This window comes from Gymnoscopelus braueri (assembly GCF_963280865.1).
Source record: "Gymnoscopelus braueri genome assembly, chromosome: 19".
Classification (NCBI taxonomy): Eukaryota; Metazoa; Chordata; class Actinopteri; order Myctophiformes; family Myctophidae; genus Gymnoscopelus; species Gymnoscopelus braueri.
In genome coordinates, this window is record NC_137621.1 from 30032392 (window position 1) to 30176570 (window position 144179).

General features: G+C 43.0%; 3 protein-coding genes and 1 long non-coding RNA gene across 7 annotated transcripts in view; 3 read left to right on the forward strand and 1 right to left on the reverse strand.

Moving 5' to 3' along the window:
- Positions 1 to 10190: 10190 nt before the first annotated feature.
- On the reverse strand, positions 10191 to 13756 carry LOC308074932. Its single transcript, XR_013932143.1, has 3 exons — positions 13646 to 13756; positions 12121 to 12169; positions 10191 to 10405 (listed from the first exon to the last, which is right to left on the reverse strand). It is a non-coding gene; the product is annotated as an uncharacterized lncRNA (long non-coding RNA).
- Positions 13757 to 28965: 15209 nt separating this feature from the next.
- Positions 28966 to 62880, forward strand: palm1b (paralemmin 1b). The gene is made up of 6 exons (XM_080414469.1): positions 28966 to 29429; positions 51296 to 51338; positions 52416 to 52496; positions 57506 to 57621; positions 59010 to 59080; positions 59361 to 62880. The coding sequence occupies exons 2-6, from the start codon at positions 51297 to 51299 to the stop codon at positions 59735 to 59737; spliced, it is 687 nt and encodes a 228-aa protein (XP_080270595.1). The 5' UTR covers positions 28966 to 29429; position 51296; the 3' UTR covers positions 59738 to 62880.
- Positions 62881 to 70855: 7975 nt separating this feature from the next.
- LOC308074927 (polypyrimidine tract-binding protein 1-like) lies at positions 70856 to 90529 on the forward strand. Of its 4 annotated transcripts, none has more exons than XM_080414463.1 (16): positions 70856 to 70921; positions 72442 to 72495; positions 72986 to 73016; positions 77851 to 77911; positions 78119 to 78291; positions 78722 to 78868; positions 79303 to 79509; positions 79670 to 79780; positions 80142 to 80331; positions 80572 to 80649; positions 81622 to 81782; positions 83334 to 83367; positions 84452 to 84544; positions 86709 to 86925; positions 87764 to 87841; positions 88138 to 90529. In XM_080414463.1, the coding sequence occupies exons 1-16, from the start codon at positions 70914 to 70916 to the stop codon at positions 88268 to 88270; spliced, it is 1776 nt and encodes a 591-aa protein (XP_080270589.1). In that variant the 5' UTR covers positions 70856 to 70913; the 3' UTR covers positions 88271 to 90529. The 4 variants fall into 4 exon arrangements, with proteins under 4 accessions (XP_080270589.1, XP_080270590.1, XP_080270591.1 ...); XM_080414464.1 differs by having other exon boundaries at positions 70876 to 70921; positions 72989 to 73016; XM_080414465.1 differs by lacking the exon at positions 70856 to 70921 and adding an exon at positions 71088 to 71349.
- A 4591-nt stretch (positions 90530 to 95120) lies between these two features.
- Positions 95121 to 144179, forward strand: part of efna2a (ephrin-A2a) — a 91210-nt gene continuing 42151 nt past the window's right edge. The window contains exon 1 of the mRNA XM_080414470.1: positions 95121 to 96250. Within this exon, the coding sequence (XP_080270596.1) occupies positions 96102 to 96250 (149 nt within the window). The 5' untranslated portion in view covers positions 95121 to 96101. The remainder of the gene's footprint in view (positions 96251 to 144179) is intronic.

Sequence of the window (144179 nt, forward strand, 5' to 3'; positions counted from 1 at the left end):
TGCCCGGGACCGGGGCATGGTCCCGGGGCAGTGTCGGCGCCGCGAGGGGCCCCCTTGTCCTGGATCTCCGCGTCGTACCTCCCTCTTAATATTTAGGCATTGATTATATAACTATCATCTTTATTCTTATTTAAACTACTAGTCTTTGAGTGGATGTATGCACATGCATTGAGCCTGTCAGAAATTGCAATAGTGAGTGACAAGTGTTTTTTTTTATTTATTTTTTACATATTTTAGTGGTAGATCATGGCTTACAATTGGAAATAAAATGTGCTCTTGGGCTTGAAAAGGTTGGTTACCACTGGGCTAGAGGAACAGGACTGGTCCGACGTACTAAACAGGACACAGGTAGACGAATCTTGGCTTGGTTTCAAAACCAAATTCATTCAAATTTTGGACAGTGTGGCTCCCATGAAAACCATCAGGGTCAAAACCCGCTCGGTACCATGGATGAATTCGGACATCCTTACTGCCATGAAAGCCAGAAACAAAAAGTGTTCTGAGCTTCATAAAGGTAGGATCAAACTCGCCAAATGCTTTAACAAAGGTCTCGAATCCCACTTAGCTAAACTCAAAAAAGAGAGAAACATGCTAAGAAACAAAGTAAATGGCATGCTCCTGTTAGCAGAAAAAAGCTACCTCGATGACAAAATTGAGGAAAATCAAAACAAACCACGAGAGCTTTGGAAGCTATTTAACAACCAACTAGGCTGCAGCAAAAAATTGAAAACCAGGTTTGCAAACATAAACCTCACTACAACAAATCGGGAAGTGAGTAAAATCCTCAACATATTCTTTACGACCATAGCCTCAGAACTGGTTGAAAAACTACCCCCTCACTCTGGGAGCTACGGTAAAGAGTATGTTGACTCATTTTACGAAAAACAAGGTATACGCAAAGATGATTTTAAACACTCTTTTTAAACAGATGAGGCGTTTAAAAAAATTGAGCGCACTTCAACAACACAGAGCCACAGGTCTCGACAATATCCCCTCCAAATTTCTAAAAGACTCAGCCGCCTCCATAGACCATATTCACACGGCGGCCATATTGCCATTAAGTCAATGAAATGCCACCCCAGTTGCCACAGCAACGCAATGTTAAATTACAAAATGGCCACCGTGTGAATATGGACTATTGCTCCAATCATTACTCACATAATAAACCTCTCCATCATACAGGGACGGGTCCCTAACGACTTCAAAAAAGCAAGGGTGACCCCTCTGTACAAAAAAGGAAACCAATTAGACCCTGGCAACTACTGCCCTATTTCTATTCTTAGCTCCATCTCGAAAGTCATGGAAAAAATAGTCTACGAACAGGTCGATAAGTATCTTGCCGAGAAAAATCTAATTTACAAATTCCAATCTGGTTTCAGAACAAACCACTCCACTGACACATGCCTTCTCTATTTGAATGACTCTATCAAACAAGATGTCGACAATGGCAAATTTTGCGGCATGGTCATGCTGGACCTCCAGAAGGCCTTTGACACCGTTAATTACCCAATTATGATCGATAAACTTAAAGCAATAGGTTTTGATGATACGTTGGTGAGCTGGAAGGGAGGGAGCAAGTGGTGGAAGTAAACGGCACCCAGTCCCCTCCCCTCCCAGTTATATATAGTAATATACAATTCAGTTGGGCTTAACCATGAGGAGTTTAAGTGAATATTGGAATTATTTTTTTAAATATTAATCCAAGGGAAAATGATTAACAAGAGCTTGTGACTAAATAATATAACTACACTGGACAACATACAATTCGTTGGAATGGACCAGTAGTCTACTGGAAGCGGAGTCTCTCTCTCTTTCTCTCTTTGACATTTATAAAAACGAAAAATTATGAAAGAAGTGGACAAAACATAAAACTGGCTCCACATATATCTTACAGTGAACATTGGGTTATATACTGTAATGTCTGGTCGTGATATACCGCTGATTATCACAAAACATACATTAGCCATTTCAGCCCTATGCCATTTGAAAATAGCGGATCTACAAGCTCACAGTTAGAGCCATATGAAATCCGTGTTAACGGAATCGCGGACGGAATCGCGAAAATGACCAATAAAAATGGAATTGGAATAAAATGCGGAATATTGCAGAATTGGCCCTAACCTGGGCTGAAATTCAGTTTTTGGGAGAAGTCTGTCTGCGATGTTAACTTACTTAACATCACCACGCTGTTTCTGAACGGAGCGGGGTGAATCTGGCTGACACGGTGAACACCAAAACCCTCGCCCCAAAACTCATTCGCACCGGGGCAAATCCGGAGGTATTCACCCAACCTTATTCCTAAACTTAAACTCAGTAAAACGGTGCCAAAACCTAACCTACTGCCTAAACTTAACCTCAGTAAAACTATGCCTAACCCTAAACTTATTCATAACCTTATCATCAAACAATTACAAGAATACAAGAACGCGGGTCCGCGAAAAAAACGGGGGCGAGGGGGTTTTGGGTTCTGTGGTTACCAGCACGGTGCGCAGTTATTTAGCCAGCTTCAACCCGACGTCTGATCAACGAGAAATACAAATTCATAAACGAGACAAAACACAGCAGAATCCCCAAATTACGAGTCTGATAATCCAGCAAGCAATATAAATTGATACCCAGTGGTGGAAAAATTACTCAATTTCTTTACTTAAAGGGATACTTCACTTTAGGGCCGGGGACACATTTAAAAAAAATATTAAAAATAAATGAAAAAAGTTATGGAAAATTCATGGCCCCCTCACGCATTAGAGTGTCCTACTAATGTGTGAGGGGGCCATGAATTTTCCATAACTTTTTTCATTTATTTTTAATATTTTTTTTAAATGTGTCCCCGGCCTGAGAGTGAAGTATCCCTTTAAGTAAAAGTATCAATACTGCAATGTAGAAATACTCTGTTACAAGTAAAAGTCTGGTAATCAAAATGTACTTGAGTAAAAGTACAAAGTATTTATAATGAAGCTTAAAAGCACTTTATTTTATTGGTATAACAGAAAAACTCTGAGGTGGAGTGTTTATTATTTATATTCTTCTGGTTTGCTAAGTAAGTTCAAGTTGCTGCATTGTTGCATTGTTTCTGATGCATTATTGTTGTTCATTTTGGCCTCTGCAGTTCGTTGGAGCGACCCGTATCGCGGTCGCCATTTTAGAGGAGGCAAGCTACCATTCAAAGTGACTACTGGCCAATCACAGCGTGTCTAACTGACTTTTGCTGCGCGGCTGCCTCTTACGAAAAGACCCTCCCCCACCTGCCTCTGATTGGCCTACCGAACGCCCCCTTCTGTGACACACCAAGGACACACGCGGAAGCATGCCTCCTCTAAAATGGCGCCCCAGATACGAATACCTCAGAGGCGAAGGAGGCGTCTACCTTTATATGTCTATGTCATAAACAGCTTGACTTAACATTGACTCTTACCCCCCCAATATGTCTGCAGCTACTATGCCCCGCCCCCCGTGGTGATGAAACGTTGCCAAGCACTATATGCCAATTGATTCCTCACTACACACATTTCTGTGTTGTCAAAGCTGTTGTATTCTACTGGCTCACCTGCCAGTGAGGAGCACCAACCAGGAGGACTAGAGCCTTCATCCTACTCCTCCAGCCCAACACTCCCTGCTAACAGGTGCCACGCCAGCCCGTACGACTACATGTAGTGATATCACCCTCTACGCCCAGCTTCCCTCCCCCAAACACGGGCCAATTGTGTTCGCATAGAGTAGACACTCGACAAAACCGGATGCACCACGGTGGATTCGAACCCACAACCTCCACAGTGATGGGCAAGTACTTTACCACTGCACCACCCAAGCACATCACCCATTTTCAACCTAATCTTTACTTATTACACAGCTTGGTTGAATGCTTGATTCTGATTGGTCAATCGCTGATTCAGTGGTGTGTTATTTCTGTATAATAATAATAATAATAATAATAATAATAATAATAATAATAATAATAATAATAATAATAAAACTTATTTATATAGCACCTCTCAAAACTGGGTTACAAAGTGCTTTACAAAGAAAACAGCAAAAGAAAAATACACAAAACAAAGAGAATGTAAAGATTAACAAGACCAGGAGACCTGGTTCACATGACGTGTCAGCCTGTGTCTATGCCCATGTATGGATGAAAGGGGGAAAGACTTTTATGGCTGGGGCCTAAGGACAAAGTGACCAAAACCTGTTTTTTGCCCATGTATGGAGAAAACAGGTACAAAACATGCCCATGTATGGACGAAAGGGGGACAGACTTTTATGGCTGGGGCCTAAGGACAAAGTGACCAAAACCAGTTTTTTGCCCATGTATGGGGAAAACAGGTATAAAACATGCCCGTGTATGGACGAAAGGGGGACAGACTTTTTTGGCTGGGGCCTAAGGACAAAGTGACCATGCCCATGTATGGACGAAACAGGTACAAAGCCTCATGTAAGCCGACCCCTTGGGTCTGGCAAAAACAATGCAGAAAACAATGCAGAGATGCACATGAACAGACCACTTTCGTACTGGTGCAAGACCAGTGGAGATAGAATAAAGTCATCGACTAGGGCTGGGCATTAAAAGCTAATCTATAGAAGTGGGTTTTAAGGAGGGATTTAAACCGGGGGACAGACTCAGTGAGCCTGATCTCTAGGGGCAGGGCATTCCAAAGGGTAGGGGCTCTGAAGGCAAAGGCCATGCGACCTTTTGCATTTAACAGACCCTTTGGAATGTCCAGGAGTGCGTGGTTAGAGGATCTCAGACTAAATGTAGGCACATATGGGGGGAGTAGGTCCAAGATATAGGCTGGGGCAAGACCTAGCCTGGCCTTACAAGTAGTGAGTAAGATTTTGTAACTGATTCTAAATTCAACTGGGAGCCAATGGAGGGATGCTAGAATGGGTGTGATATGATCAATTGTTTTGTACCAGTTAAGAGACGGGCCGCAGCATTTTGAACCAGCTGAAGGCTGTGGATGGATTTTAGGTGTAGAGAGAATTACAATAGTCTAACCGCGAGAAAATGAAGGCATGAACAACTTTTTCTAGATCGGCGATGGTCAGGAATAATGACTGATGAGCTCTATAACAGACCGCTGTCTAATCAAAGGCTCAGAGCACCTGCTGCGCTGTTCGATTTTATGCTGTATCCAACATGACAGCCATGTCATTTACAGCTAAATATTGCTCTCAAGAATGTTTTTGAAAACATTTGAAGCGAGAAATAGACGATGTAATAACCGAAGATTGATGCTATTTGATCAACACTTCCTTGTTTTCCGAGGCGACCGTGTCCGCCCAGCGCAACATTTATGGAATACTTTCATTACCTTAAGCAAGGAAATACCTGTCAATAATAATTGATAGGTCGCCGGTCATTATTGAGAAATAAATCACCCTGTCGGGATTTATTTCTCAATAATGACCGGCGACCCGTCAATTATCCCTTGCATAATTGGTCTCCACTAATACTCATTATAAGATGGCACCATTTCTATATACTCACTCTGCATCTCATTGGTGGGCTATGGATAGTTCAGAAACCTGCCTACCAGTGACATCATTGATTGGGATTCAAAGCTAATAGAAAGTACAGCCTTTCTCTCATGGGAATGCACGCAAAGGTCTCTTACATGTGACTACTTTTTGTCATTCCAAAAACCCATAAAAAATCAATAACAAACACAGCTGGCATGGCCTTCCGCCTTTCAGATATAGCTGTATCTGTATCTTAAATGCCATTATTTTTCAGCTGTGTAGCCAATGACACTAACTGTCGTCCCAGAACTCATTCTAAGGTACTTCCTACTCCCGATTCCAGGTCTTATTTCTGCTCATTTATTCAAATATGCAAATGATCTCATTAACTATGCACAATACCGAGCAGAATTAGATTCTACGTGAAAAATCCTATTAGGAACAACTGAGAGAAGTTAGATACACCTGTTAATGAGGTTGTTATAGCTTTTGCCCTGTCTAACACTACACCTCACACACATCCACGCACAATGGATGCAAATGATCCCAATAGGCTACTATAACAATGATCCAAGCGGTCAGGTGTGAATAGGCTACTGCCCTTCTGTTTGTGGTCGGTCAGTTTGTACGGTTTTATTTTTCGCACACAGCAACACATAAATCTCTCTCTTGCGCTCTCTCTAATGCCCATACGCGTGATCACTTGCAAGATTATGAATGGAGTTGGGGCTATGGGTTGTGGGCAGAAGGCCTGCACAAAGTTAACAATTGTTAATTACAACTGTGTAACCACTTTAACCATTATTTTATACTTTGGCTATTCAAAAATAACAGATATACAAGCTCATAGTGCGGCACCAAGTGCTGCTCTATGAGCTTGTAGATCTGCTATTTTTGAAAAATCTTGAAAATGTGTGCAAAGTTTTGAATATATATATTTTTAAAGCGAACATTTACAACTCAAATCTTTGCTTCTGGAGGGGGGGAGGGTCCGCGGACAAATACATATCGTTTTGGGGACCCTTGACATGAAAAAGTTTGAGAACCACTGATTATAGAACATACGTTTTTTTCAAAAAACTGTTAGGATTTAGAAGACATTTGTAGAATCCCCAGAAGCAAAGATTTGAGTTACAAATGTTCGCTTTAAATAAAAGATATATTCAAAGATTTGCACAAAATGTCATTGATTTTTCAAAAAATAGCAGATATACAAGCTCATTGCGCGGCACCAAGTGCATAGCCCAAACTATAAGATAATGGTTCAAGTGGTGAAAATCTAAAATGACAGATGCTTTCCCGGTCTGAATGGGTTAAGTACATTTTGATACCAATACTTTTGTACTTTTACTCAAGTGAATTTGTAACAGTATTTCGGTATTGATACTTTTACTTAAGCAAAAAAAAGGGAGTATTTTTTCCACCACTGACTTTTATGCTCTAGTAACACATAGTTATTGGGGAGCCCCTGGAACCCCCTGGACCCCTGGGGGTCCCTGGAACCACAGTGCTACACTAGAACACTGCACTGAGAACCACTTGTGCTACACTAAATGGAACGGAGCCTTAAATCATTGCTAACACAAATTGTGATTATGGCTGCTGTATGTATCAGTGGTTCTCAAACTTTTTCATGTCAAGGACCCCCAAAATGATATGTATTTGGCCGTGGACCCCCACTTCAAAATGTTTTGTTCCAGGGACCCCCAGAAGCAAAGATTTGAGTTACAAATGTTCACTTTAAAAATATATATATTCAAAGGTTTGCAAAAAATTAAGATTTTTCAAAAATAGCAGATCTACAAGCTCATAGCATCTTGAATTAAAAACAAAATAAATTAACTTACCATTGGTAACTGATATACAGGCTTTTTTATACAGTCTATGGTTTCAGCACATGAGAGAGAGAGAGGGAGAGAAAGAGAGAGAGAGAGAGAATAAATATGTTAATTAAACATGATGGCACCTTATGGTACATTTAAATGTTTTTAATATACAACATTTAGCAACATGCAACAGTAATATAAACACATGTGAACATGGTAGCTAGTGTATTCTACAATAGGATAGTGTTACTGTTAGCTAACCAAACAATGTTGATGTCAAAACTGCCCTAAAGATACACCTTCAGGAGGCTGCAATTCGAAAATGGCCCCTGTCTAAGTCTTAACCTACCCCCCCCCTACATTTTCCTCTTTTGTATATATATATTTTTTTTTTCTCTCGTCATACCAGTAACCTGAAAGCTGATTGTATGACATTCTGTATAGTAGTGTGTATATCTGCCTGCCTCTTATATTTCATCATGATTTGTGTGCATGGGGTTCTCATCTTAAACAAGCTTAGTGCTTAATGAGGGTTTCCAGTTTAGTAGACCTTGTATTGTGAATTTGTACTTCCATGTACTGTTATGTACTGTCATGTACTATTCTCATGTCTTTCTAAATAAACTACATCAATGGACAGTTGCAAGCTAACGTAACCGTCGTTAGCATGCTAACCGCTAGCTTCACAAGTTTCACCTTTAAAACATTTAAAAAAAATATATATATTTTTTTTAAATGGTGAAATAACGTTTGAGAAGAGTAGCCAACAAAGCTACATATTGTATTCTCCGTTTTCTAAACACATTACAGCATTTTCTATATAATTTCATATGTATGGTTGTTTATCATGTCCTCACCTTAAGACTTCGGAACAAAGAGGGCGTATTATTGGATCATCTGCCGTATAGGTTAACTGGGACCAGAGGCACTGGTGTAAAGTAACTAAGTACATTTACTCAAGTATTGTACTCAAGTACAATGTTTAGGTATTTTTTTTACTTTACTGGAGTATTTCCAAATTTCTGTACTTAATTACTTCTACTCCACTACATCTCAGAGGCAAATATTATACTTTTACACCACTACAATGATTTTAAAAATGTAGTTACTAGTTACTGTGTAGATTTTGATTATTATTATGAAACACACATTAACAGGGGGTCCGCGAAATTGTTTGATTTTTTAAAAAAAAGTTTAAAAACTTTTTTCAAAAATGTCAATATGTCTTTAAACATAACATATTTGAATAGCTTAGTATTGAATGCACAATAACATGGTATGTTTATACATATTTTGTAGAGAAAGAAAAGGTCTTTTGCACACCTACTGGGACAACCTGTGGGTAGAATATTTTCCAAAAATCTAAAATGAATACTACCATTTATTAAAACAAAAACATTTATTAGAAAAAGTCCTTACCTGCTGTACCTGGTAATGGAAGCCTTTCATATGATAAATATAAATTAAAATGTCTCTTACTGGATATTTAAATATAAGTTAGTGAAACAGTAATAGTTTTCCATTGTTTAGCCTACCACTGCATAGAAATTACACATTTTCTTACTATACCCTTTAAAAATTGTTCTGCTAAATTCTACTTCATTCACAATACCCTTTTCCCGTTGTACGAAACCTTTTTCTTTATGTAGTCTGTTATTTTCAGTGCAAATATAATCATAATATACAGAGCAGTATATAAAAATAAAAGTCCAAAAAGTGCAGTGTCACAACACCAGTGGTGGAAAGAGTACTCACATTTTTTTATTTAAGTAATTGTATCAATACTGCAATATAGTACTCTGTTACAAGTAAAAGTCCAGAATTCAAAATGTACTTGAGTAAAAGTACAAAAGTATTGGCATCAAAATGTACTTCAAGTATCAAAAGTAAAAGTACTCATTATGCAGAACGTCACAAATGTCAAATTACAGGCAATTTTAAAATAGTCTGCATTGTGGCTTGCAGGGATCCCAGTCAAAAGCTTTATTGTACGATATACACCAGGGGTCTTCAACAGGGGCTCCGGGACCCCTAGGACCCCTCAGAGATACTGAAGGGGGGCCGCCAAATCTTTGTGTGATAGGGAATTTTTTACATTAACCACTTGAACCCTTGCATCCCTATTCTGGGGGGAACATTAGCCGAAAATAGCATACGAGCTTGTAGATCTGCAATTTTCGGCAAAGAGGTTGTGTACAGGGGAAAAAAAGAGCAGGTCAAAGCTCAAGTTTACAAAGTATTGAGGGTTTTAAGTGGTTAAATGTCTGAAAACACACATTTAACATGAATCCAGTATGTAGCGGGGGGTCCCTGCTCCATTTCTCTCTCAGCTAAGGGGTCCTTGGCCTGAAAAATGTTGAAGACCTCTGATATACCCAATAAAGCTTTTAACTGGGTGCCCTGCAAGCCATAGTGTGCAGACTATTATTTTAGAATATTTAGTAAATTAATGCCCTACTTTGATATACAAGAGGAAGGAAGCTGGCTAAGTATCATAAGTGTCCTTGAGCAAGACACTGAACCCCTACTGCTTCCGATAGTAGGTTGGTGCCTTGCATGGTTTCCTCCACCATCGGTGTGTGAATGGGTGAATGTGAAGTACATCGTACAGCGATTTGAAGGGCCGGAAAGACTATAAAGGCGTTAAATGCATAAATGTAGTCCATTTACCTGTGCACAAGATGTAACAATATAAAACAACCTTGAACCATGAGTTTAAGTAGCAAAAACAGTGAATCCACAAGCTCGAACGCATAACGACAGAATGTGAGCTTATAGATCTGCCATTAAAAAAAAAAATTTAAAGCGAAAGTGGTCAAGTGTGTCTGTGGGTTTAAAAAATATTTAACCAATGGAAAGAGCTTGTGACTAAATACTATATTGGAACACAGGTTCTTTTTCCCCATTTCCTGAAAACGAAACAGTTTTAGACATGCAAGGTTTTTGTTTCACGGCTTGATAAAGCTGAGGAGCCCACAAAGACAAGAAGACCACTTCATTCTGTTGTTGATTGCAGTCCGTTTCTTTAGCCCCCACCACCACTTTCGACCTGAAGCCTGTTTGAAGTGATCAGTCATGGCGCTGTTGACTTGCTGCTTAGTAGCATGTAGTCCCAATGGCTTCTGCAATGAAAAAACTAACAAAAAAACATCAACAGCAAATATAGATGTTGCGTAGTACAGACAAGAAAAAAAAATCCTTCATGACTATACATCTTATCAATCACATGGGTACAACGTGAAGAAGCAATCAACAGATAACTCTTCCACTGACAGAATGGATGGCTGTCTTTCTTTTTAAGATATTTTTGGGGGCTTTTTCTGCCTTTATTAATATGAAAGTAGACTGACAGGAAACGGGGAGAGAGATGGGGGGTGACACACAGCAACGGGGAGAGAGATGGGGGGTGACACACAGCAAAGGACCACTAGGCCAGCGGGCTCCCCAGTGGCTGTCTTCCTTAAGGCGCTCTTCCCATGTTGCAAAACAAAAAAGGCTTGCACACTGTGGGCTCCTGTTGCAAAGTGCTTCATTGCACCCGAGTGCTGCTGTGACGTTTCAGGCTTTCGCCATTCTCCCGTTTAAGGAGAAGAGCATTAATATGACCACCTCGTCGTGGATGTGTGTGTGTGTGCGCGTTTGTGCGCACGCGCATGCACACACATGCACGCGCCCACGCATTGTTTTAGTTTCTCCCTGACACACACACACACACACACACACACACACACACACACACACACACACACACACACACACACACACACACACACACACACACACACACACACACAGTGATCCATGAAAAGAACTATTCTGTCCCTATCGGTTTACAACTCGGACGGCGCTGTGTCGACTATCAGAGCATCGGCCGGTCAGCGCGGGCACTCGCGTGTTCAGCGTTCCCCTAGCGTAGCTTCCTGGTTGCTACGTGGGGGGGAACAACAACAGACAGGTCCGCGTCGCATCAAAGCCCCGCCCCGAAGCCCCGTGCCTAAAAACGAGCGCTCTGTCTTCAATCGTCCTGGTTATTCAATCGTCCTGTGACATATACACCAGTGGTTCTCAACCTTTTCAGGCCGTGACCCCCAAAATGATCATATTTGAACTGGGGACCCCCTCACCCTGATAAGCACTTGGAATGTAAGGAGTTGAGGCATTCAATTTAGTTTGACTCGGTTCCACAGATAAATATTGTGAAAATAGCAGATCTACAAGCTCACAATGCCTCGCGTTGCGAGGAGTTGTGAGCTTGTAGATCGGCTATTTTCACAATTTTGTTATATTAGGCTATTTCACAATTTGGCCAATGTTTTACCCGTTTATGGTATAGTTTGATGTAGTAATGGTCCCCCCAAAAATCATGTGGGGACCCCCCTGGGGATCCCGACCCACAGGTTGAGAACCACTGATATACACCAATATGGTGTTAGTTAAAGCCTTGCATCTCTTCGATGCTATCACTGAAACACCAAATCCATTGTGCCGAAAATAGCTGATCTACAAGCTCACAACGCGTTGCAACGCGACATGTTGTGAGCTATAGATCGGCAACTTTCACAGATGGTTTGTCTATTATGACGTGTCCAGAATAGGGACTATAGGGTTAATGTGGCTAAAATGTACCTTGTGCAGTCTTCACTCTTTGCTGTAAAGGAATATGGCCCCAATGTTGAATACAAAATACAGTTTAACACTTTCCAGCTCTACAGATTGTTAGCCCTGTGCAGTTTTCTTCAAGAGGGCCTAGAGCATATTTAGTTTTTGGCCTGATAATGCATGTGAGAAAACGAATGAACAAAACATAAACAATATTTGAATCTATACATATAGATACCTTGTGCTTGTTCTGGCTCTTGATGTGCAGTAGAGAGTACTTTCAAGATCTACAGCTGAAAACACAATGAAATAAATTCAATGTTATGTGGTTTGACATTTATACTTATAGCTGCTGTAAAGATTGACATTACCGTATCAAGCTATTTTGATTGATTGAATACATTTCTGGTGTCAAGCTTAGAAGACTTGTCTAGGACCAGTTGCAAATTGCAGACAGGTACTCTTTATGGCGTTTTTGAAGGAGGGTACAGAGTCTCACTTTTTGATGGGTGTTGGTAGGGCATTCCACACTTTGGTGGCATAACAGAACAAATTTAACCCCATGTTTGTGCCGAATCTGGGTTGAACGAGTTCAGTGGAGCTACAATTAGCTACAATGAGGACACGTTGAATAAAAAAAGATACAAATTGAAAACTTACATTTAGGTGTTGGGTGATCACTGATAAGTCTCAGAAGTGTCTGGTGTTAGCTGAGCGTCCCCTCATGCCGTGGTCGCCTGCCGCTAGCTGCATATCCTTGGTCTTCTCTGGTAATATGTCTTGTTTATAGATCACAGAATCAGTACCAACAGCCATCAGACAAAAATCTCAAGGCACCAAGCATGACACACAATAACAGATAAATGTCAGTATTAACAGATGAAATGAACATATGGTACTGGTTGCTGTGTTTCTCTGTACCTTTATCAGTCTATTTTTAAGAAATAAACATTTGTTTATCATTCAATTAGTTCTTTTTTGTCAAGAAACACACACACACACACACACACACACACACACACACACACACACACACACACACACACACACACACAGTAGCTTATTAAAAACGGCTTAGGTGGTAGGGATCATAAGTCAATCAAGATAGCCTTTCTTTAAGTATACCTGGTGTGGAGAGGGGCTGTCAACAGCACAACATATCCTCTCTAGATAACATGCTGGCCTGCCAGCATGTTACCTAGAGAGGATAATTATTACAAATGTACAGTGGAATAGATAGTCTTCAGTCTTCAGCTACAAAGAGGACACCATTGAATAAAAAGGCATTAAAGAGGTGGTGCCATGTTTTTGCACTTTTTCTGTTTTTCATGTGTCTATGAGGTTGATAGAACTTCATTAAGCCCCCCGGTGGTGTTTTTATGGTGTTTTATGTCTTCTCTGACTATTTGGAGTTTTTTCCTGGAGGCTGAAACCTTGAGGGTCAAATGTGCCAATAGAGAAACAGCGCTTTAGTGACATCACAAAGCCCACACCCTCCCCCTCATTATCATAACACAACAGGTGTGGGCATGAGGAGGAGGAGGGACTAGGACAGGTGGGTGGTGCTAAGGTGGTGGAGGAGGTGCTAAGGTGAGAACCAGGTATACTTAATGCACTGGTGGGTGTGTCTACATAAAAACAACATTTTAACACTTACTGTACACTTTTTTTTTGTTGAAAAAAAATCCTTACATAATAATAATACCTTATGATCAGGTTTTAGGGTTGAAAAATATCATGGCACTCCATCTTTAAAAACTCACATTCAGGTTGTTGGGATACAAGTCTCAGAAATGTCTGGTGTTGGCTGAGCTGCTTAAAAAGAAGATGGGAGGCCTCGAGTCCCGTTCACGACGATCTTTACTGCACGTCTCTCCCCATCTCTCACATATTTTTTCCTGTCCTTCTCCACTATACCTATAAATAAAGTCAGAAAAGACCCAAAAAAAATCTTTTAAAAGAGATGGGAAAAGAGAAATGGAACACTTGGCAATACAACAAAAGTTTACAATTGAACAAAGTTTACATTTTGATGTGTCAATATAAGTAGTCAGTGTAGTATAGACCAATTATTTGTTAACAAACATTGACACTGGACGCTAGAGATGCGTGGATGGCCTCTCACGTCACCCGAATCCGCATGTACAAATTAATTATCCGCCCGTTATCCAACCGCAATAATTATATTATCCAATTTAAATATCCGCACCAACCGTTTTTCCCGTATGTCAAAATATTCTTATTTTCTGGTATTCCCCGTTAGTTTTAGTAGCCTATTAGTTGTGCGATGCGATCACAAAATGCATTGATTTAGCCTATGGAATGTCGGTGCGTCTTTTTTTTAAACCGGTGCTGCGCTGAACATACAGACTCTGTGCGGCATCCAACATACAGGCATCCAACATACAGAGCGCACTGCTCTGCTGCGCTGAACATACAGACTCTGTATGTTCAGCGCAGCACCGGTTTAAAAAAAAGAAAAAAGACGCACCGACATTCCATAGGCTAAATCAATGCATTTTGTGATCGCATCGCACAGAAGGCTGCTCTACACACTCACACAAGCACGCAGAGATTTAGCTATTTTATGGATAGATATATTAGATGTCATTAATTTATTTAACGCAATATTTCACCCGCGGTTTATCCGATATTAATTAATAATGATATTTGATTGACCCGAATCCACCCAAACCGCAGTTAACTGCGGCAACCGCGGCTAAAACCGCGATCCGCGCATCTTTACCGGACGCACAGGTGACTGCTTCATGTAATCAATTCCCAACAGATTTCCAAACCCCAAACCTGCTGTTTTGGGGTGCGCTGGTTTTAGTTCATTCAACCCCCTCTTGTGTGTTGGCTAGTGAGGTGCGTCCTAGTGAGACATATGTACTTCACCCCGCAACGGTATTGCGTGCCGAGAACAGCTGACATACAAGCTCACAACCACGTCGCGGATGAGACTGTTGTGAGCTTGGAGGTCTGCTGTTCTCAGACGTTCTCTGCGCACGACACCTTCGCGGGACGGACGGGCTGCAGCTGCGCGAGCAAAAGCAGGTTCTGGTGCCATGATCATAGAGCGCTCCCTCCATTCTTATGACAGCCACTGGAGGTAGGGTTTGGGGGACAACTGTTTTGAATTGCTATTATTGGTTACACACAACAGAAACCAAGGATTATATATTTCAAGAGCGAGAGATCACAGTAAAAATCCTAAGCATTCTTCCTCCATACTGGGAGAAAAACAGCATCTGAAAGTTTGATGGGATGTATTTTTACACGTGAGGCTGTGACCACTTTTACATCGCATCTTATGAGTGGTGGGGTTCAGTTGGTGCCGGCCTGCGTGCGCATACTGGTTCTTATTAGTGTGACGTAGTCTGTTAAGGCGTCTATATAGTCGCTGGTGAAGTCTGGTGTAATAGGCCTGTGCCAAACAGCCAAAAAGGGCTTTAGTTTTCGAGATACCCCTCCCGGAGGTAGGACCAAACACAACATAGTTTTTCCTCGTCTCTAAGGTCTCCCATACATGAAATGGATTGTTGTATAAAAATATTTTACTGCAAAAGTGGTGAAATTGATATATAAAGTTATACACCCCAAACTAAAAATAAAGCCTGGCCGTCTGGGGGTTGAGGCATATAAAATAATTTGGATTCACAATGGAAGCTCTGATAGGTTTAAAACTTGGCATACTTGAAGCCAGGACTTCCTTCTACATTCTAGAAAAGACCAAATGTCAATATCTGAATGTAACTAGGAGATACTGTCATTTGATCACATACTTACAATAGGCGGAAATGTAAATCTAAAGAAATGTTTTCTTTATTTGGTAGTGACTCTGACATGGATTGTCATAGCTCATTGTCATGTCTCGTTGGAAAGGTGTGGTTCTACTGAATCCAGCAATACCAATTGTGTAAAAGTAGCTTTAATACTCATGTAGTTATGCCACTAAACGTATATGGTGTCCCAAACGGGGAGAACATGAAACAGACCTAATGAAATCTACAGTATCACACCGATTAATTTTATTTTCAATTAATTTATCAAGGGTGGAAAAATATTAACACGTTCACTTAGTGAAGAAGTCCCTAAAATGCATGAAATGTCCCAAACTTGAGAACATTTTAAATTGTTAAAATATTTATAAAATATAACAGTTGAACTACTAACAATTATTTAGAAAACCTGGCTGAGGGAAGCCAAGCTCCAACCATTTGATGCTCAAAGTTATCCTCATAACAGCAAGTAATTCAATTCTGTAGAGTTTATATCATTTAACATATTTTTGGGTTACAGTCAAGTTATGCTACTGTACTACTGCTCTATCTGTATCTTATTGCCTATGGGTTTCTTCATAAACTGACAGGTATCATTGCAAATATTTTGAAATGTGAAAAGATGAGAAGGACCTTGCCAAATCAAGTAGCTAGTTAGCTAGCTGGAGAGTGACCTAGCTTAAAGGAGTAGTTCACCCAAAAAATGACTAGCAATTACACACCCCATGAAGCATTGAATTCAAGGAGATTTTTGTTTTTGACGCATTCCTGAGACAATAATTCCCGGCAGTAAGATGCTAATGTATCCGGAAATACACCCGATCATCAAATTGACAAAAAAGAAATCTCCATGAATTCTAGGCTTCATGGGGTGTGTAATTGATAGAAGTCATTTTGTGGGTGAACTATTTCTTTAAAGTTCCATTTAGTGTAACAGAGTCTGTCCAGTGGCCTACATCGGCAATAGCAGCACCCTGACTCTGTTTCACCAGAATGGAACAGAGCCTTAATTAGTATCACTGGCAACAATATGGTTACTGTAGAGCCTAACAGTAACTTTTTTCTAACTTTTTTTGTGATGAACAAACATTGGATCCAAATTGTTGTATCATCTGTGGTAAACATTTAGACAAATTAAAGAAGCAAGATCCATAATGTCAAAAAGCCCATAGCAGAAGACCTTCAATTCATACTAAATGTTGCTCAACAGACAGACGAGGATGTTCATAAAACCCTGTCTTTATATACAGATTACATACTTTCCTTCAAAAATAAAAAGGTAGTATATCTTATCATGTATTATGTAGATCAGGGGTTTTCCGGTGGTCCGCGGAGGTATTGCAGGTAGTCCCTGGCCATGCATTAAAAAAAAAAAAGTTTAATTTTTTTTTTTACTTTTAATAACTTACAGGAGTTTTACTGTATGGTGTGTGTGTGTGTGATATGAAACGTGAGCTTACCATAATTACAGTAATCCTTAATCATATTCAAACAAAATCACTGTATTTTATTAGATATTATATTGATATTATAGCTATTTTCTCCAGCTCCCTGTGGTGCATGAACCCCCCACCACTATTGTGTGGGGTGGGTCTATGATGGACCCACCACGCACAATAGTGGTGGTCCCCAGGTTGCTCTTAGTCAGGATGGTGGTCCCTAGGTCAAAATCAGTTGAAAACCCCTGATGTAGATCAAACAATACCTGCACCACCTCATCAAGAAGACAGTAGGGTTCTTACAACATTGTTTAACATATGGAAAGATTGTTTCATGTGTGGGAAGGCCAGAACAAGACCAGAACATCTGACAGCCATTATGACTGGTACAGGTAAGAGTACCAGAGACAAGGTCCGTCATGCAGCACCAGCATTAGAAAGGTTGATTAAGTTGTATATCATCGGTTGCTCTCATACCCGGATCCCTTTGTGTATGATGCCTATCATAAAGCTGCCTTAAAACACTACATCTTTAAACGAAATATAGCAGCTGCCAGACGAAAATAAAATAAAATATCAGAACACCAGACCAGTATCTTTGACAACGTTTTTATTAAGCTCACTGAGGTTTTTCTCAATATACTGTATCTGCAGCTCTTGTAGTATTTGCCTCTCAAAGAGATCTTTACTTGGCTGTTGTGTTTCACAGTCTGCTGTCTATTGTTTTTTTCTTGGAGCGGTGCAGCTTCTCTCATTGCATACTGTACCATGGGCAAACCCTCAGAGCATACCACATAAGACTTTCCAGCTCATTCTACAAATTGTAATGCTGTATGAGCTTTGCCAGGATCTTCATTTAGTGTGTTGGCATCTCATCTTCTTCCTCAGACCTCAGTGTCTTCAGTATGTCATCATAACTCTTAGTTTAGTGTCATCACTTTAACTTCTTTAGAGAAAACATTTTTGTCTATGACTTCAGTGAGCTTAATAAAGGCTTTGTTATAGATAAAGGTCTGCTGTTCTTTTTCTTTTATCATCTGGAAGCTGCTATATTTCATTTAGAGATGTAGTGTTTAAGGCAGGTTTTATGATATTTGGCATCATACTCAAAGAGATCTGCATACGAGAGCACCCGATGATGTACAACTTCATCAATCATTCTGATGCTACACCATGGACCTTGTCTCTGGTAGTCTTACCTGTACCACTCCTAATGGTTGTCAGGTGTTCTGGTCTTGTACTGGCCTTTCCACAAATAAATGAAACAATCTTTTTGTATCTTGTTGTATCAACCCTTCTCAGTCTTCTTGATGAGACTGGTGCAGGCATGCTCTCACTATCAACATTTGCAACTGCTCATTATTGTTGTTCTTACTGGAGTAGTTTGCTCTATCATGATAAGATATACAACCTTTATTTTGAAGGAAAGTTTATCATCTGTATTTGGAGACAGGGTTGTATGAACATCATCATCTCTCTGTTGAGCAACATTATTGAAGGCTTTCTGCTGTGGGCTTTTTGACATATGGATCTTGTTTCTTTCCTTTTTCTAAATGTTTACTGTACCACAGATGATACAAAGATTTGGATCCAATGTTTGTACACCACACTCCATTCCGGTAAAATTAAAAAAGATACACTTCAGAATTTGCACAGTATCTATGGTGTACGTACACTACTGTCTGTTAGGCTCTATGTGCACTAACCATATTGTTGCCAGTGATACTAATTAAGGCTCTATTCCATTCTTGTGAAACAGAGTCAGGGTGCTGCTATTGTCAATGTTCATGTGTCAATGGCATGCTCTGTAACACTAAATTAAACTTTAAGCTAGGTCACTCTTCAGCTAGCTGATTAACTACTTGATTTGGCAAGGTCCTTCTCATCTTTTCACATTCCAAAATATTTGCAATGATTTACCTGTCAGTTTATGAAGAAGCCCATGTAGGCAATCAGATAGAGCAGGTGGAGCCCAATACTGTAGTATAACTTTACTGTAACCAAATGACTATCTCCTATTTACATTCAGATATTGACATTTGGTCTTTTCTAGAATGTAGAAGGAAGTCCTGGCTTCAAGTATGCCAAGTTTTAAACCTATCAGTGCTTCCATTGTGAATCTACATGAGTTTATATGCCTCAACCCCCAGACGGCAAGGCTTTATTTTTAGTTTGGGGTGTATAACTTTATATATCAATTTCACCACTAGCCTATAATGAAAAGACACAAGAATGTACAAGAGATACAGAGTCACTTTGAACGTACCATATGCACAGCATGCTTTCTCAGCCTGGATCCCTTGTGCCCTGTGGTCGCCGGTCACTGGCTGTATGTCCGTGGTCTTGTCTGGTCATGTGTCTCATTCGTAGTTCATAGGTCACAGAATCAGTCCCAGCAGCCATCAGCCAAAAATCTAAAGGCACCAAGCATGACACACAATAACAGTTTTAACAGATAATACTAGTTCTGTACCAGTACCAATCTCCTCCTTTTTTTCCCCTTATTTTTTGCATTTTTCAATTATATAAAACATGACAACAGTATGGCCCTTGTGTTAAAAAAATGCCTATAAACAATCAAACAAAAACAGAGCAGATAGACATCACATAAAAATACATAAACATTCTAAGAAATAAATAAATAAACAACATTTATTTATCATTCAATTTGTTCAAGAATCATCTCCAACATGTCAGGTGAAAGTGGGCCGGCACGGTCCGGTACGGCGTTCCGGTAAAAGATTAGGTGCCGGAACGCCGTTCCGTTAAGAAAAAGTCGAAGGTAGTTGTGAAAATCCCATATTAAATAACCTGCCACAGACCCATGGCCATCAAGAAGAAAACATAATCTACTAACGTCAGATTAACATACACAAGTGTTAAATTTTCTAATAAAGTGCTTTTGAATTGTTCCACTGTGTGTTTGTGTCAGCTTAATCCGTGCTATTTTTACGGTGTTTATTTATTTTACTGAGCCGAGAAGCGTCTCGTATTCTCCAGCGAAACGAAACTGGGACTGGTATCAATTCACTTTGCAGCTTGAAGATCCGGTATAAAACGGATACGGAAACGGCCTTTGTCCATGCCTATGTGTGTGTGCAAATTACCGGATAAAGAAGGCGGGCTTTACCACGAATTAAATCCCACCAACGTTAAAAACATGTTTCTGGTTGGCTGACAGACTAGCATAGTTAGTTCTGATTGGTTCAACACGTTTTTTCTGGAAAAAAAGAAAAGAAAAGAAACGCGAGGGGAGATATACACTGTTTTGATGAAGAATGCAATTTAAAAAATAAATTAAGCACAATGGAACGAAAACTAACAGATGTTTAAGAGAAAAGAAGACAGAGTTGAAGAAGCTGACAATGTGGTTAAAAACAAAGTTTGTAGAACAACAACACCCAGGTACAGTGGTGGGAAAAGTACTCAATTACTTAAGTAAAAGTATCAATAATGCAATGTATGTATGTAAAGCACTCTGTTAAAAGTTTGGAAATTTACTTGAGTGAAAGTACAAAAGCATTGGTATCAAAATGTACTTAAAGTACCAAAAGTAAAACTACTCAAATGTTTGAAAATAGCAGATCTACAAGCTTGTGGAGCTTGTAGATAGGCTATTTTCAAATAGCCTAGGTATAAATAGGGCTAAAGGGATTAATGATGATTTATAATGTAATAATGTATATCTGCAAAGTAACTAAAGTTTTCAAATAATTGTTTGCACAACTACTTTCTATGCATGATATCATGTGCTTGTCATTTCTACACCATACCAGGCATTAAGAAATTGATCTTCAGGGATGCTGCTGCATGAATGAGGGAAAAAGCCTATAGTTATACCTATAACTTATAGGTATAACTGTGGCAAAATCTATGCATTTTACAAGTTTTGGGCCCCCCAAAACATTTTGGACCCCCAAAAAAATGTTCGGCCGCGCGGCGAAGAACTCTCAGCCGCTTTCACCCCTGGCTAGGAGCATACTATAAGCCTGGCACTCTTTTCCTCATGGGTACAGTACAATGTGTCATTTTGAACCATTATCTTAAAAAATAAGCTGTCAATGAGTCGAATATTAAATAGAAAAACATGTGTAGCCATAAACCGCCCTGTGTAGTGTCTAGTCTAGCGTGACGTAGGCTACTTTACTAACAGAACAGAAGTTTTCAGCTCAATATAACCTCAAAAATAAAAACATATTTGACATATCATCGATGAAGTTTAGAACATATCCTAACCATTTCTAGTGCATAACTGTGATGTTTTACATTACAAACCTGTTTTAAACAGCTGAAATGAGGAGAAAAGACGGTCGGCCGGAGAACGTGTTGTTGGTGTTAATATTAGCCAGCTGGGCTAGTCTTTTTGGTGTTGCCAGATTGCGGGAGAGGAATAAGCAACCAGGTCTATGAAAACGAGCCCAAAAGAAGCGACTAGCCGACTATTAGGCCACAACATGAGCACTTCAATAGCACCTAAATGAGCATGAAGTGGAACGGGGCCACATGAGCACTTAAGTTTTCATCTGAAAATAGCCGATTTACAAGCTCACAACAACCACAATGATTTACAAGCATCTTTACAGAAAAACAAGCCCAGCGAAGCTTATAATAAGCAGACCTGGCAACTACACACAGCTGATTGCCACTACACACAGCAGATCGTTTTCTCCATTGAATCAACTAGTAACACATACACGATTAAATCAACTAGCCACAAATAAAACACAATAAAACAATGTATCTGTACACTTACCACTGGAAAAAGGACTCGGTCGGGCAACGCTCAGGTCCCTCCGGTTCCCAGACAGAGCCTCCAGACTCACACTCAGAGCTTAGTGTCTTTTTTTTAAATGCACAGGCCGACAGGGCCTCGCATCTCACGTTTTGTAGGTTTCCGGGTCACTCAGGACACCTGTTGTTTTTTTCACCGTTGCCTTTGATCTGAGCAGGTCACAATAACCTGGATCCTGAGTTTTTCTTTATTATTTACAAAACAACAAATAATGTCGGCGCGATCACAGTCAGTTGATCAAAGGGGTGACGTGCGTGTGTTTACAATCTGTCCTGACTCCTGCCTGTGGTGTGGAACAGGTTGCGCGCGTGCGCGCGCATGCACATACTTGCGCGCATGCATATACGAGCACGGAGCATCAACACGCTTGTCGTGCCACACTTTGATCTCAGGGTCAGGAAAAGTTCATCCCCGCGCGCGTGCACATACGATCGCGAGCATGTGACGTGCACACGCTTGTGTCGGCTGCGCTCACTCTGATCATTACAGTCAGACTAGTCAGAATGTACTGCTGATCAAGCCTTCATTTTGATCGGAGCGGAGTGGTTCAGATTCTCCCCTTTTCGTCTTAAAGCTGGCCTATGGCCTTACACTACGAGATAATCTTAATATTAACGATTTTGAAATCGGGTATCATCACAAGATAATCTTTCAAGATTCTCTTATCAGATTATCTTAAACATGCACACACTACCTGCTGGAAAAAACAGCAAAAAACAGTTTATGATGGTTGCTGGTTTTAGCTGGTATTAGCTGGTCTAAGCTGGTCTTAGGCTGGTTTAGATGGCATACCAGGCTGGATAAGCTGGTCAGGCTGGTTTGTCAATGTAGTTGTTAGCTGGTCACTAAGCTGGATTCTGCTGGTCTTTGCTGGTCAGCCAGCTGGCTGGCTGGACTGACCAGCAAAGCCAAGCTGGTCTTTGCTGGTCAAATGGGTGGACTGACCAGCAAAGACCAGCTTACTAGCTGGACTTAGATGGTCAGATGGCTGGACTGACCAGCAAAGACCAGCTTACCAACTGGACTTAGCTGGTCAGATGGCTGGACACTGGACAGACCAGCAAAGACCAGCTGATAAGCTGGTCAAGTTGGTTAGATCAGTGGTTCTCAACATGTGGGTTGGGACCCCCAGGGGGATCCCCACATGATTTGGGATGGTCCACAGATGACAGTGAAGTGACAATTTAAGGACCTTTAAGACCTTTTTAATACCTAAAAAAAATTACATTACTGCATCAAAAGTAATTAACAAACTATACAATAAAAAATTGTCAAACATTGGCCAAATTGTCAAATGATATCAGAAAGAGGCAAACATTTTGAAAATAGCAGATCTACAAGCTTGCAGATCTGCTATTTTCACAATAGAGTCAAACTAAACCTAGTGCATCAACTCCTACATTCCAAGTGCTTATCAGGGTGGGAGGTCACCAGTTCAAATATGATTATTTTGGGGGGTCGCAGCCTGAAAGGGTTGAGAACCACTGGGTTATGGACACATTTTTATGGGTCACGAGGAAAGATCCCTTTTTTCCGTTTCCTACAAAAATATATTATATTATTATTTCAAAAATCAAAAATCTTCATTAATAAAAAAACTATAATAAAAAATGAAGAATTTCATTAATACATTTAAAAAATTCGACGAAATTTCATCAATTACTCTCTCACTCTTTTCCAGTCATTTGAACACTGTGTGTGTGTGTGTGTGTGTGTGTGTGTGTGTGTGTGTCAGACAGTGGGGTTGTTTGTATGTATGCATATGTGTAACGCCTGGGATTTGAACTCTGGTCTCCCGCGTGGAAAGCCAACAGCTTGGGGGAAATATTAGACTTTCAGACCATCAGGCTGAGGTTGTGAACCACTCTGTTACATGTGTATGTGTGGGAGATGGAGATGGTGGTGTTGTGTTTGTGCATTTATATATATGTGTGTGTATGCGTGCGTATGTGCATGTGTGTAATTGTGGTGCTGTGTGCTTCTGCGTAACTATGTATATTACATGTGCGTGTGTGTGTGTGTGCGTGTTGGAGGGGTTGTGCGTGACTTTGGGAGTGATTCATTGCAGATAAGAAGAACCTACATTCATCATCCGTTCTGCAGGCTGTGTGTGTGCGTGCGTGCGTGCGTGCGTGCGTGCGTGCATGCGTGCGTGCGTGCGTGCGTGCGTTTGCTTCAGTCCATTCAAGTCTGAAGCAGACTTACTTTGACATTTCACAAACAGGAAATCATTTGCCATTTTTGTTTTTTTATATTGGGGTCTATTAAGACCCCTAATAACACTGTTAGGTAGCCTACAATCAGATCTAGGAAGTGGCACAATACAACCACAGTCATCTTCTTTTGGCCCCTGACCAGAGCAGCAGTTTTGAGATAAATGCCTTGCTCAAGGGCATGACAGGTATTGGTGAGAGCCAAAGCACATACACTAACAGTAATACAAAGCAAACCAGAGCTTGTAGATATGCTATTATTGCTTTATTTGACATTTTGGTGGGGGGAACAAAGTAAATTTACCAAAATAGGGATATCAGGATTAATGTGGTTTTAATTAAAGTAATATGATCATGCACTGACAGTCCCGGTGTGGACTTAAACGTTTGCCTCTACTCTGTTCAGCCCTAGATCTTGTAATGATGGGGTTTTTTTTTACTAGAAATCTAGACTTCTGGTCTAATCTTCATTTCCTCCCCTGCTCTTTTGTGTTATTATCAAGCATAAATATGAAATATATCAGACAGTCTACATTTCCCAAAAGGAATTGCATGTATTTAATTCAGTCAGTGGGGGGTTTGATTGATTGATGTAGTTTATTTAGAAAGACATGAGAATAGTACATGACAGTACATAACAGTACATGGAAGTACAATTTCACAATACAAGGTCTACTAAACTGGAAACCCTCATTAAGCATTACGCTTGTTTAAGATGAGAACCCCATGCACACAAATCATGATGAAATATAAGAGGCAGGCAGATATACACACTACTATACAGAATGTCATACAATCAGCTTTCAGGTTACTGGTATGACGAGAGAAAAAAAATATATATATATATATATATACAAAAGAGGAAAATGAAGGAGGGGGGGGGGGTAGGGAGGGGTAGGTTAAGACTTAGACAGGGGCCATTTTCGAATTGCAGCCTCCTGAAGGTGTATCTTTAGGGCAGTTTTGAAAGTGAGTAGGGTTTTACACTCCTTTACTCCTTTTGGTAGGGCATTCCACATTTTTGATGAATAGCATGAGAACGAGTTCATACCCTTAGTTGAGCCAAATCTGGGTTGAACATGATCAGTGGAGCTGCCTCTGGTGTTATGATCATGGACTTCATTAACATTTTTGAAGTATTTTGACAAATACAGGGGGATCCCAATGTTGTGGTGTATCTTGAAGACCAGGCCCATAGCAAGTTGCTGTACTCTGTCCTCAACCCTAAGCCATCCAATCCTAGCAAAATGAGCAGGGGTTAGATGGGTTCTGTGATTGAGGCCAAGAAGTAGCCTTACAAGTTTGTTTTGGGATGTTTGGAGCCTTGTTTTTAAGGCCTTGGAGGTGTTGTGATACCATGAAGTGCATGCATAATCATAATGACCTTGAATGAGGGCCCCTGCAAGAATCTTCAGAGTATGGGTGGGGTGGTGATTGATATCAAAAGCAGAGGCATGCCGTGGATTCCCCACCACCCCAGCAAATTGAACCCTACAGTGAATAATGTGTACATTTTGCAGAGGTGGCTGGAAGATATGAGTCATGACTGATGATAGAGCTAAGCTAGATGGGAACAGACTATATGCTGGGCATACAGTCAAGTGATAAAGAGAAAGATGCATGCACAAGCACATTATCTATCTATATGATTACACAGTTGAAGAATGAATACAGTAAGTATAGAAATAACATTATGTCAGATGAATTTGCACAACTTGATCCTGCAGTCTCCTGATAAAGCAGTTTAACATATCTATATGCCTGCGCATATGAGAGTGAATCAGTACTTTGTGTACAGTGTGTGAGAGTGAATCAGTACAGTGTGTGTGTGTGTGTGTGTGTGTGTGTGTGTGTGTGTGTGTGTGTGTGTGTGTGTGTGTGTGTGTGTGTGTGTGTGTGTGTGTGTGTGTGTGTGTGTGTGTGTGTGTGTGTGTGTGTGTGTGTGTGTGAAAACTCCAATAGATTACAATATCACCCAAGTCACTCTTCATCACACATATAGTATAACATAATTACCCTGCAATGATGAGTGGCAGGGTATTATATTCCTTTCCTGTGTATCTCTGTGAACAAAATCATTCCAGAGAGAATAGGCAGATATTCATGAAACTCGTTGGGAATGATTAGCAGCCAGCCCTGTAGAGATTAATTTAAAAGGTCAAAGGTCAAGGTCACAAGCATGGTTAAAATATCACAATTAGTCATATCAGGAATGGATAGGCGTAGAACGATTATGTTTCTATGAATGAAAATGAAATCAAAGGATGTAATCAAAGGATGTAATCATTTGTAATCATTTGTTATCCGTACTTGGCTTACCGATAACAAACTGTCACTACACCTTGGGAAAACTGAATCCATTCTCTTTTGGACCAAACATTCCCTCAGACAGATGGATGTAAATGATTTCAAGGTCAAAGTCGATGACACAATTATCTCTAGCAAAGAAGAGATTACCTATTTGGGTTGTGTTCTTGACAAATACCTGACAGGTGAAAGCATGGCTACAAAGGTGGTCAAAAGAGTAAACCAGAGAACCAAATTTATGGGCAGAGTTTCCTCTTTTGTCAACCCTCAGGACCCTCTCTGGGGCCCTGATTCAACCACTTTTTGACTATGCTTGCACCTCCTGGTACTCCAACACCTCAGTGTCACTGAAGACTAAGCTTCAAATCTCCCAAAACAAACTGATTCGGCTACTCCTCGGATTGGGGCCCATGACCCACCTTTCTCCCACCCATTTTGCCAGCCTAGGCTGGCTCAGGGTGGAAGACAGGGTTAAACAACTAAAAATGGGACTGGCCTTCAAAATTGTAAATGCAAATTTGCCCGATATGCCCCCTATTCCCACATATCTGAGTAAATACCTCCAAAAGGTTAGCGACACCCACAGTCACAATACCAGAGGGAGCATTAACAACAATTTGGTACCACCCACCCATAAATCAAACATGGGCAAATTCTCCTTCTACAGCACTGCCACCCAGGATTGGAATAGTCTAACTCCATCCCTCAAAAAATGCAGTTCGCTGGGCTCATTTAAAAGAGCCTTAAAAAATCACCTTTCAGGAGGCCAAAGGTGGAGGTAGTACCATTTTCCCGTTAGACAGCAGACCCCCCCCCCCTGTTCTTGTACATATTTTCCCCTCTTTTTTATTTTTTTTGTTGTACATAGTGTTATATATTTTTTTTTTGGCTGTTTATTTTGTAATGATATTTGAACTGTGGTGCCACTATATATGCCTATGAATTAAATACCAAGGCCCTCATTGGAAACAAGTCCGCAAGGACTTTTATGAACGGACCTGTTAGACAAAGTATTTTAAATGTAACTGTGCTGTTTTACATTTTTTGCCTAATAAAATATTCAATCAATCAAAAAATTTGCCATCAGTGACACCACACTGTGTCATCAAATTGCACACATTTTCAATACAAATGTCAAACTGTCATTCCAAAGGTGATAACTCAAACCTAACATCAATGTTACTTATCAGCCATGGCTGATATGTAATTTTGAAACAATCAGCCAAGAATCAACCAAGGTGTTGAATGGTATTGATAATGATATTGGTGTGAGTAGGGTTAGCATGCCCAGGTGCTTTTTGTAACAGTAGGCATAGGACATAGGCCTACTCTTAGAGTAAATATAAGATGAAACTTAAACATCAGATCAGTCTGCAGCTGCAGCACATTCGATTATTTAACCTATCTGAATGGTTAAAATAGCCACGAGTGTGAAGAACAATTTTAATAGAACATGTTTACCACCTGCTGGTTACTAGCAGCAGGTGCACCACTCTATTACCCTTTGAGATTCTTTGAGACGGGTATTACTGGAGATCGAGGCTACTGCAGGCTAGACTAGAGTATCATGTCTCACTCCTCTGGTCTCATTCTGATGACAGTTGCCTTTGAACTGGGCTACTTAAATATTGTAGATTAGTTTTGAAAAATGAAAAGAAAGTTACTTAAGGTTTATTTATCCCCATCTATGAGTTACCAATCCAACCAAGTACTCGGCATACAAAGCTATTCAGTATTCAGCATCACCATAAGGTTATTTTTAGAAGCCGTCCATAACGATATTAAGGTGAAATTAAGCCCTTACGCCACTAGATGGAACAGTGAGACTAAAAGAATGGTCCGAGTATTTTATTGGATCCAATTCAGGACACACACCGTTCTGAGGTCTGTTTGACTTTGAGTTAAATGGCTGCTTGTTGTAGAAGCAAACAGCCTGCTTTCTTGTACGTCATATGATAAGGTTGGAGCATACCCAGAGCAGGCTGCAGCCCCACTTTGGGAAGGAGGCACCCATATCTCACCTAGCTCTGATCCATAGCGTTTGAATGTTTTAGTTACTCCACTACGCCCCCTACTGATCTTTTCAATAGAATAATTCGATTGACCAGATCTGTAGGGGGCGCAGTGTAACTAACATTCTTTTCCATCCAGTGAAATATTTTCTTTTCTGGACAAAAAGTGTATTTTAGACGTGTGGTGGGGGGCACCGACTGTTCCCACTAAGGAAAGTAGGCTTTCAATATCTTAAAACCATCTTTGTTTTGGTGAGTAGCGAAAGCGCATTTTTTAATTTTTACTACAGACGCGAGGCTGCGGCCGCTCCGCTACCGTGGGTTTGCGAGCAACGGCTCGAAAGTAACATAGCGTTAAGGAGAACTCCTTCTAACGCTATGGACCAGAGGTATATCTCGTCACCCACACAGCGCGCAGCGCAGGGCCCCCTTTATCAACATAAGGGAGGGAGGCGTATCCGCTCCCCTCTCACTCCCTTCACATACCACTCTCACTGTCTCACACCCATATATACATTAAATATAAGCGGCTCACGACGTCCCCTCCCCTCTACATGCTGTTAGTGAAGTGTATGGGATTTCTTTCTGCATAGCGTTGGACAGACAGACATCGATTCGCATCGTCGTGCGCACCAGAGCGAGCGAGGGAGGACGTCCGCACCGCCGCTCGTCCTTTTCGGTCGGGTGGGAACTAAGAAGAATAACGCACAGCCACTAGACAGCTCCCGGGGACGCGTGTGTATTTGTCGGCTTGAGCGCAGGAGCCGCCGCTGCCCCACGAATCCAAACGGGCGTGAACGGGCATCACCTCGGCGGCCAGCAGCAGCAGCAGCAGCCACAGCAGGGGTTAGCCAGGCAAGCCAACAGAGGAGGAAGAGGAGAGAAGAAGGGGTGGGTGGATCACTATAGTGGTGAACCGACGCGGAGAAATAAACAACTGTGACCGCTGAGAACGAGCGCTGCTGCGTACAACAAGACGCCTGTGAAGGGATCTTCATCTGAGTAAGTCCTGGTTTACAGTGTCTGTCTGCTGATTTACGGCGTCTGGCTGGTTTTAAAGTGACCGGTCATCCGTGTGTTATTGTGCGCGCGTTGACCTGGTTTTGGGTGATTTGTCCGCCTGTGCTGCAACCAGCCTCCACTAGTACAGCAGCATCCTCTCACCTACGACTGGGATGATGTTGTTGGGATGGAGACACAAGAAAAAAATCTTGTTTGGCATTTGACAGCTATTAGGCCTACTACATTTGTGGATTGAATTCCTTGTCGTAAATGTAAATAGTCACAGTATTTAGATCAATTAGATGTACATTTGTTGGGTTAATTTGCAAACACACGCCCGGCGTGTTTGCAAATTAAGCCACAACAATGTATGTCTACATACTGTGACATCATTAAACTGGGTGTCACGGATGGCGAGAAATAGACCTAAATATTGGGCCTACAATAACAAAGTCAGCCGCTCGCTCGCTGTGTGTTAAATCATAGTTGCACAATTATAGGCCTATATACTGTTCCATTGTACGGTCAGGTAAACATAATTCATGCCTGGAGGAGGCCTATACTCTACTGTACTTTTAAATAGCCTTTATTGCCTCGTCCGACAGGTGTAACACAACGACATGTTCAGGCGAATGTCTTTGATGATCCATCATGTAGCATCGATCTGTTGTTCAGGATGATGAGGGGCAGCCTGGCGGGGTTTTTCGACGGTAGATTTACAGTGAGTGGCGCCAGCCGTCGAAGAGATGCGGCTGGGCTTTTTGCAGTGTCTGCTGTGAAAGTGATGAGCGCTAGAGTGCAATGTTATTATGGTGTGTTGTTGTTGTTGTTGTGATGTAAGGATCTGTTCCAACATGGCGCATGCATGAGCTAATAAACTGTACCATGGCATGGCCATTACTTATAGCAGTGTTTTTTTCAACCCTTTTCATACCAAGGTCCATTATTTATTCTGCATTTGAGCCATGGAATGGAACCACAATTTGATGAGATTTAGCCTCTCAGATCCAAGACTTTGGATAAGATTTTTTCCACAATTCCATGCTGTATTGATGTTGTTACCAATAGGAGAGATGACAGGAAACGTTGATCAAAATAACAATTCTTATACATGTTCTAATTGTGTAGACCTCTTGTAAATTAAGTAATGCAGATGTTTAGCAACAATTTAACTCTTTCTTGAGAGTGTAAAATGAAGGTTTCATTTTACACTCTCAGGAGTTAAAGATCTATAAGGGTCCATTTGGTTGCCAACTCTCCATCATTTAGCTGGACCACTGGTTGAGAACCACTGACTTATATACCTATCTACTTATGCCCGGAATTGAAATCTCGCTTTGGACTGAGAGAGTATAGTATAGGCTATTCTAACCAAAGTATTTGGGGTTGGGAATGCTTCAGCAAACAGATCACTTAAATCCCGAGCTAAAATCGTATAAAAAAATGCTTAGTGTTACTGCTGGTGGTGTCATTTGTTCCCCTGCATCATTCCTCAGAATATGAACTGGACCTAAGTACAATGTCTATGTGTCATCTCCTGGAAAGAGACATAGACAGTTGTATTCCTGTACAGGTAACTTATTATATTCCATATAAAATAATACCAACTGGACCAAACCATATAACTCTATGGACCAAACCCATTGCTAATCTAATTTCTTTCCCTAGCTTTGGTCACAGCAGGGGGGGGGGGTTGAATGAGCATTCATCTTGGATCCATTGTTTATAGCATTCTCCTGGGTGTCTGTCCTGTGAACTGAGGCAGGCTGTTGTGCGCAACATCTTTGTTGACAAGGCCGATGTATTGCATGACAATAGTGTGGTTCGTAAACACAACACACCCATAATTTTTTAGAGGGACATGGTATGACCACCACCCAAAGGATATTTTCTTCAACAACACTCTGGAGCTGGATGCCTAATTGTGTTATTGTAGCTAATCAAGTGAGGCCTGTGAGACCTCTGTCGCTAACAGAGCCTTCACTCACATCATCCATGACAAGTATCTGTTCTGCTGTGATTTACTACTGAGTTAATAATGGATTAAACAAGTTCAACCACTGATGACTTGGTTGAATTCTTACAGACTTACAAAACTGTCTGGCATAGAGTCATGGCAGCATTTCTTTAACTGCTGCCAGATAGAATAGAAAATAGCATTTCATCCAAAAATAGACCTTTAGTCTTATCTAATAAGTCATCTTATTTCTAGTGAGTTCACAGGTGACGTAGTGATGTTTTGATGAGCAAGGTTTCCCAGATTTGACAGATTTGGGTACTGCACAGAAAAAGGCAAGACCATCTATTAACGTTACGCAACACTGAGACACACATGTACTGTGAGAACGTGAGTGTTTGTTTACCTCAGAGAGTCTGAAAAAGGACCTGTAAGAGTCCGTATTTACACTCTCAAAAGTTCAATTTCAGTGTAGGCTTAAGTGCATGTAGTGTATGTACATCATTACCCCCACCTGTAGTCAGCCCTGTAAATTCTGAAATCTAATCTAGGATTTCCACACAAAATTGTGTAATTCTCAGTGAGATTCAGTGTGCTGGTAATTGTTTAGCCTTTGTTTTGAGGGTATGTGTAAAAGTTGCAGCCTCAGCGACGGGCCTCAACCACGTGGCCTTAGTAGATGGTCGACAGCCTCTCTGTTGCTCTGTGTTCTGTCAGCTACAGTCACTACAGAGCTGACAGCACTCCCGTTGTCAACCCAGGGACAGCCTCGCATGTGTGTGTGAGAGAGTTTTCACGTGAGTTTGTATTTGTTCATCTGCATGTCAGTGAATGTGTGAGTTTTGTTTGTGTGTGTGTGTGTGTGTGTGTGTGTGTGTGTGTGTGTGTGTGTGTGTGTGTGTGTGTGTGTGTGTGTGTGTGTGTGTGTGTGTGTGTGTGTGTGTGTGTGTGTGTGTGTGTGTGTGTGTGTGTGTGTGTGTGCGTGCGCGCGTGTGTGTGTGTGTGTGTGTGTGATGTCATGTGATGATGACTAGTATTTTGCACAGTGAGAGCCAAAGCACAGCCCAACACTGTTGGGCTGTGCTTTGGCTCTCACCAATACCTGTCATGCCCTTGAGCAAGGCATTTATCTCAAAACTGCTGCTCTGGTCAGGGGCCAAAAGAAGATGACTGTGTTTGTATTGTGCCACTTCCTAGATCTGACTGTACCTAAGAATGTTATGCTTAATGTATTCTCTGTCATACATATAAATTAAGTATTACCGTGTAGCAGAAATTTTCTTTCGATTACAGCATGCATGCATGCTACGTTATGTCAGGGAGACATACTGTAGAATCCTGTCTGTCAAGTTGTGCCACTTGTGTGACAACACAAGTGGCACAACTTGACTTGACTTGTAACAGTTTAGCTTTAACATCGTTTTTTCGTTGTTGGTTGTTACAAACCAACATTTCGTCCCGCCCCCTTATCAGTGTAGCTGATAGACCTCAGTGCAATATCAAAAGTTTCTAATTCTGGTAGGACTGCTTTTCTCAGGATATATAGTAACCACCTCTGCTGAGTAATTGTTTGTTTTTCTATGACTGTGGAGTTGGCAGAATGACATTGGTAGCAGGTATCTCATGGGGTTGCCTTAGCCTGGTAAACCCTCCCTCCAGAAATCTCATTTGTATTTTATTTCAGGAGTGATGGAAATGAGATTTCCGGAGGGAGGGTTTACCAGGCTAGGGTTGCCTCACTGACAGAGTGATACATAGGCTTAACTGGTGATTACCCTGCTTGACTCTGCTTGTCATTAGACACATAAATGTATTAATGCAGTGGTTATAAAATCAGATTAGCCAGCTTTGCATGGAAAATGAAATGACGCGCATTACCTAACCACTTAAACTCAGCTACTGCTTTGGGCTGAAAGCTGATATTGTTTGGCACGATGGTGGGGGGAGGTGACAGCCTGCAAGTAGTAGTAGTAGTAGTAGTTGTAACTTTCAGATGTAACTCTATTTCTCTCCATCTTTCTCTCTTAAAGACACTCCCATCTCTCCTCTTCTGCCTTGATGCTCCTTCCGCCCGTAACCCCCCCCCCCTTTTCTTCAGACTTTCGCCGGCTTTGTAATGATGGATAAGAAAGAGGATTTGTATCTTCACTGTCAGTAGATTGTGGGTTTCTTGTCAATTCTCCGTAACATACTCACTATGGGATATCACCGCCCCCTGGCGTTGATGCAGAGCTACATACCATAAACTCCCGGGCCATTCATTGGCTGAGAAGGGTATGTCACGTGTCCGGTAGACCGGAAGAGGTATAAAACCTCTTGCGTGACGTGGCTCATCCTCTTTCGCTTCTCTGCATGGCAGATGCAACAGCTCAAGACATACCTTAATAATAACAAACGTAACTTTGATCAGGACAGAAACCAGCTTTAGCCCACTCGGTGGTACTTGTACTAACCAACGGGTTTTCCTCCTATTAAAAAAAAAAAAAAAAAAGTTTTATTATTTCCGCTCCCGCGGCTATCTTCTCTTTCTTTCTTTTACTGCTAAAGCAAGTTTTCCTCCTTTGAGTTTTCCGCGCTCTTAGCCTTGCGGCTGAAAGCTAACAGGTTAGCTCGAGATGGAGGTTCCACGTCCCTGCGTATTGCTGCTCTGCCGCTTGATGATCGCCGGGGATGACCCTCGTGGTTTCTGCATCTCGTGCCTCGGTCTCTACGGGGCCGGGGCATTTCCAAGAGGCACCGGGACGCTGCGAGGACTGCGCTGTTCTCCACGCTGCACCTCGATAGCCGCTTAGCCAGGGCAGCGCCCTGGCTGCGGGAGGCAGCGACGTCTCGTCCCCGGTCGTCGCGGATCCAGCAACACGGCCCAGGGAACGTGGGTGGTGGGGCCCACCACGTGCGCTCACAGTCCACAATGGGCCCTCCGGCAGTCCCGGCTGCGAGCGGCGTTAGCCCCCGCTCGCAGCACCTCCAGGCTGCTACACAAGCCGTGCTACGCAGCACTGCAGCAGCCGCTAGCACCGTGTGCAACTACCTAGCGGCACTTCCTTCCCCTCTTCCCAGCCGTCTACTCCGCTGCCACAGCAAGCGTACCGGGCCAGCGGTGCGTCGCCAGGAGACGACGAAGGGGCGACGGCAGCATAGGCGAGGGGAGAACGAGGCAGAAGCTCGTGAGTGAGTTAGCCCAGACTAGCTACGTTAGCTGCTTCGCTAGGTTAACGTCGCCTTAGTCAGGCAGTGTTTTGTTGGCTTAACACCCATGCAACAGGTTATTAACAGCGTTGTCCTAGCCTAGCTTGCCTCGCTAGGATGACACCAGCTTGTTAGCCTTCTCACTCTGTGTATCGAGCAAACCTCGGGGGCTTCTGAAGACCTTACTCGATGGAGATGGACGGCTCCTCGACTGCCAGAAGGCCATGTTTAATGAAAACGAATGTGTGTTTAAAAGTACAATTTTTTTTCTGCCAAAGAAATAAATGTGTTACATGTTACAAACGATCTCGTTCTTTCACGTGGCTTGAGTGCAGCGGAGCAGTGGAGTCCCCTACCGCGGGCTTCTCTGCTCCAATGCTCTCTGTATATAAGCCCATAATGTCTGTGATGCCCGAACTCCGGTATCCCAGACATTGATGGGCTAATATCTATGCATGTAATGTAAATGTATCAACGTTCTCAATTACATAAGCCCACACTGTCTAGAACACCCGAGTCCCGGTGTTCTAGACATTGTTGGATAACATCTGAGAGAGCAGCGGAGCAATGGAGTCCCCTGCAAGCGGCCTCCTCTGCTCCAATGCTCTCTGTGTATAAGTCCACAATGTCTGTGATGCCCGAACTCCGGTATCCCAGACATTGATGGGATGATATCCGTGCATGTAATGTATCAACGTTCTCAATTACATAAGCCCACACTGTCTAGAACACCCGAGTTCCGATGTTCTAGACATTGTTGGATAACATCATATGAAGGTAATATAAAAACCCACATCACCCCTGTCCGCCAGAGGGCGCAAATGCGCCAGTGGAATGGGGTCACGCCGGTTTTTGCCTTCCGTCCCACAGGAAGTGCTCACGCACCACTGTGAACCGGAAGTACTTCGGTCAGACATGACCCCTTGGCCGTACCGCCTCATGTTTTGCAGGCCACGTTCGCCTTTAACGAGCGACAAAGCATCCCCTACGGGGAGGAAGGTTTTGTCGCCTCACGGGCTTCCGTCCCACAGGAAGTGCCCACGCACCACTGTGAACCGGAAGTACTTCGGTCAGACATGACCCCTTGGCCGTACCGCCTCATGATTTGCGGGCCACGTTCGCCTTTAACGAGCGACAAAGCATCCCCTACGGGGAGGAAGGTTTTGTCGCCTCACAGGCTTCCGTCCCACAGGAAGTGCCACGCACCACTGCAAACCGGAAGTACTTCGGTCAGACATGACCCCTTGGCCGTACCGCCTCACGTTCGCCGCTGGAGGGCGACAAAGCACCTCCTAGGGAGGACGACTTTGTCGACAAGATGGCGGCGGCCAGAGTAAGTTAGGAAGAGAGTAATGACAGTAGCGTCGATCCCATTGTGAGAATGGAATGCGGAAGTGCTCTGTCTACGTCAATGAGATAGTTCCAATGTTGGAACTATAGCCCATAGAGGCCCGCTTTGCGGCGAGATCGAAGCGTGACGTTACTCTCTCTTCTACACTCTGGCGACGGCCAAGGTAGGATTAATCATTGATATATATATAGTTTTCACTGTATATATCTTTGGGCTTAATTCTGACGCCGGGGTTTTTCCCCGTGGCCAGTCTCGTGACTCCTCCGAGTCCTCCGTTGGCCCGAGGGTTAGCACCGCCGGCGGCAGTGGCAGCGTCACTGGTCCCCATGGCAACGGTCCCCATGGCAACGCTCCCACTCTCCGAGCGGCCGGTGACGTCATCGTCCAAGCCACTCGCTCGGTGTGTGAAGCAATGGAGGTTTGCAAGCCGAATGCTTAGGTATTGCTCACAATACTAAAGGGTTTCAGGCTGCATTTCTCCACAAAAACCCCCCGTGACAGAAAAAGTATTGTTTTCCCGTGCAAGGGGCCCAGCAGCCAATACTCTGAGGGAGGAAGTTTCCTTCCTCTTGAGCATGGGCGCTATTAAAGGATTACTTCCGATACTTCTGTTTACTATCCCAGTACATCAGCGTTACACTGTGTGTGTACAGGGTTTTTCAGTACAGCAGTGACACACTGTGATTGTACTGATCAACTCCCCTGATCCGAAACAACACATTGTGGTTGTACTGGTGTGTTTTCCACGTGCTCTTATGCATATAATCTCCTATGTCGGACACGGTGTTGTTCCTCTCATGCAGAGGATAAGGCAACCATGTCTCTGAGAGAGGGGGTTCACTCTCTCTCCATAGTGAGTATGTTACGAAGAATTTGTCAAGAAACGCAAGGTTACGTTGTAACTCCGGTTTCCTTAGAATTCAGAGTAACATAGTCAGAGAACTATCTATGAATCGGAACCAACTGGTTTTCTATTCGTAATATTTTCTGGTGGAAAAGAAGGGGGGGGGGGTACGACCCATTCTGAATCTGAAGGATCTCAATAAATACTTGGGTCAAAGAGCGGACCTCTGTCTCCGCCATTTTGGAGGGACTGATGCCCCCTTTGCCGTACCGCCTCACGGACTACAGGCCTCGTTCGCCACTAACGAGCGACAAAGCACTCCCTAAGGGGAGGACGACTTTGTCGACGCTCCGTCCGGAGCCTTTGGGCTCAGACGAGAGGGCGACGGCCAAGGTAGGCTTACTTCGGACGGCCCCGTTTGTCAGAGTGACAGCGCCGTTGGTTTCCATGGAAACAGACAGGCTGCGCTGGCGGACAAACCGGATGCTGGCGTCAGGCAAGGTCCCCGTGACCGGTCACGTGACCCCGCCGGGTCCTAACGGACCGTTAGTACCTCTACTGCCTCGGGCGGTCACCTCAGGGTTAGCACCGCTGGCGGCAGTGGCAGCGTCGCTGGTCCCCATGGCAACGCACACAGGGTTAGCGCTGCTAGCACCAGTAGTAGCGTCTTTGGTCCCCATGGCGACGCACACACAAGAAACCGGTTCCCTTGGAAACGGATCTCAACGTTTCTTGGCTCATGGTGTTTTAGCCTTGACTAGCTTGTTAGCTGCTAGGTTTGCAGAACCTCCAGTCAGGCTACTGTTGCTTCGATTGGCGGCTAACTGGCCTCACTAACAACAACACATTGCAGTGTTGTTTTTTGGTGCAGCGCATAGCCAGCCCCGCTAAGGCAACACCACGGTGGCCACCTTCCACCGCTACCCTTCCACGGTCTCTAACGGCCCCGCATGTGCGGGTCCGCTGGATCACGTGGCGACATCACCGGTCCAGTTGGAAACGTGTGCGTTGTCCGCACTGGGTGACATCAGAGCCCCTCCTGACTCGCTTGCTGAGGCAGCTTGTTGGAGAGTTTGCAGTCCGGAACTGTTTTACTATCCCGGTACTTCAGTGGTACACTGTGTGTGTAGGGGTTTTTTCAGTACAGCAGTGACACACTGTGGTTGTACTGGTCAGCTCCCCTGATCAACAACAACACACTGTGGTTGTACTGGTGTATGACCCTCTCTGCGGACGGTGCGGTAAGGAGATGGGTGGACCGGCATTGTTTTCAATGCTTATTTCCACGTTCCTTTCTATCCACCACAGTCAGGAGGTGGCGCGGCACACGGACGTGGCCGTTTCCCCACTTGACGTCGAGGGGTTTTTCACCGTCACCGTCCGTCGAGCGTCTTGGTCCGTCTCAGCAGACCACCTTCATAGGGGATCTCGCTGGGCTAGACCAGGCTCACGGCGCGTCTGTCCCGGGCGGGATAGACGGCGTTTCGGCCTAGGGTCTTCTCGCGTGAGGCGACAAGTCACATACAGGCTATGCGTGCAGGCGACGGGTCTCATGACTTCGGCCTTACACCTGTTTCATTTGGACAAGCCCCACGTGTGACCTTTTTTCCCCGGAGGTGGATGTGGGCTCTTGGAGCCCCGTCCACCGGAGGTTGTCATGTCCTGATCGGGACCGACAACACCACGACCGTGTGCTATGCCAAAAAGCAGGGAGGCCTGGCCTCTCCAGTGTTGGACAGGCTAGCTGGCGATCTGACGCTGTGGTGCGACGCGCGCCTTACGTCAACCAGAGCCTCACAGGTACCGGGCCTCCTGAACAGTGGAGCGACTCTGTTGTCCAGGGGCTTTTTTGGTACGCAGATTGGCCTCTCCTCCGGAGATAACAAGCCAGATCTGGGCCAGGTTGGCCGACTGAACTGCTTTATGCATTCCCGTCACTGGAGTTGGTCCTCTCAACTTGTCAGACTCAACGGACTGTCAGTGCCACTGGTGGCACTGGCGTGGGGCGCATGGAGGTTAGGAATAATCCTCTCCTCTACAACGAGCCCTGGGCCCTCCCCCCGATCAGAGATCTGCTACGGCAGGCAGGGGTCGGAATTTTCCACAAGCAACCTCAGGACCTAGACCGGTGGGCTTGGCCCGTGAGGGGGAGACCTTGACTTCTTATGGCCTGCCCCCTGAGGTGGTAGCTACCATCCAGGGGGCGAGGGCCCTTTCCACGAGGTCTGCGTACGACGACAGGTGGAACCTGTTCGTGTCATGGTGTCTGGGTCAGTCACCGCCGGTTGAGGCCTTCCGGGCCTCGGTACGCAGCATCCTCATGTTCTTGCAGGACAAATTGAACCAAGGTCTGGTTTTCTCGACGGTTAAGGTGTACCAGGCGGCCATTTCCGCTTGTCACGTGGGTTTCGATGACATGACGGTTGGCCGACATCCGCTGGTGCGTAGTTTTATGAACGGTGCCAGGCGGGCCAGGCCGGTCTCTAGGCCTCTGTTCCCGGCCTGGGACCTGGCGGTGTTGCTGGGGCGCTTTGCCTCCCACCGTTCGAGCCTTTTCACTCTATGGATCTGGAGATCGTTAGTCTCGAAACGGTTCTTGTGGTTGTTTTCACTACAGCTACACGGGTCAGCGACATACATGCGCTCTCAGTAAGTTCGGAGTGCATGAGGTTCTTGGGAGACGACAGCAGGGTTTGGTTAAGCCCAACATGGCGTTTGTTCCCAAGAACGGAATGGTGACCCAGACACCGGTTGAGCTGATAGTTTTCATCCGCCTCCTTTCGCTTCGGCAGAGGATAGGCGGCTGCACTGTCTCTGCCCAGTGAGGGCGTTGAAGCTCTACTGCCAGAGGACGGCGGTCGGCCGGTCGTCGTCGCAACTTTTTGTCTCCTTCGGCCCAGATGGTCGGAGGAAGGCAGTGACTAAGGCGACGCTTTCTAGATGGAGTGTGGATGCCATTAGGCTGGCCTACGTCAGTAGTGGCGCTCCAGTTCCAGAAGGACTGAAGGCTCACTCTACTAGAGGCGTGGCTACTTCCTGGGCCCTCTCCAGGGAAATGTCGGTCCAGGAGGTGTGCGCGGCCGCAATCTGGTCGTCTCCATCGACTTTTGCGGCTTTCTACAGCCTGGATGTGGCAGCGGCGTCAGTGGCGCACGCTGTACTGGACATAGCGGCTGTCTCTAGTTAGGGTAGGGGAGGTTAGGCAGGTCTTTTGTGTAACCCGCCTTTTTTCCCTTCTCTACCTTCCTTCTCTTGAGTCCCCTCGGAACCACCGTTGGTAGGTTTCCAGGGGAGGAGGCCCTGTTTCCTTGTTTTCACTTATGGGTCAGACTTGTGTCTGTTCATTAGATGAATAGGCAGACTTGGTCTGTCAGGGTCCTTTTCTTTCAATTATATACCGCACCCCGGCCCGGAGGGCTGGGGCGCCCGTGAGGCCGAAGGTCACGTCCAGGGGGACGGGGCCTTATGGCTAGGGGGCGTGCGGACCTGAGATTCGGTATGGCTATAAGCCCCAGGGGGGTTTATGTATCCCATAGTGAGTATGTTACGGAGAATTGACAAGAAACTCAGGGTTACGGATGTAACCCCGGTTTCTTTAGAATTCGGAGTAACATACTCACCTAACACCCCTGTTTGTGTGCATCTGCATGCAGGAAGCGTGTTAAAGAGGATGAGCCACGTCACGCAAGAGGTTTTATACCTCTTCCGGTCTACCGGACACGTGACATACCCTTCTCAGCCAATGAATGGCCCGGGAGTTTATGGTATGTAGCTCTGCATCAACGCCAGGGGGCGGTGATATCCCATAGTGAGTATGTTACTCCGAATTCTAAAGAAACCGGGGTTACATCCGTAACCCTGAGTTTTCCTCCGATTAAAGTTTGCCATTTTTAGTCTCTAAGCTGTTTTAATCTCAGAGGAAAAAACATACTCCGCACAGCAGTGTGTGTGCGCGCCTCTGTAGTCTGTACGCCTCCCAAAAGACAAAGTACATAAGCAGAAGAGGAGAGATTTTGAGAGGGAGAGAGAGAGCAACAGTCACCTCTCTGAGTCATTTCTCCACAAAATGCTTCTTAAGTATTTGTAGTATTTGTACACACACGTACACACACACACACACACACACACACACACACACACACACACGCTCATATGATGATCATCAGGCTTGTTGCAGAGAAATCGTATCAAAAGAGCTATTGATAAGCAGGAGAGAGATCCATCCATCTCTGTGCCCTGTGGGTAACCTCACATCACAAACACACTTCTATCTAGAGAGTGAGACGAAAAAGATTGGACATCGATCGCAATCTCTTCTGGGATGAGTGGGATCTAACAATCCCAGAAGTGATCGGAAGGTATCGGACTAACACGGCCTACATATACTTAGAGTAAACAATTCCTGCCCTGAACCTCTTGAGAGTTCTAAGTGGGTAACTGGGGGGCTGCCATGAGGGAAGGTACCTATACCTACATGTATGTATTTGGCCTAATGGTTCCTGTATTAACACTGAAAGCCTGGTGCAATAATGCAAGGCCATAGGCCGCTTCCCATATCCGGACTGACAATTGAGAGGGGGGATGAGAGGGCGAGTGAGACAGAGAGAGAGGTCACAGAAGACTGTCCAGTGTGTAAATGTACTCCCTGTAAACATCAAAGTGATGCTGTTCGTTAGTCATGTCGATGCTAATGCAGTTAGAGTGATTTTGCAGAAAGTTTCAGATAGAGGTGAATTTCAGGCCTGAGTGCAATTACCCTTCTGATGACTAATTCCTGTTCAGCAGCACTAATTTCATTCTGAAGTGCAAAAAACACATAAAACAAAATAACATTACCTCGCTCTATGTTCAAAATGAAAATGGCCTAAATGTTGATATACTGGAGATTCAGATATAGTTTGGTCACTCATAATATATTTTCTTCCATAATGGAGCACTGCCATTTGACCACATTGAAATTGTGGCAAGTGAGGTCAATTTTACTTTGAACATATAGAGACCAGCTGCTCAAGTGGTGCTGGCTGGTGGCCAACAGAGGAAGTCAATTGGTTGAACTGATCAGACCCCAGAATGTGTGTAGCTATATGAATATAAAACACTGCTCCGTCACTTGCATTCGTTACGGTTGGCTGCTTGTCATGTTGTTGAGCTAGAGCTCATAATTTATCTTACAGCTGCATCTGTACGTTTCTCTGGACAAAAGCGTCAGCAAAATACAAATAAGGATGCAATGTGTAGTCAAACTAGCCATTGACTTCACAGTAAAATTGGCGGTGTTAATCTATCTATTTGTAACTCTGAGAGTGTACTCACACCAATTTGGTACATACATTTAAGTACACTCTCACTGTGTAGCAAGTTTTTAAAATAAAACCCCCCTGAACTTACCATTACATATCTAGCCTCATCACAGCTCTGACAGTGAGAAATGATGGAGAGGAGGTCAGAACTCAAGCAGCATGTGTGTGGTTCTCATTCAACCTCCTGTCAGGGGTGTCCGTCAGTAACTCAACATCTCTCTGCTCTCTCACTGACAGAACTGTTATCTCTGAGTGACCTCCAGAAGACCACGCTGTGACCCCCGTCACACTAACAATGTGACCTCAGCAGACTTCCTTGGGTTTTTATTGGCCTCGTGCTGCTGTTTATGTTGGGCAGGGTCTGTATTGCGCCTTGCCTCGCAGCGCTGAGGGATCCAGCTCTCTGCATGTGTGTGGTAAACAGGGACTGTTGTGAGTGTGGTGGGAATTAGCGCACGCACGCGTGCGTGCGCTAATTCCGCGTGTGTGTGTGTGTGGGGGGGGGGGGGGGGGGGGGCCTTTGAGTGGCATATACGTGTTTATGTACATGTGTGAATGTACATATGCTAGTCTGGGATTATAATGTGCGTGTTTGTCAGTGATGTCTGTGTGATTGTGTGTGCCGTGTGTGCATGTTAAGACATCAAAAAGACTTCAACTGTTACTTGTTTAACTGTGGATTCAAATAAAGCAATCAAATGTAAGGCATGGGCTGATGTGTATGTGTGAGTGTGTGTGTGGTGGTGGTGGTGGTAATGTTTCCGTATAAGGTGCCATGGGTGTGGGTGGCCTAGGGGAGTAGCAAGGAGGTGTATCATTGTCGCTGTGCACTCTTGGCCCTGGGGAAGGAAGAGGGGGAAGTTCAGAGCAGAGAGGACTCTGGAGAGAGGAGAGAGAAGAGCCACTCCACGGCTGTGAGACTGAGAGGGATATGAGATTAGTTTCCTCCACTCTGTCTTCTAATGCTTGGCCTGGGTCATTAGGCTCAAGATGGAGAGAGTCATTTTCACAGTCCTCATTCCATCTGAAGAGGAAACATTCTTGTGACAAACTGCGAGTGTGTACGCACGTGTGTGTGGGGGTGGGGGGGGGGTTGTCTTTGTGTCTGTTAACTCTGTTTGCCATATTTTCTGGCTCTGCTTTTCTATGCAATGAAACAGAAATGCCATAAAACAGTGTGTGACACACACACACACACACACACACACACACACACACACACACACACACACACACACACACACGTGCGCGCACTGAACGAACGGATCAAACTGTATCAATATGCTGCTGTACTGTATCCTAGATTTCTCATTCAGATTGTTATGGTGTTTGTCAAAAAGGTAATCCCAGATTACAGGTGATGCCACCTAAGGTATGATGGCTCCTAAATTCTCCTCAGCTGGCAGATAGAAAGGCCACTTCTGTAAACACAGACACACAGTGTGACTCGGCTAAGGCCTCTGAGTCTGCGCTTTAACAGAGCAATTGCACTTTTTGTTCTGAAGTTGAGAAGTGTTGTTTTAGTTGCTATACTGCCGTCATCTGATTTGTTTTGCTATGCGTAGTTAAGCTGATCAGTTGCTGTATAGCTGTGGAGGAAGACCTCTCAAAAAAGCACTTAAACTGCAGAACAGCATCCACTGTAGCCAATACCAATAGCATTCCTTTGAGTAGTAAGGCAGTTCCCTGAAGTGGGGTACAGCTACTGTAAACCTTCACCACTGAATAACAGGTAAACATTTGCCTTTTTAATGTTAGATCTCACTCACACTGTTGTCCAGTGCATTTTCTTGGTTGGAATTTGAACCAATCAGCATCCTTTGAATGCGATAAAGGAAGTAATAGCAGCGGTAATGTTATCGGATAGTATTGATGTTGATATTGAAGCTGTAATGGAAGAAGTTTCAGACTGGTGGGCTGTTATAGCGCCACCATGAGGCTGAATTTTGAAAAAGAAAAACTTGATTGTTTGATGCTTCTCTGTGTCGTTTGGAGCACTGAAAGAAGTTGAGTGCAGTTCAAAATTTATCTGTAGCGCATCATGCTACAGGTGTCACAGATCGCTTTGTAGATTCATGTTGCTGGCTGCCATTAAAAAGGACTTTTTTTTAGCTTGTTACTTTGTCGCCGCTAGTGTGAGTGAAGCATGAGGCCATCAGCGTAATGGCATCTGCAGTTCATACAGTGAGTGGGTAAAGGTACTGTCAGGGTGAGAAGACCCTAAGAACGGTGCTATTAGAAGACAGGATGCTGCTGTTGCTCTAGCGAGTCAGCTAATGTGTTCCGGGAAATGCTATGGCAGCAGTGTGCCCCAGAGGGAATGGGTTTTGGGAGCCACTCATTAGTCAATTTCCCTGACCTCGCTATGCTTGCTATGCACCTGCCTCAAAACAACCTGGGATTGGTCTGCTGCCTGCTTGTTTTGCCAGTCTGTACTTTACTCTGTTGCACGACGGGATTCCCTAAAAAAATTGTGAAATATATATATATATATGATATTAATGTCACAATAGCGATATTGAGATATTTGGTCAAGAATATTGTAATATATGATTATGTCCATATTGCGAAGCCGTAGTTATTAAACAACTTTCCAGTTTTGCTAGCTTCACAAAAAAGTGACAAGACGAGCCATTGTGAGCCAACAAGAATGCGCATCAGGCAAACACAACACTGTGTGACGCAGGATGTAAGGGCACCGCCCCCCCCCCCCCAGGTGAAACACCTTGTTTTCAGGGAGTCAAAAAGTCAGTTATTTTTGGCATTGTTTGTCTGCCTGCCTACCTTCTTGAATCTCTGTAAGTCAAAAAATGCCTCTCTGGCTTCGTATCGGACTGAAAGTCTGTCAACTTTTTTGCCTGTTTGTTTAGCTGTCCCTTTTGTCACTACTGTGTCTGTCTGTCTGTCTGTCTGTCTGTCTGCCTGCCTGTCTGTCTGTCTGTCTGTCTGTCTGCCTGTCTGTCCATCCATCTGACTATATCCTCTCTCAGTCAGTCTGACCTTTACAGTCAATTTCTCACTGTTGGTCAGTTTGATGATTTGATCTGTTCCTATTTGCCTCAGCTTTCCTTTCTAGGACTGTCTGCCTGCCTTCCTGTCTTCCTCCATTCTAAATGTGATTACCACTGTGTACCTACATGATGAAGATGGAAAAAATGCCAGTCTGCTTTCCTGTGAACAACACATAGCCTACCATGCAAACATGATAGTACTAGGGTTATTAATATTCATAATTACATACAGTCTGAAAAGGGTAACGGCAAATGTATCCCTTTTAAGAATAACTTACATACTCACCACATTAAAATATATTCTTTACATTTTTCCTAGCTAGCTGGTCGGTGGATTAGCCACTTTGACCTACTTATGACATCACAGTTTGAATCAGGCTCGCAATCTGTCACACATCCTATCACTCTACTGTGTCATTCATCACCACACAGCCACCATAATGCAAAACATTTTCTGCAAGTGTTTGTTTACTTGCAGTAACTGAGCTGTGAGTGTTGTGTGGTCTCATCCGTGCTGATGGTGGTGACTGTGACCTGACCTTTTCCAGGTCACAGACAAAAAATTATGGATCCCACCCCGTTATGGGCGGAAGCTCTGTGATGTAAATACAAATTGACACATTTTATCTTTAAGATAAAAATGGTTATGGTCAGGCATTAGGTTGGACATTGTTAAGTTGATGTGTAAATTAGAAAAATGTAAGTTCCGGCATTAGGTCACTGATGGTTAACTATGGTTAAGGACGGTATGGGTTTGGTGTGGTTACGGTCAAGGTAAGGGGATGGTCTTCAATTTCTTACTGTAACAGCAGTGAGATCCATAGCATTGCAAATAAGGGTAAACCTCAATGCTCTTTTTGGTTTCAATAATGCACCATAGACACATCAATGATAGCTCCCAGACCTCCCACAAACCACCAATAGGCCAGTGATGGGTTCCTTGATGGACAGTAAGCTCTCTGTCGTCTGTCCACTGTACCCAGGGGCAGAGGAGAGATACATTGGGGAGAAAATAGAAAAAGGACACTTTCTGCACAAACGCACACACACACACACACACAGAGAGAGAGACAGAGACAGAGACAGAGACAGAGACAGACAGACAGACAGACAGACAGCTTAAATGGGCTGACCACACCTTTTGAACAATTTTTTCCCTCTTTACTGGGACATACAACAGAAAAGTTGCTATTGGGAAAAAGATAGGGAAGGCACAGGGTGAATTCTTTTCAGGACATTTGAACCTATTCGTGCAGTGGCAACACTACTATGCCATCGGTGGGCACCTTGTCTACGCTTTTTAGCAGTGCACCGACAGTGACATATTCCTATATAGTATCATCTATTTGGACACAGACAGACTACAAACTAATTGTTTGTCATGTTGGTACTGAAGGACTAAATAAGGAGGAGTGAGGGACGAAAAAGAATGTGTCTGTCTGTCTGTCTGTCTGTCTGTCTGTCTGTCTGTCTGTCTGTCTGTCTGTCTGTCTGTCTGTCTGTCTGTCTGTCTGTCTGTCTGTCTGTCTGTCTGTCTGTCTGTCTGTCTGTCTGTCTGTCTGTGTGTGTGTGTGTGTGTGCGCGCACGCATGCGTGCGTGTCTGTGTAGGGGATGGAGTGGGGTGGGGGAGATCAGATGATTGTGGTTTAGTTTTCTCCAAAGGGTCTCCATGTGATGCTGATGTGGCTTTGGTGCGACGGCAGTGGTGTGTGTGTGTGTGTGTGTGTGTGTGTGTGTGTGTGTGTGTGTGTGTGTGTGTGTGTGTGTGTGTGTGTGTGTGTGTGTGTGTGTGTGTGTGTGTGTGTGTGTGTGTGTGTGTGTGTGTGTGTGTGTGTGTGTGTAATACAGACTGGTATGTGTGCGTTAAGTTTGCGTGCAATGGATGATTTTAATCAGACCCTATGCTCCCAAGCACTAATTCATACTAAACAGGCAGTAAACAAATATGTAGCTCAATGGTAGTTTATCTTCTTGTCAAAGCATGATTAGTCAACAAGTCAAGCTATTCATAGAGCACATTTAAAAAACACCATTGCTGACCAAATGGCTGTGCGATGTCAAAATAACTAGGAAATGATGTGGATCTCAGAATCCACATAGAAACGGCATGACTCCAATGTGGATCTCGGACCTTCATGCTAGCGGCCCGGCCTGTGACATCAGTCATCTATGACGTCAGTCGTCTACTCTAGGACTTATCTGTGGCAACCCCTTTGTCCTCCATTATAACATTTTTTATATTTCATATTATAAAACATAATGTGAAAAACACATTAGTGGGGGTACTTCTGTGGCCTACAGGCAGAGTGCATACAAAGTTTGGTGCTCATTGGTCCTAGCCTCTTGTGAACAAAGTGCTACAATGTCAACAGAATAACAGATACAACATACTGTAAATAAATATGGCGATTGAAGACATGCTTCACGTCCAGATTGACCAGCTGGTCAATCTGGACATGAAGCATGGTGTGGAGGCCAAAAACTATGAAGAAATTGATAATACAGGATAAGTAGGAACTTCAGGTACCGTAGTTTCAAATGCAAAGGGAAATCGATGGCTTTTTAAACAGGATGTTAAAGTGTCAACAGTAGTGGCAAAGAGTGACGGTTTGTTACACAGCTTGGAACAGCAAAGGCAAAAGCTCAATCTCCTTAAGCTTTAACTGAGACCGTGGAACAAACAGTGCTACAGATTAACTCTACCATAGATCATTAGTCCAAGTCCATATACCCGCATTGCTGTCCATCCAGGCCAGGGGTGGGCAACTTTGTAGATGGTGAGGGCCACAAAATTTCCACACTCACTCTGGGGGGCCACATTGTTTATCGGCACTCTCGCCAGTAGTACCCCATTACTCAAAAAGTCACATATGTGATAAATAAGGGATATTAACAATTATTATTCGTTGTTACTTTGTTTTTATTTAGCATTTAGTAATGCTTCTAAGTTCTATCAACTTAAATACAGCTGTACTGCTAAACAAAACTTCACATTCCTGAGTATGCCTTTCAGAGTATTGGTGTAACCTTGGCTTAAAAATATACAAAAATTAACACCAGAATTATAATTAACTAGAATGTGCTCCTCGGAGCACAAGTCTCCGCCAGCAGACCCGTGCTATTTTAATAGCACGGGTCGTCTTGGTAGAACGGGTCGTCTTGGTAGACTGCGCGTGGTTTTTGGTGTTCTGCAGGGGCGACTGAATATGTAGTGTCTGCATCTAAAAGATGTTCTTCTTGAAGCAATGTGTCATATGGGAGTCGTCGTAATTGACTGGTTTGTTCAAATGCTTGTCTGTCATCTTCATCTTCATTGTCTTGAACAGTTTCAGCAGTTGATTGGTGTGTTTGATCTATGTCAGTTTTCTCTAGTGCTACATAATGTATTTGATCAAGGCGGCCAATTGTTACAGTATTAAGACTTCGGCCTTGTTGTGGGATCAATTCAACTCTATAGTCCTCTTCTGTGTTACTGTTGTAGATGAGTATGCTTTCTTAGCTTTGGCCTTCTGCGCCTTTGCTTGGCCTTCTGCGCCTTTGCTTGACCAATGTCATTTGCTGCTTCTTTAGTTTGCATAATGGGAGTTAGTTACATTGTGTGATCTCAGCCTTCTATTTATATATTTATATTACATATTGTGATGTCACGTAAAACTGACCAATGTTAGGTGTTCTCAGAGGAACACACACACGCACGGACGGGTGATTTGTACTGCAAGGTACTGTTGGTAGAATGTGCGTGGTTTTTGGTGTTCTGCAGGGGCGACTGAATATGTAGTGTTTGCATCTAAAGAATGTTCTTCTTGAAGCAATGTGTCATATGGGACTGGTCGTAATTGACTGGTTTGTTCAAATACTTGTCTGTCTTCTTCATCTTCATTGTTGTCTTGAACAGTTTCAGCAGTTGATTGGTGTGTTTGATCTATGTCAGTTTTCTCTAGTGCTACATAATGTATTTGATCAAGGTGGCCAATTGTTACAGTATTAAGACTTCGGCCTTGTTGTTGTGGGATCAATTCAACTCTATAGTCCTCTTCTGTGTTACTGTTGTAGATGAGTATGCTTTCTTAGCTTTGGCCTTCTGCGCCTTTGCTTGACCAATGTTAGGTGTTCTCAGAGGGACACACACACGCACGGACGGGTGATTTGGACTGGAAGGTACTGTTCCAATCAAGACTGATTGATCCTGTCTTACCTCACTTCAAAAAGTAGAAACTTTTTGAAGTGACACACCTATTTATAGGATTATATTTCGTCATGCGTCCCTCTAGCCAATCAAAGGCATTGGTGTCAACATATTGACACGTGTCACGTGGAGCTTGACCAATGTTAGCTTGGCTAACAATGTTTGCTCACACACGGCGGGACGAAGCGAAAACATATTCTCCACCTACGGCGGAGACAATAAGGCTTCTATTAAAATAAACGAGAGTGCGCTCTACAGGTGGACTGTTGTAACTAATATGGATCATGGAAAGTTGCATGTTTGGAACAGCTGAAGGCAATAGTTCACCATTTCGGATATGTTTAGATTACTTTGTTTTTCTTTGTGATTTCAAAAGTGCAAAAGAAAATAATTCCCATAGCTTGGGGCAAAAAATGCTAATAAACAGCTTAAATTTGGGAAAAGTGAAATATGAACTCCCTCACTACCTCCCTGCATATGCCAATGGTCAATACCCACCTGCAAGTTCAATTGATTGGTCTACCCACCAAAGAGAAAATGGATGAAGATGGATGGACAGACTGATAAGAGTTTTGGTCATTATATATAGTAACATATATATAGATCATTAATGCTGCTACCAAAACAAACGTTTGCCCAGCTGGCCAAACCTGACGAGATCTATTAAGAACGTATTTGATAATTTCTCCCAGTCTTGTTTATCTCAACATTTTTGTTTAATTGAAAACTGATTTGATTTTAAACAGTGGCGGTTGGTGTCCAATGGGCTTATTAGACATGACTTGTGACTACTTAGTTAAGAAATTGTGTGCCCCAATTAGTGCACAAACTCTTCCCTACATGACTCTCGAGTTCCTGCCTTCATCAAAGAAGCTTCTCAGATCCTATTGAAAGAGAAAGCTGGCTGGGATAAGTTAGGGAAATGAGGATTCCACATGATTAAATTTCAGTCATGCCTGGGAAATGGGTGTGGTAGCTGATTAGTAACTGCAGCTATACATGTACGTGCTAGAGCGCCTCACTGGAACTATAGAAAAACAAGGATGGATTTGTTATTGGTCAATTAACATTATTAAGCATGCATACCACATGCTCTCGGAGAGACAAGTTAGCCAATTTTGACAGCAGTTGCCCGTTTGTTGAGAAAGAGAGTGAAAGAGAGTTTCACAAAGCTTAATTTTTGGGCAACACCCAAAGCGTGAACACATCCCATTATTTCCTGCCTATCGCTGGAATAACAGCTAGCAATAATCCAAACTCGGTTAAAAAGGCAAAAATAATCTGTAAGGGGATGATGTGGTTGCTTGCTATCCCCCTGAAACACCTGTAATGAATAGATTTCACATTCTTCGTCTTGGCTCAGCCCAAGGGTAATAAATAACTTTCTATGTGTAATGGCTCACGCCAGCTGTTAATTACAGCCAAATGTCTACAAAGAAAATGACAAAATTGCAGATAGCGGACAGTTTGTGAGAGACACTTACTCAGTTATTTTCTTTGAGCATTTTTACCCCATTGAGTAGCTGAAGCAAGCCTCCCATCCGTCCTTTGTCCATCAGCCATCCTGGAGCTCTGGAACCTATTAGACGAGGAATCTCCACATTAGCATTCCCTCTGGACTAACAAAGCAGTCAGACAGCTAGAAGTAGATAGACAGACAGACAGACAGACAGACAGACAGACAGACAGACAGACAGACAGACAGACAGACAGACAGACAGACAGACAGATAAGACAGACAGACAGATAAGACAGATAAGACAGACAGCTGTGGTTCTTGTTGGGGAGACGTCATTGGACAAGGACTAATTAGTCATTAGTGGTGACTATATACTACATTAACTACTGTCAAGGAATGCTGTCGGCTGACTATGGTCAAGAATATGACCTCTGCTGTCATTGGGAATGTTTGATTGTAATTGCACACTTCTCTATCTCTTCCATTTCTCATAATCTCTGTCTCTCTCTGCCTGTCTCCGTCTCTTTTTCTATCTCTCTCTCTCTGACTGTCTCTTTCTTTTTTTTAGGATGGCTGAGGTGTCACAACAGGAGAAGCTCCAGGCCATCGCTGTAAGTCATTTCTTCACCCTTACACGCGCACACACGCACGCGCACACACACACACACACACACACACACACACACACACACACACACACACACACACACACACACACACACACACACACACACACACACACACACACACACACACACACACACACACACACACACACACACACACACAGCACACGCTGCATTGATGGCTTTAGAAACAACCAATCATTGCTTCATGTAGGGTCTGACCAGCAGCCTTAATGACTCTCAACCTTTTAGGCCCCATCTCCTCTGACCATTAGCAGCCAGGCGAGCTCTCTCTCTCTCTCTCTCTCTCTCTCTCTCTCTCTTCTAGCTTTCCTTCATTCTCATTATGGGACTTCCTTATCCCTCTCACTCTTTCTTTCCTCTCTCCATGTCTTTCTCTATCACTTCCAGTCTCTTTTAATCTGTCTCTTCCTTCTCTCTCACTGTCTGTTGTTAACTTTTAACTTTTCTCTTCTCGCTCTATTTGTCTGCCTGTTTGACAGCTGTTATCTCTAGGCGTCTCTCTCTCTCGCATCTCTCTCTCTCTCTCTCTGCTCACACACACACACACACACACACACACACACACTCTAAAAACGACATGCACTATATCAATAAAGTGACTCATAGTGCTCTCTCCAGTGATTGCAGCCAATCAGATAACTGCTAACAGCACAGGGATGTCTGTGCTGGAATTTCGTTTAATCTCTTGATGATTTTTATGAACACAATGTGATGACTGTGTATGTTTGCATGAGTGCTGTTTGTAAGTGTGTGTGTGTGCACGTGCGTGTGCACGTGCGTGCGTGCGTGCGTGCGTGCGTGCGTGCGTGCGTGCGTGTAAATTAATAAATGTACTCTCTTTAGAATGTTGCCGGGGGATAATAGCCAGCAAAGCATTAATGACTTATTGATTAAATTCAATGTTCACAAATGGCTGTGTGTGTGTGTGTGTGTGTGTGTGTGTGCGTGTGCGTGTGCGTGTGCGTGTGCGTGTGCGTGTGCGTGTGCGTGTGTGTGTGTGTGTGCGTGCGTGCGTGTGTGTGTGTGTGTGTGTAACAGGAGAAAAGGAAGAAGCAGACAGAGATTGAGAACAAGAGGAGGCAGCTGGATGATGACCGACGGCAGCTCCAACATCTAAAGGTACACACACACTAAATACACACTAAACACAAACCACCACAGGATGGACATATACACACATTCTATGAATTCGGACTTTTGCCCACCTGAGTACCTTAAGCGGTTGTGTCCACCAAGGGTTTCATTTCCTGAGCGCAGCGTATGTTTTGAATTGTTTTCAATCGAAGAGACGCGTATTTATGCTATGCTGGAAACGCCAGCAGCATGAGGAGGCACTGAGCGTCTATTCTGAGCTGCTCGTTTATGTCTGACATTTTTATCTTGTTGCAGAGAAAATATTTTCAACTCTGGGTGTTTGAACAAAAACACAAAACAGTTTGTTTTCAGCTGTGAATAAAATGCTTTGGTGGACACACAGCCTTACTTATAATTGCTTACCACTTACTGATGAAGCTATGCATACATGTTGGGAAGCCGTTAACATTGCGCCCATCAGTCCCCCAGCGCTCAAGGCCTTTTGGCTTGACTGAGGAAAACCCACAACATTATGAATTACATTTGGACAAAAATGTCAACTCAGTTTCAAAGTGATTAACCTTTATTTACATATAAGGCCAAAAACGGTGACCATCCAAGTAGTTGGGAGCGTTGATGAATAGAGATAGATGAATATAGATAGATGAATAGATGAATACCTAGTCGTCATCGCCCACACATTCAACCTCATTCACGAAATGAGCGTATGTGATCAGATTTGATCATAAAGTATATTTACCGGTAAGAAGGTTTCCACAAACACAGCGGCCTTCAACTTTTTCCTCATCAAAATGTGTTCTTTGGTAAACGATTAAAATGTATATGTTTGGAATGATGTGGGAAGATAATTCACTGATGTGGCTTCTACTTGGAGCCTGTTACAGTAGAGCCCAGTGGTTTGTTAGAACACACCACTGGTAGAGCCTCATTACGTTTGTAGACCACCAGGCTTCTTGTTATAACCGTATTAATTGCCATATGCACATTCGTTCCATCATAGATGGCATGGTGCATACCATAGGTGCACTGAAGGGCTTTTGGAGACACCTAACCGTAACAGTGATACTAAACTAACCCTAACACTTTCTCTAACCTAAACGCTGATGGTATATGTGCTTGTTTGCGTGCGGGCTCATCATCAACCCCAACAACTCTTTTTGTAAATTCTTCCCATAAGTGAGCTGCTCCCCTCACTATCACCTCTGTGTCAGGAACAGTCAGAGTCACATACTCCCTCACTGTGCTGTCACGGTATGTTCAGAATGGACAGCAGATAAGACCAGCCTCTCCTCCACATGCTGTTAATAGACACACACACAGTTGCAGATTGGTGCACACATACAAACCCATAAGCACGCGCGCATGCAAATACATCCCTAAAGACACATACATACAGTGCAGTAAGCATTCACACATGCACTGACACACACACACGCGCTGCGCGCGCGCACACACACACACACACACACACACACACACACACACACACACACACACACACACACACACACACACACACACACACACACACACACACACACACATATATCAGAGCCAAGGCTTTAATCAATGCGTGTGTCAGCACTATCAAAGCTATTTCAGCCCTGCACAATGCAGCTGGTCAGAGATAAGAGCAAAGTTTGTGGTGTGTGTGTGTGTGTGTGTGTGTGTGTGTGTGTGTGTGTGTGTGTGTGTGTGTGTGTGTGTGTGTGTGTGTGTGTGTGTGTGTGTGTGTGTGTGTGTGTGTGTGTGTGTGTGTGTGTGTGTGTGTGTGTGTGTGTGTGTGTGTGTGTGTGTGTGAGAGTGCGTGCGTGCGTGCGTGACTGTGACCTGCGCTATTGCCCTTGCATGCTCCCACTTTTCTATTTTCAGAGCAGCCCTTTGTGTGTGTGTGTGTGTGTGTGTGTGTGTGTGTGTGTGTGTGTGTGTGTGTGTGTGTGTGTGTGTGTGTGTGTGTGTGTTACTCTACTAAAGTACATAGAAGCCTGTGACAATACAGAGGACTTAGGCAGAGGAAACAGATTTTTGTCCCACTCCCACCAACAGGAAACATCTCCTACACCCACCGCACCCCACTTTCAGCTCACACACACACACACACACACACACACACACACACACACACACACACACACACACACACACACACACACACACACACACACACAGAGGAGTGAGTATGTGGTCACACAGCACAGGCGCATTAGAAGTGTCTTTGTGCACTTCAGCAAGTAGACTTTTTTTCCACAGCCGGACGATGTTAATGTGGAAAAGCCAATAAACCTCTGCATTTACACACAACACATTTTCTGTTTCATGGATTTAATAGCGTTGTACCTGCCTCAACTGCTCAGTTAAGTCCTCAGTGTTAATTTAACCTCCACACAACGCGTACAAATTGAACCAACAGGTCCATTTGGTTCCATTTGCACACTATTTGGAGTTATATTAGTCTAACACTATGGATTTTACTGTGTGTAACCCATGACAACGGCCATGAACACATTCCCTCTCTCTTTCCACTTAAGCACGCACAAAGTCAAGACATGCTGTTGCACATCAACACACACACACACACACACACACACACACACACACACACACACACACACACACACACACACACACACACACACACACAGACACATGTCAAATAAGGAGACACATAACACGCACAGAGAGGTGTTATAGCATAAACGTTGTTAACCATTCAAACAGCAATATGGGTTGTGATTTATTTAATTGGTAGTCCGTGGTACAGCAATGTGTAAGCAGCAGCCTGAAGACCCTCCGTGGTGATTGAACCATGGAGCGAGAGAGAGCCACAAGACGCTTTGAACAAACATTCTTAGTTCATTTAGACATGGAAAAGGTTGATGTTAACGTGTAGTTCAGGACAGATGCAAACCTCACAACCTTCGCTTTCCCTGCTGCTGAGTGTGTCTACACTACAGTGTGTGTGCGTGTGCGTGTGCGTGTGCGTGCGTGTGTGTGTGTGTGTGTGTGTGTGTGTGTGTGTGCATGCGTGCGTGCGTGCGTGCATCCTAGTTCCGCCCATTGTCTGCTACGTTAGCAGCTTTTTACCCCTAAGAACAATGGAGCAGACGTGAGCCTCAGCGATTGGGCTTTATGACCGTGCCGTGCGTCAGACTAGTGTGTGTGTGTGTGTGTGTGTGTGTGTGTGTGTGTGTGTGTGTGTGTGTGTGTGTGCGTGTGCGTGCGTGCGTGCGTGCGTGGACATTTTTGTGTGCGCATGGGTGAGTATATTAAGTGATGTCAGACGTTGGGGTAGGGTGTGGCAAGAGAAGGAGTGAGAGAGAGAGAAAGAAGAGAGTGAAATGTAAGACAGATGGAAAGCAATAGAGAGGTAGAAAGAGAGAGAGGACACAGAGTGAGAGAGAGAGAGAGACATTGAGCTAAGAGAGAGCGAGAGGCATGATTTGATGTAAGGCTCAGGACTCAGGAGACCATGCAGTATTTCAGAGTGTTGAATTACATTGTGTGTGTGTGTGTGTGTGTGTGTGTGTGTGTGTGTGTGTGTGTGTGTGTGTGTGTGTGTGTGTGTGTGTGTGTGTGCGTGCGTGCGTGCGCGTGCGCGTGCGCGCGTGTGTGTGTGTGTGTGTGTGTGTCCAACCAACTGGGTGGTGAGGCAGGATAAACAGACTGTCAGCTTTAGATGGACATAAAGTTTAGAAAGGTTTCACATGGACAGTTACAGCCCCATTCATATTAAGGCAAAAAGAAAAGAAAAAGTTCATGAACTTGTTGATGGATAGCAGGGTGCACAAGAGAGAGAGGAAGGGGCAGTGTTGGGGTTGGAGAGCAGAAGAGAAAAAAAGAGGAGAAAGAAAAGGGGGAGTTTTGCTTTGGAAATTCTTGTTGCATCACTGGAGAGGAATTCACGTAAAGCAGAGGTCCAGATTCTCAGACAGACTTGTGGAAACGGGGAGGGTTTTTAACCTCCCCGTTTTCTGTGTGGCTGGTCAAGGTTTTCTTTCACCACATTGGTCCAACCATCTCAGTACGAATCCTGTTTGTTAAACATTCTGAGTACTTGTCCTGATATTACACAAATGAAAATCCCACTCCCGACAAACATAATTTACAAACTGTTTTTCTCACTTTCTCAGGCACATAAATCAATATTTGTGTGTATGAACAACCCTCTCCCACATCTGTAATAGTAGCAGGTAGCTGTTCTAAATCGGGAAATGTAATCCTATCCCTACAAAATGACCATGGTCTCTGCTACTGTTTCCACAAAGTCACCTGCCCCCCCCCCCCCCCCCATCAAAGCAGCTCCAGGAAGACTCCCTCATTGACGTCACAAATGATAGTTTTGACTCTGTTGTCTCATTCAGGCCTCGCCAATACATAGATGGAGGGAGGTACTAATCTACGTGCAGCTACCCTTATCTGTCCTCAACTGTCAAGGGAATAAAAAAAAGGTGTGAATAATGATCTATGGTTGAATTTCAAACCCAGAGGGTCTGGCAGCATGCCATGGTGCAGCTGGCTCCCGAGTTGGCAGCTGAGGTGGAACGTGTAACCGAGTCATTGAGTGGTGGCAATCATGGGATTGCTAGACACACGTACTGGCAGATCGCTTCAGAGTGGCCAAAGGGCTCAGCCAGCCTGCCTGTCAGAATTAAAGTACAGATAACCTCTCCTGACAGAAGAAGTGCGAGTGCAAGTCATTGTGTTCTGGATTTTGGGGAGGGTGGGGGATTATAAATTCCATTATCTCATTCCGGTGCAAATGATAGGTGTACCTGTGCAACAGCTTGCCAATTTAGCATGACATAGACACACACACACGCTCTCTAGGTGATAAGGTACAATTTAAAAGAAGATTACATAGGCTTGCATCATCTTGTACAAAAATATTAAGTATGCTGATAAGACAATCTGACGAGGAAGAAAAAAAACTGAAGGCAAATGTTATAATCTGTCTGCCCAATCACCCAACCTTGTTAATTGGTTTATATGAATCCAGTTCCCCATTGATCCCATTTCCCTCTTTCCCATTACAGTCAAAAGCATTGAGGGAGCGCTGGTTGTTGGATGGCGCTCCAGAGGAGGAGGAGACTCAGCAACGTCTGCTGGACGATGATGTGAAGACCAAGCTACTGGAGCAAGTCATCCTCAGGTCAGTGTGTCATTGAGCTCTTCAGCACCACTCCCCTAAACATGTAGTGTTGTTGTTAGTAGGAATAAACACAGAAGCACCTGGGAGGAAGTGGACTAAGAAAGGGGAGGAGCCAAACCGAGTTCCAGTTTCTACACAAAAAAAACTGAATGGGTTCCCAGATTGGTGTGTAATTAATACACCACATTCAGTGACACGATAGTTCATGTAGACACGGAAGGCAGAATGTTTATGTACTTCATTCACACTCCCCGGACCCCCCCCCATTCGCTATCAGTTATACAGTCGTACTCCTTTAAGTCAGTACGTTCAACCTCTTGTCATTCTCATTCGCTTCAAGCTAATTACTCCCGCCCTCATACCCACAGTGCAACTCGGGCGGTTCATTTAAGCAGCCTCTGTTCTCTGTTCAGTCTACGTACTTCGCTGTCTAAGCGGTGTGTTCAGCTGCTTGTTTTCAAATTCCCTCCACCTCCCCGGCCTCCTCCCCGTGGCATCTAGTTATTATTGTTATAGGTTGATTCTGTGTTGTACTGTGGTTCTATGATTCTGCGTATTGTACTGTTTTTGGATTGTACTATGATTGTGGTTGTTTAATTATGCATTGAAGGTTCAATGTTATGTTACACTGTATTTTATGCTTATGTTTCATGCTTTCTGTCTCTCCTCTGTCTCTCCCTCTCTCTTTTCCCCCGACACGGTCGAGGCAGAAGGCCGCCACCCTAGAGCCTAGGGTCTGCCTGACGTTTTCTCCCAGTTAAGAGGGAGTTTTTCGTTGCCACTGTCGCCAATTGCTTGCTCAGGGTGGGATTGTCGGGTCTCTTCTCTACATGTAAAGTGTTGAGACAACTTGTTGTGATTTGACACTTTAATTGAATTGAATTGAATTGAATGCTCTGCTCTGGGGGTTTGTGATTGAATGATCTGTGACATGTTTGCACAGGAATCTGTAATATCACATGAGCAGAGTCACACCGCCAAACTCGAATGCAATATCATTGCATATATGGGTTATGGTTAATATGGTAATGGTTAATAAATGGTAAATGGTTCATTAACTGTCTGGTTATTTCTGAGCTGAAGTGTCTAAATGAAACAGCGTTATCTTGATTCTCTTCCGTAAGAGATGGCAAATGGGACAACGTCATTCTGAATAACACGTTAGGTTAGGCTCTAAAGATTTTGTGGACATTTTTGTTGGGGGTTCAGTGAAACTAATAAAAAACTGATTGGATGTCAAATGTTTGGCATAAATAGTGACTCATTAAATTCAGTGTTCACTAAACAATCTGTGTGTGTGTGTGTGTGTGTGTGTGTGTGTGTGTGTGTGTGTGTGTGTGTGTGTGTGTGTGTGTGTGTGTGTGTGCGTGTGCGTGTGTGTACATCAGACTGGAGCAGGAGATTGAGGAACTGGAGACTGGAGGACCAGCCAATGAGGGCGTGGCCAAAGAAAATGGAGGTAAATTCAGTACCCATGGCAACGTATGAGCTAGAACAGGAAACCATGGAAACAAAGCCTGGGCAGTTGTGAATTGGAAGGGAAGACGAAGAGTGGGCTAAAAATGGCTTCTACATTTAATCCATCAAATCATTCCTCTCTTCTGGTGGTCATTAAAATAATATTTCATTTAATTCTTTCCTTTTCTCTCTGTATTTACATCCTCCATTCTCTCTCTTTCCCTCTCTCTCTCTCTCTCTCTCTCTCGCTCCTCTCTGCGGTGCCACGTTGCCCCCTGCAGGAGAGAACGGAGTGGTGCAGGCTTCAGGCCAGACACCCAGGAGAGAGGTGACAGGGATTGAGGCGAAGCTGCTCGGCCCCAGCCCCGACCAGGCCAGTGCAGACAACCCCGTCACCCTGGTCTTCATGGGCTACAAGACTGTGGAGGAAGAGCAGGAGAACCGCGCCACCGAGGATGGGGTGGACGGCAACGTCAAGGCCGAGTTCGTGGTCATCGAAGACGGGGAGGGCAAGGCGGTAGGAGGAGAGGGGGCCACGGAAGAGCCGGCCCCGCCCAACGGCAGCATGGCGGACAAGGAGAAAGCCAACGGGGGAGGGGAGGACGCAGAGAAAGAAAAGGAAAAGAAACAGACCTGCAAATGCTGCACGGTCATGTGAGTTTGTGTGTGTGTGTGTGTGTGTGTGTGTCTGTGTGTGTGTGTGTGTGTGTGTGTGTGTGTGTGTGCGTGTGCGTGTGCGTGTGTGCGTGTGTGTGCATGCGTGCGTACGTGATTGTGCGCATGTGTGCTAGGTGCACACCTGCCTCCGTGCAGGTATGCGTATAGCTGTGTATATCTGTGCTTTGCAAGTTTGTGTGCATGGCGTGTGCGTCTGTTACGGGAGTGTGCGAATCAGGACTGGAAGAAAGACGATACCAACGGCAACGACAACAAGAGAAGTACGGTTCCACGGCCACAATATCAACAACTAAAGCCAATACGGCATCTTCAGCCACAACAAGAACCAGAGAGACTCATACACAGTATACCAAACTCTGTATACTTTCTCTGATATGTATTTTACTTTTGATTTCTATTGATATTTTTCTATTTTTCTGTCTTGACATTTATATTGTATTCGGTATGTATATCTTTATTATGGGACTGTGTACTGTAAGTTCATTGTTATTATCGTTGAGAAAAAAAGAAAGAAAAGATAAGGTCTCTGGATTGTACTGCGAACCCTTGGGGGACACCTGGAATCTGGACCCTTGTAATTTAGTCCAAAACACCAAATTATGAAGGACACAGATACTTAAATATATATATATTTCTCTGTGTAGGCCTACCAACTATTTATCGGTCGATTTCATATTACAATATTGTCTAAGATATTATTTTGAATAGTATTTTAATATATTGATATCAAATTATGTTTTATACAATGTATTTATTGTTTTTTGGTTCCACGTATCATCTCCAACCACCATTTGCATGTGATGCTTGTAAGCACTACGACATTCGCACTTCAACAATCATGACGAAAGTCTGCGCTTTTCTTAGACTCACTCATTGTATCTTTAGCCACATTAAGTCTTTATAACTGTAAATGGTAAATAGGATTGGCAGTGTTAGAGATACACAATAGGTTTTACAAGAACTACAGCACGATCGGACAGAAGTAAAATAGGACACAGATCTCTGTACAAGCCATGCTTGCCTCCTGCAAATACTGTATGTCACATAAACACATGTACAATGTAAAATCACTACTTTTTCTATTTAACAAAAAAAAAGAAAAGAACAACTCATGTTCAAAAGAATCCTATTAAAACCAATGTTGCCATGACTATAAATGCTTACATAATTGTGTTCCTGTCAAAGTAATGTTGATGTAGAATGAAGAGGTAGCACTGCATGAAGCCCTGCAGCTCTCATGACTTCCACGTCTCTGTCGCACCGCTCTGAATCACGTTAACATGAATGTACTGTAAGTTCAGGGGTTAAATTGGGATTCGCTCCTCCATGCTGAAGGAGGGAGGGCTCACTCAGCTCGCCCCAGGAAGCATTTGTTTCTTCTTGAACCAAATAAAATCTGTTAATACTGTATTTTTTGTGTGTTGGTCGGCTATTGCTTTCTGTCTCCTACTAGCTCCCAGTTTAACCCCTGACTGTCTTTGTTTTGACAACGGGCCCGGGGAGCAATTGTACTTCATTCAATTTGTTGTTTGATATTGTTCAATTAACACTGGTCATTTGAAACTTTAATAATGTGGAAACTGGTGGAAAAAAACGTCACATACACTTCCAAATATTTAAAGCTGCAATCTGTATTTTGTATGTACAGTACATTGTCTCCCTCTCCTGGCAGAAAGTTAATTGCAATGATGTACATGCTACAATAAAGTCGCTGTCCTACCCGACAACCAGGTCGACATTTCTCAATGGAAGAGTAGAAAGATTACCTCTAACCACTGCAGATGTGCCAGTTATATTGTAGCAACATTCTGTACCATACAGATTGGGTAAAATAAGTCCCGGATTTCAGCTTTAAGTCCTTGAAAGTGTTGTCAAAAACATGTGCCCTTGGTTTTGTCAACCAGACAGTACACAGCAAAATACTCTGTGTTAATTTATACATTTTCAACTCACAGAGTGTAAGAACCAAATAGGCCCATAGGGTCCATTTTGGTTACATTTGTGCACTCCCAGTTCTAAATTAACACTCAGGATTTTACCGTGTATAAGATGTCTGGGTTCATTGATTATATGCTGCCTAAAATACAGCTCCCTCAGACTGTGCATGTCTCATACACTTACACATCGTCATCACTATCCCACATTTTTTTATCCATATAATCTGAACAACAAACCCCGCTCCCTGCTCACAAACATGCAGTATAAAAAAAACTCTGAGGTTGGTGCTAACTGTGAGTCTCTTCTAACCCTCCATTTACCATCTACTGTTCCACTGGCTCCCTCTGTCACACTGAGATCACTGGTGAGGGGCATTGTGGGAGATGTAGTTCATCCGGACTGTACTGCCTATTTCTAATGAACAAGAGTTTTTTGCACCCTTGAGCATGGATCTTTGGTGCCTGGTGCATTCTCTTCAGTCCTGCCGGCATTTACCACCAGAGCAATGCCCCCCAACATTCCAAGGGAAGTCAGCAGGCATGGACAGCCAGCGTATATGCTTTCCATGTGTACAGTTGTAGTTATATGGATTTACCGATTTCGTTTCTTGAAATTGACTCATGTTTCTTTTGTTTTTTTATGGCCTCTGCGTGGGGCGGTATATTGTACTTGATGTGTGTACTTAAAAAAGAAACATGACTACATCTGTGTATTGTTGGTGCCTTTGTCAGGTTCAGTTGGTTGGACTTGTCCGTCTGTCATTCATATTAGACCAGGTTTGTCCTACTCTCGTTCCGGTCACGGAGACACTCTTGAAATGCTGCACAACAACAACAACAATGACGAAACACTGCAATGCTTCTTCATCAAATAACCTTTGAATGCAGCTCTGTTTAATACTCTCAGAAGATGCATTGTGTAGAATATATTTGGTGTCCTGCATAAAGTTTGCCTCTCAAATGTTGCCTCTTTTGATGCTGTAATCAACAGCTGATGTCATTATCCCTTATGAAGAAAAGGTGTCATGTCCCTGGGACCAAAACAAACATTTAAATTGGACAAATAGATGAACATGAACAAGTTGGAAGTTCTTTGAAAGATCGAATCAAGACAGAAACTGAGTGAGTTTCTACAACTGGAACGGAGAGAGGCCACCCTGTGTTAGACCAATGCCTGTTCATCTATTATGTGGTCGTCTAAATGTTTAATCTTGAATAAAACTACTGTTTGTTTACAGCAAATCAGTCAAGTGTTGTGTGTATGTAATTAACTAAAAGCACACAAAGACTCCAACACACACTCACACACACACACACACACACACACACACACACACACACACACACACACACACACACACACACACACATTTGTACTTGTGAGCTATATGGGTAATGACACGAGTGGTGTTGGCATCTTGGCTTTCTAATGAATGGGGCTGCAATTAACTGGCGTTAATGGAGTCAATCACAGATGGGTATACAGGGGACTCCTGTGGAGATTTGCTTCTGCCTACGCGCAAACACATGGCCATGTGCACTCAGACACAAACACAATCTATTTACTGTGGGAGCATAAGATATGAAGACAGATGGTAAAAATTAAGAGTGAAAATGACATTATTCAACTGTTGCTGAGGGGTTCAGGAGAGAAGAAAGCTCAAAGAAGAAAGAGAAGATTGGGATAAACTATGAGAAAGCCAATACAGAGGGTTTAAAGCTGGGGTTGTACTTATGTCCACATTAATTAAGCTCAGAATAGTAGATATGAACTGGCTCCTATTTGAGTCAAATCGAGGAATGCACTGGCAAGGGACTACCACTAGAGGGCACAGTTTTACTATTTTGGAAAAGATTGAGGCAAGGAAACAATAATAACTTAATAAGCACCAAATGACAAAAAGACAAAGATTGATACAACAGTTCTACACAAATATGAACTATTTACCTGAAATTTTTAAAAACAATAACAACCAGACTAATCCATACCTAGCTATTTTAAGACAGACATAAACCAGAGACTGTACTCCGCATACTCCTGACCAATGTGACCATGATTGGGCAGTTGCCTCTGTGCATACACACATGATCTCACTCACACACACACACACACACACACACACACACACACACACACACACACACACACACACACACACACACACACACACACACACACACACACACACACACACACACACACACACACACACACACATGCAAAAGGCAATAGTCTTATCACAGTGTGTCCACACGGTTTGGTCAAAGAAAAGAACCACATGGTTAAGCTAAGACAGCTATCATGGAGGTGGAGGCAGGACATTACCATTTGAAAGGAATGGGTGTGCCTTGTTTAAAAGCTTAGATTCCTGAATAAAAGAAAAAGAGAAAATACCACACCCTCAATCAAGTCCCACCACAATGATGGGTGTGTTGTGTTGGTGGGATGCATTTCTCAGCCCACCATAGACCCCGATACCAATCATCCTATTGAGTGTTATGCAAAATGGTATCTCTGCTAACACAAAGTGTGATAACCTTCCTCTTGTAATACAAGCTGGTGCCTGGTGTCAGCACCACCTACTTCAATGTACAGCCCTTTTACTGGTTACTTCCCACCACTGTATAATTGATGTCCCTCCCTTACACTATATCATTTTACTTTGCTTGAGGATTTTTTTGATACTTTATACTTCTCGTCCACACCATTTCAGGGGAAATTATGATGTATCGTTGTAGGTTCAGCCCCACTTTTACCAGCTACAACATTGAAGTTGATGAATATATTAATCCAGTAATGATTGTGAAATGTGAAATTCTGCTTTGCCCTGTGTTTACAAAACAAAGTAAATAAATGTTTTACCATTGCCAACCAGCAGTTATCAGCCACTGGAGTAGAGTGGTGGTGTTAACCTGTAGAAACCTATTGCCCCCTCCTGTTTTCACTGTTTGTTTTGGTGGACAGGGATGTTTTTGGGCACCACACAATTGGAAGGTATACTATAACTATTCCCCCCCTAGTTTCTCCCACATACACGTATAATTAATTAAAGGTAGGGTAAGTGATTTTCTTTGGTTAAAATAAGTGTTAAATAGCTATATATTCTGATAGTACTCATTGCTATAGAGTGTTTGTTCAGTAAAAGGAGTCTCCTTAGCTCTTTATAAAACAGAAAATGCATTTTTGTCTCAGTTTCAGTTTCATCTCCAATTTTATCCAATCAGGATAGAGAACTCAATCAGGATATAGATTAAACAAGTGAAATTGGAAGTGATGACACTAAGAAATGAGCAGGCAAAATTGGATCTGGAACACTATTAAAATGAAGCTTAAAAATGTGTACTTTCTCCTGATTGGCTGAGATTTTGACACCTACCGGAAAATGTATTTTCTCTTTATTAAAGAGCTGGAGAGACGGGGAGGCCCCTGTTACTGAACAAACACTCTATAGCAATGATTACTATCAGAATATAGTGCTTTAACTTTTTAACAAAATACTTTTTGTTTTAACCAAAGAATATCACTTACCCTACCTTTAATGTAAAAAAAAAAAATGTCTACATATGCACTAGAGTGGGCTACAGATGCACTACAGTGGTCTACATATCACGACAGTGGTCTAAAGATGCAATAGAGTGGTCTACAGGTGCACTAGAGTGGGCTAGACTCGAGAGGCACTAGAGTGGTCTACATATGTACTAGAGTGAGCTACAGAGGCACTAGAGTGGTCTACAGATGCACTAGAGTGGTCTACATATGTACTAGAGTGAGCTACAGAGGCACTAGAGTGGTCTACAGAGGCACTAGAGTGGTCTACAGATGCACTAGAGTGGTCTACAGATGCACTACAATGGTCTACATATCACGACAGTGGTCTACAGATGCACTAGAGTGGTCTATAGATAGATACAGTAGTACAGCATTCTATAGATACAGTAGGTAGTCTATAGATGTAGTACAGTGGTCTCATACAGCTATAGATACAGTACAGTGGTCTCATACAGCTATAGATACAGTACAGTGGTCTCATACAGCTATAGATACAGTACAGTGGTCTCATACAGCTATAGATACAGTACAGTGGTCTATAGATACAGTACAGTGGTCTCATACAGCTACAGATACAGTACAGTGGTCCCATACAGCTATAGATACAGTAAAGTGGTCTCATACAGCTATAGATACAGTACAGTGGTCTCATACAGCTATAGATACAGTACAGTGGTGTGATGATGGCCAATGTTGATGATAATTGATAACAAAATATATATATATATATATATTAAAAAAATAAAATAAGCCCCCCCTGCAACGTTTCCTTTTTGCCACACATATACACCCCATGGAGTATTTTTTTGTACCGAATTAACCGAATTAAAGTAATAAAAAACGGAAATAAAAGGGGAATAACCGCGATAAAATTCGTGCGCGCGCACTGGCCACACATGCACGCGCGAAGTTGGCAGCCCTGGCAACCCTTTAGAAACTCAATCGTTACAAACTAACTAGTAGCTTCTAAGCCTCTAGTATGAACTTTATGCCCTAACTAAGGACCGCAGTTATGTTCAGCTGGTGCAACTCAGCCCTGGCTATCAAGCTGTTAGCATCTCTGGGCCTGTGATGGGCGTGTGAGCCAGTGAGCTATGGGCGCACTGCGAATAAAAGCTACAGCTAAACAGGCTGGTACAATGGTACAAACATGGAAGAACCCCAGAACAACAATAGGTGCTAAGAGCCAATCATACGCTATGGCTCGGCCTCTTCCACGGAAGATGCAGCCCACTCCAAAACCCCAGCCTGGCTTCCTGTTTACCCTCTCGTAGCTGTGTTTCCCTCCTAACAGCTGATCTAAAGTCAGTTTTAGCCAACAGTCTCCTTACATGGTTAACAGCAGAAAAACATGTAAGGGTTTGTATCTCTGATCTGTGAACAGTGTTTTAGAGCTTCTTCTATCATGAGCCACCAGCTGCTGAGCTGAGCCTCAGAGCTGTGGTTTGTGAGCTGACCTACGGCTGGTAGAGAAGCAACAAACCAAATAACATATGGCTAAAGCTTTGAAGGCCTACATTGGAATACGGCTGAATGAATACACAGACTGCAGCAAATGAAAAGAAAAAAGCTATTTAAACATTTAAAAAAATACAAAAATAAAAAGAGGCGATGACTGTCAAGAAAAATACACTTCCGCTAATCAAATATGTTGGGTTTTCTTTTGTGTTTTTTAAAAGACAGAATAAAAAAGCAAGAAAAAAGAAAAAACATGCAGTCTGAGGAGCAACTGCTTTGCTAACAGCTATTTTAAGGCTTGATTATGAGCTTTTCGTTTCCAAACCGAGGTATGGCTAACACAAAACACAAAAAAGAGACAGACAACCATACAAAGGTAACAGACGAAGAGAGAAATGGGACGAAAAGGAGAGAGAGAGAGATAAAAAAAACAGATGTAGAGGAAAAGCCTGAATCGATACTTGGGACTACAATGCGTACATAGCGTTAGAAGTACATCTCAAGTGTTGTCGTCTTGTTGCGATTTCATTCCATTATTTCGTAGACTTAATAAACTTCAATAAAATTCTCTATCTGCGTTTCTTTGTTTTCTCTTTCTATCCTATAGTAAAAAAAAAATCCCTCACTTCATAAAGAAGTACTGCAGCAGGCAGTCGATGAGAATGGAGAAGCCTGCGAACACGTACACGATGAGCGCGGCGAAGCGCTCGTCGCTCGAGATCAGGCCCGCCCCCTTGCCCGTGCCCACGGTGCACAGCTCCCCCGACGACGCGGTCTCCTGGCAACACAGCGTGAACAAGGAGGAGGGGCTTGGGGTCCGCACAGCTCCTGGCAGGTGTCCTGGCAACGGCGGCAGGCGCCCACACGGAAGCGGTAGTCAGTGGTCTCGCCATGCCTTTCGGCCTGGCGGAGACAATAATGCAGGGTGAATCAGCAGTGTTAGGACAGTAGAGTAAGGCAAATACAAATAAATGGAGATGAATATGACTTAGAAATTAGTTTTTTTACTTAGGCGGATAGAGATGTTTTAACCGTTCTTTTCTGAAAACCTTAAAATATGACTTAGGCAATTATGCTATGAGGCTAACGACATGGAACCCTGCCTAAACAAAGGTGAAACCCACCAAGCTTGGAGTGGCATAATGGTTAGAGAGACCTGTTATGTAATGAACAAGTCACAGGTTTGATTCCCTTCAACAAACGATGCATTCTGCTTGAGCAAGACACCATCATGCTTACTCTGGATAATGAAGCTGAATGACTGCAACATGGAGGTGTGCATACATGGAGCTTCAGCTTGGATGAAACTATCTCACACTCACACACACACACACACACACACACACACACACACACACACACACACGCACACACACACACACACACACACACACACACACACACACACACACACACTCTCCCCTCATCATGAAATAATTGTCACTTGTATTGTAGCACTCTATTTAACCCGAGAAGGATCACTGAGCATCCTTGATATTTCGCAGACGATTTCACCCTCACACATGTATATTACACATGTATGTTCACAGTTCACAGCTGGGAGCTAGCAGCACAGCTAAATCATAGTGTTCTGTGATTCCCACCATTAAGCCCCTCCACTGGAACAAAGGCACCTCAACATTAGTGGCTGATCAAGGTGTTCTTAAATTGTACCAGAATTTGAACCGACTAGCCCTCCATTTACCACGCTTCACTAATCTCTATGTGAAGTGAACACACCACTTAAACATCATCTGGTCAATGCCAGTGGTTATTACAGTACATTCCTATCTGTGGAACACTGTTCCGAGTGGACCCACTATAATTATACTGTTGCAGTTATTCTAGAGATGGCATTCTTTACTGTGATATGACGGCGATGAGACACAGCTGAGTATTCTTTTTTTTATTTTTACTTCTGTTTATTGCAGTTTTTTCTTACAGAAGGTACATGATACAAACGTATTGAAAAACCACAAGAGTGACAAGACAGAATATAAATAAAAATAGAAAAACAAAAAAACAAATCAAAGACATACACAGCTGAGTATTCTACATGGCTGAAAACCGTGTAGAATACTCAGGCTGTTAAACGTACCAGCATTAGGTTAAACTGAGAAATGTACGTTAAACCGCAAGAGGTAGCCGCCACCAGAAAAACAAGACTAAATGATCTAAAGACCCTACAAGGCAGCTCTTAGAGGCTGTGTTGCTCCTTACACCCAAACAGACCAAAGTTGTTTGAACTGACTGACATTGCCATCCTTAAAGGTAGGGTAAGTGATTTATTTATTTAAAATAAGTGTTAAATAGCTCTATATTCTGAGAGTACTCATTGATATTAGAGTGCGTGCTTGTTCAGTAAAAGGAGTCTCCATGTCTCTCCAGCTCTTTATTAAACAGAAAATGCATTTTCAGCTCTCTCCTGATTGGCTTAAATGTTGTCACCTACCTGAAAATGTACATATATTCTGTTTACTAAAGAGCTGAAGAGACCCCTGTGACCGAACAAATGCTCTGTAGCAATGATTAGGCACGTCCGTGCCCGTGTGAACTTTTTACTTTCGGTTTGAAAACGCTCTCAAACTTCGTTTTTGAGGCACATAATTTACTTTTCAGATAGCGTTTGGATAGAATTTAGTTGTTTAACTTCATATATGTGGTCAATTTGTCATGAAAGAGCCTATTTAAAAATAAAGATTCAGAGAACCGGCAGGGGTGGGCAGTTCCTTGAATTGTATCCGAATAAAGCAACCCATATTCGGCATGGCCCGTTCAGAAGTACCCTTAACTCTATGGAAGTCCTCCCTGCGACACCCCCTGGTGGTCGGGGAAACGAACTGCTGGAGTTTTTTTCTTTGTTTATCTCTGAATCGCCTACAATCCCTTTTAAGGTCATTGACCCATTAAGACCCGAGGGGCCTATTCTACAAAATGTGTATTTGAAACACTTATGTTGCTATAATATCAGTGGTTCTCAACACTTTTTCATGTCAACAACCCCCAAAATGATATGTATTTGGACGTGGACCCCCATCTACAAATATTTAGTTACAGGGACCCCCAGAAGTAAAGATTTGAGTTACAAATGTTCGCTACAAATATATATTCAAAGATTTGCACACATTTTCATGATTTTACTAAAAAATTGCAGATCTACAAGCTCATAGCGCGCTATGAGCTTGTATATCTGCTATTATATTATATCTGTATATCCCACATTAAAAGTCTGTAGGAGAAGAAAATGAGTCAGAATGAAACACCCCACATTCACTTACTCACTCTTCCGTTATTCAGTTTAGTCAGTAAATGACAGTAAAGTTGCCACGTTCTCAAAACGTTGCGGTTCTTTTATAACTCTATGGGTTTTATTCAGTGAGGCTTTTTGGGGTATACAATATAATATACCTGGTGTACAGACGTGTCCTGGTCGCCAGGTGCTGCTGTCCGCTGGACATTATTTATTCTCCATCGACCGAGAGACGTTTTCAGAAGTTCACCCGGCCAACCATGGAGTTACATTACAAACACATTCACGCTACAATAATATTTGCTGCAGCCACACAAATAATACGTAACTCTGAGGGCGTGCAATTGGAACCAAGCGCGACAACCGGGCGTAAATTAATTTAACGCGACGTCACAGCATGTAATAAATGATTGATTGAACTCAGTGTTGCCAGATATTGCGAGAGAAACAAGCAACTACAGGTCTATGAAAACAAGCTCCTCTGGAGATACCTCAGTCAGATGGATGGATGACACAGACATGGTCTGGAGCCAGGCTAGGACAGACAGCCAGCACACGTATTTTAAATCTTCCCATAATAATAGTATATAGCCTATATTCTAGGCGGCCGAAACCTCTAGTATATTTACAAGCTAAATTTGCTTGTAAATATACTTTTTTTCTGAACATTTAATGTTCAGAAAAACAAGCCCAAAGTCGCTTATAATAAAACGACATGGCAACCCTGAACTCAATCTGGAAATTTGCCGCGGCCCCCTTTTTCTCTTTTTTCAACAAATGATAGTCGTCTTGGCCAATCAAGGCCTCGGCAGCTCCTCGTCCCCGCCTCCTTTTGGCTCTTGGAGGCGGCTGGACTAATCAGCGTCCGCCTCCTGGCTGCGCGTGCAGCCATTTTGTAAGAAAATCAAGCAAGTCTGCCGCCCTGTACCTTCAGCCTCAGACCTGCAGTTTTTATTGTGCAATGGACGGGTAAGTCAAAAAAAATGATCCGCATTTACTTTTTTTTTTCCAAACATTAACTATACACGTTAACTTGTCGTTATTGTATGTATGCCGACTGTAACACGGAGTCGTCGTAGAGCAGCTTCACTTCTTCTTCAACGTTTTATACGTGGAAAGTTTCACTTGAAACATTTTTTTTTCTTTTTTTCAAAACCAGATGCAACAGTTAGCAAGAAGCATTAGCCGTGGAGCTAGTAAGTTAGCCTCCTCCTCGGTAGCTAACGTAACGTCCGCAACTGTGTAGTTGTCTCGCGCATCAAGTTCATATATTTCTTGAAAGGATGTCAAATTTATCCTTAACTAGTCATTATTTGGTTCCGATCGCGTCTTGTCATGAGTTTTTAAGTCTGGACAGGTCGTGGTGTTAAAGTGAATGCTGGGCAGTAAAACGTTGGGTAGGTAACGTTAGCAAAGATGCTTTTAACTCGCTGAAAACTAGCAGATCTACAAACCCACATCGCGTCCTATGTGCGAAGCTTTGTGGGTTTGTAGATGTGCTATTTTCAGGCCTAACCATGGCAACTTCGTGATGTCAAACTTAGCCTTAACTAGTCATTATTTGGTTCTGATCGCGTCTTATTTAAGTTTTTAAGTCTTGGACAGGTTGTCGTGTTTAAGTGAATGCTGGGCAGTAAAACGTCGTGTAGGTAACTATAGCTAAGATGCTTTTAACGCTCTGAAAAATAGCCGATCTACAAATCCACACCGCGTCCTATGTGCTAGGCTTTGTGAACTTGTATATCTGCTATTTTCAGGCCCTAAACCCATGGTAACTTCGTGAGAACTCTAAAGCAACGTGTCTTATTTCCGCATTCATTTGTCTGTCCAGGGCCATGTTGAAGATGCCTGGCCTCGGTATGTCGTTGCGTTTCATAATTTTTAAACAACATTTCTTACTTTGATCATCAGTGTTGCCATATCGACTTATTATAAGCGACCTTGGGCTTCCTTTTCTGTAAAGTTGCTTGTTGAATATTGGTGTTTTGTGGGCTTGTTTCTAACGTGTACTTGCTTATTTAGGCTTGCTTCACAATATTTTTAAAAATTATTATTTAAACATGTGGATCTCAAATATTTTCATGGGATTTTTTTTTGTGCCAGGGAGCATTTTATTTGTGTTAAAATGTTTCAAAAAATATTCCACATTTTATTGCAAAGTTGTTGAGTGAGCTTTTAGTGCGGCTATTTTCAAATAGCCGCTGCATAATAGGTTTATAGTGCTCATGTGGCAAAGTTGCTTTTTGGCTTGTTTTCCTAGACCTCGTTGCTTATTTCTCTCACAAAATATGGCAGCACTGGTAAGGTCGCATATATACGCGCTTACTTTGCATTATTTTGATAGATGTTGTTGTTCAACCGCGTAATGCAATGGTTCGGGATTGTCGAGCAGAAAGGGTCAGGGAACATGTTCTTCTGTTGGATTCTGCCACCAGGCAACAAGTTAAACTTGTTGCTTTTTTAATCTTAACTTTTCCATCCATCCACAGCCGCCTAGACGCTGATCTGTACCCCCTGGGAGCCGGCTACGTCCCTGAGATTGAGTGAGTTGTTTTCAGATGCATTTGCACAAGAATAAATTAAGACCACAAAAATGATGTTCGTAAGTGATGCCTTTAAAAATAATAATAATCTCCCCAGTCTTTGACTTTTTGAGTTATCCAGACCATTTCATCAGTCTTTTTTCCCCTCAATGTATTTAAGATATTTATGTCATTTAAATAATAAATGACTACATGACATGTAGTACATGTCACTTAAGATACAAACGTGATGTGGTTCTAAGGCCTTTCCTTAATGCTGATCCCTGCAGCATACAAAAACATGTTCTCATCATATCTGAATGAGGAAGTCAAATAGATTGCCTGCCCTGCGGCTAACATACTGTCTCTTTTCTGTGAGTGGTATGCTTCCCAATGAGTAGAACTGTGTTCTTCTGAACTGTATGCCTTTTTTAAATTCCCATCTGTATCATTTCTTATGACTTGTATGTATTTTTGTCTGCCATCTAAAATGTGTATTTTTCTTTCACAGCAGTGTCCATGACATATCAGTTGGCACCAAGGTAGGCATCTCTTTATTAACCTTTTTTATATTAAAACCATGTGCCTTTTTTCTCACACTGGCCTGTTTCTATAATTGGGCATAGAGGAAGAAATGTTGGTTATATGCCTTGTGTTTAAATGTATAATTAAAACCAGCAAACCAAATCTTTTTGACAGTCATTCACATTAGAAATGGAGAAGTATTGCTAACTATGTGACCGATACACAAAGTCTGTCCGTGTGGTTAGTCCGGAAGCAGTTCCTCTATAATTACAGAGCTGCTGTCCAAAGCGATTTATCATGTGCAATGAGTTGGCAGTTAGTGTACCCTTTAAAATGTATTATTAAAAACAAGTAAAGGGTCAAGAGATGAAAGAGAGGGCCAGTTGCAGCAACACTTGAGGCGGGCGTAGTATGTTTTAATTAATCAATTAAAATGGATAATCTGTTTTTTCATTGTGACTGTTGTGAAATCAAACTTCCTGTTGTTCATTTCTTCAGTTCAAGTATAGCCTGTTTGTCTCTTTTGTTGGCATCTTAAGAAAGCAGCTGCATCATTTTGTGTTGCTTGAAGTTTTTTGGTCCCATAACGATGACCTACTTACGCACACTAATGAGAACAGATTGGCGAAGTTGTGTCGTTTTTTTCTGCTTAAATTGATAGGCTCTGAGCATTTCTTTTGAGTGGAGAAAGTAGTGTGGCTCTTATAGTCATATGTCGCTGAAGGTAAAAGTCTTGTTTTGCTTGTTTGTGTGAACATGTTTTAAATGGGAACACATTTGAGTTTGGCAAACTACGGTTGTTTGGTATTTGTGTACCCAATAAAAATGCTTGTTTAAGTAGTAACCCATGGCTACACTGTCTGGAGCAGACGTGTAGGTGGAGTGATTGAACTGAACAGAACAGAGGGTTGTAACCTTCCCCCTGCTGCCTCCTCACATTTTCCCGGCCAAAGGTCCTCTGCTGTGTAAACAGCCACTCCGATAGACACACACCCAGAGGAGAATCAGACACTGGCCCCATCCCCCTAATTCATTGTCAGGCAGTTAAATTAGGTCCATTGTTTTCCCATGCATGATTAAAAATGGACCCTCAAGGGGTACCAATTGATACCTGAGATCAGAGAGTGACCACCCCCGGGCCCCGGGTGTGTTTCTTTGTCTCGCTCTTCCCCATTTTCTTAATTTTGATATGTTGTGGGAACTTTGATGCAGAGTTATGGAGTCCTGCCTCTCTGGAATCTGTAATTATTCCGTCTGGGCAGAGTGTCTGGAATTCCGCGGTCACATTCCAATCCCCTCCACTTCCCGGGCCCCCTCCTAGTGTGGCACAGTTCCCTGCCCCCTCCCCTGGCCAAGGGTGATCACATTAACTAAACACGCCTCTACCTGCAATGTTTTCGCTTGTAAGTTCACCACCCAACGGTCCCCCCCCCCCCCACGCATTCCAGATCCATAAAGTGGGTAAAGAAGGGGTCCCCGGCAGATCTTGATGTATGATAATCCATGTTTGGCATCTAATTTTATACTCTTTGTCAGAGGTACATGTTTTTAAAATGTTAAACCCCAATAAGCATTCAAAGACATCAAAGCAAACCATATGAACGTTAGATGTAGTTCAAGTTCTTAGACTAGGTGCATATTGATTCATTTACCAACTCGTTTTCTCCACATTAAGGCTACTGTCTTTTTCGTTCACCATGTGAATGAAAACCAGGTGTGTGTGGGGGCAGGGCGGGCATATTGTTCCTTGAGTCGCGTTCCGTATCAAGTTCTGTAGGCCATTGTTAATGAAAGGAGACTACTCAACAGTTTCAGTGTGTGGGTTGGCTACAAGACATCAGTCCCTCAGGTTACCATTACATTGTCAAGAGTTCTGAGCAAACAATGGATACAGGCAAGCCAGTACTCGTTGAGCTGGTTTGTGTCAGATGAATGATTTTGGTTTGGCTTTGCAGTCAACCAACAAAGACTTACTCTTTAGCTCGTTCTTCTTTCATCTCCCTGCTCTGTAATTTTATCTAGTGTCTACTCTCGTCATCTCAGCCTCACGACTTTGTCAAAGAGCGACAATGCTGTATTTGTGTGTGTGTATGTTTGTATAGATAGATAGATAGTCTGTAGCTTGTGTTTTATGTACCTCCTTTGTACTGTGCTCTTCCCTCTTCCTTGGCTCACAGTCACAGTGGTTATTATTAGAATGAGGAAGTGGAAGGGAAAAGTGTTGCTGTGGAACAATGACCATCAGTCTCCAGAGGGACGATGGCCTGATCCTAATCCACTTCCTCTTTGGTGCTGGTCTGTTGAGCAGCAGTGCAACGCTGCTTGGCATATACGTATACAGTCACTATGCCAGGCTGGAGCTATAAGCACCATGCCTCACAGCCTACATCGGTACTAGTAGTCATGTCAATAAATTAATGTTGAGACTTTCTGGAGAAACAAACTCCTACTCATTTGTATTGGAGAGCTCTGTTTTGCATGTCGTTTCTAGTTTCTCAGAGACTCACTATCTTCATGGCATATCTTGCCAGAGTTGCGGACAGGAATGTGATTGCAGGGTTTTCTGAGAGACCACTCCCATTCCTTTGTGAAAGGAAATGACTGTTTTTGTGTTTTCTGTCCCTTATTACTTTTCTGGACCATACCTTGAAGGGAGGATCTGGCTTGTTTGTACTTTAATTCGTTGGGAATTATATGGTATGATACTACTTTTATTAAATGTATTTTGCTGCTCAGGATCCAAATGCCAATTTCTGCTCTTCCTGTGACACAGGCTCATTGCTAGGGTTGTGAATGACTGTATTTTGCAAATCGACGTGTCTGAGGCATTTACAGAAAAGTCTAGTTTGTCCAAATCGTCCCACATAACACTCCCATGTAAAGTTGGCAGCATGCAACTTGAGGAAATGAAACTCTGTAGCGCGCACATGACCAGACGTGCACTGGTCTCCCACACAGCTCTTTTCTCTCCCGTTTTTGGAAAACGGTAGTGACTGTATTTTATTAAACATTTTTAATTGCCTATTTTGGGGCGGGAAAGTAAGGATTATAGATAATAGGCAATTAAAAATAAAATGTTGTTTGATTTCTACAGTCGACTGAAGCATTATTCAAATCTAGTCAAAGATGACATAATGTTCACACTGATACCTATGATATATTTTAATTTTTGTGTCCTGACTCCTGAAAATGTCTCAATCTTAGATCAGTGATCTCTTAAATCAGAACTTCTTCTTTGACAGACAGGTTCATGGAACGTAGGCCTCGGTCGGGGGGGAGGCCCCTGATCATGACTAGTGGAGGGGGACAGAGCTGGGGCCTGTTGCTTTGCGTCCTCCTTACTCTAGATAGATAGAAGACTCTGTTTGTATACGGGGCCTCAGTGAGTCAGCCTGACCATCTGGAAGTCAAAGGATAGTTTATACTGCCGCTAACGGTCAATGTTGTGCGCCCATAGCAACAACTGTATCCCAGTACCCCCAGCCTCTCCTCAGTACGTTCTTTAACCCGACCACCCCACCAAGAGTTTTCTGTCAAAGATCACTCTATTCTGTCTTGTTTTCCTGAGTGGCCTTTTACAGTCCAACTGGTACCCCCTCCACCCCAAGAAAAACTAGAAGCACAAGTTTTTGCAAGACGGAGGGGAATGCCGGCAGACCTGCATGGCTGGTGGTTGTCAATACGCTCCAGGGCTCTTCAGCTCCCAGAGAGAGTCCTCTTGGGGGCTCCATATGTGTGCTGCTGCGTAACAATGCCCCCAGTCTGAGCCTGAACAGGACTTCCATTGTAAAGTGATAGAGCTTAGGCTGCTGAGCCACTCCTTGTGACTCCCAACACTGACTCTACGATACACACATACTGAGAACAGCCTTGAAACAGCACTTTTATCAACTGGAGTAAGAGCCGAGACAAGGCTGTCTCAGAATGATAGTACAGTACTGTGGTGTGTGTGTTGGGAGTATCCCGTTCTCTCTTCTCATCCCAGAAGGCAGCTTCAATGTGCTTTCCTTCCTCCCTCCACTTATCTCATGAGAGGATTGCTTGTACACAGTAAAATCCTCAGTGTTAACTTATCCATTTGTAACTCGGATGTAATGTAAACAAATGGACCCTTATGTACACACTCTGTTAAATTAACACTGAGGATTTGACTGTTTAATGGCTGTCGGCTCGTTGTAAGGATAATTCCTTTTTCCTTTTAACAGGTCGTTCATGAAAGTCCTTGCGGTCTTGTTTCCAATGAGAACCTGTGAGCAATTGGGGTTAAGAGTCTTGCTCAGGGACAAATTTCATATCATCGGCACATATGCTGGGATAGCCTGGAATCGAACCTGGGGCAACCAGGGCCAGCTCTGGTTCCCTAGGCGGGCTCACTAACCACTCAGCTATGGCCGCCCCTTGTAGGGAGGAACCCTCACTGCTGACACAGCCCTGAGAATCCTGATTCTAGCTGTTCTGCATCTGTGTGGTGTGACTACTGTAAAATCACGTGATCCTTTCGGAATGCTCCCCAGACTTAGAAATAATAGACTGTAGTTCCTGTGACTTACAGGTTCTAACTTGGCAGTCACATAGTGAAGGGAGCGTTTCAAACGAAGTAGGGGCCAACACATGATTATAGTGGAAAGTTGTGGCCCCTGGCGAACTAGGTCGCTGTATTCTCTCCATGAGTAAGGTTCTCAGTGTGTTTTCTCAATCCTCTTTAGTTATCAGATGACTGCCTGCCTGACTACCCAGCACAAAGGCTTGGTAATATGAGCGCTGAGTGTGCTCCACCTGTCACGCTGTGCCCTCACTTTAGAATGCACTGAACTGAACCTTTGTTTTCTCTTCTTCTCTCTCCCTTTGCAGAGGGGATCAGACGAACTATTTTCTTCCTGCATAACCAACGGTCCCTATATCATGAGCTCAGGTACGGATGGGGGGCAGTTACTATGGAGTATTGGATTCTCTTTATTCAAGTGGCTGCTGGTTGTTTTGTGTGCATGTTCGCGTTGTTTTGGTTGCCATGGCGATCGATTCATTATTCAGCAAGCAAGCCGGAGATACTGGCTCTCTTATCTGGCCCCTTGTCACTGATTGGTCCAATGTTTCTTTTTTTTCTCTTGTCTTTTTCCAGCCAATGGCAATGACAGTAAAAAATTTAAAGGTGAGATCCGGAGCCCCGGCGTTCCCTCACGTGTCGTCCATGTTCGCAAGCTGCCCAACGACATTAATGAGGCTGAGGTCATTGGGCTTGGCCTGCCCTTTGGCAAGGTTACCAATCTGCTGATGCTGAAGGGAAAGAACCAGGTATGAACTGACTGATATAGAATACTTGCACACCTGTAAGCCACTTAGCTTAGAATTTCCGCAGGTAGGATTTGGCTGCATATGATCTTCAGAACCAGAGCTGAAATGCTTAATAAACTGATGCCAAAACTGTCATTTGGAGCACCTTGCTAAGACTTAAAAAGGAAACTGACAGTGAGGAAGGAATCTTCCTCACCGTAATATAGTGTAGATTATTTAGACAACACTTCAGTCCATCCAACTTGTGGCGTAATGTTGTCCAAATAGTTTCTATATTCAAGTGAGTTAGAAAGGTTTATGTATGTGCATTGTATTTCCCCCCCGCTATGCACAGAGGTGTGCCGAAGCCTCCACATCCATAAAGGAAATTCCAAAAAATGAATTAATTCACACTGACGGGAAAAAATCATGTCTGTCCACTGCCCCGCAGGCCTTCCTGGAGCTGAACAGCGAAGAGTGTGCACAGACCATGGTGAACTACTACTCCTCTGTCACCCCCATCATCAGGAACCACCCAATTTACATGCAGTACTCCAACCACAAGGAGCTCAAGACTGACAACTCGCCCAATCAAGTGGTATGATGACACACACTCCGATGTATTGGTTCAATAAGATTAGTATTCAAGGAATTTACAATTATTTTACACACAAACTGCTCTGGGTGAGTGTACCAGCTGAGTTCTTAAATCGAAATGCTGCAATATACATGCAAAGAGCTGCCTTCTGACATGGGCCTCAAACTTTTTAGTATGAATTATTTTGCGTCTGTTCAAGGCTCGACAGAGCCTGAGTCAATATTTGTGGCAGGGTCACAGACTAGCTGCATTAAGCATGGTGATAATTCTACCAAACTGGTTCCAACATTGTTAAAAGGATTATGAGCGAACCACAGGGGAAAAAAGACTGCATGCCAAACATGGGTGTACCAGTCATGTCACACTATGGTTCCACGCTAAATATATTTTCTACCATGCCAATTTGTCTCTTGGTTTGTGTGTGTGTCCTCCAGCGAGCACAAGCAGCGCTGCAGGCAGTGAATGCACTGCAGGGTGGAGGAATGGGAGCCATAGCCATGCCAGGGGATGCCATGGCTGGAGCCATGGCTGGAGCCATGGCTGGAGGCATGGCTGGAGGCATGCCTGGCAGCCAGAGCCCTGTGCTGAGAGTCATAGTGGAGAACCTCTTCTACCCAGTCACCCTGGATGTATTGCATCAGGTACGTAATGCATTCAGTAGTTATTCACTGCACGGACAGCTGGCTTTGCATTGCCGTGCTGTTGCAGCTTCTCTCTTCTAAATGAGAATGTGATAAGTTGATAGGTGTTGCTAGTTTCAACCATTATAATTTTTTACCTCCTGGTGCGTCTTTCCTCCAGATCTTCTCTAAGTTCGGCACTGTGCTGAAGATCATCACCTTCACCAAAAACAATCAGTTCCAAGCTCTGGTGCAGTATGCTGACGGAATGACAGCTCAGAACGCCAAACTGGTAAGATGGGTGGAACATCTGCTTTATCATCTGATTGATTATTTATTTTGAACTGAGATGAGTCCCTTTGGGCCTTTTTTGTGGCGTTTATTTCTGGAGCTGAATCAGCTTATGGTACAGAAATCTTATTTGGTAACATTGTTGACATAGGGGGACAGAAGAACATGACCTCATACTCAAGGAAGGGTGCGTGCAGGCTATATGTTAGACTTACCAATCACTGTATTTACCATGTAAATTATATAGCTGAACTTGATGCAAATGATGCGGGACATGATATCAATTAGAAATGCATAAATTAACCTTGAAACCCTTCAATGTATCCTATCGACAATCATAACCCACATCTGTCCCCTCTCAGTCCCTGGATGGCCAGAACATCTACAATGCCTGCTGTACCCTGAGAATCAGCTTCTCCAAGCTCACCAGCCTCAACGTCAAGTATAACAACGACAAGAGCAGAGACTACACCCGGCCGGACCTGCCCACTTTAGAGTCCCAGTCCTCCCTCGACCACCAGGCCATGGCAGCTGCTGCCTTTGGTAATTTCTGTACGTACATTTTGCTACTTACTTCAAATTGTTATACAAACGAATCGCTCTTACAGCCACACTGATTGTTACTGCACTGGATCCACAGCATTAAGTGGAGGGAGGTGGCTTTACAGGATTTCCTGTCGCCACTTCCCTGTTACTGCATTTCCTGCCCATTTGCGCTGGCCTGATTGTTGCTGGTACCCTTTCATTGAAAACGGTCTAATCTTTGCTCTGCATACCCTCCTGCTGTTCCAGCTTCTCCAGGGCTCATCTCTGCCTCTCCTTATGGTGGTCATGCCTTTCCCCCGACCTTCACCATCCAACAGGCAGCAGGTTAGTTAGCTGACGCTTGGATATTTCTCATTGTGTTTTTCTTTTTGTCTCCGCCAGGCCGAATGCGTGGCTGAGACTATGTTTTTTCCCCGTGTGTGTGTGTGTGTGTCCGTTCGTCTGTGAACAGTACTGTCGGCCCAATCGACGTGAAACTGTGCACACACACTCCCTGGATGCCAAAGCTCAACCTCTGCCCCAAATGTTTTACATCGGCCTATTATAGCGCCACCAGCAGGCCGATTTTTTTATTTTAGATTACATACATTTTCTGATATAACAACTACAGATTTTCCAAACATCACGAAAATCATTACACATTACCTCTATGGTCATGTCAAAACGGATCTGTCCACATTTTCATACTCCATCCTGATTGGCTAAGATGTTTATCTAAAGTTTGCAGGAGTGTTTCGCTTTGAACTAAATGCCTCAAATCACGAATGCAGTGTCCGATTGGTGTGAAAGGCCAAGGAAGAAATGCCACCCTTTTCACATTGGCCATATTATAGCACCACTAGGAGGTAGATTTTTAAAATATTACCGTACTCCTACACATTTTGACCAAACATCACGCAAATCGGTACACATTATCTCTATAGTCATGTGATCAAGACGGATCTGTCCGATATTCCATCTTGATTGTTATCTTAAGTTTGCAATAGTGGCTCGTTTGGAACAAAATGCCTCAAATCATGAACGCAGCGTGTCTCTGCAATAACCTCATCATTAATCCCTCAACTTCTACAGATTCCACTCACCTCCTATAATGACTGCATTTTGAACTTTGCTGTTCCACAGTAACAGAAGCACTTTTTCTAGTCGTTTCTGTTCAGCGTTGTAATTATGATGTATATTTCATATGATTCTGTTGAGCCTCCTCAGTCTTGTTTTACTTTTTATATGTATATATGCAAACGGAAGTGAGCTCAATATACTGACATGTAATTATTACCACGTATTGTTTCCCTTTAGGTCTGTCAATGCCTGGTATGCCCGGTGGCTTGTCATCTCTGGGAATCAGTCACAGTAGCATGGCGGCCGCAGCGGCTGCCGCCAGCAGGCTCGGCCTGTCGGGGCTCTCAGCCGCCACTGGGGGTCACAACGTCCTACTGGTCAGCAACCTGAATCCTGAGGTTAGTACAGCTCACCAGGTGACGGACCCACTCTACCTGCACACTCGTACACTGTCTCAATGCAGTGCCGAGCGACACTGCAACAATGTAGATTTTATCTAATCCCTCCAAGAGTCACAACGTGGTTTATTGACCTCTACCCATCATCCACACGAAAGGTCAAGCGTTCTGCCCCTCCCTCCTTCTCCCATGTCCCTTTCCCCTCACTCTCCTTCAGATCAATGGGAGAACCGTCTTGTCCTTTTGACATTTTAAAAGGGTCGTCTAAGTCCAAGCCTCTCCTTTCTCTCTGAGGACCTCTCCTCTTTGTGTTTGACCAAACCTGCTGCATTTCTGATCTGCATTTTTTTGTTCACTGGATTTTTTTTAATAAAAAAACAAAACTAACTTCTTTTTTTAAATTCTTACCATTTCATATCTTCATTTTTATTATCCATTAGTTGAAATCATTCTTGAGTTGTTAGAGAGACAATATTACTTTTTTGAGCGACACATATTCATGTTTGAGTGACACATTCATGATCTAGTTTATCCTTTTTATGCATAGTTTAGAACATTCCAGAAATAGTCCATTCCATTCATTACATTAGACAAAGACATATCTGTAGCCTTATTTATGTTGATTTAAATGAAATAAAATTGTGTGATTAGCTTTAGTCAAATATAACGTTAAATAAGCTAGCCGTTAACAGTATTTAAAGCAAAAGTACATATTGTCTCTTGACTTTTTCCCCTGTATTTCATTGTTAATCTTTATTCTCTTCTTTTGTTTCTCCTAGTGTTCCCATAGTGACAGTGCATTTTAATTTAGCCAGTTCTACTGTCTTGAAGCACTACATTTCTTTGTGTATACTGACCTTGTTTTTTTACTTCCTCCTTCCTTCCATTCTTTCTTTATCTCCTCTCTCCTTTCTCTCCCCCCCTCCTCTCCCCTTTATTATTTTTTAAAATATCCCCACCAACACCCACCTGGACTCTTGCCAACTGACTGCACGCCCCCATGACCAATTGTCCCCTCCTCTCCCTGATCCCCCATTCCACTGTCACTACGACTCACTCTTTCTCTTACCCTCCTCATCCTCCCTTCATTGCGTCCCAATTTGGTTTCCACCCACCCATTTTGAAACCTCAAAAACCATACACCATACACAACATCTTTGCCCCCCAACCACCATACCATCATCACCATCCTTTCATCTGTCTCCTCCTCCCTTTCTCTGTTCCATCCTTTACTTTTCTCCCTCCCACCTCCATCTCTCTGTTCCTATCCTTTTCTCCTGCTCCTTCCACCCTTTTGGAATCTTCCTTCTATTCTCCCATTTGTCTTTCTGTCGTCTTCTCTCCATTCTCTCTCCCTCATGCCTCGTCCCTCCATGGTACTGTGGCCTTCCTGTGGACCTCGCTGCCTGTGGCCTGCGGACATGTCCCGACTCCACTCCACTGTCCTCCACTCCGCTCCGTCTTTTTTTTTTTTTTCCTGTTCCCCCTTCTCCCCTGCCCCTCCCCCTTCTCTCTCTCCTGCCCCGCTGCCTCCCCCTGCTGTCTCTAAAGAGCGTTACGCCACACTGCCTCTTTATTCTTTTCGGTACGTTATCATTCTTTCATCCTTTTTTTTTTATTGCTACTGTTACCTGACAAGGTGGGCTTGTCTCGTCTCATGTTGTCCTTTTTTTTAAATTTCATTTTTTAAACTTCTGTTGGCGTGTCATCAGACTTCAGAGCTATGAGGGGCTGGGGTTGTCTATTTTTGGGAGGCGGTTGTATGACCCATTTTTTTTTATGTGGGTTTGTTTGTGGTGTGTGTGTGTGTGTGTTTGTGTACGCAAGTGTTTGGGTAAAGTGTGAGAACATTAGAAAGCTGCAGCATTTTCCAATTTTTACTGTCCACAGGCAACAAACCTGCTATTTTTTTCTTTGATACTGGTCAACAAAATAGAAAGCTCTCCCTCACTAATAGAATTGTGGGGATAATTTGGTACAGAGCAAAAGCTATCCCAAAGCAGAGCCTAAGAGATTAAAAAAGCCAATACTTTGTTTGGTTGCGCATGGTCCAAATTTTCATGCCATGTTAGTTCATCGGAATTTCATTTTGTCAAGGTTTTCCACAGTTGCCTTCAGTCATTGACTTTATGAAAATGCTGCTGCCTTTTTAAGATGTTTCTGTTAGTAGACATATCCCAGGGACTATGTCGTATATTCTTTGATTTATTTTGCTGTGTATATCATGTAGCTTATCTGCATGTTTAGTTTTCTCCTGCATGTTTCCCTGTCTGTCAAGTCTACTCTTTTATCAAAGACCATGATTCTGCCAATCAAACCCGCACATTTTCCTTAGATGATCCCCCCCCCCCCCTTCAAATCACTCCTCCCCCACAAACATGAAATTAGCTGCCATTTTTATTTGTCTTCATCTGAAGTCATTTGTAGGCTTGAAGTTGTAGTTCTATTACAGAATGACATGGCCAGAGAATGAGTAGCCTAGCGTGATTCTGATGGTAACTAGTGTCTTTGTATATAAAATATTGTACCCACGTCCCTGATTTGCTATGTTCAGATTGTGTTCTTTGCTGTGATTGACTGTGTGGCTCCAGGTTAGATTTTGACATTGTAATGGTTGTTCCTGTTGGCACCAAGTTGTTTCGTGACCTGCGATCCTGTCAATTCTATAGGTGTATATGGTGATGTGATGAGAGTCAAGATCCTGTTCAACAAAAAGGAGAATGCTCTGATCCAGATGTCTGATGGCACACAGGCTCAACTAGGTAACTACACTGCACCCTTCCCACTCAAACAAACATATTCTTTCATTTATTTTCACCGTGGTCACATCTATCATTTCACCATTACATGGTATTGTACCTCTGAGCCCTTTTAATTAGCTTGTAAATATTTAATGCAGGGGTGGGCAAGCTTTTTGGGCACAAAAAGGGAATGTTGGTGCAGCAGCACTCTGCGATGTCTCTACTACCTTGTGTCAATGAGCAATATCCATGCTACATAGCATCTACTTTCCTACATACTGGGCACCTACTGTCAACTCACAAGGCACATACTGAATGTTCTAACTAGTGACTGTACAGAGAAAGGCACTCTGATAGGCTGTCACTCAACACTGTTGCTGATCATTTGCATAAAGTTGGTTTTCTCAACATTTGCATAAAGTTGACGTTTTCTCAACTTTTTTTTTGTCAACAAAAGTCTTGTGTCGCTCTGTATACCCCAGCTGCCATGGGAAATGAATGACTGCCAGCTGCATTGCCGCTTGTTGTCGGCTGATGGTGTGGGCGCGTGTTTGTGTCGGAGTTAGTAGTAGTAGTACAGGGAACTACCTGGCAGTCCATTAAAGTGAGGTTGGTAGCTGCTGGTTGCAATTCTCTGAGGCAACAAGCTGGACTTCGTTAACAGTTGATTAATACTTTGGCAAACATCCATTGCATCCTTCATATTCAGTTTTCCTGAATATTGCTGGTGAATAATGCCCAAGCATTAAAAAAAACTAGTGTTAGAGTTTATCTAACTTTGGACACGTGGGCAATTGTACATTAGTGATCCATTATTTTACTTCAGTTGACAGCCCTACTGTAGAACTGACGCAACGGCAGCGCTGATGATGCAAAACTGTTGTGTGCATATCATGGCTACTGACATCCATCGTTATGAAACGGTTTTGGTGACCGTCCATAAATGCATGTAAAATGTCCTCGCCTCTTGTGTCCTTATTGCCAAAATTGTCCTTGTGCACACATAATAGGAGCTTGAATTTTAAGTCTTTAACTTAAAGTCTTTAACTTTACCAACTGGTTTTGTGAAAACGGTTGGGGTGCAGCAGTAATCATCCATTGATCTTTATATCATATTATATTTTGGGGGAAAATTTTAAATGTAGCCTTTTCTCATTTATCATTTAATAAAACTGGCATTGTGACACGTGAGGTTGTAAATCGGCTATTTTTCTGCCGCACTGTTGTATGATCTATAAAATGATGGTTAATCAGAATTTGGTAGGTAATAAACGAATGCGGATTTTGTCATGTTGATTTTATTGATATAAAAAAAGGGAAAATTTGATTGATGGAAAAGTATAGAATAAGAAAGTAATAGATAATTGCAGCTCAATTAAACAGGCTGTCATGTTGCTGGTTGAGTTCCTCCATATCCTTTATTCTTTTCTCAGTTAACTGTTGGCTGGGAAAGTCTTTGATTGCTGCACAGTTGCAGATAAATAGAATGTTCCATTCATGTCAAATTATTTTCATTCTATTCTGTGGGGACATAGTATGTTTCTTGGCATCTCTTCCTGAACTCATTCCCAATACTGTTTTGTTAGCTGTTGATGAAGTATGTAGTCTAGTTCACATTCAAACCAGCCAGTCTGAGCGTGATTGGACAGCAGAGTGAATTGTATTGTCACAATCAACCTAAAAGCCTCCCTGGATCAACCAATCGATCATAAAAACACGTTGCCCATCCCTGTTTTAATGCATTTATTTTAACTCTTAACTTACAATCTGTACAAATTATTTTAATTAAATATAGCAATCACAAGGGATTTCTATTTACATTATTTACTGCTGCTAATGGTTATAACATGCTACATGTGAAAATAGCCGTTGTAAATCCACAAGCAGCAAGTCTCTTAATATTAAGACTTGGCTATTGCTCAAGAATATTTACTCAAAACATCCTGTTCTCTTCAGATCAGCAAATAGCCTCTGGTAAAGCCTGTGGTGCCAGTTTGTGCTGCTTCCCCAGCATATGGGAAAAGGGCCAAGTAAGGCTTCTCAGGGCCAAATCTAAATAACAAATTAACACTCAATGTGGGGGGGGGGGGAGACACGCCTAATTAGAAGCTATAGCAAGACAATGCGTTTTGGTTGTTAACACATTTGGACTGGCTGGTTAACACAATTTAATTTCTTCCCTTAGCTATGAGTCACCTGAATGGGCAGCGGCTCCATGGCAGGGCCATGCGCGTGACCTTGTCCAAGCACACCACAGTACAGCTGCCCAGGGAGGGCTATGAGGACCAGGGCCTCACCAAGGACTATGGCAACTCACCACTGCACCGCTTCAAGAAGCCCGGCTCAAAGAACTACTCAAACATCTTCCCTCCCTCTGCCACACTCCACCTCTCCAACATCCCGTAAGTGCCACCATGGAATACTATCTCTCTCGCTACATATTCAGTTGTTTCTTTCATTTGTGTGATTCTTACGCCGTACCGTCAAAGCATCTTAATGCAATCAGGATTTCTGCAACAAGGAAAGCGAAATAAACTGCAAAGGGGTTGGGGGTGTTGCAAAGTTAATTATCTGAGCTGCTGCATATTTATTATTTTCATACAGCTCTCTTGTGCTCTAAGCTTTTCTCTTTATCAGTGAAACTGGGGTATATTCATTATGCATATTTTTGGGCGGTGAAACCGCCCCTATAAGTGAGATTTGGAAAAATGTACATTTTCCTGCGCTGTGATCTGGGCCCAGGAAATTTGTAGAATTATCCTGCGCTGTGATTGGCCAATCACAGTCTATTCAGGACTGTGATTGGCCAGTGTCACATGACACATGTGCATAGCCCTATATAAGCAACCATAACTTGAAAAAAACCAAAAATTTGTTTTTTTCAAGTTATGGTTTCGTCCATCATAAAGAGTGTTTCAATAAATGTATTTATCTTTTGTACATGATTGGTTGACTCCATTCAGTATTGTGATTAGCTAGCAAGACACCGCCCACTTCACACAGGGTGTGATTTTTCCTTTCTATATTTAGTTACTGCGTTTAAGTGGTTCTGACAGTATTTTCGAAATATGCTACTCAAGAGGCGCAGCTATTAGCTTTAATTATGCCTCCCCGTGTCTCTCGCAAAGTACTCTGAAAGACAAAGAACAAATGCTAATGCATATAGAACACAAAACCAATGTTGTCAGTTGATATGTTTAAACAGTGTCTTGTCTCTTTGTGCCCCTCCCTGCCTGTCAGGCCTTCAGTGGTGGAGGATGAACTCCGAGCACTGTTTGCTAGCTCAGGAGCCACAGTCAAGGCCTTCAAGTTCTTCCAGTAAGTCGACTCAATTTACTTTGTTTCCTTACAAACATTTATTTAAATGGTTTCTCACCAGCCTGTGTTGTACTACTTTGGTTCTTCCAAACCGTCCTTGACCTTAATAGTTTGCGTGCAGTCAAGGGAAATAAAGGGATTTTCCCCCCTAGTGTCTCCACATAAGACTTTGTGGAGAAAATAGTGTTCCGTTTGTATACAGCCTGCATGGAAGATGGTACTGGTGCAGACGTGTATCACATTGTCAACTTACCAGTAGCCTTGATGGATAATCCTCTTGTCTCTCTGTGTATTAGGAAGGACCGTAAGATGGCCCTGATCCAGATGGGCTCGGTGGAGGAGGCCATCGAGTCACTGATCGAGTTCCACAACCATGACCTGGGAGAGAACCACCACCTCAGAGTCTCATTCTCAAAGTCCACCATTTAGTGCCCTTTTCTCTTGAGTCTGCCTTCAGAGGGATGAACTACCGCTGTGCATTCCTGGCTGCATTTCATTCGAAAATGCTGAGTCCTGCCATACATCCATTCCATTAATTCCCAATTTATTATATTTTGTCATCAGGAGTGCAAAGGCTTTTTGGGGAAAGGACAACATTTTTGAATGAAATGTCTCATGATCTTGGAGCGAAATCAGGGTCAGCTGATAGACTGTCACTTTAGTAGACCAAATTGCTTAAACAATATACACCCTTCATCATGGATGTATACTTGGTGGATGTATCATATCCACTCCCGACACACTTCAGCATTCCTTGACTATTACTATGATACTTGTATGGAGATATATATTATATTTGTGTGTGCCTTTTTTGAAAAGCCACTTTGAACCTATTGGGCCAGTCGGAGGGACTTGACACAAAGAATTTAATTGTCGTTTGTAGACCATCATGGATACTTTCTTTTCCAATTCAATATCTGTTGATTTATTATATTCTTAATAGATGCCCACCTCTTTGCCTTCAACAGGGATCCACACCACTAGCTATAGTCCCTTATTAAGGCGATTTTTACATCATTTTTCTCAGCAGCCTTGTGCCTTAATTTGCTTAAGCCAGATTGCCTTAAACATTGCTGTATTTTCATTTGGAGATGGCTCTCAGAAAGCCCTCCCCATGCCTTTCTTTATTTGTACCAGCAATGGCATGGGGCAAGGGATCATTTGGCTTAATTACTCATTTGGCTTAATTACTCTTTCTTTCAAGAACCAGAAAGATGTTTTGTTTATGTAAGCATTCTGTGTGCATATAGGCCCAATATTATATGTAGAAAATATGAATGTAAATCAATAGATCTTGTTGATACCTTGGTTAGGTGCTTTAGCTCCATTAGCAAGGAGGAGAGCTGTTTTCCAGCCCTGTCCTTAAGTTCCATCTTAATTTTATTTACTCCATTTCACTAGGGGTCCCACTGTACCTGGGGCCTCGTTTAATCATTATATTCCTCTATACGTAGACGCCTTGTCTGCTCCTTTGTTTTTAATCTTAGCATTTATATGTATATCACTTCTATACTGTATTGTGTATCTGTGTAGTGGCTGGGTTTGAGAACAATCACTGTGCCTTGACTTCCTAAGTTACTGGTGTCCCTGTGGCAGAAACGCACTCTAGCCTAGGAAGCTGACCCCTACTTGTACCATGTTCAGGTTCTTATTTTACTCGAACATGACTGCATGCCCTCACTTTATTTTTAGATCCAGGTACCCTGGATTGAGACAAAGGGGGCGGTTGCTTGGAGATATTTCTCAGTCAGCGTTGGCAGTCGTGTCGGGTCAACACCACAAAGTAAAAACGGCTGTTTTGTGTTTCTAGAAACCCAATAGATTTTGTTCAGAGCAAGAGGGAAGGGCGGTCATCCTCTGCTCCTCAATCCACCTCGGCTCCAGTCAGGTTCTTAGTGCACTTTGTCTCCCAGTTAGGTCTGAGTTGCACCTTCACGCTGAAGTCTTAACATGACACATTCCTGTGTGCCTACGACACAAATTTCCACAGCCTTGACCACAGTAGTCTTGGACCAGACACAGATGATGCTCTGTCTCTATTTTTGTAAGGAAATATTTCTTATGCATGGTTTCACCAAGTTTCATGTAGCCACAAACGGTTATTGCTGTTAAGGACCAAAGTACCTTAAACCCCTGCTGTTTATCCTAGTGTCCTCAAAATGTTTTTTCCACATTCCCAAATCCACACATAACCGAGGCAAATGCCCTTTCCCCCACGTTTCAATCCGTTGGACAAAAGTCATTGAATTGTTTTGAGTCACTAGTCCTACTGTACCTTTTCCCCCCTATTGTTGATTTCAGAGTCTACATCAGTAGAGAATGCTCTAGAAAGGATAATTAATTGAACGACAGTACTAGCTGTGACATTGGTGGTGTAGTAGAGTGTATATGCCTGTAGTTTATTTTTCCCCCTTTTTTTTCTTTCCCCACTTGTTAAAAGCTTTTATTTTTCATTCCTTTTTTTTTATACAGGGGGCGGGGGGGTCGAGCATTATACAAAGCAGGGTTTATGGTTGTATATACTCATGTTTTTGTACCACAAATCATTTTGGATTATATATCCACTTTACCTTCAAACATGTATATTTTGATATAACGACAGTACAGACCTGTTAAGCTCTCTGGAGCTGTAAAGTTTTTTTTTTTTTTTTTTGTATCACAAAGATATTAAATCTATCTGAACACAAAGTTGTCTCTGTATGTGCCCAGCAGCCCCCCTTGACTACTCTGTTCCTTTCTTAACTTTTCTGCTGCCTTCAATAAATCTTTAGTTTGTTCTTTCTTTCATCTGGACTCGTTTGGTTTCTGTCTCTTCCCACTTCTGTTCTGTGAAGCTGTTGCTGTTCTGTATTGTTAACCTCATAACATTTTCTACATTTCCTGTGCTGTTGACTATACTGATGGGTTTTTTACCATAATCCTTTTACTATACTTTCAGCTTCATACTCATCCCGTTTAAGCCTTGATTGTGTTAATTTATTTAGATACTCATCTTCAGGCTTTAAAAAAAATATGTTTACTGAAAAGGGAGTGAAAATGATCCTGTTCGACGTGGATGACGGGGTATTTGCAAGTCTTAGTGACTGAATAATGGTCACGTCTCATGGTGTGACTGGATGGGTTGTCAGGGAAACCCACATGACATATGTAACTGAAGATCGATGCCTAAATTAGAAATTAATTTGTAGATCTAGGCAAACAGTTGATTGGAGATGTTTGTCGACATGTCTGACAAACGTCAACAAAAAAGGATATTGGCTATGTACCACTGGAACCACTAGGTGGAAGTCTTGCTCTCTTTGTGATGATGAAAGTGGCTAGTGGACAGAGGTGACTTTACCTGTCACTCACACAATGTCAATAGTCTGGTTAAATCTCTCAAGTGTCTCCTTGGCTTTCTTGCATTCTGCTCCTTTTCAGCTTCCTTTCAAAGCGGTAGGGGGATTAACCTCAGATCTCTTATGGCATTTGAGTGGGGGAACAAATGAGACGGGAGGAGTCATTCCAGTGTTTTGTTTTTTAGATTTGTAGCTAAGAGTGGCTGGATTTTGCTGTATAATCCAACTACCACGTTAAGGCTAATACCGTGAAGTGCAAATTAATCGTGACTCCAAGGCAATGTGATATGACTTAACAGAAATCAAATCGCACATAGGCATTCATTTGAGGATAATATCCATGCACAATGAAAAGTAAAACTAGGCTGGCCTACTGCTTTTTGGAGTGGTGGATAGTTGGAGAAAAGTTCATATGGCCTAGTCTTTTTAGACCTAATAAAACATCTCAAGATGTGGTTATGTTCGAGTTACACCATATCTGCCCTTCAGATAGCTTATCTATTCAGAGCTCAAATATTTTTTATTGTATTTCAAAGTACTCAACTCAATCGTCAAACTGTATGTGACTGGTGTTTGGGGCTTTGAGGCCAGTTTGCATGTCTTCAGTTTTCAGAGTAGCCTAGTCAATAAAGCCTGGCTATCAGGCCATTCATTGCCTATAGGCCTATTTGACTTGAAAGAGTAAACTGAATTCATTTTATTCAATTGTAGGGGCTACTTAAAATTGTATTTTGTGATAATGCATAGATCGGCCTACATTGTATTCACTATTCTGATGGACGCACGCTTGAAACAGCAGTTTGACCTTTTGACTGTTTCATTTCACAATCTCAAATTATAGACCTAACCATAAAGAAATTGCAGCACGAGCACTTTTGGACTTTTGTCTTTGGTGGGCCAAAAATAAAGCCATTACCAGTTTTTATGTTCAAACTAAAATCTGACACATCGTGTAGGCCTATAGCCCATTTCATTCAGGTTTCTTCAAGCTGCATGTCTGAGTATAAAGTGAAGCCATGTGGAGAGATCACAGCATCTGGGAACTATTTGCATCAGCATGCGTTCTAATCAATCCAATACTGGCAAAGACTGAGGCCACACACACACGCTATAGGATATACCCCAAAGCTAACTGGACACAATGTTCGCTTATCAGTGGCAGAGAGGGAGAGAAGGAAAAAGAGACTTTCATCAGTTTTTTGTTTTTTTTGGGGGCGTTAATTTATTTCTCTAGCCTAATTTGTGTTTCTCTTAAACTGGGTTCAAGTGGAGAACCATTCTCAGACTCATCCGGGATTGAAGACCCTCTTTAAAGAGTAGTGCATTCATGGTGATTTAGAATCACTTTAGAAAATGTTGTATGCACTACTTATATAAGATTTAGAATCACTTTTAGAGCGACAGTGGAGGATAAGGCAGAGGCTAAGGTGAATGATGCTTTTGGGGGTCCATAGCGGCTCTCTTAAAAAGCCATCAGGAGAATATCCACCTGTTTACATATGCATGCCTCAGACAGATGTTGAATAATTCATCCACGAAAGCGCGGACAACATGCAGCTGTATTTGGGTTATGGGGGTGCGCGGGTTCGCTCCCTCCCTGCCTGAATTCATGCAGCCCAAATTATAGGCATTACTTTGTAGGCAGAGCGAAAAACTGGGACACTTTGCATAAAGGACCCGACAGAGAGAGACGCAATGAAAAGGGGGAAAGGATGGAGCAGCAGAGGTTTGCAGTTTAAAACTGTGACAACGCCACCAGTTGTCTGTTTGTCGGGGGGAAAAGAAGCTACCTCTTGACGCTTTTACGTGTGGGAGTTTGTAGTCTACGCACACAGAGCGAGGCTACGGATCACGGTCTTCTGTCAGACTGAGCTATCTGTAGGCTCCCAGTCCCAAGTTTTAGAGTTAGCGCCTTCACTGCGTGCCCTTTAGACCCAGCCGCCTAATGAATGTTGATGGAAAATGACTCCACTGCAGTTCCACCGATCCATCAAAAAGCGCCCCTCTCCGAGCCAATTCATCAGCACTGCACCTTTCAAATAGGAAGATCAATTAGATAGTTAACTTTATGTAAGGTGCTTCATACTGAAGCTGCGGAGCCAGTGAATCTCCTTCTGTCAAACGCTGTAGCCACTTCTGACACATTGTAAGGGCTGGCCCAATTTGCGGCTGGAAATCACCACTGAGTCACTGGTAGAGTGCAACCAAAACATGCTTTATTCACCAAAATGGAAAGTGGCATGGTGGTGTGCAGCTCCACCTTGTCCCATCACATTACTTTGCCTGAGTATCTTTGTATCTGGCAGCTTTTTATTCTCAGCTGAGTCAATTAGTATGGACTCTGCCATGTTACAGGTAACCTCAAAACATGCAACCAATCTAAAAGCCCACATAACCCACATCACATTCCATTAGACATCTATATCAACTACACAGGTAAATAAATAAAATGTATGCACACTATTGCAAAATAAACCATATCACAATATTCTTAGCAGCTTCCAATGCACAACACAAAACCCCCCTCTGCCATTCTACTGTGGTCCAGCCCAGACAAAGCCTATGGTGCTTGTCAGGGGGATATTAAAAAATCTTGGAATAAATTCCTTACCAAAAAAAAAATCTTCACCAATGTGTTTGTAAAGGTGTCTAGTAACACATCTCACAAAGACTGAAATGCAGTTTCCCTAGGAGAATTTTTGACAGCTCCTTAAAGTTGGGGTACCCACCATAACCTTGGTTAAAAAAATTAAAAGTTAAATCAAAGTTTAATTCTGTTTTAAGTAGCATGTGAGGGGTCAAACTAGGGTGTTTTTATGATTCTGAATCCATTGCAAGCATTTGTTTTGCACCAAAACCACTCCTTGGGCTAAAAACGGCCCAATCTCAATGGGCTTTTTACACAAAAAGTATACCTGGAAAAGCCCAAGGAGTGGTTTTGGTGCAAAACAAATGCTTGCAATGGATTCAGAATCATAAAAACACCCTAGTTTGACCCCTCACATGCTACTTAAAACAGAATTAAAAATTGATTTTTTTTTTTTGATTTTTTTTTAACTAAGGTTATGGTGGGTACCCCAACTTTAAGGAGCTGTCAAAAATTCTCCTAGGGAAACTGCATTTCAGTCTTTGAGATGTGTTACTAGACACCTTTACAAACACATTTGTGCAGATTTTTTTTGGTAAGGAATTTATTCCAAGATTGGAAAATGTTCTGCTAATATCCCCTGACTAATAGGGACATAGTAGCCAGAACACCTTGGAACAGGCATAACAGTATAAATGACACATAACACAATCAAACATCACATATATATTGCCATTACATTATATTGCACTGAAACATTGCATTCTCTTATGTGTATTGCACTGGATATATTGCAATTGTATTGCCCATCATGACCCAACATGTCTTTGTTCCCCAGGTGGTAGCTGCTGTCCAAGGCTGAGTGGCCATCCTACCCCTAGGAAACAAACTCACATGTTTTAATACTTTCAGTTTCAATAAAGCAATTCAAATCGTGACCGCTTTTTCTTTGTGTGCAAATATACTGTGCAAATGACTAAAGTGCATGTTCAAATATAAACAATTCAATCAATACTGGGTGCATACAATATATAATATGAGCAAAATAAGTGCAATGCGCAAAGTAGTGCCAAATATAAGTAACGGAGGACCTCTTCGTTACATTTCCCTCCCCCTCTCCAAGCTCCTAAAATCTTCATGGATGCGGGGGAGACAGTCGGCCACAACGTTGGACTCCTGATGCCAATAGAGCTCCTTTGAATTGAATTGAGTCAGGCCAGAGACAGTCCCCAGAGGTGAGAGAGACAGCACCGTTTATACCCCCGCCCGCACAGAGAGAGAGAGAGAGAGAGAGAGAGAGAAAAGGAGAGGAGAGAGAGAGAGAGAGTGAGAGAGAGAGAGAGTGAGCGAGCGACGCAAGTCAGCGACGGTTTGCTTTGCACTGACTGGTTCGAGGTACCGGTGCCGGTGAGTGTCGTTACTTGTCGCCGTTAGGTGGATGTTATTGAGAGCAGGTGTTAATTGAAAGCCGTGATCAACCGCGGGCAATTAAGTCCCTTATTGGATTAAAACCAGAGACAACGGATAACGGAGAAGACACTTAACTTGGGTCGCTGAGTGTGAGGATGCCGTTAATGTTTCGCAGTTATAATGCGGTTTGATTATAGCCGCCATAAAAAAAAGGTAGCACTGTTGTCGTTTTAGGAATTAATGATCCTGAACTGTAAAGATCGTTTTGGACGTAGTTTTTCCACACCGTGGTCCACGAAGCACCGCGTCAGTCATTGAATGAATGAATAGCCTAGATTTGTTCTCTTGAGAACAGCGGAGTGGATCCAACAACAAAGCGTGCGCCAGCTGAAGGAAAATCAACATCAACCGAGAGCTCGGGAGTGAATGGATGCGACGCGACGGGCTTGGGTTTGACACTATTACATCAGGCCTGTTGTGTTATAGCTACAATAATCAAACAGAGTACATTCGTAGCTAAATGTCAGATGAATTTCGGAGCGTGATCGTTGTTGTCTTTCGGAACCCGTCCAGGAGGCGCATCTCAGGGCGCTGCGTAATGGGAGAAAAGTTTGGGAGCTTTGCAGAGGAGAGCCGCCAGCAGCAGAACACCCCCGACGCAGCCCTACAGAACATGTGAAGCAAGCATCGTCGTACCTGCGACCCAACAAAAGTTTGAAAGTGAAGTTTTGGTATCCAGCATGACTTGAAACACCCCTTGGGTGTCGGAATTCTCATTTAAAAAAAAAAACATCCCTCGATGAACCCCGACCGCTTGTTCAGACGCAGACGGATAATTCAGCATCCAGAGAGAGGGTTTCCTTAACGTTATATTAGGCTAGCCTACCATACCCAGCGGTTCAGGAGAAAGAAAGCCATCCTGTGGATGTCTATGATGTTGTGCCAGCTGAGGCTCGGTCGGAGGTGCGTGGTGGAGGTGCTGATGCTGACCGTGTTGTCGTGGGTCTCCGTCTGGGCGGAGGAGAAGATCATATTCGACCGACACGCGGTCTACTGGAACAGCTCCAATCCCAAGTGAGTGTTGTAGCCTAGGAGTTATTCATATATATTTATTTTTGATTGATTGATTGATTGATTGATTGATTGAATATACTTTATTAACAGTTTGCCACAAAAAAAAAGCACAGAGGTACAGTTCCATACAAAAGGATGCTAAAAGGATAAACCCAAGAAAGCACTATATGGCTTGTTTCCATTGGGGTCCTGTGTGTTCAATTCATCGAAATGTGATATATATATATATATATATATATATATATATATATATATATATGTGTTGTGTGTGGGTGGGTGGTGAGGGGGCTCTGTCTGTCTGTCTGTCTGTCTGTCACACTTTCACATGTGTCAAAAATAAATATGGGCCCTCATAGACTGAATGCTAAAACATGACTGCACTGAAACCTAACTTTGTAAGCCTGGCCTACTAGTTTGGGTTTTTTCTTTTCCAATTATCATTGGCAAAGTCCGTCCACACTCCAGTCTTTCCCCCAATAATTCATTTCTCTCCCCCCTCGCCCTACCCAGCCTCCGCTGAAAACCTGTCATTATTGCTGCTCCTGGAGATGTGTTGGTGTGTGCTTGAGTATTGTGATGGAGATGCAATTCCCCCCTTTTTTACAATGAGCGAGAAAGGCGTGCGCACGCGCACACACGCACATAATCCGACAACACACTCTCTCTGTCTGTGTGTGTGTGCGTGCGTGTGTGCGTGTGTGCGTGCGTGCGTGCGTGCGTGCGTGCGTGCGTGCGTGCGTGTGCGTGTATGCGAGCGTGTTTTTTGTGGGATCCCTTTTTGTCTCATAGAGACAATGAGGGCATCATGCCTCCCCTGCTCATCAATGTCTGGAGATGGACACACACACACACACACACACACACACACACACACACACACACACACACACACACACACACACACACACACACACACACACACACACACACACACACACACACACACACACACACACATCATCTGCAGGGCCTCTCATTGACATGGGGCAGAGCACACACTGGGCCCGTCTGTCTAATGGTTTGTGACAGGCTGGCCAGCTCTCTCTCCCTCTCTCCATCTCACTCTCTCTGTCTCTCACTTTCCTTCTCCCCCCTCTCTCTTCTCCCCCCTTCTCTCTTTCTCCCCCCTTCTCTCTTTCTCACCCCTGCTCGTTTTAGCCCTCTCGCTCTCCCAGGTAGATAAACAGTGAAAGTGCTCCCTACTCGCTCATAGCTGAATTAACCTGACTTAACGGTGCGGTCTCCCTCTACATCAGCCCGTAAATACACACATGCACACACAAACAAACACACACACACACAGACACACACACGGAGAACACGCGCAAAGACACGTGCACTTGTGCGAAGACACGCACACGCACACACACACACACACACACACACACACACACACACACACACACACACACACACACACACACACACACACACACACACACTTGCATGCCTTACATGGTCAAAAAACAGAAACGCATACATACAGTAGTCACACACAAACACACATATATAACACATACACAAGACTCAATCTCAAAGACACATGCACTCTTGCATAGACGCATGCAGATGCGCACACCTGCACATGCACTAAAAACACACAGTCACAAACACGTACACACTCACACCGAGCTAACAGGCCTGTCTCTGACTGCATCACTTTTTCACAGAAGGCTTCTGAAATATTTAACAGGCAAGAGGGAACATTCTCCCCCCTCTCTCTCTCTCTCTTTCTCTCTCTCTCTCTCTCTTCTGGTTTGCTTCTTCTATCTGTTGCTCTCTCTATATTTATTTCTCTCTCTTTTTCTCCATCCAAACACACAGACAGTGCCATACGTGAGCACACACACACACACACACACACACACACACACACACGCACACGCGCACACACACAACTACAAACATCACAGGGTGAATTTAATATATCAGCACTGCGACTGTGTCAGAGTTATACAAACAAGTAGAAGAAGAAGGCATGGGCATCAAAAATGCATTGGCACTAAAGCAATTCCTGACTCTTGAGGACCAGAGCTAAGTTTATTCTCTCTCTGTTACTCTTCTGGTCAGGCCCTGCTGAATGTCTCCAGAGCTGTAGCTGCAACCAGAGTTTTTGGCCATTGCGGTGCCTGTTAGCAGCCATGTTAGACCCCCAGTGCTGCTCTGTGTGGCGTTTACATGAGCTGATTTCTGTCTAGAACTGAGCCTCACCACTGTGTTTGCAGAGGACCACTGCTAGCCACGTACAGTATGTTCTACCTGTCATTGCTTTCATTAAGCGTGTGTGTGTGTGTGTGTGTGTGTGTGTGTGTGTGTGTGTGTGTGTGTGTGTGTGTGCGCGTGCGCGCATTTTCCTTCCTTGTGTTCTCACTTTTCTGGAGTGTCAGGATTTTTTTTTTTTTTTTTCGTTGTTTGTAATTAAATCCTGTCATTAAATCAACTCCTGTCTTGGCCCATTTCTCGCAGTCTTGTTAGTGAGATAGGGGACTAACCTGTAAGCATAGGTAATTACAATAAATTAAAAGGGTAATTTAATTCTCAGTCCCATATGACTGAAGGCAAACTCTTTCTATTGGGCGGCTCTTGTGCTCACCAGGCCACCTCTTGCAAGGTCCTGACGGATAATAGAAAATGTAGGAGATAATCCAATTCAAACCACTCCGGCCACTGTTGGTCACGGTGCGGGGAGGGGGCGGGGGGCCGCACTTTCACAGAATGTTGTCTCTCCCCCTGTTGTGTGGAGATACGCCATCATACAATAACAAAGTACCGTAACATATTATCACATCAGTACTATATCTGGAATTCTCCCGTATACACGCATGAGTGGTTTATGCTGTAGGAAGCAATACAGGATGAGAACACACACACACACGCGCACGCACGTACGCACGCACACGCACACACACACTAATGCACACAGGCAAGTTAATAGAGGCTAGATTTGGAACAGACTTGTGCACATACACAATTAGCACATGGATGCTCATAGGCTCAGGCCAGGTTTGGAACAGATTTACTTACAACCACCCACTCACACTGTCCAGTTTGGCTACTGGATGGATAGTGTCCATACAGCCAACCCTGTTCAGCTCGCTGGCCTGCACAGATTGCACACACACACAGTCACACACACACACACACACACACACACACACACACACACACACACACACACACACACACACACACACACACACACACACACACACACACACACACACACACACACACACACACACACACACACACACACACACATGCGTGCACAAAGGCCCACGGTCCCCTATGCCTGTATTATAAAGCTTGCAGGTGAGAGGCTTTGTTCACCCTGCACAGCTAATGTGCTCAGAGCAGACACACACACACACACACACACTTGTATTACTATACCTATGAGGACATCAACATTTTAAAGGAGTAGTTCACCCAAAAAATGATTCATTTTCTACCAATTACACACCCCAGAAGCCTTGAATTGATGGAGATTTTTTTTAGTTTTTGTCGCATTCCTAAACCAATAATTTGATCAGTCAATAGGAGACTACTCTTTGAGTCGTCATAAAATTATTGGCTTAGGGATGCGACAAAAAACAAAAGATTTCCCTGAATTCAAGGCTTCATGGGGTGTGTAATTGATTGAAAATAAGTAATTTTTTGGGTGAACTACTCCTTTAAGACAAGGTAAGGCAAGTTAACCCATTAAGACCTGAGGCTGATTCTAAAAACGCCTTCTTAATCCTTTAAAATATTATGTTTCTATATACTGTATACCCTAAACCTGAGCTATACTTAGTTGATCGCCGATGTCACGCACTGAAAAGAGCAGCTCTACAAGCTCACAATGCATCGTGCTTTGCGATGCATTGTGAGTTTGTAGATCGTCGCGGGACTACAAATAACTATAAATCGGGCATAATTCCAACTGTAACTCCACACGCCTAACTTAACCCATTCAATCCGGGATATACTGCATCCGGCATATACTGTCATTTTAGATTTTTTTTGCTATAACCATTATTTTATACTTTGGGCTATTCAAAAAAAGCAGATCTGATATTTATTTTTTATCTATTTGTGCAAATCTTTGAATATATATTTTTTAAAGCGAAAGCGAACTGAAATCCTTGCTTCTGGGGATTCTACAAATGTCTTCTAAATCCTAACAGGATTTTCTTATTTATTTTCTTTACTTAAGTTACTTAATATCAGTGGCTCTCAAACCTTTTTCATGTAGAGGACCCCCTAAATTAACCCCCCCCCCCCCCTCTCAAAATATTTTGTTCCAGGGACCCCGACCAGAAGCAAAGATTTGAGTTAGAAATGTATATATATATTCAAAGATTTACACACATTTTCACGATTTTCTTTCAAAAATAGCAGATCTACAAGCTCATGAGCTTGTATATCTGCCATTTTTGAATAGACAAATAAATCTAAAATGACTGTTCCCGGATTGAACGGGTTAACCGCTTAATGCCTCAGCCTGAATCCTTTCCAAATTAGCCCAACTTAAAAAAAAAAAAAGATAAAACATAAAACAACCAATTCTCTTGTGAGGACCAGGAAAATGGTCCTCCAACGTCTCAAATTCTACTATACTTGCGAGGGCCAAATGTCCCCACAAGTATAGCAATAAAAGTACACACGGACACACACACATACACACGCACACAAGCTCAGATGCCGGCTCCACGGTCTAGAAGGAACACCTTATATAATCCCATGCTTTATCCCTCAAAAGACTTGCTCCTCTTTTTCTTCTCCGTCCATCCTCTCTCCTCCTGTTCCATCTTCCTGTCTTTGAGGAACTCGGTGTCAAGTGACACTCGCTGATGGTCGGTGACACTCTCACTCTCTGGGACAGAATCTATCCCCTCTGAGAGAGAGAGAGAGAGACACACACACACACACACACACACACACACACACACACACACACACACACACACACACACACACACACACACACACACACACACACACACACACACACACACACACACACACACACACACACACACACGTTGCATGATCACGTGCCTGTACACCAGCACTTATACATGTACTGTACATGCAAGACATGCAAGTGCACACACACAGACATATTATATACAAACATGAATACAAATTCACTGCACAAACGAGCAAATGCACGTATAAGCATATACCTGTACAGAACACACACACACACACACACACACACACACACACATACACCCTACATGCACACACATACACATAATTGCATCACACAGACACGTCAAGTGCAAACCACACGCACGCACGCACGCACGCACGCACGCACGCACGCACGCACGCACGCACGCACGCACGCGCACACACATTCACTTACAAAAAATTGCATCACACAGACACACACAAAGTGTGCAAACCACACACATACATAAATCCACATTCACACAGTGTTTGTCCTGTCTAGGGATGCTTACTGAGAACCGTGCCAGTTTGGTACCGATTCCTGATTAGTCAGAACTGAAATGCCAATAAGCTCCGGGACAGAGAGTGCTGCTATCAGTATTTGAAAGTCAATTTATTCTAACAAAGTATTTAACAAACAGGCTTTACTGGGGCTGGCCACTCCATATGAACTGCTGCCAAGGTATATTTGAAGATTAATTTTAACAAGTTTCTATTTTCCATTTGAGAAAAGGACAGCTTCCATGATTGATTAACTAGCGGACAGTGTCTTCTCGCTCTGTCCCAGATCATTCACAGTACAGCAAACGCATGACAACACAAATGAGAAGATTATAGTAGACTGTCACAAACTGGAGTTTTCTGTTTATTGTGTAATTATTCTCTGACTTTGGTAGTAACTTCTTATTCTATGAAGGAAAGTTGCAACTAAGCTGTGTTGGTGTCTACAGCAACAAGTCGATTGTGTGTATCCCATAAACCAGAGAGACAGGCATGTTGTGCATGGGTAGTTGATGGATCTAGACTAGATTCCATAATCTGGAGGGATTGTTGTGTTGTATGTATCGGCTATTACAACTGCTAATTAAATACATCAAAGTGGTAGATTTCAATAAAGGTGTGCACACTAGAGGATTTTCAAATCATTACTGATTTTAATAACATGGGAGGCCACCAACAACATACATGTATTTTACAGATTTATTTTTGATTTATTTTAATTGTAGATAACGCATCAGACAATTCAGTCACTGTTGGGATTTATAGTATTTTTCTTCTCCAGAATGGCGATTCCATGGACTAGAGATCTCACAGAAACATCAAATGTGACAGAGCAAAACAGTATTTCTCCCTACCCCTCCCCAAGTAAAAAAATAAAAAAGGTAGAATTTCACTCAATCATATATTGGTAATCTGCCATCGTACTTCTTTTTCACAGACCAGAGGGTGTGATGAATAAATGATACAAAAAGTGATGCCTCATTCATACAGGTTGATGCCTTTATCCGTGGTAAAAACAAATCCACCTTGTGCCGAATATTTAGTTTTTTTTGCTTTATTCACGTTCTGTGTGGATGTAATCAAACAACAAAAAATATATTTTCAGCTGAATTAATTGCACACAAAAAGCACTCCTGGTGTGTAAGGACCTGAAGAAGCAGGATTTTACGGAATCGGCTGATGTGATCTTTGGATAATGGACAGGACAGTAGGAAATAACCTGACTTGATATTTATGCATAATTTACATACTTACATTACCATTTCAGTTCTGATGTTTAATTATAGAGTTCAGTGTGAATGATAAAAGTATTTGATGATCTCTTGAAGGTGCGCTACCAGACATGTATTGCAATTGGCCCCCTCACCAAAGTAATTGGAAAATGACTGAAGTATTTTTTTACAGCATGTCTTTTTCCCCCTCCAAAATATGGGGAGACTATCAATAAGCATTACTGATAGCAGTATTGACATTAATAAAATCATGATACCCATCTCTGGCCCTGTGGCACACAGCGATATGTTGTCTCTTAACACTTCCAGCTCTGCTACGCCACACACACACACACACACACACACACACACACACACACACACACACACACACACACACACACACACACACACACACACACACACACACACACACACACACACACACACACAGATTTGCATCCAATTTACATGAAGCCTTGCTATCGCCCCCGCACAGTTACTGACTCTAACCTGCCCCTGGGTTAAATCTTTCTCCAACTATAAGCATCACCCCTCTCTCTCCACTCACTGTCTTTCTATTTCTCTTTCTCGTTCTGTTATTTTCCCACTCCTCATTGTCTTTTATTCTGCCTCTTCCTCACTCTGTCTCTATCGTTTCCTCCAGAATTTCTTCCTCCAGAATTTCCCTTTCTCCTATCATTTTTCTTTTGCTCACTATACTGTTTTCCTTTGCTCCAGGTTAGCATTTCTCTAAGTAACCTTTAGCTCTGGCTCCAGCACGCATTCCCTCTGGCAGAAACGACATTACAGACCATATATTGTACCAGGTCCATCAGTGTGTTTAGTAGGTCAGTGTCAGGAGACTCATGAACATACAGTAGGTGTCCAAGACATTCTTCTGCTTATTGATAAAAGTTAATAAAGGTAATTGAACACCAGTTGCTTAACACATCAGACAATTAAAACTACTTTTTTGTTGTTTTTTATGAGGTTAGTGCCTTTCTTTGTCTTTCTATTTACCCCCTGAGAAATCCTGCTCTCAACTGCCCATAGAAAGAGCATAGTAGTCTGTTAATTTTGGTAACAGCCTGGCATAGCCTGTGTAATGAGATATAAAATGTTTACTAACTTTACCCCATTGTTTGATTACCGGTGCTGGGAAGCAGCCTGACAAAATAGGAAAGTATATTATTAAATAAATTATATTTACTGCGTACTGAGCTACTGCTGCCACTGCTGCTGATGTTGCATCGGTTGCTACCTGCCTCTAATTAGGTTTGTTGATGATAATGACTGTGGCTTACGATGGCAATGATGATGATGTAAGGTCTTCGAAACAATTCGCGGAGATCCCAGGAGCAGTTGTTTTAATGGGGAGAGAGAGAGAGAGAGAGAGAGAGAGAGGGAGAGAGCGAGAGAAACAGACAGAGAAAGAGAGAAACAAGACAGCGAATGCAATGAGGTCTACAGAAGGCGGTAAGGCTGGAAGAAAGGAAGGAAGGAAGAAAGGACGAAGGAAAGATGGAGAGGGAAAGACGAAGATAAAAAAGAATCTAAAAAAACCCAATTACAAATGAAAGGGGGAAGAAAAAAAACGTAAACGAAAGTGAAGAGAAACTAAGCCGACAATTTGAAAGATGCCACACGGCAAAATCCTGAGTGTCAATTACGGGTCCATTTTCCCCACTCTCAGAGTTACGTTGACACTCAGGATTTTGCAGTGCAGGGCTGCACTCCAATGCAGGAGGGAACAATGGGCATTGTCATTCCCGCTCCATTACGGGTTTCGGCTCCCTTCTAATGCATCTCCCCTGCTCAGGTCCTGTGTGCTGATTGAGTTAGTTGAATGTGAAAATAAGGAGCCTTTTCAGCGCTTTTTGACTGGCAATCTGATGGCACCCCATGCCTTCCTCCACTCGTCATATAGAACTGCTGGGGGGGGGGGGGATAATAACACACACTACCACATACCGCTATCTACCTACAGCTCTCACCGGCCCTCAGAGAGACGGAGTGGGGAGAGGAGAGAGAAAGAGGGAGAGACGTGAAAGGGGGGGGGGGGGGTTTGTACAGCAAGGATTAGAGGCACAAAGAGCATGAATATGAAGCGGGACAAAGAGATCAGTGTATTACAGACACAGAGAAGAGGCCTCTGGCCTTTATTTCAGAGCAAGATGGCAGAAGTGTGCGAAGAAAGGGGAGTTAGAGGAGGGCTCAGGGTGCAGAGGAAAGGAGGTGAAAGGCAAATGAAAAAGAGAAGTTGCGGAAAGAGGGTAATGAGGGATAGAGAGGTAGGTCTAGTGAGAGATGGAGGGGGTAAAGAGTGAAGGATGAGAGAGAGGTTGAAAAAAAAATAGAAAAAATATTTGCGCTACTTTGTGACTTTTGAGTCAGATATGCACAGCATAGTGGGGGAGAGTGCAGTTGTGAGCGCACGGTCGGATGGTTCCCAGCAGGTGGATGTTGGCAGCCTGGTATAACAGCAGAAACACTGGCCTTTAGCGCCGAGCCTCACTCAGTGTTAAAGATGCCCTCTGGCGCACATAGCTTTTTAGAATGCGGGGAGTTGGCATGTAAATAGAGGCAGAAGATGTAGAGAAGTTGGCTGGAGGCTTGATGGCGACAGGATGGTGTGCGTGCATGGGTGGGTTGGTGGATGGGGGGGAGTTGTTTTGCTGTTGTTTTGCTTTCCGCTTGGCTTGGCTGCTTCACAGGTGAGACCAGCGGCTATGAAAGATTTATCGGCCGACCCCCTGGATACACAAGTTTTGACGTTGCTGACTTTGTCGTGGAGGTCTTTGTGCAACATTGGCGAGCGCTTGGCAGGCATGTTCGTGATGAATAACGGGGTTACTTTCTCCCTGTGACACCATACAATCACACCAAACCATTCCTGGCTTGGCTGTTGTTTGTGTATGCATGCACTTTCACAGTTATATTTGTGTGTATGCAAGTGTGCCTTTCAGAAATAATGAAAACCCAAGTTTTCATCTTTTTTTCTTTTCATCTTCATCCAAAATATCCCCTGTGGGTTTGGGGCAGGCAGGACCAGGAAAGGAAACAAAGAGAAACCCAGAATGAGGTGTTTGCATCCTAATCCATCAGGCAAGACAGTGCGGAATCGTGTAATTCCCAACCAGCTTCGTTTGCCTCAGTGCCATCATGGTATTATCCAGATAGTGGTGGGGGGAAGGGGGGGCTGAACAACAAACCCCTTAATTTTAGACTATGCTAATGACACATAATACGGCCAAACCAGCAGATGTTGCACCGTTCTCATCATTTTTGCCATTAGTTAATTACGCTCTGTGCTAAAACGCTGGCTACCTAGTAAACAAACACAAAAGGCTCTGATTGCTGGCTATATTACCTCCCCAAAGTCCATCTTTATGCATATACTTCTGTTTCAATGATTTTGTTGTTTTAACGAGAGCTTTAAGCCTCAACCTGTAGAATAATCATCCACAGAGCATGTCCACAAATAAACTCTGAGGGCCTGATAGCACAGACTGACCGCTAATCTAACACTCCCCTGCCCTGAGACTGACGGAGTACAGGAGATGATGAAGAAGAAGAAGAAAATGATTATGATGATGAAGAGGAAGGTGATAATGATGAGCATGATGAAGATAATGATAGTAACAGAGGATAGGAGCACAGGAGAGGACAACAATGACGACAATTGTTCATGACAATGATGATGATGATGTGGAAGGTGATGATGATGATAGTGACAGAGGGTAGGAGGACGCAGGACGTGAATATGATGATGTTGATAATGGTGTGGAAGAGAAAGGTGATGATAATGAAGACAATAATGATAGTGATAGAGGGTAGAAGCACAAGAGATGAAGGTGACATTGATGGCGATAATAGTGTGGAAGATGAAGGCTGTGATGATGATGTTGCTGCTGATAATGATATAGTGATGGAGCATAATGGCACAGGAGATGAAAATCACAATAATGCTATAGAAGATGGTTGATGACGATGATGATGAATATAAGGATGATAGTGATAGAAGGTAGGAGCACAGGAGATGATGATGATGATGATGATGGTAATGGTGTGGAAGAGAAATGTGATGATGATGATGATGATGTCGATGAAGATAAGGGCAATAGTGATGACAGCAAGGACAAAGTGATGGAGACGGCGACATTGGCGATGATGATGGCAATGATAAAGGAGAATATCATGTCGGCAGCAATGTCAAAGACAAAACTTTTAGCTCGAGACCCCAAAGAGAAATTTGATGCCTCCCCAGGACCCAAACGAGTGAAAATAGACGATCTACGAGCTCGATATCTGCTATTTTCGCTATTCTTAAAAGTTGTAATTTTTATTCATTTCATTAATTCCTTTTATTTATGATTTTAAAAAAGGAAACGAAAAAAGGAATATTTACTCGCAACCCCAAAAAAAATGCGCCTGTGACCCAAAAATTGGTCCCGACCCACTGGTTGGGAAACGGTGCTCTATACAGCCCCCCCCCCATGTTGTTTTCTCTTACTAGAGGGGCATAAGGGAGGAGATAGAAGTGTAGAATTGCATTAAGATTCTACTTAGCTCCCTTTCTCTCCCTTCTCACCATGGAAAATGAAGAGGGAGAGAAAAGATGTGAGGACATTATTAGTCGTCCACCTTAAACCTACCTCTCTCTCCTTTGCTGCCCTTCCACTCTTTATTTTCATTCTTTCTGTCTTTTTTTGTGTGGAAATAGAACATAAGGAGATACTCGATTCACAATGAGATTGCTAGGTTCTGCAAGACACTGTCACTCCGACTCTCAGAAACCGAGAGAAGTGTAACGAATGAGGCAGAGCTTAGTTTATTTCAAATGTTTGTCTCTTTTACCCAATGTCAGGGAGTGTGCCATTTTTTCTCTCTCTCTGTGTGGGTGTTTACGATACCTCTCTTATGTGTGTGTGTGCGTGCGCGCGCGGCTCCAGTAAAGAAGTTGTATGCTGGTTTTGAAGAGTGTATAATCAGAGGCAGACAATTCCGTCCTCAGCTCTTGTGCAGGTTCGAGCTCCTCTCCTCCCTACCCTCTCCTTCCTGCTCACCTCTCTCCTCTGTCCTTCCTCCTTCATCACTGATTACTGAAGAGGCTATATGAGCGGGCCGCATCACACTGTGTGTTGTTGACGTCCCTCTGTGCTACTGTGACGTATAACAGACCTGCTTATATATATTTGCTTCTGACTGACTTATGATGTATTTTCCCCGTTAAGACATTTTGAGTGCAGAGAAATTAGCCGAGGCATGGGGGGAGGATCGATCCTGCTGTGCGTCAACTCTGCCCAGCAGGACAGGAGACCAGCAGATGTGGCTCCGTCTTGCTACTTTTTTTAATAGACAATGAAAACATGTGTTTTGTTGTTGTTGTTTTGACAATTCACTTTAAAAGGAAACAATTTTGTGAACCTGACATAGCTGTGTCGCTCTAAACAGGAAGCCAATTTAGCCGCATGAACTGGTACCTCACTATGCAACTCATGGACCGAGATCTAAAGTAAGACCACTCTGATCAGTTTACATGAAGTTTAATCTTCCGCATCTTGGGCAGACTACAGTACCAAAATAAGCAAAGATTTTGACCTGGGCACTTCAAGTAGACTAGTCAAGTTAGACTCTGAGGAAGATAGTCGAAACGTCAGTCACACCCCCTGCAATAAACATGAATACTTAATGAGTGCACCAGTGTCTTGTTTTGGGTGGCTGAAACACGCGGGACTTCACTTTTGGACTAGGCTAATCAAAGTAATTGACTTTCCCTTTCTAGGAACTCTGGCTTTCTAGCCAATAACTTAGTTCTGGTGTTCTCTTTCACTACAACTTCCAGGGCCATACCTGCACCCCCGCAGTGCTGTCTGGGGTGAAATTGATCCATTGAAGTCAAATTACAGTTCATTGCAACACCCATTGCATAAGCTCTCAGTACGTACAGTACTGTATATCAGTTGTTAGGTGCAAGGTCATTTGTTTCAAGAAGCGTGAAGTCCACCAGAGCAAACAATTGAAAGATGTGGGAAAATGATAGATTATTTTTTAAAGAATCAATCACAACACAACAAAAAATTGACACGGGCAATGGAGTGGGTAGGAGAGAGAGAGATATAGAGAGAGTTAGAAGAGAAGATTGGAGAAAGTGAGAAATGATTGGGAGAGGAGATGAAGAAAGGGGAAAAGGAGGAGAGAGGGAGAGAGAGAGCTGACAGGAGGGGTATAGTGCTGTCTTTGGGCACAGTGAGGAGTACAGGCTGTGGCATTCGCTAGTGGTGCTGCATACGATCTGTTTGATCACACGCACTTCAAACACACTCACTGACTTCCTCTTGCAGACTTGGGAGATGAGTGAGTGTGCATGTGCGTGTGCGTGCGTGTGTGTGTGTGTGTGTGTGTGTGTGTGTGTGTGTGTGTGTGTGTGTGTGTGCGTGCGTGTGTGCGGGTACGTACGTTTGTTAGTTTAGGCATTTGTGTGTGTCTGTGTGCATGCGTGCGCATGCTCACAGTATGTGTGCACAGCTGTATGTTTGCTGAGGAATGCTCTATTGATGTTTTGTTTATCTAAAGTGAGTCAAACCTAAACAAAACAAGCTCTGAGCCTAGAGTGACGGCCTCCAAACCTAGGAATAATGAGATATACAGTAAAACTGTGTGTGTGTGTGTGTGTGTGTGTGTGTGTGTGTGTGTGTGTGTGTGTGTGTGTGTGTGTGTGTGTGTGTGTGTGTGTGTGTGTGTGTGTGTGTGTGTGTGTGTGTGTGTGTGTGTGTGTGTGTGAGAGAGAATGCATGTGACTTTGTATATATTGTGTGTATACATATCATGTTATTCTTTGTAAATCACTCAGTATGTCTAACTCGTCTCATGTCTCCGTTGCCTCCATCTTCCCTTATTTTGTATTATCAGGTCGTCTTCAGAAGAGCCCTCCGACGGCATTTTCAGTCATCTCGATTGTATCTCTTCTTTATTTCTGTGCCGTAAAAAATCCCTGACTCTGGAGCGCTCATTAAGGCCATTAGCAGCAAGGCACATAATAGTTAGGCATAGACTACTGCCTTGCCTTGTCAGCTCTGATGTTGCGAACTTCCTTTAGTGGCAGACGAATCCTTCCAGAATTTATTTCTGCTCACTATTCCACTTTACGTTTAAACTAGTAAGGATAATCCACGATGAGCCGTATTGAAAGAAGCTGATAACCTCTACAAAGTGCATTATTTTTCAATAACCACGCAGCTCAGAGAGAGAGGAGTATCCTACTTATACCATGGACACTCGACCACTTTTCGAGTGGTCGAGTTGTTTCTCTATATCAGACTACTGCTATGAAGAACAGACTGTTGCTATGGACAGAGACTGAGTACCTGGATCATATAAATCTGCGGTGCTTGGTTTTTGCCGTATCCAACATGGTGGCCATGTAAACAAACACACAATGTCATTAATTTTTTATATGAACAGTACACTGCAGAATGTTTTTGAAAACATTTGAGGCGAGAAATAGGCAATGCAGTAAGCTTGATTTATATTTGATCAGCAATTCCTACTCGAGTTTTGTGAGCCAACCGCATTGCGCTGGATGGACCAGGCATAATCTACTGGACTATTTTCTTCCTTTTAAAATAAATACAATCGGTTTCAAGTAGTAGTAGTATTTGTGTAATAAGCGGGATAATAAACAGTAACCCGGTCATTCTTGAGCAATAAAGCCCTTCAGGGTGATTATCTAATCACGCTGTCAGGGTTTGTTTCTCAATAATGTCCGGCTTCACTGTCCATTAACCCTTGCATAGTAACTTTGCGTTGGTGCTATCTTCATCAACCTTGGAATGAACATGACCTTTCTACTCCAGCAAGTAAGAAACCATAGTAATAACCTAGAAATGAGTACCAGCTGATTTAGTCAGCTGAGAATAGTCATAATTTTAGCTAATATTAGCTTGAACTAGAAAAGTGCGCTCCTCTGAGCGCAGATCTCCACCAGGCCGGGTTTGCTACCCAGGGCCTGCAATCTTTGGAAGCCAATCATAGCAAATCGGAATGGAATATGTCAAATCTGACTGATACTTAGTAATCACATGACTCCAGAGATAATGTGTACTGATTTGTGAATCTGACTCTTATAGCACCGATCCCGATTTGAAACATTTGAGGCAGAGGTTCTATTTTTGCATACTGGGTGTGTGTGTGCGCGCAAAGTTTCATGCCGATCGGTTCAGCAGTTCCATTTCGAGATTAGCTGAAGAATCACGGACAGACTCACAGAACCGAAAACATAGTCTCCGGCCTTCGGCCATCCAGCTGGCGGCGATAATAACCAACCATATCAATAATCATTAATGCAATGAATACAATGTTTATTATGCCTATATTGAGAACAATGTTTTAATAATGAATAATGCACACCCTCCAGCCAATCAGAATTGAATATTCTCTGTGGCTGTGACATAAATAAGATATACTGTACTAGTTTACAATATAATATATATTTCCTTCCTACAGAATATATTGCTTCCTCATGTGTGTTACATGTTACAAACACTCTGACTGCCCTGCTGTACCCTCTTTAATTTAGATCTATTAAAATCACACTTACATAGCCGACCTGTCACATGAAAGTTTGATTAAGAACATTATTGAAGATTAGACTGATGAATTATTGATCGCCGAGGTGGGACGTCTTTGGGGAAAAGATGAGAAGACATGCAGGGTTGTGTGTGCATGTGTGTGCGTCTGTATGTTAATGAAGGAATCGTTGCAACTGTGTGTCTTGATATGTTTGTGGGTGTGTGAGAGAGAATATGTGTGTTCGCCTGTACACTGAGCAAGTGTGTGTGGTGTGTTTTGAACATGTGTGTGTTCCTCTGTGTGGGCGTATGTGAGCATCCTAGCAAGTGAGTCTTTTTGGAAGATTACGACAGATGCTGATAAATCTATTAAATATAATGTTCTCTGTAGTCACAATTTACGCAAAACGCTGCAAACTGTCAATTATTTTCTTTCTTTTTACCATAACATCAAGCCCACTCATATATTTAAGCAGGCATACAGCCAAGTCCTGTTAACTCTGAGAGAAAATATTGAAAACTTGACCCTTTTTAATTCTTATTTTTTTCTCCTTTTCTTTTTACCAATAACACATAATTTTGTAAGGGCCCCTATATAGCCATAGCATCTGGCTGTGGCCCCCCTATTGTGAAATGATAAAAAAATGTATGATTTTAAAGTAAATAGAAAACAGCTGTAGAACTGCTACTTTCACTATTTTTGAAAATCTTTTAACATTTTTAAAATATATTTTTTATTTTTATTATTATTCTGTTGAAGATAACGTTTCCTCAAATTATGCTCTCTGTGTTAATTTATGTATGTATAAAGCAAAATCAATACATGGAACATATATGTATTTTTACATGATTTTCCCTCTCCTCTCAAATTGGCCCCTCTAGCGTCCCCTGATGGCCCCCCAGAGGTCTGTGGCCCCCACTTTGAAAACCACTAAGCTAAAGTGCTTTGCCAAAATGGATGTAAAGTGTTTTGCAAAACTTTTGAAAAATGGTTCACTTGAAACTGTAAGGACAATGTCACCGCAATCCATTCCTCTCAAGTGATACACTTGTTGTTGTTGTTGGAGAGGAGCCCAGAGACGTGTCTTTGCAGAGGTGGTATGTGCTTTTGACACCTTTGAGGGAGTTTTATGTGGTTGTGAACAGCAACGCCTGCACAGTAAAATACCCAAATTAAATACAAAACCAGAGAACAATGTGAATATAAGTCAACAAAGGAGGCTATTCCACACAAGAAATGGAGAAACAAAAACTAAAAGAATCACAAAGTGCAATCAAATTGAAAGAGACACAAGCACTCTGCCCCTAAATGCATCGTTTTGGCAAACAGCACAGGCGCTACTTGCAAAGACAGCTCTAAACCAGTAATGATGAAGGCAGGTGGTATGTTCTCTGTGAAGCATCCTTCTCTCTCAATTGTACATGACTCATGTTTGCTGAAACGGTTCTGCGGTGTTACGCTGCCCTGATACCAACTGCCATTGCTTGTGTTGAAAATTATCTGCCAAACAAGTAGGCATTAAGCACAAGTTTGGAGTAGAATATCAATAAATCATGATATAATCCTGTTCAAACAGTCCTGATCAAATTCCCCTGGAATTTGCCTCATGGCAAGGGACGTTTTGCTTTTCTCAGCCTGAACGATTGCTGAAATTGGATTTGGACGAATTCATTTGAATTAAAATGGTACTCTCCGCTGTTAACTAGGGCAGTCCTCAACTAAAGAAACCGTAGTCAACTAATAGTCATAATAATGTGTAAACTAAACCATTTTTTTGATTTAATCAACACATCTATAAAATTGTGTTAGCCACATAATCATGCAGAGACCAGCCTCTTTAGGTTGGTGAAGTTGAGAACTGAACATTCTAATGTTGATTTCACAGATAGAATTAAAGTGTTATATCTAGAGTTTACAAGAGATGTGCTCATAATTTTTCAATTAATAATAACAATAATAATAATAATCATGGAATATTGACCACCAACCTGAGCGTTTAATGCACGTCTCCCATTTGCTCATATATTAAATTTCTATCTTGTAATGCTAAGTGTCTCCCACTCCGTTTGCTTCAACAATTATTGATTGATACAGAATTCCTCGACAATAGTCAGAGCTCAATTAGCACATCAGATACAGGCATAGATGTATTAGTGGGTTACTTGCTTATTTCCCGTAGTGTTTATTTATGGGACAGATTTACGTACAGTCCGACTTTGTCTCATTTCCCCATAAGCTGTCGACCGGCTGTGTGCATTTCCCTTTATTAGTCTCTTTCATGATGTCAGTCAGGTATGGGTCACCCATGTGACACCTGGTCTGATCAATAAACTTTTTTTTAAATATTTTTTTTAAGCCAAAGTTGACAAGTGGTCATTTCTGGTACTGCAAGTTTGGGCCCAAAACATGAACTAGCAAAACGGGCTCGACCAATGGGCTCAACTCGCGGGCTTGCGCGGTTCTGACGCAGGACACATAATGGACACTAATGTGCATGCCTATGGGCCCATGATGTCATTAAACACATTGGCCTAATCCCAAAAGGAGTGGATTATGTGCTGGGTGGGCAACTTTCATTGAAATGAGTGGGCGTGGATTTCTGTAATATAGCTCAATGTGCCAAGACAGGGATTTCTTAATTTGACCGTGACATATTTACTTATTTACTTATTAAACTGTGACGTTCATATTGGAACGCACTAGCCCACTTCACAATATGGCAGTTTACATATTAATAACATGTGGGGAGTGTGGGGGGTTTGCCACCCGTCCAGGAGTCGCCTGGACAGTCCAGGAATTTTGTTTTCTGTCCAGGAAAATATAATGACACACAATGTCCAGGAATATGAATATTTTTGAATGTTACATACATTAATACTGCTTAATGAAATGTAGACAGCTTCCAGTGTTTGTTCCTAAATGTAATTTAACCCAATCAAATATTTTAGATAAGAACGGTTATCTGTGTAGACTGCAGTCGACATCATTGCATTGTGACCATTTTATACAGTGCTGAATGTGAACGATTTGACGCGGTCAAGCATGCGTGTGTGATTTCAAACAAAATAGTCCTCCTAGCTTAAATTAAACAACTCATGTGATGGATGGTGAGACAGACGAGTAAAAGTATGGGTAAATGAAAAATTCTATTGCTCACAAAAGCCTTTGTATAATGATAATTATAATAATTATTATATTATTGGGATTTAGAAAAACATGAGCTATATGCATGCAAGCTGGTTGAAACCATCAGTATTCAGCAGTGTGTTAAATTTGTCCCTCTACAATTATTGTGAAATATGATGGCAGAGGAGCAATTCATATGTTGAAAACCTGATTAGCCTAGTAGAGTTATATATGAGTCTGTTGAACCAATGCACTTTTATGTAACTACTTAATATTTTATGTGTTATTGCACATAACATGAACACCACTTTATCTTAAGTGGTAATGTCACAGTCAGAGTCGGATAATTTTCAGTGAAGTTTATGCCATTCTGGAACAATTTCACCATCAAACTTGCCCTATACAGTCCTAAAGGTATTTCCTCTTGTATGATTGCCTCTATTTATTCACATTTAGTCATCCAGGGGATAACTCACTCAAATGGACTTCTGCACTAAAACCTGGAACCCCTTCGACTACTCTTACTCACACTTAGCCGGTATGCCAGCTTTTGATGTGTCCAGGAATTTTACAAGACTAATGTGGCAACCTTGGAATCTCTAAGGACACATTTGAAACAATGTGACTGACGAAGGTGGGCAAATATTCACATTGTTTCTCAACACCGCAAAGAACATACTTCTTGGAAGAACAATCTGAGACTACAGAATAGTATTATACCTACTTACAGCAATTAATACTTTGATGCTATTTGTGACATGTGTCATTTGCTTTAACAACAATATCTTGCTGTTGTTTTTACCCACACGTATTAGCCTACGCTTATACCTAGTATATCACTGCTGTCCATTGTATGATGTGCATTTACTCTCAGGCTCTGTGTGAGTATATGCTGTGTCTTTCCTTTTATGTAGCATGGTGGTGCAGGAGAAATATACTTTTGTTCCACTTTATACTCTTTAAACTTGTTTACAGTCGTTGACCTTAACCTATTATACCATAATTCTACATTACACAGCTCACCTGGCACAAAATGACTTACCTAGAACAACGTTTGTGAACAATTACTATAACGCTTGTATTTTCTTCTGTCTGGTACTGTACATTAACTTGTTTCAAATTATTGCAAGAACAAACAATCCATTATACTATTATGTGGAACATGATTAAGTTAGCACCATTTAAAAGCTCATGCATTGAGTGGAATATAAAATCACAAAATGTAAACCCATAATCCCTTTGAAATATTCCTGGACAAGCATTGATCCAAATTCCTCTGTAAGTCCTTCTCGCTGTAAGGGAGTTCGTTTTCACTCTCTTGGCTTGCCTGTTCCAATGTGGGCTCGTGGTTGGGATCCCTCAGATGCCAGATCTGCAGCGGAGGAGGATCGCACACTTGGCTACATACTGTACATTGTAAGCAGTAATTGGCAGTGGCTTAGTGTGGAGGTGGTATTGTTTTTGTAGCCTTGATTAACCCATTAAGACCGGGAACGTAATCTGTGTCATTTTACACTTACATCTATAACCATTATTTTTCTATTCAAAAATAGCTTGTAGATCTGCTATTTAAAAAATAATAATTGAAACAACATTTTTAACTCAAATGTTTGCTTCTGGAGGTCCCTGGAACAAAATATTTGACAAATGTTTGCTTTAAAAAATATGCATATTCAAAGATTTGCACCCATTTTTCAAGTTTTTTCAAAAATAGCAGATCTACAAGCTCATAGCGCGGCACTCGGTGCCGTGCTATGAGCTTGTATATCTGCTATTTTTGAATAGCCCAAAGAAATCTTAAAATTACACAGATGCGTTCCCGGTCTTAATGGGTTAAGCCATGATTAAGTACACAAACTCACACTGACTCTTAATATGTCCAGTATGTATTTGACTGTCTGTTTCAATGATGATTCCTCTCAGGGATTATTGTATTATCCAGGATTACGTTTTTTCTTTTTATGGAGCACAACTCCCATTCATCTCTGATGAAAACCAGGTTTTTCCCCTGGGAATTTTCAAAGGGATATATATTATATATTATGTTTTAAATCACAGCCTTGCTGCGATATCGTTTGTCAGGCAAGTACATAAGCATCCAGTCCTAGGAAGTCTTGCGAACTCTTTGATCTTCAGTGGTCATGTCCCTGGAAATCCAGTGAAAATGTGTTACCTGAAGAGATTATTTAAAAGTGTGTTAGTGTAAGTGTGTGCGTGCGTGCATGCATGTGTGCGTGTGTGCGTGCGTGTGTGCATGCATGCGTGTGTGGGTGTGTGTCTAGTGCAAGTATTTGCATACAATAAAATTGTGTGCGTATGTGCATGCATGTGTGCACTGTGCATGCATAAATGCTTGCTCAAACGCAGGTCCTGTATGTGTGGATAGATGTCTATCTGTATGTATGTATGTATGTATGTATGTATGTATGTATGTATGTATGTATGTATGTATGTATGTATGTATGTATGTATGTATGTATGTATGTATGTATGTATGTATGTATGTATGTATGTATGTATGTATGTATGTATGTATGTATGTATGTATGTATGTATGTATGTATGTATGTATGTATGTATGTATGTATGTATGTATGTATGTATGTATGTATGTATGTATGTATGTATGTATGTATGTATGTATGTATGTATGTATGTATGTATGTATGTATGTATGTATGTATGTATGTATGTATGTATGTATGTATGTATGTGTGTACGAAAATGGGCATGAGTGAGGTTGGGTAAGCGTGTTTGTTGTGAAGCGAGCGGTAAGCCTGTTGGGAATACACGTTAAGCTGGTGGTGATTCTATTAAAGACACTTATTTAGAATGCTATCTGAAGTTACTGCAGAACTCCCCCACGCCTTCCCTTCTCCCTTCCAACATTAATCGCCTACAGCTGCTTAATATGAAGATGCCCAGAACACTCCACTCCTTGTTCCTTATCTTATACTGTATGTCTTTGCATTGGAATAATGTTCGTCCGTGCACTTGGAAAGAAACTTAAGTGAGTTTAACTTTGTGGGAGTTATGATGATGGTCGTTTGCATTCTGTATGCTAAAGTCAACTGGCCGTCCCTGACTGCCTGTAGGCTGCTTCACTGATACACGCAGTGGTGGACAATGTACTCAAAATCTGTTCTTGAGTAGAAATATAGATACTCCTGGTCAAATATTACTCAACTGCCAGTGAATGTTGCTCTGTCAAATTTGTACTTGAGTTACTGGAGTACATGCTTTAAAAGAAACCTCATGTATTCGCATCACATCGCGTTGTGAGCTTGTGATGCACTTGAAATAGGGCTTGAGTGGTTGAGTCATAATGTACTTTTTCCCTTCCTAGAAATGTAGTGAAGTTAAAAGTACAATATTTGTCTTTGGAAAGTAGCCTAGTGGAGTGAAAGTCATAACTAAATGAGTATAAAAAAACAACAACTCTGAAACTGTTTTTTTTTGTACTGCATCTGTTTTTTAAAGCACAAGTTATAAGCATGCTAAAGGATGAGATGGGAGGATGTCTATGTTTTATTGTATTTGTTTTATTTTCATTTGTTTCATTAACGCAACCTTCTCTCCCCATGGCTACCACCCTACCCTCTAACTCCCCTCCCAATCAATAGCCTTTTATGCTCTTGTCTTTTTGTGTCTTGAATGTTTGTAAATGCTGCCATTTTGGCCAGGTCTTGCTTGGAAAAGAGATCATTGATCTCTAGTGACTACCTGGTAAGTGAAAGGTAAAAAAAAGAAAAGGAATAGAGAAACCCTGTACTTGCATAGTGCTGCATTTTAAAACCCCATAACTTCTCTTTTGTTATTTTCCCCTCCGTTGTGGTTTATGTTTCTCTTTCCTGGTGTAGTGGTTTATGTGCTGAGTAAGTTCAAGAAGTAAGTTCCCTAGAAACCATCCATTTTATTTATTTTATTTATGTGTTTATTTAAAGGGGACAGTGGGACAATTACATTACCTCCACCGGAGTTAGTGAACTGCTTATTGTCATCTGTGGTCCCTGTACAGGAGCACATAATTGCAGTAAAAATAAGAAAGAAAAACAATGACTATAGCAAAAGAGCAGATCTATAAATTTAACGCTGCCTCCAGATCGTTGATCTGAAAATAACATTTAGGACTTGACTTTTCGGAGGCATAAGGGGTTTGTCTGACAGCCAGGACACGGGTTGCGAGACCTCTCCTTATATACCACCATGGTCCAATTGTTGTCAGATTGCTAGACTGAAGAAAGTCTATTTTCTTTGTCTTGTCCCGCGGGGTGGTAACGGTTAGAATTATCGCCGTGTTTTTCCACCAAACAGAGATATCTGATCTGGGGTCATTACTTTGGGGAAGAATTTGGTCCAAACCAGCTGGATAGAGGAAATTGCTCCTAGCAACATCTCAGCACTGCTGTGATGCTCATTGGTTCACAGTTCAAAGAGGGTTTTCTCTCTCGGGTTGGAGGGGTGTCGGAGGAAGAGGAGGAGGAGGAGGAGTTGAACACATTCATGCACACACACTTTCTCACACAAACCTGCTTCGTAGTCAACAACAAACAAACAAACACATGCAAAAGCATGCATGAGTGCAGACACTCATGCACACATACACACACACACACACGCACATTTTTTCAAGCACGTGACGACCTGCCCTAAAGCCATACTGGAGACGTGATGGACATGTGTCGTCTCTGTCCCTTCTTCTATTCCTGTACTGCACTACACAATTCTGAGTGTTAATTTAATCCTGAGAGTAAATGGACACTTAACATTTTACTGCATATACAACTCCCTGCATGATGATAATATTCAAGGCAAGATCCTCAGCATCCCAGGATAACATGTCATGTATCAAGAACACATTATTTCCTACTTATATCTTTAACATCTCTCTCTCTTTCACACTCTCCACTCTCCCTTCCCTTGCTCGCCTCTCTCTCTCTCTCTCTCTCTCTCTCTCTCTCTCTCTCTCTCTCTCTCTCTCTCTCTCTCTCTCTCTTTCTCTCTCTCTCGCTCCGTCTCTCTTGCTGTCCCTCTAATAAAAAAAGACGGGTATGGATGTATAATTCATATCCTCTCTGCTGCCAGCCCTGCTCCTTTTTGTGTGTGTTGCTCATGTGAGAGATGGTGTGTGTGCATGCGCGTGCGTGCGTGAATGTGTGTTTGGTACCAACATTACCGATCGGCCGAACAGTCAGGCCTCATCAGAGAAGAAAATGTTAAACAGGCCGTGTGTGTGTGTGTGTGTGTGTGTGTGTGTGTGTGTGTGTGTGTGTGTGTGTGTGTGTGTGTGTGTGTGTGTGTGTGTGTGTGTGTGTGTGTGTGTGTGTGTGTGTGTGTGTGTGTGTGTGTGTGTGTGTGTGTGTGTGTGTGTGTGTGTGTGTGTGTGTGTGTGTCGGCCACACACACGTGGCCGACACGACGTCATGGTTGGTTATGAAACTGTAAAAGCAGGCCAGTGTTTGGTCTCTGTCTCTGAAGAGGGACATGCTTCTCTGAGCCTGCATCTCTCAGAAATAGAATTTGGGAGGGCAGGACCCACCTCTCTTCTCCACTCAACCATACACTCACTCACTCCCTCTGGGGAGGCGAGAGAGAGAGAAAAAGAAAGAGAGTGGGAAAGATGGAGGGAAAAGGTGGGGGCAGAGAGAAGAGAGAGGGAGAGGTGTAGCCAGGGTGAGAGGGTGGTGAGAAGGTGGGAGGGAGAGAATGAGCAAGAGAGCGGGAGAGTAGGAGAGAGGAAGGGAGCGATTGGGAGAGAGTGAGCAATAGATAGGGAATGCAAGGGCAAGGAAGAGGGGAGGGAGAGTGGAAGAGAAGAGTGGACTGAAGTGCAGAGGAGAGAGGGATAAACTAGGGGTGGGGGAGAGAAGGAGAAAACGGGAACATGGCATAGAGCAAGGACGGGTACATGGCAGTAGGGAAGGACAGATGAAGTGAATAACTATGGCGAATAGGGAGAGAAGGCATAAAAAAGTCGAGATGAAGGGAGGAGAGAAACATGACTGACGCATATAGATGAAGAGAAGAAGCGAGGGAGAGAAGAGAGCTACAGTACATGTACCAGGTCCAAAGAGCAAAGTCGATGGAGGAAACGTGTATTAGGAAAAGAAAAGAAAGACATGAAAAGGGGGAAGACCAATGTGCAGTAGAGCCGGGAAACGTGTCGGGGAAAAAAGCGAAAGAGCGAGAGAACAAGGCAGAGCTAGGCACAAAGAGCAAGGGAACATGTAGTGTGTGTGTGTGGATGGGGGGGGGGGCAAGAGAGAGAGCAAGCACAAGAGAAGAGCTAGGCCATGGAGGGAACATGTAGGAAAAAGAGAGGGAGAAAGTGTGTGCAGTATGTGTGTTTGTGTGAGAGGGAGAACTCAACTGACTCTTTCTCCTCTAATGGCTGAGTGAGCATTGGGAACAGTCAGCTGTGCCCTGTGTCAAGAGGGAGAGAAAAGAGGCATCGAAAGGAGAAGAGGAGCTTTACATGCACAGTTTAGTGTGTCTCCACAAACTGCTAGCTAGCTCGCTCCTCTCTGTTGACTTAATGGACAGCAAGTGGAGGAGAGAGAGGGGGGGAAAAGGAAAGGAATGGCGAAAGATATACAGGAGATATTTGGGGGGCGGGGTCCTCCCAAAGTTAATGGAACGAACAGAGAGAGGAGAGAGGAGAGGAAGGAGAGTGAAAGAGTAGGGTAATACATAAAACATCCTTCAGCAGAACAAAAGTGTCTCTGAGCTCGTTTAGTCTGTTTCTGCACTGGTGGAGCATGGTAGCAAAATGTTGTCTGCACAATCATTTTAATACCGTGCAGTCTCCATTGATTCTGTCAGTTATTGAGGTCTGTCAATCCATGTGACAATGTTGCTTACTATATTGCAATATTATTTGAACCTGCAGACAATTGTCACTCAAGACTTCTCAGGAGTTAATACATCAAGGTTTGATCATGTCAAAGTAAAAAAAAAAAAAAAAGGACAAGCATGTGAATTTAAATGACTCCTGAATACATGACACGGTGTAGCAATCTCACACACTTTTGGTTGCCGCTAGTTAAAGAAGCTGTAAAGTTTTGGGTGACTTAACAAGGTTAGTTTTTGTAAATAGGAAATGGAATTTATTTTTTCTCTGCAATTACAGTTCTACAATTCACTTTTACGTCAGTGAGTAATTAGTTACTAGATAGTTAGTAGTAAGTAATGTGCAGTAGCATATTACTTTTTTAAAGTAACTTGACCAACACTGCACAGTACATCCAACGGTATTCTAATGACAGGTGGATTTCTCCTGTGAAGGAAGAGCCATGACAACGATAGTGAACACTCTTTTATCCACAACATACCAAGCACCGCAGATACCCCCATCCCTCAGGGTTTTAAACACATGTAAAATAAATAAATCATGCAACACACGGACACATACATTCTCCCCCTCTACACATTCCCATTATAACCAATAACACAATTATACTACAATAAAGCAATAACCACAATTATGTTATTGTATTTGGCTCTATTTTCAAAATGTGTGACCTTGGCTTTTTTTTGGAAAAGGCAATGGAAAATCGCACATTGTTATTTGTTTATGAATTGGAGCCTACCAAATTTAAGTATGTATAAGGCCTTATTTCGCGTAGTTTGCTCATAGAACTTGGGAAAGGTGCTAGCTAGCTTAGAAGCTAGTATTATACCAAATGTGCGCCATTTAGTGACATTTCCGCTTTAGCCTACTTCCTCATAGCTATCAAGCTCCAGGTAATGAGCAGCTAATATGAGGTGAGGGGGTATTTTATATCAAAAAGATTCAAATGACTGTACTGAGCGTTGTATGTCTGGTTTCGACTGGGGAAATGAGTGCAGTCGATTCCGGATAACATGCAAATGGGCTTTTCACATGTATAGCTCTTTATGTAACTGACAGGATGGAGTAATGGGGGAATAGAAATAAACTTCCATGGGAAGTGCTTCATTTAAAGAAAAAAAAGTGTTGCTAGTTTTGTGTTTCCACGTCAGTGTAACTAAATATCTCTCTATTTAATGGACGGCAAACAGAGGGGAGAGGGAAGGGAGAGATACATAGAAGGAGCGCTGGGTATTGAAAAATGATCCCTACCACTGGTACTTTGCTGCTTGCACTAACTCTCCATTTCATGGACAGCAAGCAGACAGGGGGAAGAGCAGGGAGAGCAAAGATTTGTGTGAGTTTATCACGCTGGAAAGAGTCTTCAAGTCAATTTGCTACTCCTGTGTCACCATGTAACTAAATAGCTCTCTATTAGATCGACAACAAACAGAAAAGACGAAGAAGAGAGGGAAATATATATGGGATGCAGATACATTGAAAAATTGTCTCAAATTGACAGCAAACAGTACGAAGAAAGAGGCAGGGAGGAAGCAACACAAGAGATGACTTAGTTGAAAACTGTCACTGGAACGATAGTGATCTTCTCATTTGTGAGTTCTTAACGGAGGATTATAAACAGACAACAACAGAAACTCTTTTATCACACTTACTGTGGATTATACAATACAAAATCATATCTCCATTCGTAACAATTCGCTTCACAATACTTCAATTTAATTGCACATGTTGAGTCAATGTGTATTGTTAACATTGTTAGCAAAATTTGGTTTACGGAATCTTGTATCGCCAATTGGCGTACTGTTGTTTTTTATTCTAAGACAGACAATGCATCGATAACGGAATATATGGACACATTGTGAAATATCAGAATGTATAAAGAGTGTAATAGGTAATCGTAATTACCAAATGAAAGATGAAATGCTGATTCCCAAGAGAAAAGAGGATTGTGCCGGACACTGTTAATGTGATGTATGTTTACCATAATATGTAGTCAATGAGGCCACAACGATCATATAAATATTACCAGCTATATTGCAACATAGAAAACCACCAGATCACATCTGCAGTGCAGCGGATGTATCGGGTTCAAGACAGACTGATGCTGTCATAGCGTCTGTTACACACACACGCACACACACGCGCGCGCGCAAGCAAGCATGCAGAATGACAAGTGCACGTTTACATGGGGTATGCGTACACATCAGGAAGACTGCACTCTAAGTGTGTGTGCATATGCCACACGCCCTGTAGAGACAGTCAAATCATCTTTGTTCATATAAAGACGTGGTGAAATTATTTTTTCTTTACAATTTAGAGCATATCCTTGGTCATAATATGGACACGTAATGGCTACGTAACAATAGACGCCATTTTTTTTTTTTTTACACACTTTTGGGTATTCTTCCATCAAAAGTCCCAATCTTAATTACTTCCTGTCAAAACTAAAATTAAATTACCCAAGCCAAAGCCATTTCACCACGTCTTAAACTCATATTTTGGGGCAGGTGGATTGGTGTGAGTGCCGAATTCACACCAGCAGCAACAGTGATTTTTACTGCTGCATTTTTCTGCGAAATGGTTTTGTACAAAAATGTCTGAAACACATTAATACCTACTGTAGTAGACGGCTATTTCAGACCACAACGTGCTTCTGGTCGGCTGCCACTTAGTCTCGCTGCTCTGTTGCAGCAAAAAGTTGAACTTCTCTCAACTTTCCCGCTCCACTTTTTGTTGGCTCCACCCCCTGCTGCAGTGGGGAAAGCGGCGGTCGCTCCACACCATAGACAATGTATGGAACCTCACTGCTCTGAACACTGAAGCAGAATACCTCCGCTGGTGTAAATTCAGCATGAGGCTTGCAGTGTGCAGCATATGGGCTGACTGACAGTTTCTGGAGGTGAAGTGGCATGTTTTTCCCTGCCTGAATGTGTTTGGTATTTTGGGACTTCGCTGTGCACCGGTGTGTGAGGAGAAGTGCAGTAGGGGGTGTAGGGGGTGTGTCATTAGCCAATTTTGCGGTCAACAAGGACCACTATTTGCAGGACCACTATTTGCACCGTCTGCTGCCCAGGTGCTTGGGCCAGGTGCGGCGTATAGCAAGGCACGCACTCACCCGCTGCTAACACACTTTAGTAGGTGGAGGCAAAGGTTAAATATTTCCCCCAAAAATGTGACATTTTCTATCCCAGGAAAAGAAGCACATTATTCTGGGAACCCAGAGGAATGGACTTGTTTTAAACTACAGTTAAAATGCTCCCCACTCAGAGGCTGCTGGTGTGCACAGTGAGCCTTATGTAATAGCCAAGCAATGGTAGATTTATTAATGAATTAAATGATCGCTCAAAGTTAACAGAACATCTCTTTATTTCAAAGTAACACATTTTGCATCTAAGCCAGTACAGTGGGTTAACAAAAGAACAATCCCAGCAGGCTGCATGTCAAGCTTCATGTGCAAAATGCAAGTCAACATTTTAAGAACAGGGCAGGGACTACTACGGTGCTCTTGCATTAAAATGGCTTATACAACAGAGATAGGCTTATGCAAAAATACAACCCCCAAAAATTGCCTTTCATTGTGAGCCACCAGCTCACACAGTGTGCCACCATCTCATATGGTGCACACACAGCTGCATGAACTTAAAAACATGCTAAACATATTGTTACTGTTACTGTTACTGTTCATATTTGTTTTAATTAATACCCTACTTCATCAAACAAGTGCACACAAAGTAGTGAAAATAGCAGATCTACAAGCTCACAACGGGTTGCGTTTTTAACTAGTAATAAAAACGGTTTTGGACATACGAGGTTTCCGCCCAACAGCGACGATATGCAGCATATATGTTTTAAGAAAGTAAACTGTAGTTAGGGCATCCTGGTGGCTCACCTGGCAGAGCGCATACCATGAAGGCTCAGACCTATCGCAGTTGACGCGGGTTTGAATCTGACCAAAGGCCCTTTGCTGCATGTCGTACTCTCATCTGCTTGAAAATGCATGATAAATAACATAAGTATACCACATATATACGTTTTTTAGGATTGTTAGCACTCCGCGGGTGTATTTGCAAAACCGTAATATTACGGTTTTGGCACTCAATGTGTTAAAAAGGAAAAAAAAACTGTTGGCCTACATATTTTCAAAATGTATTCCAATATGTTCTAAATGGGAAAAAAAGATGGAAAATACAACAGTAAGCTGTCTGGATGGGCATTCTTGGGAATCCCATTTCCCGGTATTAAACCCTATAGGGGAGGCACACCCTGATAGACGTCAACAAAATCACTCCAGCCCCTTTTATATGTTGTGCTTGTCTGTTTCACTTTGGTCTGTAGACTGTCGACAGACTTTTGCCTTTCATAGTGCTTGAAACATACTCGGAGCCAACCAACCCCTTTGTATAGACAACATTTCTCACAGGCTGGTCATACAGACACAAAAAATGCTGCGCAGACCTCCTAGGCAGACATCTGATAGGAATGTCCGAGCTGATAAAGTGGACCATCCAGCAGTCATTTGCAGAAGTCCGTCCGTGTAGTTTATGAATTGAGCTTATGATGAAATTGGCTTTACATTGAGAAACGCCTCCCATAGGATTGGTAATGAGGTATTAACTGTATTTGTTTACCTCCCTAGATAATTTGACATCATTTGCTATTGAAGGTCTGAGGTTCTATAGAATAGTTTTTGGACGACTGAACCTCCCGCATTCAAGGACATCAGTTTTATCTTGGAAGAAGTTACATTTACGAGGCTTTTCTTCCATGACACGGCTTTTCTTGTGTGTTTCCCGGGATCCAAACTTTATGAATTAACCACCTATAAAGCCCTATTTAATAGTGAATATATAGCCTATATATATATATATATATATATATAATTATTTTTGCAATTTCAGATTATTTTTATTTTTTTTATGTTTTATCCCACGATTTTGTAACCCCATTTTTTACACCCAGTGCCAATTGTCTATGTAATCCTGGGCACTACCTTCCCTCTGCCAACCTAGGGAGGCCAGGGCCGAGCTCATGCCTCCTTCAATGCATGAGAGCCAGCTGACCTTCTTGTCACCTGACAGGGGAGAGTTTCCCTGGTTGGACGTAGTGCGTGGAAGGAACACGTTATTCCAACCAGTTCCTTTCCCCTCCATCAGGCGCCCCGGCTGGCCAGGGGGAGGCAGTATAGTGACCAGGATTACTGCATGTTTTTGTGAGGGTACCTACCCTAGGGAACACGGGGAGAACATGCAAACTCCACACAGAGAGGCCCAGAGAGGATTTATTTTCTTTTGAAATAATGATCTTAAAGACGGGGTGCCGTGATTTTCAGTGATTTTTTCCCCCCCTAAAACATAATCATCCGGTATTATGGTTATACTAGGAGGAAGATTTTTTTCAAAAAAGAATTTAGAAATTGTTAAAATTATGTTTTTATGTGGACACGCCTCCAGTTCATTAAGTATACCTGGTTCTCACTTTAGCACCTCCTCCACCACCTTAGCACCACCCACCTGTCCTAGTCCCTCCTCCTCCTCATGCCCACACCTGTTGTGTTATGATAATGAGGGGGAGGGTATATTTTTACTATGTCACTAAAGGGCTGTTTTTCTATTGGCACGTTTGACCCTCAAGGTTTCAGCCTCCAGGTAGAAACTCAAAATAGTCAGAGAAGACATAAAACACCATAAAAACACCACCAGGGGGCTTAATGAAGTTCTATCAACCTCATAGACACATGAAAAACAGAAAAAGTGCAAAATCATGGCACCACCTCTTTAAAGAAATTGTAGGAAATGTACAAAATAAAACTAATAATAATAATAATGGTTCCCAGACACATTGTTTGGGAAACCCTGTTCTTAACATACAAGCCCACACTGGGGTGTGTCCCTCCTGAGCGGGTCCAGAGGTATCTGACAGCTGTGTTGGTAGACAGGGGAGACAGAGAGAGACAGCTTTTCCTCTGAACTGGCTGACGGCTCTGACTTTAAGGCCTGCAGTAACACTGGAGAGCTGTCCCACAGGAACAGACGCAAGGATTTCTGCTACTTCTCCTCTTCTTCTCTTCCCACCGCCTCCCTCCCTCCCTCCCTCCCTCTCTCTCCCTACCCCTTCCTTACCCCCTTTCCCCTATCCTCCCTCCCCACATCTCCTATTCTTTTCCATTCATCTCTGCCTATCTTTCCTTCTTTCCCAACGCATCACATTCTGAGCTCCTGTGAGTTTTTTTGTTGTTGTGGTTTTTGTTTTTTGCAATGATGAGTTGACGTTTTCCTTCGTGTGTGTGTGTGTGTGTGTGTGTGTGTGTGTGTGTGTGTGTGTGTGTGTGTGTGTGTGTGTGTGTGTGTGTGTGTGTGTGTGTGTGTGTGTGTGTGTGTGTGTGTGTGTGTGTGTGTGTGATGTGTTTGTGCACTAAACCACAATGGAAACAGCAGTTTTAAGGCCAAGGGCCTCTGCATTTAAAGTTTTTGACTTAGCTCCCCCATGTTTTGTTGTTGCAGTTATTCTTCAGTTTGTGCGTGCGTGTGCATGTGTGTGTGTGTGTGTACATCATTAGTGAGAAGACTGGTTAACTGTGCTCTCTGTCAATTTGTCTCTTGTTAGACCTCTTCTGAACTAAATCAATAGCCAATGGCAATTCCCTCACAACACAAAACACATGCAACCCCACACGTACACGTACACACACACACACACACACACACACACACACACACACACACACACACACACACACACACACACACACACACACACACACACACACTGAGCAATGAGTTTGCAAGAGAAATAGCCCTGTCAGCAACTACATCCAATCAAGAGCAGTTTAAGAAGATGGAGAGAGGCGTTTAGAGAGAGCGAGAGAGAAAGTGTGTGTGTGTGTGTGTGTGTGTGTGTGTGTGTGTGTGTGTGTGTGTGTGTGTGTGTGTGTGTGTGTGTGTGTGTGTGTGTGTGTGTGTGTGTGTGTGTGTGTGTGTGTGTGTGTGTGTGTGTGTGTGTGTGTGTGTGTGTGTGTGTGTGTGTGTGTGTGTGTGTGTAAGAGGGAAGCGTTTAAAGAGGTGTCGGAGAGAGGTACTAATACATCAATAACCCTTTTAGTTTAGTTGTCAATTTGTGCGTGTGCAAGTGTGCACAGGTGTGTTTGCACGCAGTTGCATTGTTTAGGGAGATTCAGAAGTGTCGAAAAATATCACAAAATACATAAATACATATTTGAATTTGCTTACTGAACCCCCCCTCCCAAAAAAAAGAAGAAAAAATAAAAGAAAACTGGTGCCTCAGTCGATGTCCAGGTTCAGTCTATCCAGTTGCATTATAGATCTCATTAATAAGGGGTACACCATGAAAGATAGAGGGTGACATGTTTCTTGTGAGATTTAAAGCTGTGATGGAAAGCGCTCACTCAGGTGCAGCACTCCCATCAACCAGAGGTGCATTCAAGAACATTGTTTGCCCACAAGCTTTAGCACAAACACACTAGTAAACACTTTCAAAGTTACGTGTGTGTATGTGTGTGTGTGTGTGTGTGTGTGTGTGTGTGTGAGATTTATTTCTTTATTTAGATATAATATTTGAGCTGTCATCCATATCGGACTCTGGGACTCTGTGGTGGCTGTGGGGATTTGCGTTTGCCAAACAATACCTCTCCTTACTGTTTGTGACCTTTTGCAAACATTTAATCTCAAACATAAACACAGTTTTCCCACAAATCGCACGCAATGCAAATATTCGCTGACAAAATATGCCTTGTTGAATGCACCTCAGGTGAGTTTGATTCAGACCTGGTTGGCTGGTATAATGAAAATAACTTCCAGCAATTCATCTGTTTACTTTTTGTTTGCATTAACTGTCATTTTTATTATTCTTAGGTGGGACCTTTTTTCCAGGTGTTAATAGCTCACCAGGCAGCTTCCAGTGTCCATTAACACCGAAATAGAAAAAACAGCCATTCTAGTGTACACAGAGAGTGTACAAAGGTGACCAAATATATAGATTGATAGACCTTTATCGATCCCTGTGGGGAAATTCAGGGGTCATTAGCAGCACCGCAGTAGCCATGAAACACAGGACAGATATACAGCAGGTAAGTGAGAGACAACTAAGATTCAAAGTTAAAAAAAAAAATGTGGTAAGATAAAAAATAAATAACAAAGTACAATTATGTCATGTACAATCTATCTCTATTCTCTAGTGGAGAACGAGGCTGATATATGTGCAGTGTCAGCCCACTACACAGCGGGAATACGGATAAATATGCATCCACAGTGAACATAGTGAGCAATGTACAATCTATCAACAGTGAAATATTTACAGCAGTTAACCTAAGCAGGAGGCATCTGTTTTGGGACTTTAGTGTACTTCCAAGTGGTCCATGAGCAAATGAGAGAGCAGCAGTCATTATTAACCCATTAAGACCGGGAACACATCTGTGTGTCATTTTAAAATGTATTTGGCTATTCAAAAATAACAGATCTACAAGCTCATAGCGCGAAAAATCGTGAAAATGTGTGCAAATCTTTGAATATTATATTCTACAAACATTTTCTTTTAAAAAAACGTTTATGTTGCTATATCAGTGGTGCTCCAACTTTTCCATGTCAAGGACCCCCAAAATGATATGTATTTGGCCGCGGACCCCCATCTCAAAATGTGTTGTTCTAGGGACCCACAGAAGCACAGATCGGAGTAAAAAATGTTCACTTTAAAACAAATTTTCAAGATTTTTCTCGAAGATCTTTCACTCGTGCCGCGCTATGAGCTTGAATATCTGCTATTTTTGAATAGCCCAAAGAAATCTAAAAAAGACACAGATTCTTTCCCGGTCTTAATGGGTTAACCCATTCAATCCGGGAACGCATACTGTGTCATTTTCGATTTTTAGCTGTAACCATTATTTTATACTTTGGGCTATTAAAAAATAGCAGATCTGCAAGCTCATAGCGCGGCACTCCTTTTTTTTTGTTGTTAAAGATTTGTGCAAATCTTTGAATATACATTTTAAAGCGATTTTCTCAAATCTTTGCTTCTGGGGATACTACAAATGTCTTCTAAATCCCAACAGTTTTCTGAAACACTTATGTTGCTATAATATCAGTAGTTCTCAAACTTTTTCATGTCAAGCACCCCCAAAATTATGTGCATTTGGCGGCAGACCATCAGTCTGTATGTGTAACAATCATCATCAGTATGTGTGTTATAAGTGTAGTTGGAATAAGGAGGTGGTGTGTTAGTGGCTACACTACATAGGACAACGTTGAGTGTTACTGGGTGCACCAGCGCAGGACAATTAAAAATGCATACCATGCTATTTGTGGAAGTTATATGAGTTATGCGGGCGGGGGTGGTAGTTTCAAACGCACCTTCACCTTGTGTGTGTGTGTGTGTGTGTGTGTGTGTGTGTGTGTGTGTGTGTGTGTGTGTGTGTGTGTGTGTGTGTGTGTGTGTGTGTGTGTGTGTGTGTGTGTGTGTGTGTGTGTGTGTGTGTGTGTGTGTGTGTGTGTGTGTGTGTGTGTGTGTGTGTATTCATGCATGAAGAGTGTGTATGCACGTGTGCGCACATGCGTGTGCTGTTCAGCATTTGACTGCTAAAGACCTGAAGAGCCATGAATCAATACTGCTAATGAGAGACTTAGAAGTGAGAGGGCAGGGATAGAAACCCTCTCACCCTCTTCTATCACTTTCTCTCTCTTCCCCTCCCTCCTTTGCGTCTTTCCTCTCTCTCATGTCTCTCGCCCCCTCCTTTCTGCCCCGCTCTCTTTAAGACTCCCTTAACTGAGTCATTTTCCCATTCTCTCTGTCTTTCAATCTCCTGCCACGTATATAACCATCTCTCCATGGTCTCTCCATGCGTCTTTTGCTTTTTGCCCGCAGTTTCTCGTTCTACCATATTCTCCCATCTTTTTTGTACAAAACCAGGGACCACAATGGAAATAAGTGTTTTCTTATCCTTGACGTGTTATTTATTTTTGAACAAAACGTTCAAATAAATCAATCAATCACTCTTGAGTTTTTTCCCTTTTCTTAAACATTTTCCACTATTCTCTCACTTTCTGTTTTTCATTCTCCCCTGACTTCTTTGTGTGCATTCATTAAGCTCCACTCATAACTTCTCCCTGAACATAGACAGCTCCATTGTCACCCCCTCCATCCAAGTCCGCAACCTTGGTGTCATCCTGGACCCTCTCCTTCCAGTCCCACGTCAACCAAAACTTTTTTCCAACCCCCAACATTGCCCGCTTTCGTCCCACACTATCCCTCACTGCTGCAGAGACACTCATCCATGCCTTCATCACATCCAGACTCGACTACTGTAATAGCCTCCTTTACGGCGCCACTTCCAAAGTTCTCAAGAAACTACGTGCAAAACTCTGCTGCCCGCCTGCTCACCAGAACCCGATCCAGAGACCACATCACACCAGTCCTCCACGACCTTCACTGGCTCCAACACAGAATAGATTTCAAAATACTCATCACCACCTACAAGGCCCTCAACAACCAAGCTCCCTCCTACCTCTCTGACCTCCTTCACCGCCTCGCCCCCTCCCGTTCCCTCAGGTCAGCTGATGCCAACCTCCTGGATGTCCCCACGACAAAGAAACGAACCTGGGGTGACAGGGCTTTCTCAGTTGCAGCCCCCTCCCTTTGGAACTCACTCCCAGCTCACATCAAAGTCGCCGCCACCCTTGCCCTGTTCAAAACCTCCCTCAAAACCCACCTCTTCAGACTCGCATTCCCCACCTAAAGCGAATCCCCCCTTTTGCCTTTTAAATTAATTTTTTTGTTCGTTAAGTTTTAACTAGTTGTTTTTATTTGTTCTGTTTTTGTAAAGCAACTTTGAGTACAGAGAAAGGTGCTATATAAATTGGATGTATTATTATTGTTACAAGCCCAATTTATACTTTGTCTCAGCCAGGACAATCAACCGAAATCTATTCTTTTTGGGAAAAGACAGTGTCGTACTGCAAACTAAGTATGAATTGGGCTTTAAACCAGAGCCAATAGACAGAGAGAGACAGGCACAGCAACACGCAGAGTAAAGCACACATCATCTCCCTCTCTCTGTCTGTCTGTCTGTCTGTCTGTCTGTCTGTCTGTCTGTCTGTCTGTCTGTCTGTCTGTCTGTCTGTCTGTCTGTCTGTCTGTCTGTCTGTCTGTCTGTGTCTCTCTCTCTCTCTCTCTCTCTCTCTCTCTCTCTCTCTCTCTCCCTCTCCCTCTCTCTCTCTCTCTCTCTCTCTCAATGTGCTTGGCTTCGCTCCTCCACACCGACAAATTGAATATTCCGTCTAAACACTTTTCTCCAGTGGAGGGGCCTTCCGCCTCCGCGGCTCTGCAAAAACTAAGGTCAGGCCCTCTACACTCACAAACAGCCTTTTATCCGTTACAGACATCTCCTGCAGAGCCTAGAGCCTCCATGCGGTCCAAACATACAAAGAAATACACACACACACACACACACACACACACACACACACACACACACACACACACACACACATCCATCTAATCCCAAACCTAAGGAGATGCCGATGAATGCGTTCAGTAGAAGACAAGTAGGGTCAGTGATATCTTCGACAGAGAAGGGTAAAGAGAGAAAGAGAGAGGGGAAGAGAGACAATGAAACTGGCCTCCGCGGAGGAAGAGGGGGAGGAGCTAGGCCGTACAATAGGAGGTGAGGCGCTGTTTGATAAATGGCTGACTGGGCACCCCAGCCGTTTAGAGTTATTAATAAAACACAGACGCCGTATCGATCGGCGGGAGGGGGCAGATATGCACTCCCTCAGATATAGATTTACATATGGCCTCTGTTCTCCTGTATGGATTTAGTGGCAAAACTCCGAGTGTTTCTTCGGCTTTGAGTGATTAGGCCTGTCTCGCCCGTCTCACCCGCACCCAGCAGGTTTCAGGAGAGGACAGAGGAGAGGCGAGGCGAAGGGGAGGGGGGAGGAGAGGAGAGGAGCCACGAAGGGGAGAGGAGAGGAGAGGAGAGGAGAGGAGAGGAGAGGAGAGGGGGACAGAGAAGAGAACAGAGAAATGAGAGAGATAGAGAGAAGACAGAAGAGATATGCCCGAGTTCCCAAATCAACTTTGTACTTTGTGGGGAGCTAAGCGGACCAGACAGGTGTCAGCGATCCGGTGGAAGTTTTCCTTGCCAGAGAAACTCTCCGTGGGGAAGAGCTGTCGGCAGTGTGTTGCGCTCCTAATCATTTTGTCCGACTTCAACAACTTCCAGGCAGAGCATCATCGCCATTCATCATCATCTTGTGTGAGACATCTTAGTCTTACAAAGTAGTTCATAATATATCGTGATGACGACACCGTGTGCATATAAATTGTGTGGCACATGTGGCTGGTTATGATTCGGGCCCTCAATTTAGCATGGGGGAATGGGGAGAGACAGAGAAAGAGAGTGAATGAGTGAGTGAGAGTTTTCCGTCTTTGTCTTGAAGAAGCGGATCTCATGGCTTAACCTCCTTCCCACTTATCCCGCTTACACACACACACACACACACACACACACACACACACACACACACACACACACACACACACACACACACACACACACACACACACACACACACACACACACACACACACACACACACACGAATGCACGCACGTACATTCACTCCCTGGCAGGCACACAAAAGCACATAAAACACACGCACCAACCCATCTTCCTTTTCCCCCCATAAGAAGGCACGTGCAGGGGTCCAGGGATCACCCAGAATGCTTTGCCCTGCATTGTTGAGCTATTCCTTTCAGTGCTTTGGAGATGGGGGTTGGAGGGCAGGGAGCCTCTTCTCTGCCAAAAGATGGGTCAGGGCCTCGCCACTGCCAGCATCCTTCTTTTACCCAGGCCCCCGTCTCCCGGGGCAACTCGCTCTCTTGTCTGTCCTCACTCACTGTGTGTGTGTGTGTGTGTTGTGCGTGTGTGCCTAAGTACATACACATGAACATGCGCGAAACCCACATACACACTGCCGTGTGTATGTGGGTTTTGCGCATGTTCATGTGTGTATGTGTATGTGTGTGCAGAGGGGAGATTGAAAAGAGGGGAACATGAGAGAGACGAGCAGGCGTGATGACTCGCTGCCAAACCTTCTCCAATTTCCCCTCCGTGGCTAATCTGATTGGCCGCTCTCGATGCTCTGATGGTGAAAGGAGTGTGGGATTGGACGGGAGAGGCAGGGATGTGGGCTTGGCTTGGGAAGGAAGCTCTGGGATGAGGCAGGAATTTGGGCAGATTTCCCCCTATAGATCCCTTTCGGGGAATCTATTCTGTGTGTGTGTGTGTGTGTGTGTGTGCGTGTGCGTGTGCGTGCGAGCGTGTGTGTGTGAGTGAGTGTGAGTGTGTGTGTGCGTGCGTGCGTGTGCTCGTACACCGTGTTGGCACTTTAATGTGTATGTGTGTGCGTGTGTGTGTGTGTCTGTGTGTGTGTGTACTGAATAAGTGTATGCACGACCGTCACGTGCACGGTCGGGCTGGAGGGCAGAGGAAGCTGTACATTTGGGAGAGAATGAAAAAGCTGAGAGGTAGAGGGGCCAAGGGGAGAGAGGATGACAAAACTCTATCTCCGCTCACCCGATGTAGGATTACAGAGAAAAGCTGGGGGTGGAAGGAAAGACGAGGAGCGAGAGAGGGGGAAGGAGGGGGCTTTGGGGTTGAAATGAAGAAAGAAAACACACATGAGGAATTAGAGGTGGAACGTAACACAATGAGGCCTGAATGAGTCAGATGGAGTGAGCCAAAGAGGGGGTGGGTGTGGGGGTGTGCGGAATATAGGGGGGGGGGTTGACCCAGAATGAGGTTAACCACCAGGTGCCATTACACGTTCACCGTAAGCACACATGTGTAGTTACATGCACACCCCGCGGCGGCATGAACATGGGCCATGGCACCCAGGTTATGGGTTCGTTTCACACTGGGGACCATTGTGACAAACGTGCCAATGTGTGCTCGCTGTTATCCACTGGGTAGGCCATCAAATGGCATGCACGACAGAGGATTTTCCTCTGCAAGCACGCATGTACATGCAACGTAAACAGAGCAATGTAAACAAACATGAATAGACACACGCGGTGTAACATAACCGCCGGCCACAATGCAAGCCGCCACGTAGGCAAGTTGAGCAAGGGGCAAAGGCTGGTGGAATGAGGTATGATGAAAACGAACATGCTCGGCACGAGAAAGTGTGGCGGATGAGGAGGTGTAAAGAGGCAGGAAAAGAGGAGAAAGAGAGAGAGATTAAATGAAGTTAAAGTAAATGAGGAAACAAAGACGGTGTTGGGAGGGCTGCTGTGCATCCCATCGGTGGCTATACAGAGTGAGGCTCCTTTGTAGATGAACGTCGAGCTCCTGTTCTCCTCCTGGATGCATGCTACTCCTTGAATTAGCGGCTCCCAGATGCTGCTTTGCTGCATACTCTCACTTTCTCCATCTATCTGGTTTTCCCTCGCTTCCACTTCCCTCTCCATCTACCTATCGCGCTGCGCCTTCCTCCCTCTCCTTCTTTCCCTTTGTTTCTCTATTCCTCCCCATACTAGGCCTCCCCCCCCCCCCCCGCACACAGAAATGGATATGTGCTCAAAAAGATTTCAGAGTTGCAGAGTTACTCAAGGACACGCACACATGTGTACACACACATTCTCTCTCTCTCTCTCTTTAACACAGACGCACACACACACACACACACACACACACACACACACACACACACACACACACACACACACACACACACACACACACACACACACACACACACACACACACACACACACACACACACACACAATACATGGTTTCAAAACCTGGCTTCTGTTAGCCCCATAGGTACTCAACTCCTCGTGAAAACAGATTTATTTTCTTCTCATCTTATTCACCTCTTTCCTTTATCATGAAAAAATAAAGCCCACCAGCCAGATATAACAAATTCACTCACATTACGCTCTCTCTGTGCTCATGCTGTACCGTTCTCTTGCTCTCTAGTATCTATCTATCTATTGTTCTTACCTTCTATTATCCCCCCTCGTCTCCCTCTCTTCAGAGATATATATTTATTTTTCCTCTACATTTTAGATTTTATTTCTGTCTCTGCCTTTTCCCCACTCTCACCTCTCTCTACCACCCCCCCGTGTCCCATTCTCTCCCTATTGCTCTTTTTCCCTCTACCTCCCTCTCTCTCTCTCTCTCTCTCTCTCTCTCTCTCTCTCTCTCTCTCTCTCTCTCTCTCTCTCTCTCTCTCTCTATCTGTGTGGGATTCAGTTGTTGATACAGTGGAGTTTGATGGTGGAGATGATACCGTAGTGGCCAGTGGACAGGTTACCACCAGACGGTGGATATCTGGGACATTCGTTCAGGGACAAAACACCCCACCAGTCAATGTTGGTTTAATTTAGTTTAGTTTTCTTTTTTTCCTCGAGAATGGTTGGCACATGTGTGTGTGTGTGTGCGCGTGTGTTTTGTCTCTCTCTCTCTCTCTCTCTCTCTCTCTCTCTCTCTCTCTCTCTCTCTCTATTGCTCCTTCTGCCATTCGTCCTCTTCTCCTCTCCTTTATTCAAGAGACTTTGTCACAATGACGAGAGAAGGAAGGGGGGAGTTGGAACGATGGGGGGGGGGGCGCAGGGGAGGTGCGGTGAGTAGAATTTGGAGGAAAAAAAGTGTATCACTTGCAACCCTGTGAGAGTGCCTGGGGCCAGTGGGCAGGAATTGGGTTGTTAGCGCGGGATGGGAGGGGCGGGGGCGGGGGTACGTGGGAGTTACTGGGCTGGAACAGTAGACGATAAGGGCAGCCTCATGTTGATGGCGAGCTCCCCAATGATTTATCCCTCCATGTGGAGTTGTATTTTAGGGATAGTGTGCGTGTGTGTGTGTGTGTGTGTGTGTGTGTGTGTGTGTGTGTGTGTGTGTGTGTGTGTGTGTGTGTGTGTGTGTGCGCGCGCATGAGTGAGTATGTGCATGTGCAATGGTTTGCGTGCATGCAATTAAGTGCGTGTGCGCGCGTGTGTGTGTGTGTGTGTGTGTGTGTGTGTGTGTGTGTGTGTGTGTGTGTGTGTGTGTGTGTGTGTGTGTGTGTGTGTGTGTGTGTGTGTGTGTGTGTGTGTGTGTGTGTGTGTGTGTGTGCGCATCTGTCTGCTTACGACATCTCTAAGCATTTGTGTGTGAGTGTGAGTGTGTGCTTCTCAAATGTATGACTGACTGCACGTGCTTTGTGTGTTTTAGTGTGTGTTGAAGTGTGTGTGTGGCCTCCCCAACATCTGTTTATCTCATTGTCCCAACAGTGAGGGGCATGTCTTCAGAGAGTCCCAGCCTGCCCGTATGTCTGCTGTGATCCGTGAATAACTCTGCTGCCAGTCTCAGACTGGAACACCCTGAACTACACTGAGTGACAAATACACTCGCGTACGCACATGCACACACACACACACACACACACACACACACACACACACACACACACACACACACACACACACACACACACACACACACACACACACACACACACACACACGCACATTTGTATTACTATACTTGTGAGAATATCAACCTTTTAGGACGACAGTGTTATGAATGACAGTGTTGTATTTTCATTTCTATTTCTTGTTTATTTCTCAAATTGTACTATACTTGAACACACACACACACACACACACACACACACACACACACACACACACACACACACACACACGTACCCACACCCAAACACATACACATACACATACACACACACACACATTTACTGTATGCTCACAATCACGTATGCACATGCACACATAGATATACAAACACATGCACACTGCACAGTCAACCCCTTGAGGGCAGATCATTGATATGAGAGTGCCCGATGACACAGACAGGCGCACACACAAACACTATCTTCACACACAATTACACGTAGACTACACACACGCACAAACTCCAATTCCACACAGACTGATAATTGATGCAAGAACACACACACACACACACACACACACACACACACACACACACACACACACACACACACACACACACACACACACACACACACACACACACACACACACACACACATAAAACGCAGTCACACAAACACAAAACACCCACCCCCGCCCCTCTCTACCAGTCTAATTTCCTCCAGGCTAGAGGACATGGAGGTCTTTGACATTGAACACGGCGGAGTGAAACCGTTTATAAGCGTAATAAAGGCAGGTAATGGGCCTAAAGGTAAATAAAACTGAGGTTAATAAGCTCCCCCGTTCAAAGTGTTGCGTCGAAACACCGAGCCGAGGACAGACGCGACGACGCCGGTTCAAACGGATCAAAGTCTCACATCGAGATACCTCTGATCGGAAATAAACCACAACAAATTGACTGCAGCCCCTCCCCCACACCCCTCTTACGCTCTCTGGGATTCTAATGACGATAGCTGCAATTAGCACTTCAAAGCATAACAGGGTTTTTCTCCGGCTATCTTTAGACGCCAGTGGGCGTCGGCTTTCTATCAATAACCCTTTAAGACCGGGAACGCATCTGTGTCATTTTAAGATTTCTTTAGCTATTCAAAAATAGCAGATATACAAGCTCATAGCTATGAGCTTGTAGATCTGCTATTTTTTGGAAAATCGTGATTTTCTTTGGGGGGGCAAATCTTTGAATGTATATATTTTTTGAGCGAACATTTGTAACTCAAATCTTTGCTTCTGGGGATTCTACAAATGTCTTCTAAATCCTAACAGTTTTTTGAAAAAACTTTGGAACTTCCAGGGACTCCCAGAAGCAAAGATTTGAGTTAAAAATGTTCACTTTAAATTATATATTTATTCAAAGATCTGCACACATTTTGACGATTTTTCCGAGTGCCGCGCTGTGAGCTTGAATATCTGCTATTTTTAAATAGCCAAAGTATAAAATAATAGTTAAAGTGGTTACACAGATGCGTTCCCGGTCTTAATGGGATAAAGTTAGTGGAGTTACCGGAGAGAAGGGGTCACGGGCAGGAAGAGGGAAAAGGGAGAGTTTGCCAGGGTGTCAACAGAGAAATATCGTGTTCCTGCTCCTGGGTCTTCCATGGCAGTCGTTGTAGTTGAAATTACTATCCTCTTTGGCATCAGTATTGTGATTGTTAAGATAAAACGTTATTGATCCCTGAGGGGAAATTAGGTCGTTTCAGTAGCCAATATGTGGATACAAGAAGCAATAGAAAGGGAAGCACAGAAGTTGGAGCAGAAATAGAATAGAAGGGGAGGGGAGCAAACCCCCCCAAAAGGCAATATCTCAATGTGAAACTCAATCTGGTGCAGATACATTTGTAAAATGGGGGCATTAGACGCAGTGAGGATTCATGCAGGATATACAGTATATGGGCAAATTATGTCCCGAGGGAATCCAGATTATGTACAGGGGATGTACAGTTTTCACTTTTGTAGCATATTTTATTTTTGCCGAAAGCTAAAACGTGGAGGCCGTGAGGTAATAAAACCCCACTGATGAATTCATAAAAACACAAAGTTGAGCACCCGCCTATAATTTTGTGCGATAAACATAGGCGATAAAAACAACAGCTCCAGGGCCTTGTAAAGCATCTTGCCTCAAAAACAAAATAAACGACAAATAAAGATGGCTACAAAAAAAAAAAAAAAAACGTCCAGATGTTATCAAGCTCCATCATGTCTGGCACACCTATTGCTGACGTTCTCTCCCTCATCCAAAATCATTTGAAGAAACACATTCATCAAAAAGAAAACTTCAAGAAAGGCCAACAGACCGAAACGTCTCTACACAATAAATGGCCGCAGAGGTGACTTTGTCTACACAGGTCTGTCCAATTCGTCTTTTTTGTCCCCAGATTTCAACATCCTGAGGAACGTGACACCTCGCTACATACAGTAAATGGCAGCCACATGCTTCTTTTGGGGTTGTCTGTTGTGCTATCTTTGTGGTTTTCTTTTATCATGCCAACAGCCATATCAGCATTGTTGGCATTTTAGTGGCTAGTTGAGTCATCGTCATCTTCATAATTTTAGGGTCCAAGCAGTCAACATCATCGTCCTCATCACCATCGCTATAATGTTTTCCCCCTCTTTTATCATTTAGAGAAGCCCATAATTTTTTTTAGTGGGCTTTTTTTATTTATTTTTTACCAAAGTACCTCCGTCCGACTCCTCCCATTCAACACAGTCCGCTGACAGGTGCCGTTAGGGGTGTGTGCAGTGACAAAGTTCACCCTCCCCACAGCCCCCCCCCCCCCCCCTAACACGACCAACTGTGTTTGCATGCCTATCCAAACCGGATGCGTTGCATTGGATTCAAACCCCTAGAGTCTAGGGCATACATGGGCAACTTAACGCGGCCCGCAGGTTAATATCGGAATACTGATATGTTATTGATTTCAGCTGTTACAATTCCAAACATGCAAACATGACCCGCTTGAATTACTTCAGTCTAAATTAGTAGCTTAATGTAGTATTAAAATACTATTGTCTTTTTTATGACCAATGTATTTGTATTTAAGTTCATAAAGTTAACCTAAGGATAAATAAAGGCATTTGGAATTCAATAAAAATGTTACTTTTCAGGATTCCAATTCAAAAGTAGCAAAAGTAGCCGATCTACAAGCGCAAAACGCGTCACGGTGCGACGCATTTTGAGCTTGTAGATCGGCTACTTTTGCTACTTTAGTTTGACATAGAATGGCGAAGTACAGCATTCATTTACGAAAAAAGTTTAAATACGGAGATAAGAGGTGTCTGCCCCGACAGTAATATGCAAATGTGGCCCTCTGGAGTGAGTGTGGAAATATAGTGGCCCTCTCCATCATCAACGTTGCCCACCGCTGGTCTAGGGGTTCGAATCCAATGCAGCGTATCCGGCCTAGGGCCTAGACGCCATCACTATCTTGATCAACACTGTAACCCACTATTGTCTCATTATCAGTGGTGGGAAAAGTACTCAAATTCTTTACTTAAGTAAAAGTACCAATACTGCAATATAAAAATACTCTGTTACAAGTAAAAGTCCAGAATAAAAAAAATACTTGAGTAAAAGTACAAAAGTATTGGCGTCAAAGTGTACTTAAAGTACCAAAAGTAAAAGTACTAAATATTTGAAAATAGCAGATCTACAAGCTCACAACGCGTCGCATCGCGACGCGTTGTGAGCTTGTAGATCGGCTATTTTCAAATAGCCTATGTATAAAATAGGGTTAAAGTGGTTAATGTATGTTTCATTATATCATGATTTATATCTGAAAAGTAACTAATAACTAAAGCTTTCAAATAAATGTAGTGGAGTAAAAGTACAATATTTGCCTCTGAGATGTAGTGGAGTAGAAGTAAAAGTATTGGAAATTGGAAATACTCAAGTAAAGTACAAATACCTCAAAATCGTACTTAAGTACAGTACTTAAGTAAATGTACTTAGTTACTTTCCACCACTGCTCATTATCATCCTTTGTACATCATTGAGTCACTATTGTGATCCTCACAGCCACCAGCATCGTTATCAGCAGCAGCATGCATCAAGAACATCATAAACAGCGGCATAATGAGGATACCACAGCACCGTCATTTCTCCCAAGTCATCTGCATCATTATTAGAACCAGCAAACTGAAGGCCCATGCTGAGGACGTCTGCGTCCCGCACAGTAGGAGTTGTGCCGTGACCCCAATAGATCTGCATAGACCCAGACAGGCTGATTACGCGGCTAGATCCTCAGTGTTAATTTGTCCATTTGCAAACCAGGGAGTGTACGAAATGGAACCACATTTGGTACACTCTCAGAGTTAACTCTTTAAGACCTGAGAACGCATCTGTGTGTCATTTTTAGATTTCGTTGGGCTATTCAAAAATAGCAGATATACAAGCTCATAGCGCGGCACCGAGTGCCGCGCTATGAGCTTGTAGATCTGCTATTTTTGAAAAATCGTGAAAAATGTTGTGCAAATCTTTGAATATATATATATATTTAAAGCGAGCATTTCTAGCTAAAATGTTATTGCTTCTGGGGATTCTACAAATGTCTTCTAAATCAGTTTAAAACAGTTTTCTGAAACACTTATGTTGCTATAATATTAATGTCAGTGTCAAGGAGCCCCACAACGATATGTATTTGGCTGCGGACCCCCATCTCAATTTTTTGTTTTCCAGGGACCCCCAGAAGCAAAGATTTGAGTAAAAAACAATTGCTTTATAGATATATATTCAAAGATTTGCAAAAAAAAAACACGATTTAAAAAAAAATAGCAGATCTACAAGCTCATAGCGCGGCACTCGGTGCCGTGCTATGAGCTTGTATATCTGCTATTTTTGAATAGCCAAAAGTATAAAATATGGATAAAGTGGTTACACAGATGCGTCCCCCGGTCTTAAAGGGTTAAATGAGCGCTGGGGATTTTACTGTGCACCAACTGATTGAGATGAGACTGCAGTAATGAAGCTGAACGACTCGCCGTAGCAGAAGCCCTCGTGATCTTTCTCCCTGTGCTTTACAGCTGTACGCTATGAGCTGCTGTTCATTATCATGGAAAGGCCGTCTACTCTTAGGAGGGGGAGGTGGGGGGTGGGGGTCCTGAGGGACAACAGAGGGGGGAGGAGGAGAGGAGGCAAGGGGGGGAGGCGGGTGTAAATCAAAGCAAAGTTGGGTCAACTTTCCTGAAGGTCGACCGAGTGCATTGGCTGGGATGGGCCCGGGGGACGGACAATCAAAACACGGCTTTGTCAACCAATCAAACGCCTGGCACCGTATCATCTTCAATCGGCGAGCGTGTGCGGGCAGAATAGGAAGAGCGAAAGAGCACGCTCTGCTTTCTCTCAGAAATTGCGTAAAGAGTGATCCTGACCTTTATCTCTTATCCTTCATCAGCCACTTGAGCGACGTTAGCCTCCACAACTATTAACATGCAACTTTGACTCACATGCACAGATTCTCTCTCTCTCTCTCTCTCTCTCTCTCTCTCTCTCTCTCTCTCTCTCTCTCTCTCTCTCTCTCTCTCTCTCTCTCTCTCTCTATATATCTATATCTATATCTATATCTATATCTATATCTATATATCTATATATATACATGGGCATGTGTGTATGCATGTGTTTGTGTTCATTTCTCAGCTATGAATGCACTTGCACACAAGAGGAAACTGTTTACATGTTGTCTCACTCACTAATACACATACTGTCACAGATACATGACACGCACGCACGCACGCATGCACGCGCGCGCGCACGCACGCACGCGCACACACAAAAAAAAATAACACATGCATACATAAACAGGCATGATTGACAGACAGAGACACCCACAAACATGCAAATATTGACACACATCACACACATGCCCACATCATAATACGCACATGCATGTGCTTGCATACATTTGCAACACACACATGTACACACAAGTCACTTATCAACACACATACACACAAGTCACTTATCAACACACATACACACAAGTCACTTATCACAAATACAAATATATTCAATCATTATTCTCCTCTTGCTTATTTACACACAAACACCTACTCACTCACACACAAAATAAAACACAGCTGGCTCATCCATTCAATACGCAACAGTCACACATACGCACACACGCATGCATGCACACATGTACACAAACCCACACCCACACCCACACACACACATACCCACACATACCCACACACACGGCACACACACACGGCCCTATCTTCCAGCCGGCACAAAGCTGTGCAAAACACAGTGCAAATGTCATGCTAG

Excerpts from the sequence above, each read along its gene's own strand:
- palm1b (XM_080414469.1), top strand. The coding sequence starts at position 51,297 with ATGGCTGAGGTGTCACAACAGGAGAAGCTCCAGGCCATCGCT. Across the intron at positions 51,339-52,415 it reads AGAAGCTCCAGGCCATCGCT|GAGAAAAGGAAGAAGCAGAC; the intron begins GTAAGTCATTTC and ends TGTGTGTAACAG. Across the intron at positions 57,622-59,009 it reads CTGGAGCAAGTCATCCTCAG|ACTGGAGCAGGAGATTGAGG; the intron begins GTCAGTGTGTCA and ends TGTGTACATCAG.
- LOC308074927 (XM_080414463.1), top strand. Across the intron at positions 79,781-80,141 it reads CAGCTCAGAACGCCAAACTG|TCCCTGGATGGCCAGAACAT; the intron begins GTAAGATGGGTG and ends GTCCCCTCTCAG. Across the intron at positions 80,650-81,621 it reads CACCATCCAACAGGCAGCAG|GTCTGTCAATGCCTGGTATG; the intron begins GTTAGTTAGCTG and ends GTTTCCCTTTAG.